This window comes from Tachyglossus aculeatus, chromosome 18 (genome assembly GCF_015852505.1).
Source record: "Tachyglossus aculeatus isolate mTacAcu1 chromosome 18, mTacAcu1.pri, whole genome shotgun sequence".
Lineage (NCBI taxonomy): Eukaryota > Metazoa > Chordata > Mammalia > Monotremata > Tachyglossidae > Tachyglossus > Tachyglossus aculeatus.
In genome coordinates this window covers 37,988,844-38,131,786 of record NC_052083.1, presented here as the reverse complement: position 1 = coordinate 38,131,786, position 142,943 = coordinate 37,988,844, and the positions used below count along the sequence as shown (strand labels likewise).

The 142,943-nt window shown below is 47.2% G+C and overlaps 5 protein-coding genes across 8 annotated transcripts in view; 3 read left to right on the top strand and 2 right to left on the bottom strand.

The window, feature by feature from the left end:
• LOC119940430 (intracisternal A particle-promoted polypeptide) overlaps positions 1-16,675 on the top strand; it is an 18,689-nt gene extending 2,014 nt beyond the window's left edge. The window contains exons 2-9 of one of the 2 annotated variants that reach the window (XM_038760689.1): positions 622-963; positions 2,362-2,793; positions 4,197-4,352; positions 7,015-7,182; positions 8,563-8,700; positions 11,525-11,647; positions 13,782-14,002; positions 16,368-16,675. In XM_038760689.1, the coding sequence (XP_038616617.1) occupies positions 672-963; positions 2,362-2,793; positions 4,197-4,352; positions 7,015-7,182; positions 8,563-8,700; positions 11,525-11,647; positions 13,782-14,002; positions 16,368-16,592 (1,755 nt within the window). In that variant the 5' untranslated portion in view covers positions 622-671 and the 3' untranslated portion in view covers positions 16,593-16,675. Of the gene's footprint in view, positions 1-621; positions 964-1,056; positions 1,252-2,361; positions 2,794-4,196; positions 4,353-7,014; positions 7,183-8,562; positions 8,701-11,524; positions 11,648-13,781; positions 14,003-16,367 lie in introns of those variants that run through there. The other variant, XM_038760690.1, reaches the window with a different exon arrangement.
• A 10,043-nt stretch (positions 16,676-26,718) lies between these two features.
• Positions 26,719-31,050, bottom strand: TMEM69 (transmembrane protein 69). The gene is given in 3 exon segments (XM_038760691.1): positions 26,719-28,005; positions 28,007-28,123; positions 30,913-31,050. Coding segments are annotated over 3 exon segments (750 nt in total). The 5' UTR covers positions 30,955-31,050; the 3' UTR covers positions 26,719-27,414.
• Positions 31,051-39,905: 8,855 nt separating this feature from the next.
• GPBP1L1 (GC-rich promoter binding protein 1 like 1) lies at positions 39,906-92,651 on the top strand. Of its 2 annotated transcripts, none has more exons than XM_038760341.1 (12): positions 39,906-39,975; positions 75,196-76,268; positions 78,605-78,715; positions 79,969-80,098; positions 81,035-81,315; positions 83,049-83,121; positions 85,445-85,638; positions 86,544-86,684; positions 88,044-88,202; positions 89,675-89,799; positions 90,789-90,891; positions 91,624-92,651. In XM_038760341.1, the coding sequence occupies exons 3-12, from the start codon at positions 78,656-78,658 to the stop codon at positions 91,768-91,770; spliced, it is 1,413 nt and encodes a 470-aa protein (XP_038616269.1). In that variant the 5' UTR covers positions 39,906-39,975; positions 75,196-76,268; positions 78,605-78,655; the 3' UTR covers positions 91,771-92,651. The 2 variants fall into 2 exon arrangements, with proteins under 2 accessions (XP_038616269.1, XP_038616270.1); XM_038760342.1 differs by lacking the exon at positions 39,906-39,975 and adding an exon at positions 48,064-48,081.
• A 10,917-nt stretch (positions 92,652-103,568) lies between these two features.
• On the top strand, positions 103,569-110,449 carry CCDC17 (coiled-coil domain containing 17). The gene is made up of 14 exons (XM_038760140.1): positions 103,569-103,703; positions 103,884-103,970; positions 104,267-104,329; positions 104,724-104,844; positions 105,047-105,170; positions 105,458-105,550; positions 106,060-106,196; positions 107,948-108,076; positions 108,682-108,740; positions 109,001-109,086; positions 109,175-109,381; positions 109,608-109,830; positions 110,077-110,187; positions 110,297-110,449. Exons 1-14 carry the CDS (start codon positions 103,569-103,571, stop codon positions 110,447-110,449), a joined length of 1,728 nt encoding a protein of 575 aa, XP_038616068.1.
• A 1,376-nt stretch (positions 110,450-111,825) lies between these two features.
• On the bottom strand, positions 111,826-140,273 carry LOC119939982 (nuclear autoantigenic sperm protein). Of its 2 annotated transcripts, XM_038760056.1 has the most exons (15): positions 140,166-140,273; positions 127,195-127,245; positions 126,550-126,660; positions 126,250-126,330; positions 124,999-125,108; positions 122,856-124,193; positions 119,082-119,161; positions 117,838-117,923; positions 117,607-117,680; positions 116,221-116,409; positions 115,926-116,092; positions 115,111-115,167; positions 114,946-115,023; positions 113,316-113,453; positions 111,826-112,680 (listed from the first exon to the last, which is right to left on the bottom strand). In XM_038760056.1, the coding sequence occupies exons 1-15, from the start codon at positions 140,195-140,197 to the stop codon at positions 112,627-112,629; spliced, it is 2,646 nt and encodes an 881-aa protein (XP_038615984.1). In that variant the 5' UTR covers positions 140,198-140,273; the 3' UTR covers positions 111,826-112,626. The 2 variants fall into 2 exon arrangements, with proteins under 2 accessions (XP_038615984.1, XP_038615985.1); XM_038760057.1 differs by lacking the exon at positions 122,856-124,193.
• Positions 140,274-142,943: the final 2,670 nt, after the last annotated feature.

The window sequence follows — 142,943 nt, the reverse complement described above, 5'->3', positions numbered from 1 at the left end:
TTCCACTAGGCCACACTGCTTCCAATCAATCAATCAATCGTATTTATTGAGCGCTTACTGTGTGCAGAGCACTGTACTAAGCGCTTGGGAAGTCCAAGTTGGCAACATATAGAGACGGTCCCTACCCAACAGCGGGCTCACAGTCTAGAAGGGGGAGACAGAGAACAAAACCAAACATACTAACAAAATAAAATAAATAGAATAGATATGTACAAGATAAATAAATAGAGTAATAAGTAAGATAAGACATACTTTTGTCCTATCTCCATGAGCCCCCTGCTCCAACATGGGGTGTCAGGTGAAAGAAGTCAAGACTCACATAAACCTCATTCAAGAGCAGGGAAATCTAATGCAGAAAATAGCCGGCGGCCAGGACTTCTTAAAATATATACTAGGTCACAGCCCCGTAGTTAAAGCAGCTATAGTTAGCCATTTTATAGAGACCAATTAAGCCTTGGTTTCATGCAGTTTGGTAATGAGTTCCATTGTTCTGCAACATTTGGGTAGCCTCAGTCAGCCAGGCTATATGCTAGTCACGATAATTGGATTGAATCAGTAAATCTATAGCTGGCAGATATATATGATTCTTCTGCGCTCTCCGCCGTTCCTTCTCTTTTCTAGGTCAGGAGCGTATTATGGCCTTGGCTGTCTCAGTTTGATCTGTTGCCACCATGGCTGGCGAGGCTTTTCCGAAAGCCCGTGACACCCCCTTCTCATCCGACAAGCACGCTCAGCTCATCCTGGCCCAAATCAACCGGATGAGAAATGTACAGGATTTTTGCGACGTGCGACTCCAAGTGGGAGAAGAAACATTCGGGGTCCACAGACTGGTTCTGGCTGCCAGCAGCCCCTACTTTTCAGCTCTGTTCACCGGGGGAATGAAAGAATCGTCCAAGGATGTCGTGCGGATTCTGGGAATTGAAGCGGGAATTTTCCAGATGCTTCTGGATTTCATTTACACAGGTTTACACGCTTTTATTTCCATGTGCGTTTGTCTCCCTGAGAGCGGGGAATGGGATTCCTCACAACGGCCAGAACAGCGGTCTGGTCAGTAAGCATTCTGATTCTCTTTCAGTTGTAAGGACATGGGCTGACTTTCCAACCGACTGGAAGGTTTCATCATTTCTTTCCACCAAATGTGTATGACAGAGCCGGTTTTCTAAAATACATCCTGGTTTGCGCATGTCCGGGAGGGAGGTGGAAGTTTGAGTATTTATACTGTGCTCGAATCAAGCCGGTGACAAAAATAAGGTGCTTTGCTTTCCATGCCACTCCACCTAACCCCTTATGGGGTTATATCCAGGCCATGAATTGGCCATTATAATACTTCCGAGACTTTGCTCTATTTTGAATATGGGACTCAAAGTTATTTGAAGGCCGGGATGGTGTTTTGCTACGCGAGGGGGTGGCACAACTTGTGAACTTTGAATTAGGAATGAGCGACTTGCGGTCCTGTGGAAAAAAACCACTTCACCAACGTGCTTCCCTATAAAATAATAACCAGTCCGTGGGGACATTGGAAAAATTAGATACTTTTCCAAAACCTTAGGTGGGGAAGAATTACAGATGATAGAATAGCCTAAAGCCAAGTATATGGATTCTTTTCAATTCAGGCCATGAATTGGCCATTATAATACTTCCGAGACTTTGCTCTATTTTGAATATGGGACTCAAAGTTATTTGAAAGCCGGGATGGTGTTTTGCTACAGCGAGGGGGTGGCACAACTTGTGAACTTTGAATTAGGAACGAGCGACTTGCGGTCCTGTGGAAAAAAACCACTTCACCAATGTACTTCCCAGCTTCCCTGTAAAATAATAACCAGTCCGTGGGGACATTGGAAAAATTAGATACTTTTCCAAAACCTCAGGTGGGGAAGAATTACAGACGATAAAAGATCCTAAAGCCAAGTATATGGATTCTTTTCCTCTAGACTGTAAGCTCGTTACGGGCAGGGGACAGCGCCTGCCAATTCCGTTGTATCGCAGTCTCCCTAGGGGCTAGTACAGTGTTCGTCACATAGTAATAATAATAATAATGGCATTTATTAAGCGCTTACTATGTGCAGAGCACTGTTCTAAGCGCTGGGGAATTTACAAGGTGATCAGGTTGTCCCATGTGGGGCTCACAGTCTTCATCCCCATTTTCCAGATGAGGGAACTGAGGCCCAGAGAAGTGAAGTGACTTGCCCAAAGCCACACAGCTGACGAGTGGTGGAGCCGGGATGTGAACCCGTGACCTCTGACTCCAAAGCCGGGCTTTTTCCGCCGAGCCACGCTGCTTCTCTAAGTGCTACTGAGCACTTGGTAAGTGCTCAATAAATACGGTTGATTGATGGATTTTTTTTTTCCCTAACCCACCAGGTGTGGTGGACATAGGGGTGAGCAACGTTCAGGAGCTGATAGTCGCGGCCGACATGCTCCAGCTGTCCGAAGTGGTGGACCTCTGCTGCGAGTTTCTGAAAGGGCACGTCGACCCCCTGAACTGCATCGGGATCTTCCAGTTCTGCGAGCAGATCGCCTGCCACGACCTCCTGGAATTCACCGAGAACTACATCCACGTCCACTTCCTGGAGGTTCACCGCGGGGAGGAGTTCCTGGGGCTCACCAAGGACCAGCTGGTTAAAATCTTACGGAGCGAGGAGCTCAGCATCGAGGACGAGTACCAGGTCTTCTTGGCGGCCATGCAGTGGATCCTGACGGACCTGGGGCAGAGGAGAAAGCACGTGGTGGAAGTATTGGATCCAGTCCGCTTCCCTCTGCTACCTCCGCAGAGGCTTCTAAAGTATCTAGAAGGTAACGGAGAGGAAGGCGGCGGGGCCGTCCGTACGAGGCCGACCCCGTGGCGGGTTCGAAACACTTCGCAGCGTCAGCCTGCCTTAGTGTTGCCTTGTGAATCACAGAGGAACTGCCAGAGTTTCGTCCTTCTAGACTGGGAGCCCACTGTTGGGTAGGGACTGCCTCTATACGTTGCCAACTTGTACTTCCCAAGCGCTTAGTACAGTGCTCTGCACACGGTAAGCGCTCAATAAATACGATTGATTGATTTTGCAGTTCGGACAGCTAGGCTGAAAAACGACAGGGGGGAATGGTAACAGCGTGCTGATTTAGCCTACAGATTATGGACGTCTCATATCTTTACTTCGTATGGCTTAATTTTAAAATGTGCCAACATTTATTAAAATGTTATATATTATATTATATATTATATTAAAATGTTCTAAGAGTTTAAGCCTTCAGGCAATTTGTAACTGTCAACAAGGTAATCCAAAACTTAATATCAACCAGTGGAATTTATGGAGCTCTTACTGTGTACTGAACCAGGCGCTTGGGAGAGTACGATATAGTACAGATGACACCCATCTCCTGGCCACAGGGAGCTCATTATTATCAGTATTTATTGCATGCCTCGTGCAATAAATGATGCTGATTTAGCCTACAGATTATGGCCGTCTCGTAATAATAGTAATTATGGTATTTGTTAAGCACTTACTGTGTGTCTATTCCATAAGACGTTTGCTGGGGTAACTTGGACCAGGGGTCGGTTTGGGCTCATCTCTTCTGGGAAAGAAGTTCAATGTTCTGCACACAGTAGGTGTTTTAAAAAATAGGATTGAATGAAAGGAGCGTGGTTCTTGCTCCAGAGTAGAGCCAATATATTTTATTTCTATTTAAAATTCCCAAGCAGTTTGTACAGTGCTCTGCACATGAGGCGTGCAATAAATACTGATAGTAATGAGCTTCTTGTGGCCAGGAGATGTGTGTCATCTGTACTATATCGTACCTTCCCAAGCGCCTGGTATAGTGTTCAGTACATCATCATCATCATCAATCGTATTTATTGAGCGCTTACTATGTGCAGAGCACTGTACTAAGCGCTTGGTACACAGTACACAGTAAGTACACAGTAAGAGCTCAATAAATTCCACTGATTGATATTACGTTTTGGATTACCTTGTTGACAGTTACAAATTGCCTGGAGGCTTAAACTGTTAGAACATTTTAACAGGCACATTTTGAAATTAAGCCGTATGAAGTAATGATATTTGGTGGCTACACAAACCACGCAAAATTCTATAGTAACTAAAGAAGATAGTGAAGATAATTATAGTTATTGGAAGTCAAAGCATAATTGGGATATATCAGGTTCTTTCTCTCCTAGATAGTTGTACTATTTCTTTTATTCTTTTCCCCCTAAGGCGTTTCTGATTTCAGTCTTCGGGTGGCATTGCAAACCCTGTTAAAAGAATACTGTGAAGTCTCCAAATTTCCTAAGGAGAACAAAGTCTGCAACTTTCTTCAGACATCCAAGGTTCGACCCCGCAAGAAAGCCAGAAAGTACCTGTATGCCGTAGGTGAGAATCTGTGCGTCTGAATATTTGAGTTAAAAAAGGATGAACTGACTTTCATGTCGATATCCCGGGAAAGTTGTCAAATAATGTAACGTTGCTGGGCCATTATGAATGTGTGATGTGTAAGGATTGTTGCCGTAGGTGGGAATTTGTGCATCTGAATATTTTAGTTAAAAAAGGATGAACTGAAATTTCATGTCGATATTCTAGGAAAGTTGTCAAATAATGTAACGTTGCTGGGCCATTATGAACGTGTGATGTGTAAGGATTGTCGACTCGAGGGTTGGGAGCGTGTCTACTAACTCTGTTGTACTCTCCCAAGCGCTTAGTACAAGTGCTTTGCACACACTCGGTGCTCAATAAATACCAGTGATCGATTGGTATATAACAACGTTAGCAGTTGAGTGGGCATGCTGAACTTCACAACTTGATTGCAATTTAATGTGTGTATTTTTTTCCCATTATACCAAAAAAATTAAACTTTTGCAATCTGAATTTCTGAGTCATCCCAGTATAATCACACAATTGAAAGCCTGAAAATCCTGTGCCTTAAGAGCCAGTAAAGTTGGACTTTGGGCTCCCCCCCTTCTCTTTGGTTTTGACAGGTTTGTTCCTTAGGCAAACGGCGCCCTGCCTTGAAAACTTTAGGCGCTCATTAAAACCATCATCAATCGTATTTATTGAGCGCTTACTATGTGCAGAGCACTGTACTATACATATATATTTATGTATGTATTTATATATATATCAATAAAATACAATTGATTGATTGATAGATATGGAATAAGGGCTGGTAACCAGCAGTGACCTGGGCGATCTCAACTGTTACTGTGGTTTCCAAGGAATCTTTGTCTGAAGTAACAAGGGCCTGAATGAAGAACTTATTTACGAGTCAACCTTTGAACTCCCATAATAATCATAGTAATTGTGGTATTTGTTAAGCGGTTACTCTGTACCAGCCGCTGTACTAAGCGGTAGGGTGGACACAGGCTCGGGCTCACGGTCTCGATCCCCAATTTCTAGATGAGGGAACTGAGGCCCAGAGAAGTGAAGTGACTTGCCCAAGGTCATACAGCAAGACAAGCGGCGGGGCCGTATCGTTTTCCACTCTAGTTCTCCTAGACTGTAAGCTTGTTAAGGGCAGGAAACGTGTCTGCTAATTCTGCTGTACTCTCCCAGTCGCTCAGTACAGTGCTCTGCACATAGTAAGCGCTCGATAAAAATGACTGACTGATTGTCGATAAAGCGTAGGCATCCCTCGTTTTGAAAGGCAGCATGGCACAGCAGATAGAGCCCAGGCCTGGGAGCCCTAAGGTCATGGGTTCTAATCCCACTCTGCCACTTGCCTGCTGTGTTTCCTTGGGCAAGTCGCTTTGCTTCTCTGGGCCTCCGTTGTCTCATCTGTAAAATGGGGTTTGAGACCGTGAGCCCCACGTGGGACAGGGACTGTGTCCAACTGACTTGCTTGTAGCCACCCCAGCGCTTAGTACAGTGCCTGGCACATAGTAAATGCTTAACAGCATTAAATGCTTACATATTTGTTACTCTATTTATTTTACTTGTACATATCTATTCTATTTATTTTATTTTGTTAGCATGTTTGGTTTTGTTGTCTGTCTCCCCCTTTTAGACTGTGAGCCCACTGTTGGGTAGGGACTGTCTCTAGATGTTGCTGACTTGGACTTCCCAAGCGCTTAGTACAGTGCTCTGTACACAGTAAGCGCGCAATAAATACGATTGATGATGATAACAGATACCAATCAATCATATTTATTGAGCGCTTACTGTGTGCAGAGCACTGGACTAAGCGCTTGGGGAGTACACGTCGGCAACACATAGAGACGGTCCCTACCCAACAGTGCTCACAGCCTAGAAGGGGGAGACAGCGAACAAAACCAAACATACTAACAAAATAAATAGAATAGATATGTACAAGTAAAATAAATAAAGAAATAAAGAGTAATAGATGCACCTCATTAACAAAATAGACAGAATAGTAAATAGGTGCAAGTAAAATAAATAGTGATAAATCTGTACAAACATATATACAGGCTAGAAGGGGGAGACAGGCGACAAAATAAATAGTGATAAATCTGTACAAACATATATACAGGCTAGAAGGGGGAGACAGATGACAAAACATCTGTACAAACATATATACAGGCTAGAAGGGAGAGACAGATGACAAAATAAATAGTGATAAATCTGTACAAACATATATACAGGCTAGAAGGGGGAGACAGATGACAAAACGTGAACAGGTGTCAATCGTCAGAATAAATAGAAGTAAAGCTAGATGCACCTCATTAACCAGAGTAGTAAATAGGTACAAGTAAAATAAATAGAGTAATAAATGTGTACAAATATATATATATACAGGTGCTGTGGGGAGGGGGAGAGGATAAAGGGGTTCTCCCCGCCTCAGTTTCCCCAGCACGTCTCTCGCCCGGTTATCATTTGGGGAAGCCAGTGGTTCGGACGGAGCGGTTTTTCCAGGAAACGCCGGCCCGGGACCGTATAAGGCGGGCCCTCGGCATCCGGTCCATGTCCGTGTCGGAGGGAACGCAAGCCCAGAGGGCCGGAGCATTGCCGGGTGCTGCTACGACTTTATCGGGAGATGAGGGACTGCCTAACCGTGTGTCTCTGCTTCCTTCCCTCTGGCCAGGCGGATACACGCGGTTGCAGGGCGGCCGCTGGAGTGACAGCAGAGCCCTGAGCTGCGTAGAGCGCTTCGACACTTTCAGTCAGTACTGGACCACCGTGTCCTCCCTGCACCAGGCTCGCAGCGGGCTGGGCGTGGCCGTAGTGGGAGGGATGGTCTACGCCATCGGAGGTAAAGACCCAAGACATATTAGACACCTCTAGGCTGGGGAGGGCCAAACCAGGCCTCTGGAGCAGTCGGGGCGACAAGAACGCATTTGCTTTCAGCTCTCTGCTCCGGGAATATCCTACTTTAGTCACCCCACCTTCAGCCCCAAAACACTTATGTACACATCTGTCAGTCTGTCTTCCCGTCTAGACTAAGCTCCTTGTGTGGGCAGGCAATGTGCCTACCATCTCTGTTAACCTTGTACTCTTCCAAGTGCTTAGTACAGTGCTCTGCACGCCGTAAGTCCTCGATACGTTTGTACATATTTATTACTCTATTTATTTTACTTGTACATATCTATTCTATTTATTTTATTTTGTTAGTATGTTTGCTTTTGTTCTCTGTCTCCCCCTTTTAGACTGTGAGCCCACTGTTGGGTAGGGACTGTCTCTATATGTTGCCAATTTGGACTTCCCAAGCGCTTAGTACGGTGCTCTGCACACAGTCAGCGCTCAATAAATACGATTGATGATGATGATGATGATAAATAGCACTGATTAATTGCAAACCCCCTTTGCTGGTAATCTTCCCGGTGACAGGCTCATTCATTCATTCATTCACTCATTCAGTTGTATTTTTTGAGCGCTTACTGTGTGCAGAGCACTGTACTAAGCGCTTGGGAAGTACAAGTTGGCAACATATAGAGACGGTCCCTATATCTGTTAAGCCCTTCTATGTGCCAGGCATTGTACTTAAGCGCTGGAGTGGTTACAAGCAAATCATTCATTCAATCGTATTTATTGAGCGCTTACTGTGTGCAGAGCACTGTACTAAGCGCTTGGGAAGTACAAGTCGGCAACATCTAGAGACGGTCCCTACCCAGCAGCGGGCTCACAGTCTAGAAGGGGGAGACAGATGACAAAACCAAACATATTAACAAAATAAAATAAATAGAATATAGTAATAATAATGTTGGTATTTGTTAAGCGCTTACTATGTGCCAAGCACTGTTCTAAGCGCTGGGGTAGATACAAGGTAATCAGGTTGTCCCACGTGGGGCTCACAGGCTTAATCCCCATTTTCCAGATGAGGTAACTGAGGCCCAGAGAAGTGAAGTGACTTGCCCAAAGTCACACAGCTGACAAGTGGCAGAGCCGGGATCTGAACCCCCGACCTCTGACTCCAAAGCCCGGGCTCTTACCACTGAGCCACGCTGCTATATGTACAAATAAAATAATAAATAGAGTAATAAATACGTACAAACATATATACATATATACAGGTGCTGTGGGGAGGGGAAGGAGGTAAGGCAGGGGGGACGGGGAGGGGGCTCAGCGCTTCACACGTTGAAAGTGCTTAATGAATGTCAATTCTGATCGATTATTTCTCTCTTATTGAACCAAGGGGAGAAGGATTCCATGATTTTTGACTGCACAGAGTGCTACGATCCCGTAACTAAGCAGTGGACCACGGTGGCTTCCATGAACCATCCTCGATGCGGATTAGGCGTGTGTGTGTGTTACGGCGCTATCTACGCTCTGGGTAATTGTGCTCACGGAAACCCGGCTTTTTTTTCCTTTGCAGACCCAGAAGTTGCAGCGTTTCCGTCAGTCCGCAAGATGAAACTTTTATCAGCTCTAGGTACTTCCCAAGCGCTTAGTACAGTGCTCTGCACACAGTAAGCACTCAATAAATACGATTGATGATGATGACCTCACCCGGGGACATGAGTTCAGGTCAGACGGAGCGTTTCGAGAGACCCAGGAGTAGATTTCAAGGTGTTTTAATGGAAAAAAAAAAATGCTACCCTTGATTTAGGTTGTAATTATTCTAAAATTTTCCTGTTTAAAAAAGCACAAAAGAAAGAAAAGTCTGATGTTGGGATCTCTCCCCCACTCAATATTAAATGACCGCTTCAGGGTCTGCATTTGAAAGAAGCGGTACTCCCTGGCTTACGAGCCAGTGCTTTGTCTCGTGTCTGAAACAGTTTGTAAGATTACAGTTAACATTTCCACCAGTCTCAGTACCACGTAGGATTAGAGTTAGACAAAGAGAAATTTGGGGTCTTCTCGGTGGTCCTAATTAAAGCAGCCCTGTTTGTTGTGTTTTCTTGGAGAACTGTGGGCCAGGAACACAGATAATAATAATAACAATAATAATAATGGCATTTATTAAGCGCTTGCTATGTGCAAAGCTCTGTTCTAAGCGCTGGGGAGGTTACAAGGTAATCAGGATGTCCCCCGTGGGGCTCACAGTCTTCATCCCCATTTTACAGATGAGGTGACTGAGGCCCGGAGAAGTTAAGTGACTTGCCCAAAGTCACACAGCTGACATTTGAACCCATGACCTCTGACTCCAAAGCCCGGGCTCTTTTCCATTGAGCCACGCTGCTCAGTGGATGTTTAGTACAGTGCTCTGCACACAGTAAGCGCTCAATAAATGGAACTGAATGAACTGCCAATGACTCGCAGAAACTAGTTTAATCAATCAATCAATCAATCGTATTTATTGAGCGCTTACTGTGTGCAGAGCACTGGACTAAGCGCTTGGGAAGTCCAAGCTGGCAACATATCGAGACAGTCCCTACCCAACAGCGGGCTCACAGGCTAGAAGGGGGAGACAGAGAACAAAACCAAAAATACTAACAAAATAAAATAAAATAATCCCAAGATGGCAACATATAGAGACAGTCCCTACCCAACAGTGGGCTTACAGTCTAGAAGGTGGAGACAGAGAACAAAACCAAACATACTAACAAAATAAAATAAAATAATCCCAAGATGGCAACATATAGAGACAGTCCCTACCCAACAGTGGGCTTACAGTCTAGAAGGGGGAGACAGAGAACAAATCCAAACATACTAACAAAATAAAATAAAATAATCCCAAGATGGCAACATCTAGAGACAGTCCCTACCCAACAGTGGACTCACAGTCTAGAAGGGGGAGACAGAGAACAAAACCAAACATACTAACAAAATAAAATAAAATAATCCCAAGATGGCAACATCTAGAGACAGTCCCTACCCAACAGTGGGCTCACAGTCTAGAAGGGGGAGACAGAGAACAAAACCAAACATACTAACAAAATAAAATAAAATAATCCCAAGATGGCAACATATAGAGACAGTCCCTACCCAACAGTGGGCTTACAGTCTAGAAGGGGGAGACAGAGAACAAAACCAAACATACTAACAAAATAAAATAAACCATTTGGATATCGCAGGGCTGGCTTCGTACATGTTGTGAGCGTATCCCAGTTTGGCTTCTTATTTTGTCATGCAGCCAAGTACTTGAATTAGAAGTTCCCAGAAATTAGAGATCTTTAGAAGATAAAAACGTTCCCTTTCCCTTCACAAGTTCCGCCAGCCTGAGCATCTACGTTAAAAAGAGCTTTAATTATGACGGTGTCTTCCGGATCATCTCAGATTGCATTCTGACTGATTCTTTTCAGTTTACTGGCCTCCTAAAACCCTGCTCTTCGCATTGGTTATGTCAGATAGATGGAGTCTTAAGGCGGCGTGGCCTAGTGGGTAGAGCAGGAGCTGGGTTCTAGTCCCGACTCTGCCGCCTGTCTGCTGTGACCTTGGGCAGGTCACTTAACTTACCCGTAAAATGGGGATTAAGCCTGTAAGCCCCACGTGGGACAGGGACTGCGTCCAACCTGATTAGCTTGTATTGTATCTACCCCAGCGCTTGACACATAAACGCTTAACAGACACCCTCATTATCCTTGAGTCCTTCATTTACTAGAGACAAAGGGTTTTGATGGTGTCACAGCTGATTTAAGTGACCATGGGCACATCACTTATCCCTTTTCAAGGCCCTGCTGAGAGCTCACCTCCTCCAGGAGGCCTTCCCAGACTGAGCCCCTTCCTTCCTCTCCCCCTCGTCCCCGTCTCCATCCCCCCGTCTTACCTCCTTCCCTTCCCCACAGCACCTGTATATATGTATATATGTTTGTACATATTTATTACTCTATTTATTTTACTTGTACATATCTATTCTATTTTATTTTGTTAGTATGTTTGGTTTTTTTTTTCTCTGTCTCCCCCTTTTAGACTGTAAGCCCAATGTTGGGTAGGGACTGTCTCTATATGTTGCCAATTTGTACTTCCCAAGCGCTTAGTACAGTGCTCTGCACATAGTAAGCGCTCAATAAATATGATTGATTGATTTTCTATCCAAAGTCACTTGTAACTTAGCACACGGTTTACGGAGGCCCAAGTTCATGACCCCTCAGACTATCTATGAGCCGAGCTAAAAGTCAGTGTTGGAAAGCATTTATTCCCCACTTAGGAAATTAAAGCTGAATCCCTGTTCCCTCTAAAAGTTACAAATACCGTACGTTTCCTTTCGGTGGCAGGTGGCTGGATCGGAGCGGAGATAGGGAACACTATCGAGCGGTTTGATCCCGAAGAAAACACCTGGGAAATCGTAGGCAACATGGTTGTGCCTCGTTACTATTTTGGGTGTTGTGAGATGCAAGGTACGTATCTCCTCTCCCCACCTTCTCATCAGGCTGTGAGCCCACGGTTGGGTAGGGACCGTCTCTATATGTTGCCAACTTGTACTTCCCAAGCGCTTAGTACAGTGCTCTGCACACAGTAAGCGCTCAATAAATACGATTGTTGATGATGATGATGATGATGGTCTATCATATTTCCATACACCCCAGCGCTTAGCCCAGTCGTTGACACAGAAGTGCTTAATAAATTCATTCATTATTATTACTTCCCCATGCATTTTTAACCAGCAAACGTGATCCCAAAATGGGTTCTCGTTGCTGTAGCTTATTTGAATTTTTTTAATCCATCTTTTTCAAAAGTTTTTAGGAGTCCTTGTTTTTTTCCCCTCTTGATTTTTCTCTTTTCTCATAATTATTATAACGTCACTGTGGGCAGGGAATGTGTCTGTTAGTGTTATACTGTACTCTTCCAAGCGCCTACTACAGTGCTTTGCACACAGTAAGTGCTCAATAAATGACTGCACGAGTGAATCGGTGAATGAATAAAGGTGGTTTCAACCTGTGTGCTTTCTCTATCGCCTAAAGAATTACATCTGAAGTGAGGAATTTAAAAGGAGCAGTGAGGTTGGCTAAAAAGAAAAGGCACTTGAAGTAACAACCAAGATTGTCTTTCTCTCCATCATGCAGTCTCATAATCCTACGTTAATTTTCTTCTTGCCGCTGTAAATAAGATGTGAATCAAAACAATACTCCTCTCAGCCTTTGTTTCTTGTGATGGATATGATTTTCCCTATTGGATACCGTTCCTTTGTGAGTTAACAGAATGCAATTACTCTGTGGCGGATGCTTTGAAAAAGGATGTTGACTCTGCGTGCTTTACAGGCTATACTGTATTTTAGTATTCATTCCATCGTATTTATCGAGCACTTACTGTGTGCAGAGCACTGTACTAAGCGCTTGGGAAAGTACAATAAAACAATAAAAAGTGACATTCCCTGCCCTGAATAGTTCCCACTCTGTATCCCTAAGAGGTACCAAGAATTGAACATTTTTCACTTCTGTAACAGAAATGGGACTGGCATTGAGCCCCCCTGTCGGTTTACAAATGACAGTTTTTGTTTCAGTATTTTGTAGAAGTGATTATAATAACAATAATAATAATAATTGTGGTACTTCTTAAGTGCTTACTATGTGCCAAGCACTGTACTAAGCTGTGGTGTAGATAAGTAGGGGCTCACAATCTAAGTAGGAGGGAGAACGGGTATTGAACCTCCATTTCCTCCCTTGGCTTCTTGTCCTTTCTGTGCTTCACATATGCCTTCCAACAGATCACCTGTAACTTCTTTATAATAATGTCTGTCTCCTTCTCTGGACTGGAAGCTCGTTGTGAGCAGGGAATGTGTTTATTGTTGTACTACCCCAAGCACGCAAAAGAATGCTCTGCACACATTAAGTGCTCAGAAAATAGGATCGACTGATTTTACAGATGAGGAAACGGAGAAGTTAAATGACTTAATAATAATAATAATAATAATAATAATAATAATAAATAATGGATGAGGAAACAGAGAAGCTAAATAACTTAATAATAATAATAATAATCATGGCATTTATTAAGCGCTTACTATGTGCAAAGCATTGTTCTAAGCGCTGGGGAGATAACAAGGTGATCAGGTTGTCCCTCGAGGGGCTCACAGTCTTCATCCCCATTTTCCAGATGAGGGAACTGAGGCCCAGAGAAGTGAAGTGACTTGCCCAAAGTCACATAGCTGACAGTCGGCGGAGCCGGGATTTGAACCCATGACCTCTGACTCCAAAGCCCGGGCTCTTTCCACTGAGCCACACTGCTTCTCTAGTGACTTACCCTAGGTCACACGGCAGGCAAGCGGCGGAGCCGGAATCGGAACCCAGGTCCCCCTGCCTACTGACGGCCTTTCATTCAAATCACTTGATTTCTCCCCAACCCAGAGCGTATTCACCCAACCGTATTTACCGTGTGCTTACTGAGTGCAGAGCACCGTACTGCTTCGGAGCTAAACAGTCACATTCCCTGCCCGCAACGAGTTTCCAGTCCAGAGGAGAAAGGCTTCGCGCCTTGATTCCCACAGCGCCCGAGGGAGAAACACACACACAAAAAAATCTCCTGTCTCTCCAGGTTTAATTTACGTGATCGGGGGCATCAGCAACGAAGGAGCAGAGCTGCGATCCGCCGAAGTTTACGACCCCCTCTCCAAACGCTGGTCTGCTCTTCCCCCCATGGGGACGAGGCGGGCCTACCTCGGGGTGGTCGCCCTCAATGACTGCATCTACTCCATCGGAGGGTGGAACGAGACCCAAGACACGCTCCGCACAGTGGAAAAATACTCCTTCGAGGAGGTATAAGATGGTAACCCACGCGGAGCCATCTGTTTGGCTCATTGCTTTTTTTTTACTCTATTTGTACATATCTATTCTATTTATTTTATTTTGTTAGCATGTTTGGTTTTGTTCTCTGTCTCCCCCTCCTAGACTGTGAGCCCACTGTTGGGTAGGGACTGTCTCTATATGTTGCCAACTTGGACTTCCCAAGCGCTTAGTACAGTGCTCTGCGCACAGTAAGCGCTCAATAAATACGATTGATGATGAGGATTGCTTGTCACGCACATTGGACCCGCTGAACCCTTCGGCTGGCTTCACGTAGTGTTGACGCGGATAGGCAGAGCGGCGTGGCCTAATGGGTAGAGCCCGGGCCTGAGCGTCGGGACTTGGGTTCTAATCCCAGCTCTGCCTCCTGTGTGTTGTGTGACTGCGGGCAAGTCCCTTCGCTTTTCTAAGCCCCAGTTCCCTCATCTGTAAAAAGAGGATTAAGGCCAGGAGCCCCATGCGGGGCATGGACGGCGACCAATCTGACTAGCTGTCTCTGGCACAAAGTCAGCGTTTAATAAATGCTATTTATTTTAAAGCTGAGAAGTGAAGAAGCAGTTTTCCCCTAAACATTTATCTGCTTTGCCCTTTCCCCATTTCAAGAGTGCTAACTCCACTCCTGCCTCCCAAACAGTAATAATAGTGGTACGTTATTACGTTATTATTATTATTACATTACAAATAACAATAATAGCGGAGAAGCAGCGTGGCTCAGTGGAAAGAGCCCGGGCTTTGGAGTCAGAGGTCATGGGTTCAACTCCCGGCTCTGCCAACTGTCAGCTGTGTGACTTTGGGCGAGTCACTTCACTTCTCTGGGCCTCCGTTCCCTCTTCTGTAAAATGGGGATTAAAACTGTGAGCCCCCCGTGGGACAACCTGATCACCTTGTAACCTTCCCAGTGCTTAGAACAGTGCTTTGCACATAGTAAGCGCTTAACAAATACCATTAATATATTATACATGTTTTGTTTTGTTGTCTGTCTCCCCCTTCTAGACTGTGAGCCTGTTGTTGGGTAGGGACCGGCTCTCTCCGTTGCCAACTTGTACTTCCCAAGTGCTTCGTACAGTGCTCTGCTCACAGTAAGCGCTCAAGAAATGATTGAATGAACGAATGAATGGTATTTGCTAAGCGCTTACTATGTGCCAAGCACTGTTCTAAGCGCTGGGGGGGATACGGGGTAATCGGGTTGTCCCATGTGGGGCTCACGGTCTTAGTCCCCATTTAACAGATGAGGTAACTGAGGCACAGAGAAGTTAAGTGACTTGCCCAAAGTCACACAGCTGGTAAGTGACAGCTTACCAAATCCCTGCTGCTTCCCCACCTCTATGTGCCAAGCACTGGGGGAGATACAGGGTAATCAGGTTGTCCCACGGGGGGCTCACGGTCTTAATCCCCATTTTACAGATGAGGTAACTGAGGCATAGAGAAGTGAAGTGACTTGCCCAAAGTCACACAGCTGACAAGTGGCGGAGCCGGGATTTGAACCGACAACCTCTGACTCCAAAGCCCATGCTCTTTCCACTGAGCCATGCTGCTCTAATTGCTGTGTGACCTTGGACAAGTCACTTCACTTCCTCTGTGCCTGTTACATCATCTGTAAAACATGGACTAATACTGTGAGCCCCATATGGGACAAGGACTATGTCCAATCTTGATAATAATGATAGCATTTATTAAGCGCTTACTATGTGCAAAGCACTGTTCTAAGCACTGGGGAGGTTACAAGGTGATCAGGTTGTCCCACGGGGGGGCTCACAGTCTTATTCCCATTTGAGGCCCAGAGAAGTTAAGTGACTTGCCCAAAGTCACACAGCTGGCAAATCGTGGAGCTGGGATTTGAACCCACGACCTCTGACTCCAAAGTCCGTGCTCTTTCCACTGAGCCACGCTGCTTCCAGCAGTGATTAGCTTGTATCTACCCCAGCGCTTAATACAGTGTCTGGAACACAGTAAGCCCGTAACAAATACCACAATTATAATCAGAAGTGGCATCGCTTAGACTGCCCTGTTCAATTGCTCCCCCTCTGTAGATGGGTAAGCTTGTTGTGGGCAGGGATGTGTCTTTTTACTGCTGTATTGTACGTTCCCAAGAGCTCAGTACAGTGCTCCGCACACACAATAAGCCCGACTGGTGTGAATAAAGGGAGCAAATCCCCCTTGTAGACTGTGAGCCCACTACTGGGTAGGGACTGTCTCTATATGTTGCCAAATTGTACTTCCCAAGCGCTTAGTACAGTGCTCTGCACACAGTAAGCGCTCAATAAATACGATTGATGATGACTGAATGACTATTTCCAATCGCCCTAATGTGACGGTGTCTCTCCGTTGGTCCCCCTAGGAAAAATGGGTTGAGGTGGCTTCGCTGAAGGTACCAAGAGCAGGGGCGTGCGCCGTGGCCGTCAACGGGCTGCTTTACGTTTCCGGAGGGCGAGCTTCCAGCCACGATTTCCTGGCTCCGGTGACCCTGGACTCGGTGGAAGTTTACAACCCTCATTCCGACACGTGGACTGAAATCGGCAACATGATCACCAGCCGCTGCGAGGGAGGCGTGGCTGTCCTGTGAAACGAACGGCGGACCGGGAGAGAAATCTGGACGGAGGGGGAATCTGGCCTTCTGCGGGCGAAAATAGAGATTTTTTTGTTGTAGCTAGCGCTTGCTGTGCCATTGAATTTCCCAGGCACTCGGTGGAGAAGCGTCTTAAAACCGTTTGCTGTGGGTTCCCCTCCCGCCTCGAGTGTTCCTATTTGAACGGAGAGGGGTGGGGAAAATTCCCAGCATGGGCCACGGATTGACTGCTGAGGGCCTCGTCTAAAAGTCAGTGTTTACCAGATGAGCTCTTCCCTCTTCAACTTTCTATCCTCAGGAAGGCAACAAGGAAACAGTAAGGATTTTAAAAATGCAAACTCTTCCGCGGAGGAGCGTTTATTCAAAGTCTCTAGCTCCAAGTTTCTTTTTGGCTTTTTCCTTATCATCATCATCATCAATCGTATTTATTGAGCGCTTACTATGTGCACAGCACTGTACTAAGCGCTTGGGAAGTACAAATTAGCGCTTGGGAAGTACAAATTATGCCTTCTTTTCCCCCTCAAAAGAAACTTGCTCGGTGGGGAACTAAAAGAACAGACTGGAACTTCACCGTATCCCGTTTGTGAGCATCCTAGCTGGTACGCGTCGTTCAAGCCAAACAAGGCAAGGGAAGATAACCGTGGTTTTGTTAAGCACTTACTACATGCCTAGCACTGTACTGAACACTGGGGCAGATCAAGATCATCAGATTCCAAATGGGGCTCACGGTCAAAGTAGAAGGGAGCAGAGGTGTTGATTCCCCATTTCGCAGATAAGGGAACTGAGGCACAGAGAAGTGAAGTCACTGGCCCAAGGTCACACAGCAAATACGCGGGGGAGCTGATTTTGGAACCCAGGTCCCCCGACTCCCAGCATTTAAACTGCTGAGGGAGCAATCGATTTTTTAAAAATCCTTAATATTTCCTTGTTGCCTTAACTGAGCATCTGGTAAATGTTGATTTTTTTTTTTAGTCAAGGCCCTCATCAATCAATCAGTGCTGTTTACTGAGTGCTTACTACGTGCAGCGCATTGTCTTGGGCGCCCCGGAGAGTATAATGCAACAGATTTAGACCTGGTCCTTGCCCATAACAAACTCTCTTCCCAAATGTCATTTTCCTATTAAGGAAAAACTTAAGGGCTGCTGTTTGTTCAAGATTGTTCCATTGTTCAGGCAGAAAGTCAACAGCCTCTTAAGTTCGCCCAAACCTTCAGTCTGCATCGGGTCCTGTGAAATGGACGTCCCTGAGCCCTCCTTTGGGTAGGGACCGTCTCTCTATGTTGCCAACTTGCACTTCCCAAGCGCTTAGTACAGTGCTCTGCACACAGTAAGCGCTCAATAAATACGATTGAATGAACGAATGAACTAGAATAGTGTTGTCAGAGAGCTGTGCATCTGGAACATTGGAACAAAAGATGGCAATGATACAGTGGCCGACATGTGAATCTAGAAGTCACACAGGAGACTGTGTGAGAAGCAGCGTGGCCCAGTGGATAGAGCACTGGCCCAGGAGTCAGAAGGACCTGGGTTCTAATCCAAGCTCCGCCACTTGTCTGCCGTGTGACCTTGGGCATTCTCTGTGCCTCAGTTACCTCCTCTGTAAATGGGGATTAAGACCCTAAACCCCCTGTGGGACTGGGTCCCACCAGCTTAGCTTGTTTCTACCCCAGCGCTTAGTATTGTGCCTGGCACATAGTAAGCGCTTAAGAAAGACCCTAAAAAAAAGTCCATCGTCATCATCATCATCAATCGTATTTATTGAGCGCTTAGTGTGTGCAGAGCACTGTACTAAGCGCTTGGGAAGTACAAATTGGCATCATCGTGAAACTTGGTGGAATGCTTGGATAAAGTTACAAGTCTCGAAAACCTTTCTGTGTCCAAAGGGCAGAGACACCGACCCCAGTGTCCTACACCAACTTCAACCCAGCACTCCTGCCTGTTCCAGGGAATACGGTTGTTATCGGCATTGACTGAGCGCTTACTATGTGCTCAGCGGTGGGCTAGCGACCAGACTAGAGGCAGAAATAAACTGACAGGACAGTTCTTGACAGGATTTACAGTCTAAGAAACTGCAGGTTGCACTCCTGCCTGTTCCAGGGAATACGGTTGTTATCGGCATTGACTGAGCGCTTACTATGTGCTCAGCGGTGGGCTAGCGACCGGACTCGAGGCAGAAATAACTGTACAGTTCTTGACAGGATTTACAGTCTAAGAAACTACAGGTTGCACTCCTGCCTGTTCCACGGAATACAGTTGTTATCGGCACTGACTGAGCGCTTACTATGTGCTCAGCGGTGGGCTAGAGTCCGGACTCGAGGCAGAAATAAGTGACAGGACAGTTCTTGACAGGATTTACAGTCTAAGAAACTACAGGTTGCACTCCTGCCTGTTCCAGGGAATACAGTTGTTATCGGCATTGACTAAGCGCTTACTATGTGCTCAGCAGTGGGCTAGTGACCGGATTAGAGGCAGAAATAACTGCACAGTTCTTGACAGGATTTACAGTCTAAGAAACTACAGATTGCACTCCTGCCTGTTCCAGGGAATACAGTTGTTATCGGCATTGACTAAATGCTTATTATGTGCTCAGCGGTGGGCTAGCGACCGGACTAGGGGCAGAAATAACTGCACAGTTCTTGACAGGATTTACAGCCTAAGAAACTAGATTGCACTCCTGCCTGTTCCACGGAATACAACTGTCGGCATTGACTAAGCGCTTACTATGTGCTCAGCGATGGGCTTGCGACCGGACTAGAGGCAGAAATAACTGACAGGACAGTTCCTGACAGGATTTACAGGCTAAGAAACTACAGGTTGCACTCCTGCCTGTTCCAAGGAATACAGTTGTTATCAGCATTGACTAAGCGCTTACTATGTGCTCAGCGGTGGGCTAGCGACCAGACTAGAGGCAGAAATAACTGACAGGACAGTTCTTGACAGGATTTACAGTCTAAGAAACTACAGGTTGCACTCCTGCCTGTTCCAGGGAATACAGTTGTTATCGGCATTGACTAAGCACTTACTATGTGCTCAGCGGTGGGCTAGCGACCAGACTACAGGCAGAAATAACTGACAGGACAGTTCTTGACAGGATTTACAGTCTAAGAAACTACAGGTTGCACTCCTGCCTGTTCCAGGGAATACAGTTGTTATCGGCATTGACTAAGCAAGCGCTTACTATGGGCTAGTGACCGGACTAGGGGCAGAAATAACTGACAGGACAGTTCTTGACAGGATTTACAGTCTAAGAAACTACAGGTTGCACTCCTGCCTGTTATAGGGAATACAGTTGTTATCTGCATTGACTAAGCAAGCGCTTACTATGGGCTAGTGACCGGACTAGAGGCAGAAATAAATGACAGGACAGTTCTTGACAGGATTTACAGTCTAAGAAACTAGATTGCACTCCTGCCTGTTCCACGGAATACAATTATCGGCAATGACTATATGCTTATTATGTGCTCAGCGGTGGGCTAGCGACCGGCCTAGAGGCAGAAATAACTGACAGGACAGTTCTTGACAGGATTTACAGTCTAAGAAACTACAGGTTGCACTCCTGCCTGTTCCAGGGAATACAGCTGTTATCGGCATTGACTAAGTGCTTACTACATGTGCTCAGCAGTGGGCTAGTGACTGGACTAGAGGCAGAAATAACTGCACAGTTCTTGACAGGATTTACAGGCTAAGAAACTACAGGTTGCACTCCTGCCTGTTCCAGGGAATACAGCTGTTATCGGCATTGACTAAGTGCTTACTACATGTGCTCAGCAGTGGGCTAGCGACCGGACTAGAGGCAGAAATAACTGCACAGTTCTTGACAGGATTTACAGGCTAAGAAACTACAGGTTGCACTCCTGCCTGTTCCAGGGAATACAGTTGTTATCGGCATTGACTAAGCGCTTACTATGTGCTCAGCGGTGGGCTGGCAACTGGACTAGAGGCAGAAATAACTGCACAGTTCTTGACAGGATTTACAGCCTAAGAAAGTACAGGTTGCACTCCTGCCTGTTCCAGGGAATACAGCTGTTATCGGCATTGACTGAGCGCTTACTATGTGCTCAGCGGTGGGCTAGCGACCGGACTAGAGGCAGAAATAACTGACAGGACAGTTCTTGACAGGATTTACAGTCTAAGAAACTGATTGCACTCCTGCCTGTTCCACGGAATACAGTTATCGGCATTGACTAAATGCTTATTATGTGCTCAGCGGTGGGCTAGCGACCGGATTAGAGGCAGAAATACCTGACAGGACAGTTCTTGACAGGATTTACAGTCTAAGAAACTGCAGGTTGCACTCCTGCCTGTTCCAGGGAATACAGTTGTTATCGGCATTGACTAAGCGCTTACTATGTGCTCAGCGGTGGGCTAGCGACCAGACTAGAGGCAGAAATAACTGACAGGACAGTTCTTGACAGGATTTACAGTCTAAGAAACTGATTGCACTCCTGCCTGTTCCACGGAATACAGTTATCGGCATTGACTAAATGCTTATTATGTGCTCAGCGGTGGGCTAGCGACCGGATTAGAGGCAGAAATACCTGACAGGACAGTTCTTGACAGGATTTACAGTCTAAGAAACTGCAGGTTGCACTCCTGCCTGTTCCAGGGAATACAGTTGTTATCGGCATTGACTAAGCGCTTACTATGTGCTCAGCGGTGGGCTAGCGACCAGACTAGAGGCAGAAATAACTGACAGGACAGTTCTTGACAGGATTTACAGTCTAAGAAACTACAGGTTGCACTCCTGCCTGTTCCAGGGAATACAGTTGTTATCTGCATTGACTAAGCAAGCGCTTACTATGGGCTAGTGACCGGACTAGAGGCAGAAATAACTGACAGGACAGTTCTTGACAGGATTTACAGTCTAAGAAACTAGACTGCACTCCTGCCTGTTCCACGGAATACAATTATCGGCATTGACTAAATGCTTATTATGTGCTCAGCGGTGGGCTAACGACCAGACTACAGGCAGAAATAACTGCACAGTTCTTGACAGGATTTACAGTCTAAGAAACTACAGGTTGCACTCCTGCCTGTTCCAGGGAATACAGTTGTTATCGGCATTGACTGAGTGCTTACTATGTGCTCAGCGGTGGGCTAGCGACCGGACTAGAGGCAGAAATACCTGACAGGACAGTTCTTGACAGGATCTACAGTCTAAGAAACTGCAGGTTGCACTCCTGCCTGTTCCAGGGAATACAGTTGTTATCGGCATTGACTGAACGCTTACTACGTGCTCAGCGGTGGGCTAGCGACCAGACTAGAGGCAGAAATAACTGACAGGACAGTTCTTGACAGGATTTACAGTCTAAGAAACTACTGATTGCACTTGTGTATTTAATCAATCAATCAATCGTATTTATTGAGCGCTTACTGTGTGCAGAGCATTGTACTAAGCGCTTGAAAGTCCAAGTTGGCAACATATAGAGACAGTCCCTGCCCAACAGTGGGCTCACAGTCTAGAGGGGGTAGACTATCGCAAGGCAACTGTGGCGCCGTGGACTTAGGAACCTGTAGGTGTGCTTGGATTTTATTAAAATGTCAGCAAACTCTTGGTGTACTGTATTTATTCCTGCCTTTTTAGAGGATTTCGATTATTTCAATGGCCACTTCGACTTCAGCAGTACTGTCCAATTCTCGCCTTAATAGCTGGTATTTGGGAAGGGCTTACTTTGTGCAAGCACTAGACTAAGCGCTGCGGGAGATACAAGAGAAACAGTCCCCACACGCTGCTTCCGGTGTAAATAGAACACGCATTGAATCTCCATTTTGCAGATGGGGGAACTGAGGCACAGAGAAGTGAAATGACTTTTAGACTGTGAGCCCACTATTGGGTAGGGACTGTCTCTATATGTTGCCAACTTGTACTTCCCAAGTGCTTAGTCCAGTGCTCTGCACACAGTAAGCGCTCAATAAATACGATTGATGATGATGATGACTTGCCCAAAGTCACACAGCAAACCAGGGGCGGCACCAGAATTAGAACTCCGGCCCACGCTCTTTCCACTAGGCCACGCTGCTTCTCTGTTGAGCACTTACTCTGTAATAATAATAATGATGGCATTTATTAAGCGCTTACTATGTGCAAAGCACTGCACTAAGCACTGACACAGCTGACAAGTGGCGGAGCTGGGATGAGAACTCACCTCTGACTCCCAAGCCACGCTGCTTCTCTATCCATTAGGCCACACTGTTTCTCCTTCTCCTAAGTGCTCAGTATAGTGCTCTGCACACAGTAAGCGCTCAATAAATACGACTGAATGAATAAGAAGCAGCATAAAAAATGCTTGGTTCCAAACTGCACAGTATAATAGAACAACTGGACTGTGAGCCCATTGTTGGGTAGGGACCATCTTTCTATTGTTCATCATCAATCGTATTTATTGAGCACTTACTGTGTGCAGAGCACTGTACGAAGCGCTATGTTCCCATAGCGCTTCGTACAGTGCTCTGCACACAGTAAGCGCTCAATAAATGCAGTTGAATGAATTGAATGAATAAATACAACTGAATGAATATACAGAGTGCTTGCCGCTTGAAAATATAGGAGGTGGAAGTTGGCACACACCTCTTCCCCTTCACCCGTGTACTCGAACCATGAATTCAAACAGTGAACGCTGTAATCACTGGGCAAGGTTCCTGGACTCCCGCCATCCAGGAAGCCACTTTTTAAAACAGATTTTTGGCACTAGACCACGTAAATGATTCTCAATTGTCCCTGTCTAATGTTTTTAGACGGGTAAGAAATTTTGCCCCGCTGCGGCTTCCTGAAATCAATCAATCAATCGTATTTATTGAGCGCTTACTGTGTGCAGAGCACTGTACTAAGCGCTTGGGAAGTACAAGCTGGCAACATCTCAGCTAAAAACTCACACGCCTAACAGGTCGGAAATACCCACCCCTTCACTGAGGTTCCTGAAGTCACGGCTTGTCGCACGCCGTGAGACCCAAAGCAGGCCTAGTGGACCAGACTTTTCCAGGCTGAGTGAAACGCCTCTGAAAATAATTTGGGAGCAAAACCCAATCGACGATAAAAAGGTCTGTTCTGGAACTGCTTTATTTTGTTTTTGAGTGATACGTCCCCCAGTCCTGAGTAGGATTCCGTGGAGTTCCCCCGGCAAGGTTTGAAAAGCCGGCTGCATTTCCTTCCCTTATATTTTTCCAGTTCCTCCAAGCGCTTCTACCGCTGGAGACAGAAGACCCAAGGTTTGAAAAGCCGGCTGCATTTCCTTTCCTTACATTTTTCCAGTTCCTCCAAGCGCTTCTACCTCTGGAGACAGAAGACCCAAGGTTTGAAAAGCCGGCTGCATTTCCTTCCCTTACATTTTTCCAGTTCCTCCAAGCGCTTCTACCGCTGGAGACGGAAGACCCAAGGTTTGAAAAGCCGGCTGCATTTCCTTCCCTTACATTTTTCCAGTTCCTCCAAGCGCTTCTACTGCCGGAGACAGAAGACCCATCTTACCAGCCTCAGCCAAGGACTGCTTATGGTCTCGGTTTCCCTGCTGCCGCCTCCTCCGGGAAATGGAGCCCCCGGGGCCGACTCTGTCACATTATATACTCTCCCAAGCGCTCCTTACAGTGCTCTGCACGCCGTAAGCGCTCAACAAATACAACTGATTGACTATCCCTGACCCCCTGCCTTTATTGCGGGGTTAATCTCTACACCTTTAGGACCCGTTCTCTTTTGGGATGTGACCTTAAGGAGAAGTGCCCACCTTGGTATACCAGTAGCAATGGTTGCAAAACTTGGCACAACTCCCAAAAAACAACATGGGTGGGAATTTGTTTCAGTCTATGATTTGTTTCTAGACTATAAACTCATTGTGGACAGAGAATGTTTCCACCAATTTGATTGTACTCTCCCAAGTACAGTGCTCTGCACATAGTAAGTGCTCAATAAATGCCCCGGACACGTCCCCTTCATTATGCGTTCGTTTGAGGCCCTAGGGCGAGGTCTAAGCTTCTGCCCGGCCTTTTCTAGGTGAAGTTAGAATAATAATAATGATAATGGTATTTGTTAAGCATTTATTACATGCCAGGCACTGTACTAAGCGCTGGGGTGGATACGAGCAAATCGGGTTGGACACAGTCCCTATCCTACAGCGGGTTCACAGTCTCAATCCCCATTTTACAGATGAGGTAACGGAGGCACGAAGAAGTGAAGTGAAGTGAGGGAAGCAGCGTGGCTCAGTGGAAAGAGCCCGGGCTTTGGAGTCAGAGGGCATGGGTTCAAATCCCGGCTCCGCCAACTGTCAGCTGTGGGACTTTGGGCAAGTCACTTCACTTCTCTGGGCCTCAGTTACCTCATCTGTCAAATGGGGATGAAGACTGTGAGCCCCCCGTGGGACAACCTGATCACCTTGTAACCTCCCCAGCGCTTAGAACAGTGCTTTGCACATAGTAAGCGCTTAATAAATGCCATTATTATTATTGTCAGCTGTGGGACTTTGGACAAGTCACTTCACTTCTCCGTGCCTCAGTTCCCTCATCTGTAAAATGGGGATGAAGACTGTGAGCCCCCCGTGGGACAACCTGATCACCTTGTAACCTCCCCAGCGCTTAGAACAGTGCTTTGCACATAGTAAGTGCTTAATAAATGCCATTATTATTATTATTATTGTCGCTGTGGGACTTTGGGCAAGTCACTTAACTTCCCCGTGCCTCAGTTCCCTCATCTGTAAAATGGGGATGAAGACTGTGAGCCCCCCGTGGGACAACCTGATCACCTTGTAACCTCCCCAGCGCTTAGAACAGTGCTTGGCACATAGTAAGTGCTTAATAAATGCCATCATTATTATTATTATTATTGTCGCTGTGGGACTTTGGACAAGTCACTTAACTTCTCCGTGCCTCAGTTCCCTCATCTGTAAGATGGGGATTAAGATTGTGAGCCCCCCGTGGGACAACCTGATCACCTTGTAACCTCCCCAGCGCTTAGAACAGTGCTTTGCACATAGTAAGCGCTTAATAAATGCCATTATAAAAAAAAAAGTCACACGCCCAAAGTCCCACAGCAGACAAGTTGGAGAGACAGGACCTTCCGAGTCCCAGGCCCGGGCTCTCACCTACCCCGTGCTGCTACTCGGTGATGAGCACAGTGCTTGGCTTATAGCTACCTCTTAACACCACTGCCGTCATTATTATTTTTCTTATCAGAACCAGACCTGCTCTCTGCCCACAACAGATTTATTCTAACACCTCCACCACCGTGAAAGAGCCAAGTTAAGAACAGTCCTTTGGAACACGTGTCCTCAATATGCGTTTTTTCTAGAACTCGATGGCAGAATTAGAGCAATCTCTTCCCCAGTGCACGACTAGCTGAATACGACGGGAGGTGGTATCAGAAAACCGTAAGCACTCAATAAATATGAATGAATGAATGACTCTCCTCCCTTAAAACACACCTTTCTCATCCTCCTCGATCCTTCTGGTATGGGGGAGGAGAAGTCATTTGAGTTTACCTCACGTGGCTTAACTGCTTCATCTAGTCTTCTTCTAGACTGTGAGCCCACTGTTGGGTAGGGATCGTCTCTATTTGTTGCCAACTTGTACTTCCCAAGCGCTTAGTACAGTGCTCTGCACATGGTAAACGCTCAGTAAATACGATTGAATGAATGAATGAATCTAATTTTCATCATTAAGCTCCCAACAACCGAGCGGTACTAGATGAGACGGTCTCTTTTCAGTCGATACTTTATGGCAATCGCCAGTTCAGTCACACTGGGGAAGTAGCAGGGCTTAATAATAATAATAATAATGGCATTTATTAAGCGCTATGTGCAAAGCACTGTTCTAAGCGCTGGGGAGGTTACAAGGGGATCAAGTTGTCCCAAAGGGGGGCTCACAGTCTTCATCCCCATTTGACAGATGAGGGGACTGAAGCCTAGAGAAGTGAAGTGACTTGCCCAAAGTCACACAGTGGATAGCGGCCTAGTGGCTAGAGCCCGGGAGTCAGAAGGACCTGGGTTCTAGTCCCGGATCGGCCGCCTGTCTGCTGTGTGACCGGGGCTAAGTCACTTCACTTCTCTGGGCCTCAGTTACCTCATCTGTCAAATGGGAATGAAGACCGTGCGCCCCTTGTGAGACAGGGACTGTGTCCAACCTATCCTTTAATTACCCCAGCGCTTGGAAAAGTGCCTGGCAAATACTAAGCGCTTAACGGATATCATTTTAAAAAAAAAACACAAAAATCAATGGTATGCACCGAACGCTTACCGTACGCAGGGCTCTTATGGAAAGTCAATAGAGTTGGCAGACGTGCTCCCTGCCCACAAGGAGTTTAACATATACGGGAACTGTAGTTGCCATTCCAAAGCTCCAAAGATCCATACATTGGGGATACATAAACATTACAGGGCTGTGCCAATTCTAGGGATTTCTGGTGCCACTTCTTTTCCGAGAGGCAGCTCTGTCCGGATAGGAAAAGTGTCCTGGCATCCTCAGCTCCGCGACAGGATTGCCAACATGGGGCCACCCGCCACTTTCCGCTTCTGGTCTCTCCTCTCAGCAGAGGTTATCGGACCGGGAGATCTTTTGCAAATGGGATTCACGCTTCTGGACGAGAGATTCGACGGCCTAGCGGGGCGAAGGGAACGGGAGGGTGGATTTCCCGCCTGCTCTCGGATGAATAGCGAACACAAGTCGAAGCCCCGTCATGCCTCCCAAGGCCAAGTACGATACCTAGGAGACGGAAGGGAAAACTAAAGCACCTTGAAGGGCGACGCGGCCGGTGAAAAGGAAAGCCACGCCCGAGGGATTGGCAGCTGAGGCACCAGAGGAACCAGTGAGGGACAGTAAAGACGACCGTGGTTTCACATTTGTTATATTTTCCCGGGCCGCTTCGGACCTTTCTCTGGATAAACGTCTTGGAGGAGCAGCGTGGCTATAAGTGAAATCGCCACGACTAAGGTGAGGACTATCTCCAGGGCTTTGAACCAGTTGGGAGAGTCGTTCAGGAGGAAGAGCTCGTTGTGCAAGGTCACCCCAAACCCCACGATCAGCAGGACGATGGCTTCGCTGAGGCCCTCGGAGAGGATGAAGGCGAACCAGGCGAAGAAGAGGGGGACGGTGCTCACGGCCAGGTTCATCAGGTCGGGCTTGGCCGGGCTGCCTTCGGGCAGGGCGTAACCCCAGCGGACGCCGCCCAGGAAGGCGAGGAGGCAGGTTCCGTAGGCCATCTGAGTAAACGCCAGTATGGGCAGGTAAGACTTCGTCGCCACCATGATGAGCGGGGGGGCGGCGAAAGGGATCATCCCCAGCGCGGCCAAACAGCGGGCGGGCTTTGGGGTGGCGGGGAGGTATCCAAGGGTGCGCGGTGGCTTCGGTGTGGCGGCAGCAGGTTTCTTCTTCTCAAAGCAGCAGGGAGAAAGGTGGAAGCTCCGGGCCCCGGTCCAGCACGCCGGCGCCGGGGGGGGCCGGCCAAGATCTCCCCCAAACAGGGAGATGGTTCTTTCGGAGAGGCCGGAGGCGGGGGTAGGGCTGCACCCTCCCGACGGCTCCCTCCATGAGGGGAAGGGACAATTTCTGGAGCTGCAAGGAACCGAGGAATTAGGAGCAGCGGCGAAACGGCTCGACGCGCCGGCAGTCAGGACCCCCCAGGGGAAATCGAACGATTGACCGTGTTTATTGAGCGCTCACTGTATGCAGAGGGCCGTACTAAGCGATCGGGAGAGTACGACAATACGATAACGGCCACGTTCCCTGCCCACAACGAGCTTAGTGTCTAGAGCGGGAGACAGACATTAATGTAAATACACAAATTATCGATATATACTTAACGTTAAGTTTAACATTTCCCCCCTCCATCCCCCCCATCTTACCTCCTTCCCTTCCCCACAGCACCTGTATACATGTATATATGTTTGTACATATTTATTACTCTATTTATTTACTTATTTTACTTGTACCTATCTATTCTATTTATTTTATTCTGTTGATATGTCTTGTTTGGTCTGGAGGGGGAGATGGATGTTAATATAAACAAATGACAGATAACTGCATAAGTGCTGCGGGGCGGAGAGGGACGGTGAATAAAGGGAGCAAGTTGGGGCGAGGCAAGAGGGAGTGGGAAAGGAAGAAATGAGGGTTTAGTCAGGGTTCCCCACAGCACCTGTATATATGTTTGTACATATTTATTACTCTATTTATTTATTTTACTTGTACCTATCTATTGTATTTATTTTATTTTGTTGGTATGTTTGGTTTTGTTCTCTGTCTCCCCCTTCTAGACTGTGAGCCCTCTGTTGGGTAGGGACTGTCTCTAGATGTTGCCAACTTGGACTTCCCAAGCGCTTAGTCCAGTGCTCTGCGCACAGTAAGCGCTCAATAAATACGATTGATTGATTGATTGATTGATAGTAGGGTGCTCACGGTGACACCGGAGCCACCCCTTTAGAAACCGTAGTGGCTCCGCTGACTTTGTCCAGCCGCTGAGGCCTAGGGGAAGCAGCGTGGCTTAGTGGCTACAGCCTGGGCCTGGGGAGTCAGAAGGACCTGAGTTCTAATAGTGGCTCCACCACTCGTCTGATAGGTGACCCTGGGCAATCAATCAATCAATCAATCGTATTTATTGAGCGCTTACTGTGTGCAGAGCACTGTGCTAAGCGCTTGGAAAGTACAAGTTGGCAACACATAGAGACAGTCCCTGCCCAACAGTGGGCTCACAGTCTAAAAGCAAGTCAATCAATCAATCACATTTATTGAGCGCTTACTGTGTGCAGAGCACTGTACTAAGCGCTTGGGAAGTCCAAGTTGGCAACATACAGAGACAGTCCCTACTCAACAGTGGGCTCCCAGTCTATTTCCCTTCTCTGGGCCCCAGTTGCCTCATCTGTAAAATGGGGATTAAGACTGTGAGCCCTATAATAATAATAATAATGGTATCTGTTAAGTGCTTACTATGTGCAAAGCACTGTTTTAAGTGCTGGGAAGGTTACAAGGTGATCAGGTTGTCCCACGGGGGGCTCACGGTTTTAATCCCCATTTTACAGATGAGGTAACTGAGGCACAGAGAAGTGAGGTGACTTGCCCAAAGTCACACAACTGACAGTTGGCGGAGCCAGGATTTGAACCCATGACCTCTGAATCCAAAGCCTGAATTTTAGACTGTGAGCCCACTGTTGGGTAGGGACTGTCTCTATAGGTTGCCAACTTGTACTTCCCAAGCGCTTAGTACAGTGCTCTGCACACTGTAAGCGCTCAATAAGTACGATTGATTGATTGATTGATTGATTGGGTTCTTTCCACTGAGCCACGCTGATTCTCCTATGAGGAACAGCCCTATGTGGGATAACGGGACAACCCGATTATCCTGTATCCATCCCAGCGCTTAGTACAGTGCCCGGCAAACAGTAAGCACGTAACAGATACCAGAATTATTATTATTATTACCTAGCTGAGCCTTGTTCTTACTTCTGTTACCATTATTTGCACACGATTTTGGATGCCTGCACTTCTTTTAAATTGTTTCCTGAGGGTAGGGAATGTTTATGCTTTGCTTCTGCATTCCTTTCCCAAGCACTCAAGTGTCATTATTAGAGGAAAATAAGATCATCATCAATCGTATTTACTGAGCGCTTACTATGTGCAGAGCACTGTACTAAGCGCTTGGGAAGTACAAATTGGCAACATATAGAGACAGTCCCTACCCAACAGTGGGCTCACAGTCTAAAAGTCTAAAGATGCAAAAGAATTTAAAGATTAAACTAATTGTTTTTATAGGCAGGGAATGCGTTTGCTAATTCTGTTGTACTCTCCCAAGTGCTCAGTACAGTACTCTGCACATAATTAGCACTCGATAAACACCCTTAAGAATTGCACCACTAATGAAAGAGGATTCATTCATTCATTCAATCGTATTTATTGAGCGCTTACTGTGTGCAGAGCACTGGACTAAGCGCTTGGGAAGTCCAAGTTGGCAACATCTAGAGACGGTCCCTACCCAACAGCGGGCTCACAGGCTAGAAGGGGGAGACAGACGACAAAAGAAAACATATTAACAAAATAAAATAAATAGAATAAAATACATAAATAAAATAGAATAAAATACATAAATAAATATAATAAATAGAATAAAATACATAAATAAAATAAAATAAATAGAATAAAATACATAAATAAAATATAATAAATAGAATAAAATACATAAATAAAATAAAATAAATACAAATAAAATAAATAACCGAGGGTTGATATTTTCCCCATTGTGAAGGGGAAGGCAGAGCTTTTAAGGCTGAAAGTGCATTTTATCCAGAGAAAACCCTCTGGATTGTGGGATAATTGAATCAGGGCTTTACAGCAGAGAAATTTTAGAATCTTACCTTGAAAGGCAGCTGGCAACACCTCTGAATGAAATGAAACATACTGGCTCCACCCAAGGCGCTCTTAGATATGTAAAGTATCTAAAGGATCCTCTTCAACACGCTTTCTGACCAGTGAAATATGTATATTTTGTCCGAGCCCCTGTAAAAGATACAAAAATGGCCTTTTAGAACTTTTCTTCTGGGACACACTGCAACTTAACTGTTTCTTAAGTGACTGTCTGCTAGCAGAAATGTTGGATCGATAGGCTTCAAGATTCTCCACCCCTGACATACTCTCTTCATGCACTTTCATTCATTCAATCGTATTTATTGAGCGCCTACTGTGCGCAGAGCACTGGACTAAGTGCTTGGGAAGTCCAAGTCGGCAACATCTAGAGACGGTCCCTACCCAACAGCGGGCTCACAGTCTAAAAGGGGGAGACGGACAACAAAACATATTAACAAAATAAAATAAATAGAATAAATATGTACAAGTAAAATAAGTAGAGTAATAAATATGTACAAACATATATACATAGTGACTTGAATACAGATAGCACACCCCTCTAAATGTTTATCACAACCAAAAATTTGGTAACCCAGTTTTCTGGATATGCATATGCTAGGTACCTAAGCATGGGGACTTTCCTTTTTTCAGAGCAGTAGTTGCCCAAAATCAATCAATCAATCAATCAATCAATGGTATTTATTCTCCTCAGCTCACGCTCTTCACTTATGACGTAGTGGGTAGAGCACGTCCCTGGAAGTCAGAAGGTCGTGGGTTCTAATCCCCGCTCCGCCACTTGACTGCTGTGTGACCTCGGACAAGATACTTCACGTCTCTGGTCCTCAGTTCCCTCGTCTGTATAATGGGGATTGAGCCTGTGAGCCCCACGTGGGACAGGGACTGTGTCCGATCCAATATTCTTGTATCCACCCTGACAAACATCCACGTTTTGTTTTGTCGTCTGTCTCCCCCCTTCTAGACTGTGAGCCCATTGTCTCTATCTGTTGCCGACTTGGACTTCCCAAGCGCTTAGTACAGTGCTCTGCACACGGTAAGTGCTCAATAAATACGATTGAATGAATGAATGAACTCAGTTGTCCCAGCTTCCAGCCCTAGTGTCGTGAACAGAAAAAGTATGTGTGTGTGTGTGTGTGTGTGTGTGTGTTGGGGGGGGTGCAAAGCCAGTGTCTTCCTTTCAGTTTCAATTTCAAGTGCTTAGTACAGTGTCTTCCTTTCAGTTTCAATTTCAAGTGCTTAGTACAGTGCTTTGCCCACGGTATTTGTTCTGACCATTTTGACACCTGTCTCCATGTTTTGTTTGGTTGTCTTGTCTCCCCCTTCTAGACTGGGAGCCCGTTGTTGGATAGGGACCATCTCTATAAGTTGCTGACATAACAATAATAATAATAATAATAATAATAAAATATACCATAATTATTATTTTAACAGACACTTTCCTTGCCCACAACGAGCTTACCATCTAGATTCCTCTAGAGCTACATCTAACTCCTCCTAAACATACTGAATTGTAGCATTTGTTACGCGCTTATTGTGTGCCAGGCAACGTATTAAGCTCTAGGGTGGATACAAGCCGATCGGATTGGCTATAGTCCCTGTCCCACGTGGGGCTCACAGCCGTAATCCCCATTTTTCAGATGAGGGAACTGAGGCCTAGTGAAATGACTTGCCCAAGGCCATAAAGCAGCCAAGTGGCGGGGCCGGGATTAGAACCCATGACCTTCTGATTCCCAGGCCCGGCTGTTATCCATTACGCCATGCTGCTTTCCATTCATTCATTCAAACATCCATTCAATCGTATTTAATAATGGTAATAACGATGGCACGAGAAGCAGTGTGGCTCAGTGGAAAGAGTCCGGGCTTGGGAGTTAGAGGTCACGGGTTCAAATCCCGGCTCCGCCACTTGTCAGCTGTGCGACTTGGGGCAAGTCACTTCACTATTCTGGGCCTCAGTTCCCTCATCTGCAAAATGGGGATTAAGACTGTGAACCCCCCGTGGGACAGCCTGATCACCTTGTAACCTCCCCAGCGCTTAGAACAGTGCTTTGCACATAGTAAGCGCTTAACAAATACCATCATCATCATCATTATTATTATTATTATGTCAGCAACTTATAGATGGTCCCTATCCAACAACGGGCTCCCAGTCTAGAAGGGGGAGACAAGACAACCAAACAAAACATGGAGACAGGTGTCAAAATGGTCAGAACAAATACCTTGGGCAAAGCACTGTACTAAGCACTTGAAATTGAAACTGAAAGGAAGACACTGTACTAAGCACTTGAAATTGAAACTGAAAGGAAGACACTGTACTAAGCACTTGAAATTGAAACTGAAAGGAAGACACTAGCTTTGCACCACCCCCCCCAACACACACACAGACTTTTTCTGTTCACGACACTAGGGCTGGAAGCCGGGACAACTGAGTTCATTCATTCATTCAATCGTATTTATTGAGCACTTACTGTGTGCAGAGCACTGTACTAAGCGCTTGGGAAGTCCAAGTCGGCAACAGATAGAGACAATGGGCTCACAGTCTAGAAGGGGGAGACAGATGACAACACGAAACATGTGGACAGGTGTCAAGTCGTCAAAATAAATAGAAGTAAAGCTAGATACACATCATTAACAAAATAGAGTAGTAAATAGGTACAAGTAAAATAAATAGAGTGATAAATCTGGACAAACATATATACAGGCTAGAAGGGGGAGACAGATGACAAAACGAAACATGTGGACAGGTGTGAAGTTGTCAGAATAAATAGAAGTAAAGCTAGATGCACATCATTAACAAAATAAATAGAATAGTAAATATGTACAAGTAAAATAAATAGAGTTATAAATCTGTACAAACATATATACAGGCTAGAAGGGGACGACAGACGACAAAACGAAACATGTGAACAGGTGTCAAGTCATCAGAATAAACAGAAGTAAAGCTAGATGCACATCATTAACAAAATAAATAGAATAGTAAATATGTACAAGTAAAATATATACAGGCTAGAAGGGGGAGACAGACGACAACACGAAACATGTGGACAGGTGTCAAGTCGTCAGAATAAACAGAAGTAAAGCCAGGTGCACATCATTAACAAAATAAATAGAATAGTAAATAGGTACAATTAAATAGAGTGATAAATCTGTACAAACATATATACAGGCTAGAAGGGGGACACAGACGACAAAACAAAACGTGTGGACAGGTGTCAAGTCGTCAGAATAAACAGAAGTAAAGCTAGATGCACATCATTAACAAAATAAAGAGAATAGTAAATAGGTACAAGTAAAATAAATAGAGGGATAAATCTGTATAAACATATATACAGGCTAGAAGGGGACGAAAGACGACAAAACGAAACATGTGGACAGGTGTCAAGTCGTCAGAATAAGTAGAAGTAAAGCTAGATGCACACCATTAACGAAATAAAGAGAATAGTAAATAGTACAAGTAAAATAAATAGAGTGATAAATCTGTACAAACATATATACAGGCTAGAAGGGGACGACAGATGACAAAACGAAACATGTGGACAGGTGTCAAGTCGTCAGAATAAATAGAAGTAAAGCTAATTGCACATCCCTAACAAAGTAAATAGAACAGTAAATAGGTACAAGTAAAATAAATAGAGTGATAAATCTGTACAAACATATAGACCAGCTAGAAGGGGAAGACAGACGACAAAAAGAAACACACGGACAGGTGTCAAGTCGTCAGAATAAGCAGAAGTAAAGCTAAACGGACATCATTAACAAAATAAATAGAGTAGTAAATAGATACAAGTAAAATAGAGTGGTAAATCTGTACAAACATATATAGAGGTTAGAAGGGGGAGCCAGACGACAAAACAAAACATGTGGACAGGTGTCAAGTCGTCAGAATAATTAATCTATCAATCAATCAATCGTATTTATTGAGCGCTTACTGTGTACAGAGCACTGGACTAAGCGCTTGGGAAGTACAAATTGGCAACATATAGAGACAGTCCCTACCCCACAGAGGGCTCACAGTCTAAAAGGGGGAGACAGAGACCAAAACCAAACATACTAACAAAATAAAACAAATAGAATAGATATGTACCAGTAAAATAAATAGAGTAATCGGTGCGCCTCATTAACAAAATAAATAGAATAGTAAATAGGTACAAGTAAAATAAATAGTGATAAATCTATAGAAACATATATAGAGGTTAGAAGGGGGAGACAGACGACAAAACGAAACATGTGAACAGGTGTCAATCGTCAGAATAAATAGAAGTAAAGCTAGATGCACCTCAGTAACCAAATAGAGTAGTAAATAGGTACAAGTAAAATAAATAGAGTAATAAATGTGTATATATATATACAGGTGCTGCGGGGGGAGGATAAAGGGGTTCTCCCCGCCTCAGTTTCCCCAGCACGTCTCTCCCCCCCCCCCCCCCCCCCCCAATCCCGCCCTTCCTCACCTCCACGCGGAACCCGGGCGACTAGGCCGCCGCAACCCCCACCCCCCCACGCAATCCCTTCCGGGTCACCGACCTCCCGGAAAGCCCTTCCGGGTCACCGCCTCCGACGCCCCCTCCCGGAAGGGCGAGAGCTACTTCCGGTCCGGCCGGAAACGCGGGCCGCGCCCTCCAGTTCCGCCCCGCCTCACCGCTCGACTCGGTTCCGGGCCCTTCTCAAGTGGGGCCAACGCGTCCTTTGAACAATAATAATAATTAGCATTATTAGATCGTGTTAATATCATATGCATTAAATAAGATCATATTTTATTATTATAAAAATAATTGCTTTATTTTTGTTAAGCGTCCTCTTCTAATAATAGTAATTCCCAGATGGGGCCGCCGCGTCCTTTGAATACTGAATTTTTCATATAATTATATAATATAATATTATAATATATAATTATACAACTATAATTATTATTATTCAATATGTTGAATAATGATAATATCTTTGAATTGTTATTCTCATTATTATTATTGCGACATATTGGATAATATAATATTTTACTATTATAAAATGGATTTTTTATTTTTATTTTGCTTATTATCATATTCATGTGATGTGTTGCATGATATAATATATTACTATGAAAATGATTATTTTATTTTTATTTTGTTTATCATATATGTTCATTCAATGTGTTGAATGATATAATATTTTAATATTATGAAAATGATTATTTTATTTTTATTTTGTTTATTGTTACATATTCGTGTAATGTGTTGAATAATATAATATTTTAATGTTATGAAAATGATTGCTTTATTTTTATTTTGTTTATTATTATATATTCATGTAATGTGTTGAATAATATAATATTTTATTATTATGAAAATGATTGTTTTATTTTTATTTTGTTTATTATCTATTCAAGTAATGTGTTGGATAATATAATATTTTATTATTATAGAAATGATTGTCTTATTTTTATTTTGTTTATTATTGTATATTCATGTAATGTGTTGAATGATCTAATATTTTATTATTATGAAAATGATTTTTTTTAGTTTTGTTTATTATATATTCACGCAAAATGCTGAATGATATAATATTTTATTATTATGAAAATGCTTATTTTATTTTCATTTTGATTATTATTGTATATTAATGTAATGTGTTGAATAATCTAATATTTTATTATTATGAAAATGATTTTTTTTAGTTTTGTTTATTATATATTCACGCAAAATGTTGAATGATCTAATATTTTATTATTATGAAAATGCTTATTTTATTTTTATTTTGATTATTATTGTATATTCATGTAATGTGTTGAATAATCTAATATTTTATTATTATGAAAATGATTTTTTTAGTTTTGTTTATTATATATTCACGCAAAATGTTGAATGATATAATATTTTATTATTATGAAAATGTTTATTTTATTTTTATTTTGATTATTATTGTATATTCATGTAATGTGTTGAATATGATATTTTATTATTATGAAAATGATTATTTTATTTTTATTTTGTTTATTATTAGATATTCATGTGTGTTGAATAATACAATATTTAATTATTATGACAATTATTTTTTATTTTTATTTTGTTCATTATTATGTATTCATGTAATGTGTTGAATGATTTGGTATTTTATTGTTATGAAGGTGATTTTTTAATTTTTATTTTGTTTATCATTATATATTCATGTAATGTGTTGAATAATATAGTATTTTATTATTGTAACAATGAAAATTTTATTTTGATTTTGTTTATTATTATATATTATGTAATGTGTTGAATAATATAATATTTTATTATTATGAAAATGATTATTTTATTTTTGCTAAGGGTACTCTTCTAATAATCATAATTCCCAAATCGGGCCGCCACGTCCTTTGAATAATAATAATTATTATTATAAAATGTTAACATGATATATATTGAATAATATACTTTTATTATTATAAAAATGATTATTTTATTTTTGTTAAGCGTACTCTTCTAATAATGATAATTCCCAAATAGGGCCGCCGCGTCCTTTGAATAATAATAATGGTGATTACTATTATGTAATGTTGATATAATATTTAAATAATATAATATTTTATTATTATAAGAATAATTATTTCATTTTTGTTCAGCGTACTCTTCTAATAATAATAGTTCCCTAATGGGGCCGCCGAGTCCTTTGAATAATTATAATTATTATCATTATATAATGTTAATATGATATATATTAAATAATATATTTTATTATTATAAAGATGATTATTTTATTTTTGTTGAGCGTAGCCTTCTAATAATAATAATTCCCAAATGGGGCCGCCGCGTCCTTTGAATTATTATTATCATTATTATTATTATTATTATTATTATATAATGCTAATATAATATTAGCATCTGTAATATCCATCTGTAAAATGGGAATGAAGACTGTGAGCCCCACGTGGTGGGGCAATCTGATCACCTTGTATCCCCCCCAGCGCTTAGAACAGTGCTTTGCACCTAGTAAGTGCTTAATAAATACCATCATCATTATTATTATTATTATTATTATTATTCTCTGTGCCTCAGTTCCCTCATCTGTAAAATGGGAATGAAGACTGTGAGCCCCACGTGGTGGGACAATCTGATCACCTTGTATCCCCCCCAGCGCTTAGAACAGTGCTTTGCACCTAGTAAGCGCTTAATAAATAACATCACTATTATTATTATTCTCTGTGCCTCAGTTCCCTCATCTGTAAAATGGGAATTAAGACGTTGAGCCCCACGTGGGACAACCTGATCACCTTGTATCCCCCCCAGCGCTTGGAACAGTGCTTTGCACATACTAAGTGCTTAATAAATACCATCATTATTATTATTTTTCTTATGTTGCCAAGTTGTACTTCCCAAGCGCTTAGTAGTGCTCTGCACACAGTAAGCGCTCAATAAATACGATTGATTGATTGATTCTCTGAGCCTCAGTTCCCTCACCTGTAAAATGGGAATTAAGACTGTGAGCCCCACGTGGGACAATCTGATCACCTTGTATCCCCCCCCCAGCGCTTAGAACAGTGCTTTGCGCCTAGTAAGCGCTTAATAAATACCATCATTATTATTATTATTCTCTTATATGTTGCCAACTTGTACTTCCCAAGTGCTTAGTACAGTGCTCTGCACACAGTAAGCGCTCAATACGATTGATTGATTCTCTGTGCCTCAGTTCCCTCATCTGTAAAATGGGAATTAAGACTGTGAGCCCCACGTGGGACAATCTGATCACCTTGCATCCCCCCCCAGCGCTTAGAACAGTGCTTTGCACATAGTAAGCGCTCAATAAATATGATTGATTGATTGAGTCTCTGTGCCTCAGTTCCCTCATCTGCAAAATGGGAATGAAGACTGTGAGCCCCACGTGGGACAATCCGATCACCTTGTATCCCCCCCAGCGCTTAGAACAGTGCTTTGCACCTAGTAAGCGCTCAATAAATACGATTGATTGATTGATTGATTCTCTGTGCCTCAGTTCCCTCATCTGTAAAACGGGAATGAAGACTGTGAGCCCCACGTGGGACACTCTGATCACCTTGTATCCCCCCCCAGCGCTTAGAACAGTGCTTTGCGCCTAGTAAACGCTTAATAAATACCATCATTATTATTATTATTATTCTCTGTGCCTCAGTTCCCTCATCTGTAAAATGGGAATGAAGACTGTGAGCCCCACGTGGGACAATCTGATCACCTTGTATCCCCCCCCAGCGCTTAGAACAGTGCTTTGCACATAGTAAGCGCTCAATAAATACGATTGATTGATTGATTGATTGATTGATTCTCTGTGCCTCAGTTCCCTCATCTGTAAAATGGGAATTAAGACTGTGAGCCCCACGTGGGACAATCTGATTACCTTGTATCCCCCCCAGCGCTTAGAACAGTGCTTTGCACATAATAAGCGCTTAATAAATATTATAATTATAATTATAATTATAATTATAATTATTATTATTATTCTGCCCCTCCGTTAGCCGTTGACCTTGTCCGGGCCCCGGGCCCTGCCTGTTTTGTTTTGGTCGGAGCTGGAGGAGGGGCGCGGGTGCGCACCGCGCATGCGCGCCCGGTGGGCGGGGAGGACCGGAAGACTACAACTCCCAGCCGGAACTGCGGTCCCGGGCAGCGGATGCTCGCTGCGCATGCGCGCTTGGTGGGTGGGCCGGGCCGGAAGACTACAACTCCCAGCCGGAAGTGCGGGCTGGGGCCGAGGATGCGCGCTGCGCATGCGCGCTTGGTGGGCGGGGGCGGGCCGGAAGACTACAACTCCCAGGCGGATGTGCGGTCCCGGGCCGCCCGCGGCCGGGGGCGGGGCATGCCGGGAGTTGTAGTTCCGACGGGGCGGCGGCCGAGGTGCGTGCGCGGGGGGGGAGAAACAGCAACAAACAGTTGGGAGCGGCGCAGCCCGGGGCCTGCTGTCGCCCACCGGTCGGTGCCCGCGGGGAAGGGGCCGTCGGCCACCGGGTGGCTCGGCTTTGTGGGGACGGGGTCGCCACCCTGACCTCCACCCCCCGACCCCCCCCGACCCCCCGCCGCCGCCCGGAGAGAGATCGCCGCCTGGAGCCGGCCCGCGGCCTGGGGTCGCCACCAGCCGAGGTGGGCAGCAGGACAAGGAGGAGGGGGAAGAATAATCGTAATAATGATGATAATAATGATGATGATGGCATTTGCTAAGCGCTTACTACGTGCTAAGCGCTGTTGGGGAGGGACCGTCTCTAGATGTTGCCGACTTGCACTTCCCAAGCGCCTAGTACAGTGCTCAGCACGCTGTAAGCGCTCGATAAATTCATCCCTTCAGTCGTATTTGTTGTTGCCGACTTGCGCTTCCAAAGCGCTTAGTACAGTGCTCTGCACACTGTAAGCGCTCGATAGATTCATTCCTTTAGTCGTATTTGTTGTTGCCGACTTGTACTTCCCAAGCGCTTAATACAGTACACTGCACACTAAGCGCCCAATAAATTCATTCATTCAATCATTTGTTGTTGCCAACTTGTACTTCCCAAGCGCTTAGTACAGTGCTCTGCACGCTGTAAGCGCTCGATAAATTCACCCCTTCAATCGTATTTGTTGTTGCCAACTTGGACTTCCCAAGCGCTTAGTACAGTGCTCTGCACACTAAGCGCTCAGTAGATTCATTCCTTCAATCGTATTTGTTGTTGCCGACTTGCACTTTCCTAGCGCTTAGTACAGTGCTCTGCACGCTGTAAGCGCTCAGTAAATTCATTCATTCAGTCGTATTTGTTGTTGCCGACTTGTGCTTCCCAAGCGCTTAGTACAGTGCTCTGCACACTGTAAGCGCTCGATAAATTCATTCCTTCAATCGTATTTTTTGTTGCCGACTTGTACTTCCCAAGCGCTTACTACGGTGGTCTGCACACAGTAAGCGCTCAGTAAATTCATTCCTTCAATCGTATTTATTGTTGCCACCTTGGACTTCCCAAGCGCTTAGTACAGTGCTCTGCACACTGTAAGCGCTCGATAAATTCATTCCTTCAATCGTATTTGTTGTTGCCGACTTGGACTTCCCAAGCGCTTAGTACAGTGCTCTGCACGCTGTAAGCGCTCAATAAATCCATTCATTCAGTCGTATTGTTGCCAACTTGTACTTCCCAAGCGCTTAGGATAGTGCTCTGCATACTGTAAGCGCTCAATAAATTCAGTCCTTCAATCGTATTTGTTGTTGCCAACTTGTACTTCCCAAGCGCTTAGTACAGTGCTCTGCACACAGTAAGCGCTCAATAAATTCATTCAGTCGTATTTATTGTTGCCAACTTGTACTTCCCAAGCGCTTAGTACAGTGCACTGCACACAGTAAGCGCCCAATAAATTTATTCATTCGTACTGAGCGCTTACAGTGTGTAGAGCACTGTACTAAGCGCTTGGGAAGTACAAGTTGGCAACAATAAATACGATTGAATGAATGGGAATCGAGGCCGCCTCCGGCTGGGCCTTGCCCCCCATCCCCACTGTTGGGTAGGGACCGTCTCTATATGTTGCCAACTTGTACTTCCCAAGCGCTTAGTACAGTGCTCTGCACACAGTAAGCGCTCAATAAATATGATTGATTGATCCCCACCGCCCCTCGGGGTCCCCTTTCCCCGCTCCATCCAGGAAACCCTTGCGTCCCCAAACGCCCCCCGACTTTTTGTTGGGTTATTTTCCGGGATTGAAGCGCTTACTACGTGTCTGTTGCCGATCTGTACGTCCAGAGCGCTCGATAAAGATTGAATAATAATAATAATAATAGTGGCATGTATTAAGCGCTTACTATGTGCAAAGCACTGTTCGACTGAATGAAGGATTGGGGTAGGCCCGAGTGAACCAGGTGGGACTTCGGCTTTATCGAGCGCTTACTATGCGCAGAGCACTGGGCTAAGCGCTTGGGCAATCTATCTGTTGCCGATTTGGACTTCCCAAGCGCTTAGTACAGTGCCCTGCACCCAGTCAGCGCTCGGTAAATACGATTGAATGAATGCATGACTGTTGTCCGTCTCCCCCCCGTCTAGACTGTGAGCCCGTTGCTGAGTAGGGACCGTCTCTATGTGTTGCCGATTTGGACTTCCCAAGCGCTTAGTACAGTGCTCCGCACACAGTAAGCGCCCAATAAATACGATTGAATGAATGATTGTTGTCCGCCTTCCCCTTTCTAGACTGTGAGCCCGTTGTTGGGTCGGGACCGGCTCTCTGTGTTGCCGACTTGTCCTTCCCAAGCGCTTAGCACAGTGCTCCGCACGCAGGAAGCGCTCAATAAATACGAATGATTGAATGAGTGAATGATTGTTGCCTGTCTCCCCACCCTGTCAATCAATCAGTCGTATTTATTGAGCGCTCGGGAAGCCCAAATGGGCCACACATACTCCCCTAGACTGTTGTTGGGGAGGGACCGGCTGTGTGTGCTGCCGGGTTGTCCTTCCCAAGCGCTTAGCACAGTGCTCCGCACACAGGAAGCGCTCAATAAATATGAATGAATGATTGTTGCCTGTCTCCCCACCCTGTCAATCAATCAGTCGTATTTATTGAGCGCTTGGGAAGCCCAAATCGGCCACACATACTCCCCTAGACTGTTGTTGGGGAGGGACCGGCTCTGTGTGCTGCCGGGTTGTCCTTCCCAAGCGCTTAGCACAGTGCTCCGCACACAGGAAGCGCTCAATAAATATGAATGAATGATTGTTGCCTGTCTCCCCACCCTGTCAATCAATCAGTCGTATTTATTGAGCGCTTGGGAAGCCCAAGTCGGCCACACATACTCCCCTAGACTGTTGTTGGGGAGGGACCAGCTGTGTGTGCTGCCGGGTTGTCCTTCCCAAGCGCTTAGCACAGTGCCCCGCACACAGGAAGCGCTCAATAAATATGAATGAATGATTGTTGCCTGTCTCCCCACCCTGTCAATCAATCAGTCGTATTTATTGAGCGCTTGGGAAGCCCAAATCGGCCACACATTCTCTCCTAGACTGTTGTTGGGGAGGGACTGGCTCTGTGTGCTAACGGGTTGTCCTTCCCAAGCGCTTAGCACAGTGCCCCGCACACAGGAAGCGCTCAATAAATATGAATGAATGATTGTTGCCTATCTCCCCACCCTATCAATCAATCAGTCGTATTTATTGAGCGCTTGGGAAGCCCAAATCGGCCACACATTCTCTCCTAGACTGTTGTTGGGGAGGGACTGGCTCTGTGTGCTAACGGGTTGTCCTTCCCAAGCGCTTAGCACAGTGCCCCGCACACAGGAAGCGCTCAATAAATATGAATGAATGATTGTTGCCTGTCTCCCCACCCTATCAATCAATCAGTCGTATTTATTGAGCGCTTGGGAAGCCCAAATGGGCCACACATACTCCCCTAGACTGTTGTTGGGGAGGGACCGGCTCTGTGTGCTGCCGGGTTGCCCTTCCCAAGCGCTTAGCACAGCGTTGTGCACACAGGAAGCGCTCAGTAAATACGATTGATTGAATGAATGAATGATTGTGGCCTGTCCCCCCACCCTATCAATCAATCAGTCCTATTTATTGAGCGCTTGGGAAGCCCAAATCGGCCACACATACTCTCCTAGACTGTTGTTGGGGAGGGACCGGCTCTGTGTGCTAACGGGTTGCCCTTCCCAAGCGCTTAGCACAGTGCCCCGCACACAGGAAGCGCTCAATAAATATGAATGAATGATTGTTGCCTGTCTCCCCACCCTATCAATCAATCAGTCCTATTTATTGAGCGCTTGGGAAGCCCAAATCGGCCACACATACTCTCCTAGACTGTTGTTGGGGAGGGACCGGCTCTGTGTGCTGCCGGGTTGCCCTTCCCAAGCGCTTAGCACAGCGTTGTGCACACAGGAAGCGCTCAATAAATACGATTGATTGAATGAATGAATGATTGTGGCCTGTCCCCCCACCCTATCAATCAATCAGTCCTATTTATTGAGCGCTTGGGAAGCCCAAATCGGCCACACATACTCTCCTAGACTGTTGTTGGGGAGGGACCGGCTCTGTGTGCTGCCGGGTTGCCCTTCCCAAGCGCTTAGCACAGTGCCCCGCACACAGGAAGCGCTCAATAAATACTATTGATTGATTGATTGATTGGTCCGCACACAGTAAGCCCCTTTGGGCTTCCTTCTAGCCCGTGAGCCCGCTGTCGGGTAGGGACCGTCTCTATGTGTTGCCAACTTGGACTGCCCAAGCGCTTAGTACGGTGCTCTGCGCACATTAAGCGCTCAATAAATGCGATTGATTGAGTGATTAAGCGCTCAGTCAGTGGGATTGAACGACTGAGGAGGAGGGAGGACGGGGGTCGGGCCCCCATTTTGAGGAGGAGGAGGAGGAGGAGGAGGAGGGCTCCTGTGGGGGTGGGGCCCGCTCCTGGGTTGGTGCCGGGCCGTGAGGGGCGGGCAGCCATTTTGGGACCGGCTTTGTTACGGTTGGAGGCCCAACGGAGGAGCAGGAAGGCGGGAGGGAGCCCTTCCCCAAACCCCCTGTACATACGATGTCTGTACCTATTTATTACTCTATTGATTTATTTTACTTGTACCTATCTATTCTATTTATTTTATTTCGTCAGTACGTTTGGTTTGGTTCCCTGCCCCCCCCCCCCCCCCCCCCCGTTTTAGACTGTGAGCCCACTGTTGGGTAGGGACCGTCTCTAGGTGTTGCCAGCTTGGACTTCCCAAGCGCTTAGTCCAGTGCTCTGCACACAGTAGGCGCTCAATAAATACGATTGATTGATTGATTGATTGATTGTCCCCCCCCCCCCTTAGCCCCGGGGGACCGGAACCGGAAGTAGGCCCGAGGCCTGAGGCCTGAGGGAGCAAGACCTGTATATATGTATATACCTGTATATATGTTTGTACATATTTATTACTCTATTTATTTATTTTACTTGTACATATCTATTTATTTTATTTTGTTAGTATGTTTGGTTTTGTTCTCTGTCTTCCCCTTTTAGACTGTGAGCCCACTGTTGGGTAGGGACCGTCTCTAGATGTTGCCAGCTTGGACTTCCCAAGCGCTTAGTCCAGTGCACTGCACACAGTAGGCGCTCAATAAATACGATTGATTGATTGATTGATTGATTGTCCCCCCCCTTAGCCCCGGGGGATCGGAACCGAAAGTAGGCCCGAGGCCTGAGGCCTGAGGGAGCAAGACCTGTATATATGTTCATACATGTGTATATGTTTGTACATATTTATTGCTCTATTTATTTATATATTTTACTTGTACATATCTATTCTATTTTATTTTGTTAGTATGTTTGGTTTTGTTCTCTGTCTTCCCCTTTTAGACTGTGAGCCCACTGTTGGGTAGGGACTGTCTCTGTATGTTGCCAATTTGTACTTCCCAAGCGCTTAGTACAGTGCTCTGCACACAGGAAGCGCTCAATAAATACGATTGATTGATTGATTGATTGTCCCCCCCCCCTTAGCCCCGGGGGACCGGAACCGAAAGTAGGCCCGAGGCCTGAGGCCTGAGGGAGCAAGACCTGTATATATGTTCATACCTGTGTATATGTTTGTACATATTTATTGCTCTATTTATTTATTTATTTTACTTGTGCATATCTATTCTATTTTATTTTGTTAGTATGTTTGGTTTTGTTCTCTGTCTTCCCCTTTTAGACTGTGAGCCCTCTGTTGGGTAGGGACTGTCTCTGTATGTTGCCAATTTGTACTTCCCAAGCGCTTAGTCCAGTGCTCTGCACACAGTAGGCACTCACTAAATACGATTGATTGATTGATTGTCTCCCCCCCCCCCCTTAGTCCCGGGGGACCGGAACCGGAAGTAGGCCCGAGGCCTGAGGCCTGAGGGAGCAAGACCTGTATATATGTATATACCTGTATATATGTTTGTACATATTTATTACTCTATTTATTTATTTTACTTGTACATATCTATTCTATTTATTTTATTTTGTTAGTATGTTTGGTTTTGTTCTCTGTCTTCCCCTTTTAGACTGTGAGCCCCCTGTTGGGTAGGGACTGTCTCTATATGTTGCCAATTGGTACTTCCCAAGCGCTCAGTACAGTGCTCTGCACATAGTAAGCGCTCAATAAATACGATTGATGATGATGATGATGATGATGACTAGGCCCGATGCCGCCATCCTCCCTCCCTCTCTCCCCCCTGTCAGTCCTGAGGAGGCGGCGCGGCCTGTCAGCTCCATTCCTCCATTCAGTCAAACGTATTTAGTGAGCACCTCCCGGGGGCACAAACACCGGACTCCCCCCTCCTCATTCATTCAGTCGTATTTACTGAGCGCTTACCATGTGCAGAGCACTGGACTAAGCGCTTGGGAAGTCCAAGTTGGCAACTGATAGAGATGGTCCCTATTCATTCACTCAGTCAGTGGTATTTATGGAGCAATTACTGTGTGCAGAGCAGTGGACTAAGTGCTTGGGAAGTCCAAGCTGGCAACTGATAGAGACGGTCCCTGTGCACTCATTCATTCAGTCGTATTTATTGAGCGCTTACTGTGTGCAGAGCGCTGGACTAAGCGCTTGGGAAGTCCAAGTTGGCAACATCTAGAGACGGTCCCTGTTCACTCATTCATTCAGTCGTATTTATTGAGCGCTTACTGTGTGCAAAGCGCTGGACTAAGCGCTTGGGATGTCCAAGTTGGCAACTGATAGAGATGGTCCCTGTTCATTCATTCATTCATTCATTCAGTCAGTCAGTCAATAGTATTTATGGAGCAGTTACTGTGTGCAGAGCAGTGGACTAAGCACTTGGGAAGTCCAAGTTGGCAACATCTAGAGACAGTCCCCATTCATTCACTCATTCAATCGTATTTATTGAGCGCTGACTGTGTAGCACTGGACTAAGCGCTTGGGAACTACAAGTTGGCAACATATAGAGACGGTCCCTATTCATTCAGCCATATATATTGAGCACTTACTGTGTGCAGAGCGCTGGATTAAGCACTTGGGAAGTACAAGTTGGCAACATATAGAGACGGTCCCTATTCATTCATTCATTCATGCAGTCGTATTTATTGAGTGCTTACTGTGTGCAGAGCACTGGACTAAGCTCTTGGAAAGTACAATTTGGCAACAGAGACGGTCCCTACCCAACAACGGGCTCACGGTCTAGAACGGAGCGGCAGACGGCAAAACAAAACACGTGGACAGGTGTCAAGTCATCAGAATAAATAGAAAGCTAGATGCACGTCTTTAACAAAATAAATAGAATAGTAAATAGGTACAAGTGAAATAAACAGAGTAATAAATCTGTACAAACATCTATATGGGTGCTGTGGGGAGGGGAAGGAGGTAGGGCGGGGGGGTGGGGAGGGGGAGAGGAAAAAGGGGGCTCAGTCTGGGAAGGCCTCCTGGAGCCCCCGCCCTACCTCCTTCCCCTCCTCACAGTACCTATATATAATGATAGCATTTTTTAAGCGCTTACTATGTGCAAGGCACTGTTCTAAGCGCTGGGGAAGTTACAAGGTGATCTGATTGTCCCACGGGGGCTCACAGTCCTAATCCCCATTTTCCAGATGAGGAAACTGAGGCCCAGAGAAGTTAAGTGACTTGCCCAAAGTCACACAGCTGACAAGTGGCAGAGCCGGGATTTGAACCCATGACCTCTGACTCCAAAGCCCGAGCTCTTTCCACTGAGCCACGCTGCTTTTATATATACATTTCTAATCCCGGCTCCGCCACTTGTCAGCTGTGTGACTTTGGGCAAGGCACTTCAATTCTCTGGGCCTTAATTCCCTTATCTGTAAAGTGGGGATTTAGACTGTATGCCCCATGTGGGACAACCTGTTGACCTTGTATCCATCCCCCCCCCCCCAGTGCTTAGAACAGTGCTTGGCACACAGTGAATGCTTAACAAATACCATTCATTCATTCAGTCGTCTTTACTGAGTGCTTACTGTGTGCAGAGCACTGTATTAAGCGCTTGGGAAGTACAAGTCAGCAACATATAGTGCCCAGAGTCACACAGCTGACAAGTGGCGGAGCCAAGATTAGAACCCATGACCTCAGGTTGTCCCCCGCGGGGCTCGCAGTCTTCACCCCCATTTTACAGATGAGGTCACTGAGGCAAAGAGAAGTGAAGCGGCTGGCCCAAGGTGATTGATGTGTTTTGGGGTTGTTGTTTTTTTCTGTATTATCTTGAGGCGGCCCCATGTTGGGTTAAGTTTTCTTGTTGACTTCGAAAGTCTCCAGAAGGCTGCGTGTTGTTCATTTGCTGTTCGGCGTCGCCCTGTTTTTCGTGAAAGAAGGTGGGTGTCGCACTCTGCGAAACACCTTTGAGGTCGGGGAGACGTACTGGACGCCCTTGGGCACCGAGATTTGGCCCAAAGCAAACCGACAATCCGGGCTTTCTGGTAGCTTCGGAAAATTTTCAGATCTTCCGCTCTGATCCACTTCAGTTCCCGCTAAGGGTCCTGGAAAGGAGCGGGGATTCAAACGACGGAATGCCACTGAGGAGACGTGAATCCCAAACTGGGGGAATGTGCCACTTCATCCCAAGTACCAGTTCCCGTCACCTTCCAATTCCCCAGATCGTATCAGTAAGTCCCAAAGGTTTGGAAATGCAAAGGGTTTTCACTTTGGAAGACAGCTAAGAAGGAGTCCTGCCGTCTTGCCGAGTTTAAAAAGGAGTATTCTTCACCCGAATGTCAAGTCTGTCTGAAAGATATGACTGAGAGTGATGAGATGAAGTTTGTGTGAGATGAGTTAACTTTTCCAACATGGAAAAAAGGCACCCTAAAATGAGATGCTGCAAAGGACTTGGCCTTACTTTTTTCCTTTGAAGAATTTAGAAGTCGGTCTTAAAATGGGAAGAAGGTGCCTAAATTACTTAGGTGTATTTCTGTGAAATTTTTGGGTGATAGAGCATCTTGGTGATTTTGTAAGGTAAACATTAACGCGAAAGGAGGGAAGGAGCTGCAATTTTGTTAGGAGCTCATTGAAGTTCACACTCTTTTTAGCAATAGTTCAGTGTTCGAGGGTTGAAAGTACATCCAAGCGATTCATCTGATGAAGCTGGTGGTTAGCTCACTTTTGACAGTCTTATTTTCACAGCTCATTCTTGAAGACTTTGTGGTCAGATGGTATGGCTCCCTTCTCCAGATTTCAGGGTTCATTTAAAACCGTTGTTTTCTTTATTACGATCATCCTCGGTGGGATTTATTGAGCGCTTAGAGCACTTGGGAGAGGACAGCACCAAACTGAGTCGGTAGACACGTTCCCCGCCCCCAACGAGCTTACAGTCCAGATGGGGAGATGGACTTTAATATAGATGGTTAATAGTGATAGAATGAAAGCTGGAATGAGAACGAGCACTTGCTTAGACCGGAAGGGATGGTGAAGTGCCCCTGGCACTATTAGTGACTGGCACATAGGAAGCACTTAAATACCATAATTATTATTATTATTATTATTATTATTACAGTGAGTGAGCCAATCCAGCAGCAGTTTTGGAGTCGGGTATCATCATCATCAATCGTATTTATTGAGCGCTTATTATGTGCAGAGCACTGTACTAAGCGCTTGGGAAGTACCAATTGGCAACATATAGAGACAGTCCCTACCCAGCAGTGGGCTCATCATCATCATCATCATCATCAATCGTATTTATTGAGCGCTTACTATGTGCAGAGCACTGTACTAAGCGCTTGGGAAATACCAATTGGCAACATATAGAGACAGTCCCTACCCAATAGTGGGCTCACAGTCTAAAAGGGGGAGACAGAGAACAAAACCAAACATACTAACAAAATAAAATAGAGTAGATATGTACAAATAAAATAAATAAATAAATAGAGTAATAAATATGTACAAACATATATACAGGTGCAGTGGGGAAGGGAAGGAGGTAAGATGGGGGGATGGAGAGGGGGGCGAGGGGGAGAGGAAGGAAGGGGCTCAGTCTGGGAAGGCCTCCTGGAGGAGGGGAGCTCTCAGTAGGGCCTTGAAGGGAGGAAGAGAGCTACAGATGGTGTATATGGTGCCCGCTCTGCGTGATGAGCAGCAGTGTGGTCTAATGAATAGAGCCCGGGCCTGGAAGTTAGAGGACCTGGGTTCTAACGCTGGCTCCGCCACTTGTCTGCTCGCGAACTTGGGCAGGTCACCTCGCTTCTGTGCCTCAGTTCCTTCTTCTGCTAAATGGAGATTCAATACCTGCCCTTCCTCCAACTTAGACTGTGAGCCCCAGCTGGGGCCTGTTGATCTTGTGTCTACCCCGGCGCTTTGTAGATGGCTTGGCACATAGTAAGCGCTGAACAAGTACGGAAGTTATTACTGTTAGAAGCCACTCCCTGAAACTCCAGATCCCGGCAACACTGGGTGACAACCACACCTGTGTGCTTGTCGTGGGCATGACTGTTTCTACCAGCTCTGTGGTACTCTCCCAAGCGCTTAGGGCAGTGCTGTTCAATCAATCAATCAATCGTACTTATTGAGCGCTTACTATGTGCAGAGCACTGTACTAAGCGCTTGGGAAGTACAAATTGGCAACACATAGAGACAGTCCCTACCCAACAGTGGGCTCACAGTCTAAAAGGGGGAGACAGAGAACAGAACCAAACATACCAACAAAATAAAATAAATAGGATAGAAATGTACAAGTAAAATAAATAAATAGAGTAATAAATATGTACAACCATATATACACAGTAAGCGCTCAAGAACAGTTAACTGATGCGAGGCACACACAAGGCAGCCCCCTGCTACTCTCCCCCGTCTCATCCAAAAGTCACTTTGGGTCCAATCAGAAGAATCTTAGGTATTGCTTAGATTGGGCCCCTCATTTGTTACCTTTACAGGGGCAGGAGGGTGGGGGGGAACTAGGTTTCATCCGGCCTCGATCCGGATCCGAGGTCGGCTGGTGCAGCGCTTTGGGGGCTAGAGTCCGTATGCATCATAATCAATCGTATTTATTGAGCGCTTACTGTGTGCAGAGCACTGTACTAAGGCCTGAGCCGGAAGAAAAGGCGGGCTGTACCTGAGAGGATTGCCGTTGGCGCACGCTGGACTCGGTAGCTTCCAGCCCTGATGCTCCAGGGTCCCGGGCGGTCACCTCCTGGTCCAATCTGGCTGAACAAGGGGGGCCAAAGAGGGGAATGCTCAAGTCTCCCCCCCAAAACCCCATCCAGTTGGTGTGAGGCATGGAGCCAGCCCTCTCTGGGGTCGTAGCCCAGGCAAGGTGGACAATAAATATCAATCAATCAGTCAGTCGTATTTATTGAGCACTTACTATGTGCAGAGCACTGTACTAAGCGCTTGGGAAGTACAAATTGGCATCACATAGAGACAGTCCCTACCCAACAGTGGGCTCACAGTCTAAAAGGGGGAGACAGAGAACAGAACCAAACATACCAACAAAATAAAATAAGTAGGATAGAAATGTACAAGTAAAATAAATAAATAGAGTAATAAATATGTACAACCATATATACATATATACAGGTGCTGTGGGGAAGGGAAGGAGGTAAGACGGGGGGATGGAGAGGGGGACGAGGGGGAGAGGGAAGAAGGGGCTCAGTCTGGGAAGGCCTCCTGGAGGAGGTGAGCTCTCAGCAGGGCCTTGATTATGATTGATTGATTGATTAAGCGGTCTTCTCCGGGAAGCAGTGTGGACGAGAACCTCACCCTCCGATCAAGCCTTGTGTGACCTCCAGTGAGGCTTGTATCAGTAAGTAGATCAATCAATCCATCAACCATACTGATTGAGTGCTTACAGTGTGCAGAGCGCTATTCTAATCGCTTGGGAGAGTACAAGATAACACCACAGGCACATTCCACGCCCACAACCAGCTTACAGTCTAGAGGCTATTTGGAGGTGTACTCTGCTTTTGAGGGATTGGTTGCCAGGTCCTCATTCGCAGCCTTTTTTTCTCTCTTATAGCTACTTTTGCCGGAGTAAATTATGCCTTCCTTTAAATAATAATAATAATAATGGCACTTATTAAGTGCTTACTATGTGCAAAGCACTGTTCTAAGCGCTGGGGAGGTTACAAGGCGATCAGGTTGTCCCACGGGGGCCTCACAGTCTTAATCCCCATCTTACAGATGAGGTAACTGAGGCACAGAGAAGCTAAGTGACTTGCCCAAAGTCACACAGCTGACAAATGGCGGAGTCGGGATTTGAACCCATGAGCTCTGACTCCGAAGCCCGGGCTCTTTCCACTTGGATTTGTAATAATAGAAAGCTCTGAGAAATAAAAATCACCTTACTTCTGAATTCATACTTGGTGCCCCTAGATGGCTTTTGATCATCATCATAATAATAATTAAAGCGCTGTGACTTCAGATAGGATCATCATCAATCAATCGTCATCAATCGTATTTATTGAGCGCTTACTATGTGCAGAGCACTGTACTAAGCGCTTGATAAACAGAGACAGAGATCCCATTTCAGGGCAGACTTTCCGAACAGGGGTTTTTTCTGTTGTGGTGGTGGTGGCGAGTTAATCGTATGGAGGAGGGGAAGACCAGAAAACCTGGTACTGCTGGTATTAATCCACATGACCTGCGGTGGTTTGGACGAGGTAGTTTGAGGAATGATTGTATCATTTTTCTGGACCCGGTAAATATGTAGTTCAGATTGCGAGTCCCTCGAGGGACAGGGTCCGTGTCTTGTTCCCACCCGCGTACTCTTTCCCAGCGCCGAGTACAATGTTCTACACCCAGTTAGCGCTTAATAAATATTAGTACTTCAGTAGTCAAACAAAGCATTCCATTATTCAAGGTGATTACTTTCCTGGGATAGTACTAAATTAGGATTTAAGATTTTTACAGGTGCTTAGGAAGTTGTGTCTTGGAGATTCCCTTATGATTTTGTTTTTCCACCCGGGAATCTGTCTCCTTGTCCATGCCACTCACATCTTCTAAAACGTGGGCCCAAGTAGGGGAGCTGGGGGTAGGAAGTGGAGGCTGAAAGAGAGCCACTTTGGGTACTTCAGCTCAGGAGAAGGTGAGCAAGAAAGCCAACTTGCTGCTGAGGAACATTGGGAAACAATGTGCTCCGGATACTCCACATATTTTCTGTGAGTAATCAAGTGGCCTGCAGCCTTATTTGGGTGGAATAACGACCTTTTCCGGTGCTCAGTCTTCATCGCCTTTGAAAGCATTTATTGAGAGTGCTTTAAAAATGTCCAGGGAGGTAACACAGGCCTCTACAGGTGCTTGGGTGATGTTCTCTTTAAAAATATACCCACGTTCTCCCTGAGACTGTGAGCGCGTCGTGGGCAGGAACGTGTCTGTTGTTATACTGTACTCCCCCAAGCCCTTAGTTCAGTGCTTTGCACACAGTAAGCACTCAGTAAATACGATTGAACATTCTCCTATGAGGATGATCTGGATACTTGATCAGTTTGTGTGTGATGTGCCTCGGTTGTTTCCTTTCATTTAGCCTTATTTCATACTAGTGACCTATTTTTTTTTCCCAGATGCTTTCTTGCTCCCACGCAGTTGGCTTGGGGCATTAGTTTATGATTATACATTACGGTCACTGTGACGGGACCGATCCTCTTTCTCCATGTGTTTGTTACGAGCAGAAGTAGTTTTTGGATAGAAATGAATGCTGGGGCCTGAGAAAACCGGATCAACCATCTTTTGGATCAATTGTTTTCAAAATAAAAAATCCGCTTTAGAAGAGAGACATCAGAGGCTGAGATAATAGTAAGGAAAAAGTGGTATGTAATCTGGTTACTACAGCTTGTTTGTTTCTGGAGAGAAGCTAAATTGGTAGAGGGATAGAAGTTTTAAGATGATGTGCTTTAAGGAATTTTTTAAAACTCTCCCGTTGGGTCATAATGACATTGTAGCCGATCGGTCAGATAAATCGTTGAGCGCTTTCTCTGGACAGAGCGCTTTACTAAGTGCTTGGGAGAGTACAATATGGTAGCTATATTACTTGCCCACGAGGAGCTTACAGTCTAGTAGCGGAAAGAGCACCTGGCTGGGAGTTAGAGGACCTGGACTCTTGTTCTGTGCATCAGTTTCCTCGTCTAGAAAATGGGCACAGAACACCTGGTCTTCCTCTCAGGCCTTGAGCTGCAGAAGGAACTTGGGAGCGTGTCATCATCATCATCATCAATCGTATTTATTGAGCGCTCACTATGTGCAGAGCACTGTACTAAGCGCTTGGGAAGTACAAATTGGCAACATATAGAGACAGTCCCTACCCAACAGTGGGCTCACAGTCTAAAAGGGGGAGACAGAGAACAAAACCAAACATACTAACAAAATAGTATGTCCCATCTGATTACCGTACATCTACCCTGGGCCTTAGAAGACCATCGTCATTCTTATAACATGAGAGCATTAAAAATGCACAGAGTTAACAATTTGATATTACACACGTGTAATGTGTTCAGTCACTGGACCTCCTGAGTTTCATCACTTAATAGGTAGGCGTCACAAGGAGAACTTTGCATTTCTTAAACTTTCTGAAGGCTTTTGTTGGAAGTGAGTCACCTTAATGTACTTACCTCTGAGGTGCCGTTTGTAAGAACTGACTGATGGAAAGGGCACAGAGAAGTGGCCAGTCAGGACCAGTCTCCCATTGGCGCAACCGGTTTTTAAGCGAGTGCCTTTCCGTGGCGGATTTGGTGGGAAGGGACAGAATTGAGGCGGCGATCACCTCTGCCAGGTAGCGTTGAAGGAAGGCGGCCGTACCAGCCGGTTCCAGTTTCTGCTGAGTCTTAATGAGAAACGGATTAAACCCCTGAGGTTCTGAAAGTAGAGCATTCAGCTAGGACGGTACTAAGAACCTAGAATTTCTGGTGAGCTGTTTTCCCTTAGCTCGTAGCTTTTCCCTTCCATTGGAATTGCGGGTATGTGGAATGTTGATGGTTTCTGAGGAGGGGTTGGAGTTTTCCTTTGGGACCTGACCCCTGCAATTCCCCCCCCTCAGCGGCCACGTCCTGTATCATCCCCCCACTCTGGAGCCTGGAGGTCAGAGCTGCAGACGGTTATTCCGACATCCGAACAGGAACACGTTTACATTTCCCCTGAACCTTCAAACACAACTAGGTGGCTTCTCTCTTAGAGAAGCAGCGTGGCTCAGTGGAAAGAGCCCGGGCTTGGGAGTTGGAATCCTGGCTCTGCCACTGTCAGCTGTGTGACCTTGGGCAAGCCACTTAACTTTTCTGGGCCTCAGTTACCTCATCTGTAAAATGGGGATTAAGACTGTGAGCCCCACGTAATAATAATAATAATAAGAATGATTATGGCATTTATTAAGCACTTACTGTGTGCAAAGCACTGTTCTAAGCGCTGGGGAAGTTACAAGGTGATCAGGTTGTCCCCTGTGGGGCTCACAGTCTTCATCCCCATTTTCCAGATGAGGGAACTGAGGCACAGAGAAGTGAAGTGACTGGCCCAAAGTCACACAGCTGACAAAGGGTGGAGCTGGGATATGAACCCATGACCTCTGACTCCAAAGCCCGGGCTCTTTCCACTGTGCCACGCTGCTCAGATACTCAACCTGTATCTACCCCAGCGTTTAGAACAGTGCTCTGCACACAGTAAGCACTTAACAGATCCCATCATTATTATTATTCTGTCTTTGGAAAAAGCCCGAGCCAAACTTTCAGGCTCTTGTGGGGGGTTTTTTAAATCTTTCTGATCATCTCCATTCAGTCGGTCGTATTGATTGAGCGCTGCATGCAGAGCACTCTACCATGTGCTTGGGAGAATACAGTATAACAATAAACAGGCACATTCCCTACCCACAGCGAGCTTCTGTATGGAGTTAGCGGTAATCATATTTAATTTTTAAGATATCCTTCTCCAGAGGCGGGTTGTACACCAGTTTAAGCAAAGTGGGACTCTCCTTCTGAGTTACTCCGGGATATTCATTCATTCAGTCGTATTTATTGAGCGCTTACTGTGTGCAGAGCACTGTGCTAAGCGCTTGGGAAGTCCAAGTCGGCAACATATAGAGACGGTCCCTACCCAACAACGGGCTCACAGTCTAGAGGGGGGAAGCAGACAACAAACCAAAACATTAACAAAATGGTAATCAGGTTACAGAGTCCTTTAACATTCACTTAAATGTTAATTCATGTACTAACGGAACTGTATTTGTGCTTTTCTAGTTGGAAACTATATTACTTTGTCAATATACTACCCCCTGCCGATAAAATATTCCAGAGCTACTAGACTACAGAGGATAAAGAGGATAAGTTTGCTTTGTTTCTGCCCCACCCTCCGCTTTACCTTAATGGAAGATCAGGTGTAAAAGAAACTATGGCTACGTGAAGTTTTGGAATTCACGCAGTTTTAATAGGACAAGTTTGTTCCCTTTTCTAAATCAACTTGCTTACCCAATTCTTATGGCCAGAAACAACTGCAGTTGCACCCAAGAACTCTCATATTTGCCCTAAATAATGAGCCATTTCAAGATCCCCAAAGGGGCTTCAGCAAAATCATCTGTGTGCTTCCCTTCGAGTCTCCTTTCCCCAAAGGTTATGCACTCACTATCGCTGGCAACTTGCCTTCGAAGAACCTCTAATGTAAGGGAGTAACCTGTATTTCCCCGTCAGGTGACCCCCTGTTCACCCTCCTGCTAAATCTTTTCTACTCTGTGACTTCTCAAAAAGGCCTGGGAGCCACAAAGTGTTCCCACAGAGCTGTCCTTTACTCAGAAATGGAGGGTTTTTTTTTTCTTTCAAAGCCTTTCTGTGCTACTTTTCCCATCCACAATATGAAAATATAGAAAACTTTCATTGAGCCCTTGTGTAATCTTTTAGACTCTTGAGAGGAAATTTTCAGTAATATACATGAGAGCGAAACACACTTGGAATTTTACCTCGTGGGCTCTGCCACGCAAAAAGGGAAGTCAGTCAGGAAACTCAGTTGCTTTTCTTTCTGGAGTGAAGGTAAAATACCCTACTTATTGAAGGACAGGATCTGGCCTTAAGAGTCACTGAAGCTAAAAGTTTTGGTAAGAGCTCCGGTCTTTTTACTAAGCTGTTTGCTTTGAGTGTTGTGGGTACTGTTCCTTTCGATCTACCATATGAACATATTTTGCTTGGTGGAGGAAACAAAACAAACCTCCCCCCCCCCAAAAAAAAACTTAGTGGGGTTTGAGATATTGCTCTGACATGCAAAAAGGAGAATTCCAAAGTCATTTGACCCTTACAAGTCGAATGTGAATTGATTTGAAAGTCTTAAAACTCAGCAGGCCGTCAGGGTTAAGCTTTCCGATGCTTTAATACATCTTTTGATCCGAACCCAGCACGTTCTCGTTCGTATTTGTGAAGCGAATTTTCATTTTGGCCAAGCCGAAATGGTTTCTACATATTTGTCGGGGGATGGATTAATGGGTTTTCTTGAGCGTTTCCAGGGTGTGTTGCAGTGTCCTTTGAGTAGTATGTGTTTAGAATAGATTTCTAGGAGTTCTGTCCATTCTCCATAACATTCTGGAATTCCTGCAGTCCTTGTGGGACATAATTCTTGGAGCACTGAGTCATGAGCGTGTATTGTGAAAGGTAATGTAAGCTGCCATCTGTCTCCAAGTGTGCTTTGAAAAGAAAGCTTTCTTTTTATGTCTAATATGCAGTTCTTGTCAAACACTTACTGGTAACATAAGACTCGCGGAAGGGAATGTCCAAATAATCCTTCTTTTTTACTGACTGGGCTGCAAGCGACCCAGTGACCGTTAGGATTTGCTCCTTTCGGCTGGTTTTAGGTTTAGAGCGTGTATCGGTAACCACGTTTTGAAAATTATAACCCTGTCTGAAGGGGAACCAGGGACCGATCGTTGAGAGTTCTGTGTTTTTTTATAAACAAGCGTCTGTAATTAAGTGGACGAATTTGTACAAACATTTAATAATAACATAATAATAATGATAATATTTGTCAAGTGCCTACTGTGTTTCCAGGCACTGTTCGAAGTGCTGGGGTAGATACAAGCAAATTGGGTTGGGCACAGTCCCTGTCCTACAAAGGGCTCGCAGTCTTAATCCCCATTTTACAGATGAGGGAACCGAGGCCCAGTGAAGTGACTTGTCCCAAGATCACACAGCATACATTTGGTGGAGACAGGATGAGAACCAGGTCCTAATGACCCCCAAGCCCATGCTCTATCGACTAGCCCACACAGCTTCTTTCGTTTATAATAATAATAATGGCATTTGTTAAATGCTTACTATGTGCCCAGCACCATTCTAAGTGCAGGGGAGGTTACAAGGTGATCAGGTTGTCCCCCGTGGTGCTCACAGTCTTCATCCCCGTTTTACAGATGAGGGAACTGAGGCTCAGAGAAGTTAAGTGACTTGCCCAAAGTCACGCAGAAGATATAATAATAATAATGGCATTTGTTAAGCGCTTACTATGTGCCAAGCACTGTTCTAAGTGCTGGGGAGGTTACAAGGTGATCAGGTTGTCCCCCGTGGTGCTCACAGTCTTCATCCCCGTTTTACAGATGAGGGAACTGAGGCTTAGAAAAGTTAAGTGACTTGCCCAAGGTCATGCAGCAGATATAATGATAATAATGATGATGGCATTTATTAAGCGCTTACTATGTGCAAAACACTATTCTAAGCGCTGGGGAGGTTACAAGGTGATCAGGTTGTCCCATGGGGGGCTCACAGTCTTCATCCCCATTTTACAGATGAGGGAACTGAGGCTCAGGGAAGTTAAGGGAGTTGCCCAAGGTCATGCAGCAGATATAATAATAATAATAATAATAATAATGGCATTTATTAAGCACTTACTATGTGCCAAGCACTGTTCTAAGTGCTGGGGAGGTTACAAGTTGATCAGGTTGTCCCCCGTGGTGCTCACAGTCTTCATCCCCATTTTACAGATGAGGGAACTGAGGCTCAGAAAAGTTAAGTGACTTGCCCAAGGTCATGCAGCAGATATAATAATAATAATGATGATGGCATTTATTAAGCGCTTACTATGTGCAAAGCACTATTCAAAGCGCTGGGGAGGTTACAAGTTGATCAGGTTGTCCCATGGGGGGCTCACAGTCTTCATCCCCATTTTACAGATGAGGGAACTGAGGCTCAGAGAAGTTAAGTGACTTGCCCAAGGTCATGCAGCAGATATAATAATAATAATAATGATGGCATTTATTAAGCACTTACTATGTGCCAAGCACTGTTCTAAGCACTGGGGAGGTTACAAGATGATCAGGTTGTCCCCCGTGGTGCTCACAGTCTTTGTCCCCATTTTACAGATGAGGTAACTGAGGCATAGAGAAGTTAAGTGACTTGCCGAAAGTCACACAGCTGACAATTGGTGGAGCCGGGATTTGAACCCATGACCTCTGACTCCCAAGCCCGGGCTCTTTCCACTGAGCCACACTGCTTCGGTTTATGAGTTTATGGAATTAAAAGCAGACTGTTCTCAAAGTGTTCCCTGAAGTACCCCAACTTCCCCCCGTATTGTATGCGGGTCCCTGAGTCTCCAGCTGTGGGCGTGTGCTCTGCCATTGTCCCTGTCTCCAAGGTAAACCGGAAAGGTTTTAGATTTTTAAATTGTAATTTAGGACATTGTTATAAAGAATTCAGACCCATAGAAGGTCTAAAAGCCTGTGAACCGATTCTCTCAGAGCCAAAGTTTCCCTCCCTGGTAGTTTAGTAGGATCCCGGGCTTGGGAGTCATAAGGTCGTGGGTTCTAATCCCAGCTCCACCACTATTCTGCCATGTGACCCTGGGCAAGCCGCTTCACTTCTCCGGGCCTCGGTTCCCTCATCTGCCAAACGGGGATTGAGACCGTGGGACGGGGACAGCGTCCAACCCGATTCGCTTGTATCCGCCCCAGCGCTTAGTCCAGTGCCCGGCACGTAGCAAGCGCTGAACAAATACCAGAATTATCATCATTATTATTATTATTACAGTTGGCATCTGGGGACTCACGTAAACTTGGGCAACGAGGAGACCATTTATGTCTCGCTTTATAAGTGACGAGAACATTCCTGGAATGCACTAAACTCCGCCAGCTCTCCGGACGACTAATGCTTCTCCCAACGTGCCAAAATGACTCTCAGCGTCAGTCACTGGAATTAGGCATTGGAAAGGTTGAGGTCCACCCGTCCAACGTGTATAATTCACAGCTCTCTCTGGGCCGAGGCCGTGTCTGGTCTGCTCCCCGGGGAGCACAGCCCACTCTCAGTTCTATAATGCGGGAGTTCATTCGTTCAGTCGTATTTATTGAGCGCTTACTGTGTGCAGAGCACTGGACTAAGCGCTTGGGAAGTCCAAGTTGGCAACATCTAGAGACGGTCCCTACTCAACAGCGGGCTCGCGGTCTAGAAGGGGGAGACAGAGAACAAAACCAAACGTATTAACAAAATAAAATAAATAGAATAAACATGTACAAATAAAATAAATAGAGTAATAAATCCAAACAAACATATATACAGGTGCTGTGGGGAGGGGAAGGAGGAAAGGCGATGGAGAGGGGGAGTTATGCTTCTACCACCTCCCACGTGCACCTCACTTACCCCCTCTCGGCTGTAAGCTCCTTGTGGGCAAGGAATGTGTCTGTTTATCATCATCATCAGTCGTATTTATTGAGCGCTTACTATGTGCAGAGCACTGTACTAAGCGCTTGGGAAGTACAAATTGGCAACATATAGAGACAGTCCCTACCCAACAGTGGGCTCACAGTCTGTTTATCGTTGTATTGTACTCTCCCAAGCTGTTAGTACAGTGCTGTGCACACAGTAAGCGCTCAATAAGTGTGACTGACTTATTACACCCCACCTCACCAGGGCCAACCTGTGGATCGCCTTCTGTCCAGGCAGCATAGTGAAAAGGCGCATTACAGGAGAACTGACTGTATTGTTTCCGTTTACAAATCTGCCTCAAAGATAGCACAACTCTATCAATCAATCAATCAGTCGTATTTATTGAGCGCTTACTGTGTGCAGAGCACTGTACTAAGCGCTTGGGAAGTACAAGTTGGCAACATGTGACTGTCCCTTCGGTCGCAGAGTTTGGCTTGCCAGTGTGTTGTGCCTTTTAGCTTTCCAAGAGCCTGTGACTAATCTGACCGCCGTACCTTATTAAGTAAAGGGTTGTAGAAAAGTTCCCTGAGATCATGAAGCACGGAATGTATTTCCCCACCCATTTAATGTGGAGGGTTACCATGATTGGTCATGGAGTAACAAAGTTATACATGTATACAGTGACAGGCCCATTGGATGTCTCTGTGAAGCAAGAACAATCTAATTTCTTAACTCCAGAAGCAATTCGACCAGTGGACCTTCACTGGAGATCCTTGTTAATAATAATAATGGCATTTATTATCATCATCATCAATCGTATTCATTGAGCACTTACTATGTGCAGAGCACTGTACTAAGTGCTTGGGAAGTACAAATTGGCAACATATAGGGGCAGTCCCTACCCAACAATCAATCAATCAATCAATCGTATTTATTGAGCGCTTACTATGTGCAGAGCACTGTACTAAGCGCTTGGGAAGTACAAACCCTAACCCAAGTACAACAGTGGGCTCACAGTCTAAAAGCACTTTATTAAGCACTTACTATGTGCAAAGCACTGTTCCAAGCGCTGGGGAGGTTACAAGGTGATCAGGTTATCCCACGGGGGGCTCACAGTCTTAATCCCCATCTTCCAGATGAGGGAACTGAGGCCCAGAGAAGTGAAGTGACTTGCCCAGAGTCACACAGCTGACAATTGGAAGAGCCGGGGTTTGAACCCATGACCTCTGACTCCAGAACCCGTGCTCTTTCCACTGAGCCATGCTGCTTCTCCTATTAGGCGTTGTTGGGTAGGGACTGTGTTGCCGGATTGTACTTTCCAAGCGCTTAGTACAGTGCTCTGCACACAGTAAGCGCTCAGTAAATACGATTGAATGAATGAATGATTAGCTTATATCTACTCCAGCTTTTAGAACAGTGCCAGGCATATAGTAAGAGCTTAACAAATACCATAAAAAAAATAATAATCACCTACTCCCCTCCACAGAGTGAACTGTGGAAGGAGATGGCGTTGACTTATCAGGTCTCATCTGGCATATCCTTCCCTTAGGGAGAAAGCAAGGGTTCAACAGATGTTGGCTTTGTTCACAATGGAAATACCACCGGTCAGGTGTCCATGTCCCCCATCTAACTCTTATCTCTCTGTTTTAGTTTGTTTAGTGGCTTATCTCAATACCTCTTGTCTTCCACCCTCTGCTGAGTAGGCCGATTGCCCGGCACCTAGGACTTACTCCCCCCTCCAGAGAAGAACTGGAATATTCCGTGGAAACCTTGAAAGGAGAAGGGCAAGGAAAAGGGAGCACTGGAAAAGTGAGGGTGGTGAGGACGGTGCAGGGGGGAGTTGTGGTGGGAGTTTGTCATTGGGGGGAACATGTAGCAGAGGGGGAAAAAGAGACCTGCCGGTATTTCATAATAATAATAATTTTGGTATTTGTCAAGCGCTTACTATGTGCAAAGCGCCCTTCTGAGCGCTGGGGAGGTTACAAGGTGATCAGGTTGTCCCACAGGGGGCTCACAGTCTTCATCCCCATTTTCCAGATGAGGGAACTGAGGCACAGAGAAGTGACTTGCCCAAAGTCACACCACTGACAAGTGGCGGAGGCGGGATTTGAACCCACGACCTCGGACTCCAAAGCCCGGGCTCTTTCCACTGAGCCACGCTGCTTCGAAGCCAAACAGCCCCTCTGCAGTCCAAAGATCACCATATTCCCCTGCGTTTACATAATACAGGGAAGGGAAGTGCCATTCTTTTACTTTGGAGTGACCTGGTAAAATCTGCGGACCAACTTATTTTGTTAGTAGGTTTGGTTTTGTTCTCTGTCTCATCATCATCATCATCATCATCATCATCAATCGTATTTATTGAGCGCTTACTATGTGCAGAGCACTGTACTAAGCGCTTGGGAAGTACAAATTGGCAATATAGAGAGACAGTCCCTACCCAGCAGGGGGCTCACAGTCTAAAAGGGGAGACAGAGAACAAAACCAAACATACTAACAAAATAAAATAAATAGAATAGATATGTACAAGTAAAATAAATAAATAAATAAATAAATAGAGTAATAAATATGTACAAACATATATACAGGTATACATATATACTTCCATTCCTTCTTGAAGGCACGTCTCATCCAAGAAGCCTTCCCTGACTAAGCTCTCCTTGCCTCTTTCTCCCACTCCCTTCTGCGTCTCCCTGACTCGCTCCCTTCATTCATCCTATTTATCCTATTCATCCTATTCATCCTATTTATAAATCCTATTTATTTATTTATTTATTTTACTTGTACATTTCTATCCTACTTATTTTATTTTGTTGGTATGTTTGGTTCTGTTCTCTGTCTCCCCCTATCCTATTCATCCTATTTATAAATCCTATTTATTTATTTATTTATTTTACTTGCACATTTCTATCCTACTTATTTTATTTTGTTGGTATGTTTGGTTCTGTTCTCTGTCTCCGCCTTTTAGACTGTGAGCCCACTGTTGGGTAGGGACTGTCTCTATGTGATGCCAATTTGTACTTCCCAAGCGCTTAGTCCAGTGCTCTGCACATAGTAAGCGCTCAATAAATACGATTGATTGATTGATTGATCCTCCCTCCCACAGCTATAGCACATATGTATATATCTGCTATTTACTTATGTACGCATGTAGGGATAATAATGATGGTATTTGTTAAGCGCTTACTATGTGCAAAGCACTGTTCTAAGCCTTTTAGACTGTGAGCCCACTGTTGGGTAGGGACTGTCTCAATATGTTGCCAACTTGGACTTTCCAAGCGCTTAGTGCAGTGCTCTGCACATAGTAAGCGCTCAATAAATACGATTGATGATGATGATGATGCACCGTCCTGGGCTCCTTTAGGCCCTGGCTACAAGCCTGGATTCTTGATGACAAAGGAAGAGGCCGTCTGCATCTGCACCGGATGGTTTTTCGGTCGGCATTGCAGTCTCCCCACGTCGGTGTCCTGGACCAGCAGTCTCTCTTAAGTGTTAGGCACTGGATTTGTACTTCCCAAGCACTCAGTACAGTGCTCTGCACATAGTAAGCGCTCAATAAATACGATTGATGATGATGATGATGACCAGCAGTCCTTTTGGCATTTGGAGTAACCGCGAAGCCTCTCTCGGCTTCCTGCTTTTGAAGAAGCCGCATGGCTTAGTGGGCAGAGCACGGCCCCACGGGTCAGAAGGACCCGGGTTCTAATCCCGGCCCTGCCATTTGTCTGCTGGGTGCCCTTGGGCAAGTCACTTGACTTCTCTGGACCTCAGTTACTTCATCATCATCATCAATCGTATTTGTTGAGCGCTTACTATGTGCAGAGCACTGGACTAAGCGCTTGGGAAGTACAAATTGGCAACATAGTCCCTACCCAACAGTGGGCTCACAATCTAAAAGGGGGAGACAGAGAACAAAACCAAACATACTAACAAAATAAAATAAATAGAATAGATATGTACAAATAAAATAAATAAATGGAGTAATAAATATGTACAAACATATATACATATATACAGGTATATATACATATATATACATATATACATCTCTGAAATGGAGATTAAGACCGTGAGCCCCATGTGGGACAGGGACCGTGTCCAACCCATTTACTTTGTATGTCACCCAGTGCTTAGAGCAGGGCTTGGCACATAGTAAGTGCTTAATGGGTACATTATTATTATTATTATTATTATTATTATTATTATTATTATTAGGCATCCCTCAGACTCCGTTCCTAATCGAGTAGCCACTGAGAATCTTGCTAGCATCCACCCTCCATTCCTTTCCCACAGAACTGCCTTGGAGCAAGTGTATCAGTCAATCAATCAATCATTTCCATTTAGCCCTTAGTCCGCGCTGAGCACTGTATTAGACGCTTGGGTGAAAAACAGAGTCAGCACAGTGCTCAACTCCAGTTGAGCCAAAGTCTCCCCACAACCCTCTCCTGTGTTGCTACTCTTCCGTCACCTGGGACCTTAGTGTCATTTTGGATTTGACTCTTTACACACCCACCGGATCGCCGAGTGGTACGGTTCTTTCCTTCCCATCATCATCAGACTTCATCATCTTCATTACTGATGTGTCTTCTAACATCCCTGATTTAATTAATTCCTCTACTAACTCTTCAGGGGCCTGTTGTCTGAATTTTTCTAAACCCTGCTTGAGCCCCTTGAACACCCCCCTGGCTTTTCCCTCCAGGTCTCTTATGCATTTACCTTCCATGAAGTTACCCAACCCTTTCTGTTGATACTTTCCGCCTCCACAACTTCCTTTGCTAATGAATTCCTCATGTTTTTTCTCCTCTGGGCTAAGAAGTGCCCTCTCTCGCTGGTCTCAAATAAACTATCTTTAAGCTTTGATGGATTTCCTCTTGTAATAATAATAATGGTGGCATTTGTTGTACATATCTTGTACATACCTATCCTATTTATTTTATTTTGTTAGTATGTTTGGTTTTGTTCTCCGTCTCCCCCTTTTAGACTGTGAGCCCACTGTTGGGTAGGGACTGTCTCTAGATGTTGCCAATTTGTACTTCCCAAGCGCTTAGTACAGTGCTCTGCACATAGTAAGCGCTCAATAAATACGATTGATGATGATGATTTGTTAAGTGCTTACTGTCTGCCAGATGCTGTGCTAAGCACTGGGGTGGATACATGATAATCAGATTAGAACAGTGCTTTGCACATAGTAAGCGCTTAATAAATGCCATTATTATTATTGGACATAGATCCCGTCCCACATAGGGCTCACAGTCTTCATCCGTATTTTAGATGAGGGAACTGAGGCCCAGAGATGTGAAGTGACTTGCTTGAGGTCACCCAGCAGACAAGTGGCAGAGCCGGGATTAGAACCCAGGACCTTCTGACTCCCGGGCCCGGGCTCTAGCCACTAGGCTTCTCTTGTCCCGACAGTGTGGGATTCTGGGTTCACCTTGCCCTGCTGCCTTCAAAACTTTGCAGATTCCACATTGGTCCCCTTTCAGCCTTGGCCTTTACGGACTAAAGAATCTTATGTTTTACATGAGAAAGTTCTCCTCTCCTCTCCCGCCTCCACACCACCACCCCAGCTATTCTAGTTGTCTTTAAGAAGGTTTTGGGATGGGAGTACGGGGCTTCTATGGTGCAGCATATAAAAAAAAATGTGCCATGGGAAGAGAAACCGCAAGGAGAAGAGAAAGAGATTCGTAGGTAGATTTGTTTTAGGGAACTGGGGGTACCCCACCTGTTTTTGGATACCGTGACGCAGCTCTTTTAAACCGAGGACAGAAGGGAGTGAGAATCAGAGGTGCTTGCTCCTGGCAAATGTTCCTCAGGGCATTCCGAGGAATGTCTGGGAGACATTCCGAGACCAGGGACCTGCTGACTCTGGGATGGAAGAAGCGGTTTAGAGAGATTGAGCCCCGGCAAGCTTGAAGGAAATGCGATTTTCTCCCCCTCCAGACCGTAAGGTCCTTGCGGAAGGTTCCCTCTCCCGCCCTTTTTCTGCTGAGTTTTGGTGATCGGCATGCCCCGGCACAAGCGCAGAAGTTCCTGATCCAGTGCTCTGCACGCAGTTAGCGCTCAGTAAATACGACCGAATGATAGCGCGGCACAGACTTAGTTGATTAATTCAGTGTAGTCGGTTGTTGCTGGTTCTCTCCTATGTGTCAAGGCCCAACTGTAGCACAAGAGGAGCATTATTAGGGAAGTTAAATTTACATTTTAACACATTTGGATCTTCTTTTTGCCTGGTTTATTTGGAAGCTGCTAAGGGTTTCAGGCCTCTGAACAGAGTTCAAAGAACGTTGGCATCGTTCACTAGTCAAACAAAATGACCTCTGTCCAATTGCTCCGGACTTCTCCCCCCACCCCACAAATCTGGTTTATCTGTACATTTGTTTTAGTTTATCTCCTCAATACCTCTCCGCCTCCTACTGCTGTTTAATAATTACAAACAGGCTCAAGGGAGTAACCCATTCACCAGGCCGATTTAAACACTCATCACTGAGGAGTGATCGGTCGTATTTTCGAACCTCATTAAAGGAAGACACATTATAAAGTCAGAGCACCCGACTTCAGCGAGTTAACAGTCTAGGCTGTTTGTGGTGTTCCCTTGTCACCCTCAGTCTACCTCCGAAATCCCCATCATCCTCGGCTCTGAGTTTTTTGGGTGTGTGGTTTTTTTGTTGGGTTTTTTTAAATATATGGTATTTGTTAATTGCTTACTGCGTGCCAGGCACTGTACTAAGCACTGGGGTAGATCATAATAATAATAATTGCATTTAAGCGCTTACTACGTGTCAAGCACTGTACTAAGCGCTGGGGTAGATTCAAGATCATCAGGTCCCACATGGGGCTCACAGTCTTAATCAATCAGTCGTGCAGAGCACTGTACTAAGCGCTTGGGAAGTACAAGTTGGCAACATATAGAGACAGTCCCTACCCAACAGTGGGCTCACAGTCTAGAAAATAGGAGAGAGAAAAGATACTGAATCCCCGTTTTGTAGGTGAGGGAACTGAGGTGTGAAGAAGTGAAGTGACTGGCCCAAAGTCCCGTAGCAGGCAAGTGGCAGAGCTAGGATTAGAACCCAGGTCCTCTGACTCCGGGGCCCGGGTTCATTCCACTAGGCCATGATGCTGTACAAGCTAATCAGCTAGATAAAAGCTATTAGCTAGATAGAAACTAAATCAGGGTAGACACAATCCCTGTCCCAGTCTTAATCCCCATTTTACAGAGGAGGTAACTGAAGCCCAGAGAGGTTAAGTGACTTGCCCAAGACCACAGAGCAGACAAGTGGCTGGATTAGAACCCAGGTCCTCCGACTCCCAGGCGCATATTCTGTCAAGGAGGCCACGCTGAGCTTTCAGGCACTGAAGGAAGAATGTTTCTGGCCTTCGGTGTTTTCCCCATTCGTGTGCTTGGGTTGCAGCCGTGGAGCTGGATCTCTCATCTGTCCGCCTCGACCGTCGGTTAGCGTACTGGCCTGCCGAAATGCTTGGGGCTGCCCAAATGTCTGATTATTCGAGGCTTTTGGCTGGAACGGAAGCCGGGGTCGGGCAGGTTTCGCCTCGTCTGAGCAACTACTGGCAACCAAAAGATGCGTCGAGGTCGGGGGCGAGAATCCGAGGCTCCCAGCGGGCAGCAAGCGGGAGCTTGAACTTCCTGGTCGTAGAGTGGAGATCGTGGCGGGGCGGGGGCAATGACTACCGATAGAGAAGGCTGAAATGAAGCCCTTCATAAGATACACACAGTGCTAACTCTGGTGTTTATTGAATGCTTAGTTTGTGCTAAGCACTGGGGTAGATTGAGGATAATCAGGTGGGACCTCATCCTTGTCCTGCTGTGTAAGGGGAGGGAGAGCAGGGATCGAATACCTGGTGTCCAGAGGAGGCGCAGAGAAGGTAAGTGACTTGCCCAAGGTCATACAGCAGGCATGTGGCGGGGCTGGGATCGGAACCCGGGCCCAAGCTCTTGCCACTTGACCATGCTGTTTATCAAGAAGCTCCCTCCCGGCGCGTGCACACAAAATGCGCGACGACCCAGGCATGGCCCAAGATCCAAAAATGGGACCTGATGTCCTCAAACGAGGTATTTAGATTTGATAAGTTGGAGAAATTTTCCTTTTGAACCGGGACTAGAAATGTAGTGACTGGGAAAGTAGTTATAGAAGTGCTTAACCAATGCTCTTCTTCCTCCTCCTCCTCCTCTATTAGAAAATAACTCTTTTGGGGGTGAGTTGCCTTTGGAAAGAGAGAGAGAGATTGATCATTTTAGATCTCCAAACCTTGAAAATCTGAAATGAGGAGCAGTATTTAGAAAGGTCTTCTACACCACTTTTACCCAGGTACTTATGTGGCCATATCACACCTGCCACCTCAGGGAAATCTGCAGGAAACGAACCTGTTTTACACTTAGAAGAAGAGAAGACAAGTTCGCCTCCACTTAGTTGTCTGGAAAAATGCCAAGCAAAATCAGATATCCTTAGGAACTAGACAACATCACCTGTTCCACGATTGCTTTTTTTCCAAGTGCTTCTTGCCTGAAGGATTCTGGTTGAGACCCTAAAGGGGTGAAGTTTAGGGCAGAGAGGGGGCTCACCGATCAGAAAATGAAACTTGATAGAACACGAGATATCTCTTCCAGCTTGAGATTCAAATTATTGGTCTGGCCGCTTCCCTGGAGAAATTGCTGATAGTCCTTGCAAACTTTCAAGCAGGCATGGCTTTGGAGAGACTGCTTGGCCAGAAACCTCGTCCAAGAGACAAGCCTCAAAGGTTTTAACCCTCACCAGGTGAGATGAAATTTCTCCTGCCCTTCCAGGGGATTCACTGCTTTTCTGGTGGCGTTTGGGTGGAGGGTTTGCTAGAGACTACTCAAATTAAATTCCACTGCAGCACTTTTTGTGCTGTTCCCTCTGAGAATGAAGGCCAAAGTGTTCATGTTGTAGTCTTCCCCCCATCCTCACCCCAACCAGGGTGGGGACATGGAATGCCCCACATCCAGTCGGGCCTCTGCGATATTTATTGCCCTCGGCTACGCTGATGAATCCGCTCCTTGCAGTGGCCGTTGGATTTGTCTCTTAGTATCCCAGTCTTCCTCTGGCCTCTGCTGCGGCCTCCAAACGCTACGGCAGAAATGCGTCTCTGGCGAAGTCTGATTTAAGCGAGGCGGGGGAGTTTTAGGGTGTCCTTTCTCACCCTCTCTGCCACTTGTGGTGAGCAGTGTTTCCCTAAATAGGGCAGCTCTGACCGAAATCAGCTCTTAGGGTCTCTATTCACTTCAAATTGGAGAAGAAACGTGGCTTAGTGGATAGAGCACTGACCCTGAAGTCAGAAGGCCGTGGGTTTTAATCCCGGCTCTGCCACGTTGCTTCTGTGTGATCTTGGGCAAGTCGCTTCACTTCTCTGGGCCTCAGTTACCTCATCTGTAAAATAAGGATTACCAATCAGATATTTTTCTGTGACCTCCACCAACGGAGAAGCAGTGTGGTTCAGTGGAAAGAGCACGGGCTTTGGAGTCAGAAGTCTGGGGTTCAAATCCCGGCTCCACCAGTTGTCAGCTGTGTGACTTTGTGCAAGTCGCTTCACTTCTGTGGGCCTGTTACCTCATCTGTAAAATGGGGGTTAAGACTGTGAGCCCCACGTGGGACAACCTAATTACCTTGTAACCTCCCCAGAGCTTAGAACAGTGCTTTGCACAAAGTAAGCGCTTAATAAATGCCATCATTATTATTATTATTGATGGGAAACTGGGGCACGGTGAATGTCTAGTGTTACAAGTATATGGTAATTTAAGGTATTTACCATGGTTCAGCATCTTTTTAATCTGGATGGCCCACCCCATCAGTTGATGGTATTGATCGAGCGCTAGCTGGATGCAGAGCACTGTACTGAACCCTAGAGAGAGTACAGTAGAATTAGCAGACACGAGCCATGCCCTCGATCATCTTACAGTCTAAGAGGGGGAGAAAGGCACCAAAACAAATTACAGGTTGGAGGAAGAGGGAAAGGGGAGAGATGTCCTGTGAGCCCCACGTGGGACAACTTAATCACCTTGTATCCTCCCCAGTGCTTAGAACAGTGCTTTGCACAGAGTAAGCGCTTAACAAATGCCATTATTATTATTATTATTATTATTATTATGTCCATGGGGCGCATGTTCTTTGTGTATAATTAAATATATTCCTATTTGTGTGAGATAAATCCCCCCTATTTGTAATTAGACTGTCTCCGTGTGAACCAGTGAGTGCTCCAATGGGGTTCAGAGGGTGTTCCTGTGTGGAATTTGGGGAAGAAGCAAGGCAGGAAAAAAAAATTCAGGTTAAATAAAGCCTAATGGGAAAAAATGCTTCCCAAGAAACAAAAACCGGGGAAGTGAAAGGATTTAAGGGGGAAGCAGCCACCTCGAGACAGAAAAGTCAAAGGGACAGAACCGACAGGGAGGTGGGAGGCAAAACACAATCTGTAATCCACACAAGGAACGGCTGTTTTTGCTAGTAGGTAATTGAGCCGATGTGGGCTTAGAGCAAAGCACATCCATTGTACCAGAACCGGGGGAGGCCCGTGCAGACCGGCTGTGGAAACGGACGGCCTAAACAGTGGTGGATGAGGGAACTAATATGGGGCAGCCGCTGCCAGTGCGCTACCAGTAGAAGAAGTGATTTGGGGACCTCCCTCCCTCCTTATCCCCCCCTCACCCCCTAAAAAATAAAAGAATACATTACAGCATTGCTGGGAAATAATAGACCAATCTGACATGCATCTGGCTCTTTCGAGAGGGGGAGGGGAAATATTGCGCCGAGCATGTTAAGTCTCAGACAGAGCTGGAAATAATACCGGGTTCTGTAAATAGCAGCTGCAGCTGCAAACAAAGGCAGTGTCTGTACAAGTCAGAAATCCCATTAAAGGCACGCGAGACTCTCTGGCCAGCAACTTCGCCACCAGGCAGCAAACTAGACTTACTTCCAAGAGGCTCGGAATCCCCCAGCTAGATGTCAAGAGGTTGGAGGGGGGCCTGCCTTCGTTTTTTAATAGATTTGCTAAACGCCTACTCTGTGTCAAGTCCCATTCTGAGCCCTGGGGTAGATACAGGTTAGGTTGGATAAGGTCCGTCCCTGTCCCACGTGGGACCCGCAGTCTAAGTAGGGGAACAGATATTTAATCCCCGTTTTACAAACGAGATAACCGAGGGGCAGAGGAGCGAAGTGATTTGTCCAACGTCACACAGCAGGCAGCGGGCAGAGCCGGAATTAGAACCCAGGTCCTCCGACTTGCAGGCGCCCGTTCTTCCCCGCTAGGCCACCCTGCTTCTCATTCACATTCAAATAGTAGCCGAAATCCTGGAAAATCGTAGCATTAGAGGAGGAAGTGAACCCAGAACCAGGGTTAGTGGGAGGTGTGAGGAGAAATCTTATGAATTCCAGGAAGCCTGAATCCTTACTCTTTGGCATTCGTGATTAAGTGGGTGTGGCCATATTCCTGACCCTCTGGTTCTCTTATCCCACCATTAGGCAAAAAGTTGTTCATCATGTGTAACAAGGGTGAAGTTTATGCCAAACCTTTTTTTTGGTAGGGAACTTCCACGACACTCAAAGCCCTCCAAGCCCGAATGAAAGCCACATGTAGAGGTGTACAGTATAACTCCGAGGTGGGAGGCCCTTGGGGAAAACCTTGGCTTTTTGGTACACGCAGGCCTCTCACAATCTCAATTGTCTGGCATTTCAGGCATTCATAATTGGCCCTAATAAAAGTACAATAAAGCTGGAAGTGAAGTAGTAGTTGTGGGTGTGAAATGAGTATCCTCATTACCATGACAAAGAGGCATTCCTGTTGGTGGGATCAGTGTGGGTTGTCGAAATGCAGCTGTTAAGTAATGAAGGTTTAAACTAAAGGAAAGCCAAAGCCCCGCTTATATTGTTTTCTCTCATTGACAGTGATTCCGCATAGCTTCTGGAACTCCATGTGTCAGGCACAAACTATAATCTTCTTGCACCGTCTAAAGAGACCCGATCGATTCATATACAAGAATTCAGCAAAGACACCTTGAGCAGGCACTTCCCATTTCGTTCATTCAATCGTATTTATTGAGTGCTTACTGTGTGCAGAGCACTGTACCCATTTCTCCTGTTGGGTACAGTCAGGGCATGCAAATTTGCTTCAGTGGCTACTGCCCAGCCCTCCCTCGGGAGCCAATTTCTGCTGAAGGCGGCCCTGGGGTTTGGGCCAAATTAAGTTTTGTTCTCTGCCTTCCCCTTTTAAACTGTGAGCCCACTGTTGGGTAGGGACCGTCTCTAGATGTTGCCAACTTGTACTTCCCAAGCGCTTAGTACAGTGCTCTGCACACAGTAAGCGCTCAATAAATACGATTGAATGAATGAATGAATTAAGGCTCTGAATGGGTTACAGGCAGGTGGAAGTCCCTGCCTCTGGATGTGCTTTTTACGCCCGCGCGGGACTTTTGAGAGCCTGCCAACAGAAGTCGGGGCGGGGGCCGCCACTTGAAGAGGGCAGCAGACCTTCTGAGAAGCATTGTGGCCTAGTGGAAACAACGCAGGCCTGGGTGTCAGGGGACAGGGTCTAATCTCAGCTTTGCCGCATATCTGCTGTATGACCTTGGGCGAGCCACTTAACTTTTCTGTGCCTCAGTTACCTCATCTGTAAAATGAGGAATACGACTATACGAGCCCCATGTGGGACAGGGACTGTGTCCAATTACCTTGTATGCTTAGACCAGTGCTTGGCACATAGTGCTCAACAAATACCATTGTTATTATTATTATTATTATTATTGTTATCCACCTATCCCTTCTGCCTAGCAGCTGAAATAATCCTGCCAGGCTCAGGGATTCCTTTATTTCCTTTGCCCTTTGGGGCCTCCAGCCCGTGCCTTTTGGTTTTTGTTTCTGTTTTTAAACGGTGTTTGTTAAGGGCTTGCTGTGTGCCAGGCACCGTATTGAGTGCTGGGGTGGATATAAGCTAATTCAATTGGACATAGTCGGTGTCCCGCATGGGGCTCACCGTCCTAATCGCCATTTTACAGTTGAGGGAACTGAGGCCCAGAGATGTGAAGTGACTTGCCCAAAGTCACACAGCAGACAAGTGGCTGAGCAGGCATTAGAACGCAGGCCCGTGACAGGGCCATCTCCCAAGTTAATTTTGTAATGTATAATTGCACACCAACAAGTTGCCGCTTAGAATTACAGAGGGGGAACTAGGCTCAGGACGGGGTTGTAGCGGGTGAATTCTCCGTTGGAACTCTTTCAGCTCTTTTTAAGAAAGAACATTTGCATAACGAAGAATGAATAAATTGGTTTAGCTGCAGGCAAGTTGGCATAGTTTTCCCTAATATCTGATTCATCCGTAATTTCTTCCTGAAGGTAATTTGAGACCTTTTTTCCTGTACGGAATGGTTGTGCACGCTCGCTCGTAGCGTCGACGAAGGCACACGTGCCATGCCGTGAGTTTTCCATAACGTGGAGTTCATTGAGGGCATGTTTTAAGGGAACTGAGAGCAACTCAGATATACGCAAATCTGGAGTGAGAAGCAGCGTGGCCTACTGGAAAAAGCACAGGGCTGGAAGTCAGAGGACCTGGGTTCTAATTCCGGCTCCGCCGTTTGTCTCCTGCCTGACCTTGGACAAGTCGCTTCATTTTTCTGGGCCTCAGTTCCCACGTCTGTAAAATGGGGATTCAATACCTGTTCTCCCTCCTGTGTAGACTGTGAGCCTCATGTGGTACAGGGACTATCCGTCCTGATTATCTGGTATCTGGGCCAGTGCTTAGTACGGTGCTTGGCATATAGTACGTACTGAACGAATACCACAGTTCTTAATAATGATAATGATTGTAATTGTAAATATTATTAGCCCACCCTTTAGAGGTGTTATTCGGACATTTTCTCACAAGTGGTAAGACCCAGAGGCAGACACAAGAGGAAAATCCCTGTGCCATAGACCACGTCCGCCGATCAATCAAGGAGCTTGATGGACCCAAGTCACAAAGTCAGTTGACGGGCGAGGTATTTGAGCCTGGTCTTATCCACACCAAGCTTCACAGGCTTCAGTCTGGCCCGGCCCATCCCAAAAAAGGCCCGGATAATCCACTGCAGGAGGATCCCGAGGTTGCTTTCCAGGCTTGAGTTGGAGTTTTTGGTGGCAGGCTCTTGGTGGTTCCAGGGTGAGCCTGCCCTGGAGCCAACAGAGTTTGGTTGAAACTATTTCAGGATGAAATCTACAGTGCCTGGGTGTTGCTCATTTGGGCTCAATGGTTGCAGTATATATGGTATATGTACATATATATACATATATACCATATATACCATATATACTGCATATATATACTGTATATATATACTGCATATATATACATATACCATATATACTGCAACCAGTGAGCCCAAATGAGCAACACCCAGGCACTGTAGATTTCATCCTGAAATAGTTTCAACCAAACTCTATAACTATAACTATATATATATATATATATATATATATATATATAGTTGAATATAGTTGCAGATTCCAGTTAAAACACATCAGAGGACCATTTCCAGGGTGAGACCCAAAGGATCTCAAGATACCCCACGTTCTGTCTCCACCAGTGGCAAAAGATGTATGGAGGAACAAGAGGCCGGCTATCCGCTCAGATTTCCATTATTCAATGTCTCATTGGGAAACTTAGGTGCCATAAAGGAAAGAAAGCCATTTATCCAAGCTGGGCCTGGCAAGGGAAAGGCTGAGCCAGCAGCAAAATTCAGGAGGCTCTACATGCTGTTTACACTTATTATTTCCTTTGACCACATTGCCTTACAGTGACCACATGGTTTAATGGGGTTTTTTATAGTCCTGCCAGCCTATTGTAATGAGTTTTAAGTGGATGTTTATCATTTTCATTTGCTTTTATTGCCTGAATCATTGGAGTATTTTCCATCTTGCTTTGCAGAGGTTTTAGTTCCTGGACTGCTTTTATAAATGGAGGGATGATGGACATGGATTAAAGCCTTTAAAGAGGACTCTTCTTCACTGCAGCTACAGAAGAACCTCCAAGCCTCCCATCAACCAGAGACCCTAGTCCTGAAGAGAGGGAAATACGGATAAAGTCGAAGAGGCGGAAACCTTAGCTTGAGATTTTTTTTTTTTTTTCAATGGTGAAGAGCCGACGTCAGAAGACATTCCCTTCACCTCCGGAAGCCCTTTGCTGACAAATCGGCCTCGAAAACCTACCGTATTCTGTGGAGTACAAAACATATCGGGATCCCGTGTGGTTTTGTTTATTTTAAAGATTACCTGACTTCTTGGGTCTAGAGGACATCACCCCTAACCACACTCACACACACACACACACGCACACCCTTCCCTCCCAATTCTCTTCTCCCCGCTCCGGACCCCGCTTCACACATGCATATATAGATAGATATTTTAGCAGGTGTCGGAGTCAGCACATTAAGTTTGAGGTTTTAAAGAGTTGGGTGTTTGTGGAAGTTTCTCACTTAAATTCTCCCGACTGGAAAGCATCTCTGCACACCTCGTTCCGTACCTCCCCGGTGACTACTTCCCAGGCCACCAGGCCCGCCGCTCCGTTTGCCGGCCATGACCTCGCTAGCCGTGGCCCGGCGATGAGCGGTGTGGGCGGACCCCCGGCGAACCCTCCCGTAATGTCACTGGCGGCGGCGGCGTAGTGCCACTCACCCAAGGGAGTTTAATGAGGTGAACGTGGTTGCGACTCTCCCCCTTCCCCCCCCTTTTTTTTTAAATGTAAGCAGATAGTTTTTTATGTGTTTTCCCCCGACCCCCTCTCCCCCTCCCCCTTTTTTTTTTTTAATACCACGAGGCTCAAGGGTAGATTAAGATGAGCGACTAAGGGGGGGGCCGAGTCGGCACGGAGCGTGGGCTGCTTGTGCCTCCCCTCAAAACGTGCTGCGGCCCTGCAGCCGGACCCCCGGGACCCGGTCATCCCCCGCTGGGCCAAGCACAAAGGAAGCGGAGGAACGGGACCACAGAGGTGACTCTCTGGGGGTGAGTATCCCCCCCGCCCACCTGAGGGAACGAGTTTGTGTGTGTGTGTGAAGGGTTTGGGGGGCTCTGGGTGGGCCCCGGGCGATCAGAATTTAAGTTCGTTGCGAGCTGGGGTCGTGTCTATCGTTCCAGCGTACTCTCCCAAGTGCTTAGGACAGTGCTCCGCACACATTCATTCAGTCGTATTTATTGAGCGCTTACTGTGTGCAGAGCACTGGACTAAGCGCTTGGGAAGTACAAGTCAGCAACATATAGAGACAGTCCCTACCCAAAAACGGGCTCACATTCTAGAAGGGGGAGACAGACAACAAAACAAAACATGTAGACAGGTGTCAAAATGGTCAGAACAAATAGAGTTAAAGCCGTATGCACATCATTAACAAAATAAATAGAATAGTAAATATGTACAAGTAAAATAAAGTAATAAATCTGTACAAATATATATATATATACAAGAGCTGCGGGGAGGGTAAGGAGGTAGGGCGGGGGGCGATGGGGAGGAGGAGAGGAAAAGGGATCGTTCCACTAGGCCACGCTGATTCTAGGGTGGGGGTTACCAAGACTATTTTACTTCATTATCTTGGTTTCTAGGGTTTTTCTAACTCATCTATTGGGTCTGAGTCTCAGCCTTCCAACTTCACATAGCGTTCTAGTTTGAATTGAAAATAAGATGTACAGAAATCCCCATGGACATATATACACCCAGTCAAATCCCCTTAAAGTATGTTTCAAGGACTCAGTTACAGATATGGGAAAACCGGTTTTTTAGTATGGAGACCTTTTGGGGAGGACTGGAAAGTTATGGATAAATTGATGGTATTCTCCCCAAAAAGTACAGGTAGTGCTCAGTAAATACCACTGACTGATTGATGGGTTGTTTGAAAGCCTGGATTGTGTGTTTGTACCTAGGTCAGCAGCTCCTGGATAGTGCCTTGATTTCCAGACAGGTTGTTTCCTCTACCTCTCTGTGCCGCAATCCCAGAGGAAACTGTGCTAGGCCGGACCCTACCGGTACCGGTGGGATCCTAGATGTCCGTTGGTGAAATTGTCCTCAGTCGGTCAGTGGTATTTATTGAGAGCTTACTGTGTGCAGCGCACTGTACCAAGCCCTTGAGAAAGTACAGTGTAATAGAAGTGGGCAACCTGATCTCTGTGAGCCCGCTGTTGGGTAGGGACCGTCTCTATATGTTGCCAACTTGTACTTCCCAAGCGCTTAGTACAGTGCTTTGCACACAGTAAGCACTCAATAAATAAGATTGAGCACCTGTATATATGTTTATACATATTTATTACTCTATTTTACTTGTACATATCTATTCTATTTATTTTAATTTAATATGTTTGGTTTTGTTCTCTGTCTCCCCCTTCTAGACTGTGAGCCCACTGTTGGGTAGGGACTGTCTCTATATGTTGCCAACTTGTACTTCCCAAGTGCTTAGTACAGTGCTTTGCACACAGTAAGCGCTCAATAAATACGATTGAGCACCTGTATATATGTTTATACATATTTATTACTCTATTTTACTTGTACATATCTATTCTATTTATTTTAATTTAATATGTTTGGTTTTGTTCTCTGTCTCCCCCTTCTAGACTGTGAGCCCACTGTTGGGTAGGGACTGTCTCTATATGTCGCCAACTTGTACTTCCCAAGCGCTTAGTACAGTGCTCTGCACACAGTAAGCGCTCAATAAATACTATTGAGCACCTGTATATATGTTTATACATATTTATTACTCTACTTATTTTACTTGTACATATCTATCCTATTTATTTGAATTTGTTAATATGTTTGGTTTTGTTCTCTGTCTCCCCCTTCTAGACTGTGTGCCCGCTGTTGGATAGGGACTGTCTCTATATGTTGCCAACTTGTACTTCCCAAGCGCTTGGTACAGTGCTCTGCACACCGGAAGTGCTCAATAAATACGATTGATTGATTGAATGAATGAATGAATGAGCTGGTGGGGTGGGCAGGCGTTAAAATAAATGACAAGTAGGGGAAATAGTAGATTAGAAGGAATGCTGTGAAGCTGGGGTTGAGTATCGAAAGTGCTCAAGGGTATGCAGCCAAATCTCTTTTCGTGCCCTGGCTTTTCATCTTTCCTAGAAGCTCTCTCTGCCCTAGCGTTTCCTTTCCTGTTTTATGGGATTTGGACCCTGCAAGCCGCTTGCCCCTTAAGAACTCTGAACTTGCCCCCACAAGTTCCCCTGGCTGGGTCAGGCTTCACAGCTGGGACGGGATTCGGGTGGGTCCAGAAAGTCCCCTGGTCTCAGGCTTGGCTGCCTGTGAAGGGCAGGCCTAAAGCTGGCGTTCCTCGACTGATTTCCTTTCCCAGCTCCTGGCCATGAGGTTTGATGCCTCTGCGGAAGAGAGACACTGGACCTAAATGGCGCAGCATGACTTTGTTCCTGCTTGGCTTAATTTCTCAACGCCACAGTCAGCTAAGGTACTCTTGCTCCTCCAGCCGCCCGGCCCAAAATCCAATGCTCCGTCCCCTGAGCCAAGCGTGATCATTGGGAGGTTCTTACTGTTCTTATTGCGGTTTTGGGGTGGTGGGTTTTTATGTTTATGTTTTCAGATTTTAGATGGGCCGAGGTTTTTCAAAAAAGGAAAAAAACAACCCCAGAAACCCTTAACTGTTTTCCCTTATTGGGAGCAAACCCCACTCCACCTCCGCCCTGGCTAGCCTCTTGCGAAAACCGATCAAATCACTTGCCCTCTCTCTCGGGAGAGAGAAAGCATAGGAATGAAGTCACCATTATTTCTATTATAGAAATGCCAAAGAGGTGTTAGGGTCATTTTCAGATGTGACTGTAGGTCTTCGGATGAGAATGTGATCTCTTTGCTCGGAGCTCAGCCGCAGCGGGGCTCAAGACGGTCTCGGGGAGAGCTTGGTTCTGGAGCAGGGGCAGGAGGGAGAGGCCCGAGGACTTAGAGAAGGCCCGCTTCAAAACGTGCTTTTGGGGATTTATGGCCTAAGGCCGGGCCTCTTAGCATCAGGTCTGCCCTTCAGCTCTTCAGGCTCTGGACATAGTAAGCGCTTAACGAATACTATTTAAAAAAAAAAAAAAGATGAGTCCTAGGCTCACGATGATGATAACGTTATTTTTTAAGTGCTTACTAAGCGCCGGGTGCTATACTAAGCACCATCGCTTTCAACAGGAGCCTGACTCTGCAGTCACCATCATCATCATTACTGATTCCTCTGCATTCCACCAATCCCCACCCTGCCCACCCCTAAAACAACCCAAGAAAATAGTGTCTGTTTCCGGCCCTTCCTGATGTGGAACTCCAAGGAGAGAGTGAAAAGCTTGAAACTTGTGACCTCTCTTTCCCGTTTGGGTCTTAAAAACCCGGCAGCATTCAGATCGGGTTCCTTTCTGGGCTGGCTCTGGGATGCCCACACCCATCCAGGGAGGTTGAGTAGAGATAGTACTGGCTCCAGCCCAGCCGCTCACAGTCATGTTGGACCAGTGCCCGGTACTTGCCTGAGACCTTTGGAAATTTCTCTCCTAGTTTTATTGAGGTCCGTAGCAGTCAGTGCTAGAGTCTTTGCAGGAAATTTGGGTGGTTTTTTGGGCTGGAGGGACGGGGATGGGGGTTTGGTGTTTTTTTTAAATACAGGTCTGAGAGGATGTCGAAGATGAGTTCCTCTAGCTGCTTCTCCCGCATCCATTTCTCCCCCTTCTCTCATCGCAGTCCCCTGCAGCCACCTTCGAAAAACACGGCGAGCACCTTCCCCGGGGAGAGGGTCGGTTTGGAGTGAGCCGCCGGCGACACAACTCTTCCGATGGGTTTTTTAACAATGGGCCTCTACGGACCTCAGGAGGTAAGCTTCTCACCTCCGCCCGCACTCTCTGTTCCACGTCTGGGCTCCCAGGGCGGTCGGAAAGAAGTGCCGGAAGACTAGAAACCATCGCCTGCGAGGCTCGTTTGGCTGTTGAGGCCGACCTCTCCGGAGGGTTTGCCCCATCTAAGGGGGATGGCCATTCCTGGCATTGGCTTTAAGAGACGTTAGACTTCCGTGACTAGAATTAGGATTTGTCTCTGTTCCCTTGCTTTTCTGACCCCCCGGAAAAAAATGAACTGCAGTCTTTGGGCAGAATTCCAGGTGAGGCTAAGAAGCACCCTGAGAGCTTCCTGCAGCAGAGCAGGGTGGCGGCACGGCATAGCACATAGAGCACGGGCTTGGGAGTCGGAAGGACCTCGGTTCTGATCCCAACTCTGCCTCTCCCCCTCGCCCCCTCTCCATCCCCCCCATCTTACCTCCTTCCCTTCCCCACAGCACCTGTATATATGTATATATGTTTGTACAGATTTATTACTCTATTTTACTTGTACATATCTATTCTATTTTATTTTGTCAGTATGTTTGGCTTTGTTCTCTGTCTCCCCCTTTTAGACTGTGAGCCCACTGTTGGGTAGGGACTGTCTCTAGATGTTGCCAATTTGTACTTCCCAAGCGCTTAGTACAGTGCTCTGCACATAGTAAGCGCTCAGTAAATACGATTGATGATGATGATGATGATATGTCTGCTCTGTGGCCTTGGCCAAGTCACTTCACTTCTCTGAGCCTCAGTTACCTCATCTGCACCCAATGGGAATTAAGACGGTGAGCCCCATGGGGGACAGGGACTGTGCCCGGCCTGATTAACTTGTATCGACCCCAGCGCTTAGAACAGCGCTTGGCCCATAGTAAGCCCTTAACGAGCCCCATAATTATTAGACGAGAGAAGCTGCGACTCCTCTTTTCTTTCACCTCTAGATTCGTGGCACCAACCATCCCTTCTCCGCCATGACTCCGTGGACTCCGGCGTCTCCAAGGGCACCCACCTCGGACTCTCCGGAAACCAGTCGGGCTGGCACGGCTCCTCCCGGGGCCATGACGGCATGAGCCAGCGCGGGGGCGCGGGGAGCCATCGCCACTGGAATGGCAGCTTCCACTCCCGGAAGGGCTCTGCCTTTCAGGAGAAGCCAACGGCCGAGACCAGGGAAGAGAAGAAGGAAGAGAAGGCAGAAAAGCTCCAGTTTGAAGAAGAAGACTTTGTAAGTGTGCGTCCTTCTGAGGGCACGTGCGGCTTTTCGCGTCTTGGCGTTCTTCCTCCGACGTCCTCGGAGGGACCAGACCAGTGCGTCGGAGGTTGAGCGTGGTGGTGGATGCGAAGGCTCAGGAGCAGACTGGTTTTTAGCCAGGAAGGATGGGGCTAGTAGGAAATGGTCACAAATGTTGTCTCTAAAGGAGCCCGCTGTTGGGTAGGGACCGTCTCTATATGTTGCCAACTTGTACTTCCCAAGCGCTTACAGTAAGCGCTCAATAAATACGACTGAATGAATATGAGAAGCATCTGACTCTCCCCCAGGTGAATGGCATGATATAACTGAAAAGTATAAGTAGAACCTCATTGGTGAAGAATTTTTTTCCCATCTTCTCTGTTCCCGGAAGGCTCCCTTCTCTTGACTTTGCTTAGCTTTTCAGTGGAAAAGTCAACCGATTTGATTTTATCGAGCTTTTAAAGATGTTGGCCAAACTAGGAAATGTAAGAACAGAGGCTACCTAAACTAGAAACTCCGCCTTCTATCAGTCAGTCAATCAGTTGTATTTATTGAACGCTTACATTGTGCAGAGCACTGTACTAAGCGCTTGGGGGAGAGTACAATGTAACAGACGTATTCCACAATGAGCTTACAGTCTAGAGGGGGAGACAGATGTGGATATAAGCGAATAAATTACAGATTTAAACCTAAGTGCTGTGGGGCTGAGAGCGGCGGAAGAGGGTGAATAAAGGGAGCAAGGCAGGGTGACGCAGAAGGGAGTTGAAGAAAAGGAAAAGAGGGCTTAGTCTGGGAAGGTCTTTTGGAGGAGACGTGCCTTCGGTAAAGCGTCGAAGGGGTGGGAAGAGTCACTGTCGGATATGAGGAGGGAGGGCGTTCCAGGACCAAGGCAGGATGTGGGCAAGTGGTCCGCAGCGAGCTAGACAAGATTGAGGTACAATGAGAAGGCATTAGAAGAGCGAAAAGTAGGGGCTGGGCAGGAGGGGCCGAGATGATTGAGTGCTTTAAAGCCAATGGTGAGGAATTTCTGTGTGATGCAGAGGTGGATGGGCAACCCCTGGAGGGTCCTGAGGAGTGGGGAATCATGGCCTGAAAGTTTCTGTAGAAAAATGATCCAGGCAGCAGAGTGAAGTATGGACTGTGGTGGGTCGAGACAGGAGGCTGCGAGGTCAGCAAGGAGGCTGATATTCAGTAGTCGAAGCGGGATAGGATAAGTGATAGGATTAATGTGGTAGCGGCAGATTATTATTATTATCATTATTTAGGGGGAAGCAAATAAACCTACCCAGAACAGGTGTGTGTTTACGTGCAAAATCTATTGATATTTTTTCATTTCTACCTTTGTGTTTTGAGCAATTCTTTCTATATTATTGCACTCAACTGTTAACCTGAACTATCCCTTATGTATTTTGGTGAGTTGCCTCTCCCTTGAAATCTGGCATTCGGCTAGCGGCCAATAGGAATGGAAGTCCTTTCCGTAGTTCGTCACGCACGTGGTCATATAAGGAAGGTGATGAGCACGTGCGGTTAAAAAATCATCCGTGGAGGGATATTGTCCTCCTGAGTAATGGATTGCAGGGAGAGAGCCTTAGTTGGTGTTCAGATCCTGAGCAGATGGTAGGGATGACGACCTCCGTATTCTCGAGGAGGGTCTGGTGAGCAGGGATTATGCCCCAATAACAGATCACTGTAACTATTAAGATTTAATGCTTCATGTACTTTTCCAGCCATCTCTGAATCCAGAAGCTGCGAGACAGAATCACCAGAGCAGACCCATAGGAACACCTTCTGGAGTGTGGGGTAAGTGAAGAGTTTTCTCCCCTACTTCAGAGCGGGTAGAAGAATTTAACAGCATAGACGTAACATATGTTCACTGTAGGGAAGAAGGGCTCTACCCAGCCGTTTTTAATGCCCTCTTTAGTGTAAAAAAAAAAAATTTCCTTTACAGAATAAAGCGATTCCCTACTCACAGTCAAGGCCGTCTATCAAGCACTTACTGTAGGCGGAGGTCTATACTGACTTTACACACTCTAAGGGAGTGCCTGAAGCCTTTCAATTTCAAACCCTCAGTTTCAGTTCATAAAAGGGAGGCCAGAGCTCTCCTTGGGGTTTCCACGTTTTACCAGGCTCCAGAAAAGTTTCAGGAGGAAGCAGGAACATGGAGTTTATTCTTAATCAGAGTATTCATGACCAGTCATCCACGTTGCGTTCCCTGGTTCCAATTATATGGTGGTAATTGGAGAAGGGGATTTCATGTTTTTTTGTGTAAACCCTGCAAGATCGATTTGTATCGGAGGACATTTAATCCACTCTTTGGAATATATGATGCTGCCCATTCAGGACATATTTCAACATTATGTTGCATTTTAAATTAACATTTCACCTTAATACTTCAGATAGCTCTCCCCTTTCCTCACCCGTCTTTCACCAAGGAAGTAGAGAGGGCAGAGAAGGGTGCTTTCTGGCTATTAAACATAAGCTTGTTGAAATGGAAATTTCCATCAGTAAATGTTTGCCATTGATGATAAAACCCTAGCCAAACTCCATATACCAAGTTTCCTGCTTGTCTCCAAAGAGCAGCTATGGTTTTGTGCAAAAATGAGTGGAAAGGACTAAGCATCCCAACTGCTCTGTTGGCAGTGTCCGGGTAATGTAGGAACCGGTGAGGTGGCTTTTTATTCTCAGACTACACACACAAAGCTCACTTCAGTAGAAATCCTGCTTGAGGCAAGGGAAAGGAAAGGGCATCCGCCATGGCAAATTTACACCATGTTGCTCCTTGCACCTGATTTTTCACAATTATTTGTTGGGGGGGGGGGGGGGGGGGGTGGGGGGGGGGGGGGGGGGGGGGGGGGTCGGGGGGGGGGGGGGGGGGGGGGGGGGGGGGGGGGGGGGCTCTATCTGCTTTTCCTCAAAAATTTATAGCATGGTACAGTTTCTGCAGTGGATGTCAAACCTCCATATCAGCAAAATAGGGCTGAGAGAGAGTACGTGCAATAGGGAAAAAAAACCAGAGGAGAAGTACCAAAGGAAAGGCAAGGCAGAGCAGAATGAGCAATGGAAAATCGAGATGATTTACTTGCCCACAGAACATCCAGGCCTTCCAGTCATGCCAGGCAGTGGTTCTGTCCCGGCCTTTAGTAAGCGCTCAATAAATACGATTGATTGATTGATTGATTTCCCCCCCAACCCCCACCCGTTCTCCAGTGCTTAGTACAGTGCCTGGCACATAGTAAGCACTTAACAAATACCACAATTATTATTACTATTATTAGGGGACTGAAGCGGCTTGTAGACTAGAGCATCATTATGAGCAGGGAACGTTTCCACTGTTGTATTGTTCACTCCCGAGCGCTTGGCACAGTGCTCTGCATGGAGTAAGCGCTCAATAAAAATACCATTGATTGATTGATTGATTGATTTCCCCCGCAACCCCCACCCGTTCTCCAGTGCTTAGTACAGTGCCTGGCACATAGTAAGCACTTAACAAATACCACAATTATTATTACTATTATTAGGGGACTGAAGCGGCTTGTAGACTAGAGCATCATTATGAGCAGGGAACGTTTCCACTGTTGTATTGTTCACTCCCGAGCGCTTGGCACAGTGCTCTGCATGGAGTAAGCGCTCAATAAAAATACCATTGATTGATTGATTGATTGATTTCCCCCGCAACCCCCACCCGTTCTCCAGTGCTTAGTACAGTGCCTGGCACATAGTAAGCACTTAACAAATACCACAATTATTATTACTATTATTAGGGGACTGAAGCGGCTTGTAGACTAGAGCATCATTATGAGCAGGGAACGTTTCCACTGTTGTATTGTTCACTCCCGAGCGCTTGGCACAGTGCTCTGCATGTAGTAAGCTCTCAATAAAAATACCATTGATTGATTGATTGATTGATGGGCTTTGGAGAGGCTACAGTTCTCCAGCCGATCCTGAGGCCCCACTACCTTTTCCCACGGCAGCACCCACTGGGGCTCCCTTTTGGGGGTGGAGTGACGTTTAAACCAGTCCACAGCAGAACAAGGGCTGTCCGCTGTGTCGGCTTCCCCCGCTTCCCATCCCACCACGCGGGCGTCCCCCCTCCCCCTCCGTTCATTCCTCCATTGTTCCTCAGAAAACCCTCCTAGTGCCAAGCAACCTACCAAGATGCTGGTCATCAAAAAGGTTTCAAAAGAGGACCCTGCCGCCGCCTTCTCTGCTGCATTCACCTCTCCGGGACTTCACCTTGCAAACGGGAACAAGCCCACCACCATCGTCCCAAGCGTCTATAAAAACCTGGTTCCCAAGCCAGCGGCACCACCTACCAAGGTATATATTAAAGAAAAATTTGTATTTATTTAAAAAAAAAAGGCCTTTCACCCAGAGGGCTTAGTATGGGATGGGGGCAAAGAGAAGAATGCGTAGGACTCTGTAGAGCTTAGGGTAGACCCTTTTGGATGTTGGTTATATATATGTGCGTTTGGCCTTCAGTGAGGGAAATTGATTTGCCACCACGCCAGTCTTCTAGTTTTACTAGTAAGAGTTGGGTAGAATCGTTCCCTAGCTATCGTCTGGAGGCAGAATTGTCACAGGAGGACGTTTTTGGGTCAGATCCCGTAAACTTTTCAGTTTTGTGAGTTGTTTTTTCTTTTTCCCTAAGATGAATTTAAGTTATTTGTGATGGTGGATAAGTAGACTAGATGTGACCATTGTCGTCTTAGTTGAGATGGCAGAACCCGACCGTGTGAGGGGCTGTGATGCAGGGGCAAAGTATTTTGTAAGGCACTGGAGCCTGTTGGCTGGATGTGTGAGAAATTGTCCATGCGGCTGTGGCCAAGCCCCAAAAGCTGGGATGACCTGGCTCTCTGGGCTGGGAGGTGTGGAGAAGTAGAGGCCAAGTACCTCCTTCTTCTTCTTCGGCTGGCAGAGAAGTATCACTTGTACCTACAGCGGCCATGACTGGGCCTTGCTTGGTTCATCTACCGCCCACAGCCCAGAAAAAAGAGAGAAGAAAAAAAGAGATGTTAATTAGTGTAGAAGCGCTTGGGAGAAGACAGGGTGGCCCATGAAGGGCAACCAGCTTATTCAAGGGTGGAAAAAAGAAACCTTTGTACCTTCTAACTTTTTCCGGCATTCCACCAGAAATGGCCCGTTGATCTCCCTTTTTTTTCTTTTGGCCCTTATGATCTTGTTGAACTGTCCTGTGTTCCGATCTGCCTCTTCCTCCCTCCCAGCCCAGTCCGTGGAAATCCAACAGAAGCGAACACAAACCGGGATCCCTGTCCTCCAGCCGTGATTCTGCCTTTACCAGTCCGGTCTCTGTAACCAAACCAGTGGTTCTGGCAAGTGGCTCAGTCCTCACCTCTCCCAAAGAGGTAAGGAGGAAACTGTGGACGCCCCTGTGGGGAAGACTTGAAGCCAAAAAATGCTGTTTCTCATTTAGGACATGATTCGGGGGCTTTGTTATCTTTTGACAAAGCGTTACGCTGTTCAGCTGCTCAGGGTCACTCTAAGGAGGGTGAAGGTTGAGCTCGATAGCTCTCGTACAGTCATTCAATCGTAATGAGCACTGCAACAGAAACAAATCTGCTGTAATAAAAAGATATTTTTTACATAGTGCTTTTATTTTTCCAACATTCTTTTCCATCAGTTACCTCACTTTGTCCTCACATTATCCCTGTGATGTAGGAATCGTTATTCCCATTTCACGGACGATGAAACTGGCAACAGAAACAAGTCTGCTGTAATAAAAAGATATTTTTTTTTTGTACCGCTTTTATTTTTCCAACATTCTTTTCCATCAGTTACCTCACTTTGTCCTCACATTATCCCTGTGATGTAGGAATTGTTATTCCCATTTCACGGACGATGAAACTGGCAACAGAAACAAGTCTGCTGTAATAAAAAGATATTTTTTTTTTGTACCGCTTTTATTTTTCCAACATTCTTTTCCATCAGTTACCTCACTTTGTCCTCACATTATCCCTGTGATGTAGGAATTGTTATTCCCATTTTACGGACGATGAAACTGAGGCACTGAGTGGTTGAGTGACTTGCCCAAGGCGTCCCAGCAGGGCAGAGCTGGGACTAGGACCCCGGGCTCCCGATTCCCAGCCCCCGGACTCTCTCCACTAGGCCAGCCCGCCTCCAGCTTGGACATCAGAGTCTAATGGGATTTGTTCCTGCGGTCGAGGGGGAAAAACTGGCATTGGATTTTTAGTCGATGATTTCAATTTTGGTTGCTGAAAATGAGGTAGTGAACTGATCTCCACTTTCTGAGTTTCCCAGTCCTGGCAGCCAAGTTGACCAGCTCCGGGGGACTTCTCTAGGGCATCTGGGAGCTTGGCCTTGCCTGGGGCGCAGCAGAGGATCTGGGATAAGTCAGGATAGAGTCCAGGTCACGGACCCCGCTGAGCTGTGGCCAACGTCTATATGTTCCCAAAGGTGGGGTGAAACCCACACGGTAATTGCAAAGAGTAGAGAAAGAGTCCCACTTGCGGGACAGCGGGCCTAACATAATAATGGTATTTAATAATAATACCATTATATAATAATAATGGCCTAACATGTCTTGGTGGTGGTGCCTTCTGGAGGTAGACTCGCCTGGGCCCCCAGACAGGAGGTTAGGGAGGGACTAGGGTGGGCTGAGCCCGGGACTGGGGGTCTGCAGGACTGTACCAGTCCCAGCCCCTGCCCATCTGCTGTCGGAAACCTTTCCTGTGGTGTTTCCCCAGAGTCCCTCCAGCACCACTCCTCCCATTGAGATCAGCTCCTCCCGCCTGACCAAGCTGACCCGCCGCACCACCGACAAGAAGAGTGAGTTCCTGAAGGCACTGAAGGATGAGAGGAACGGGGAGATCCTGGAGAACCGAGAGTGTGACAAGCTGGAGGATGTAAGGGCAAGAAAGCCGGCTTTCGGGAGGAGGGGGCCGAGGGAGGATCGCCTTGGGGGCTAGATGTTGCCAGCTTGTACTTCCCAAGCGCTAGTACAGTGCTCTGCACACAGTAAGCGCTCAATAAATACGATTGATTGATTGATTGATTCAAGGGGACCCCAGGAGATTGACTCAGCCCGTTCTCTGAGAGTCGTGTTTTTTATCTAGCGATAGCCTCCAAAAGAACCTAACCTTTTTCTGCCACCTCCCCCTGTCCACTCGCTCATTTACCACTGGCCTCATCATCATTAACAGCCAGAATTTGTCTCAGTCGTCTAAAAACCCACGGGCCCAGTTGCCATGTTCTCTTCTCATTTCATTCCTGCTCTCACCTTTTTTCCCTCTGACTCATACGTGTAATAATGGTATTAGGGTGCTTACTGAGTGCCAAGCACTGTGGTAGACACAAGTTAGGTTGGACACAGTTTCTGTCCCACATGGCACTCGCAATCTAGAGGAGAGGGAGAACAGGCACTGAATCCCCATTTTACAGATGGGGATCCTGGAGGCATAGAGCAGTTCAGTGATTTGCCCAGGGTCACACAGCCGTCAAGTGGCAGAGCCTGGGTCAGAACCCAGGTCCTTTGACTCCCAGTCCTGTGCTCTTTCCATGAAGCCATGTAGGTACATAAATGTGTGGGCCTGTATATCTGGATGCGGAGGGGTACGTGTTCACGAGTCGGAGTAAAGGCACGAGAGAGGTTCTTCAGTCAGGCCCCTTGGTAGCATTTATTGAGCACCTGTTGTGTGCAGAGCACTGAACTAAGTGCTCGGAGGGATTTGGTTGAATAAGACACACTCCGACTTCAAGGAGCTTTTTGATCTAAAGGAGGAAGTTAGAGAGGCAAAGCCATTTACAGTTAGATGTGGAGAAGATACGTAAGTAGTTAAGTGGATAAGAAATTGCTAAGGGCCTGTGTTAGATGGCACACCTTGGAAAGGTGGTGCCTAATTGGGAAAGACTTCCCAACGTGATGGGATTTTAGGCAGGCTGTACGGCAGGGTCGAGCTTTGGTTTGGTGGATTTGAAGAGGGAAGGAGCTTCAGGCAGGAGGGAAGCTGTGAGTGGGGTTGCATATGGGCGAGCCAAAATATCAGCGGAGAGAAGGGGAGCTGGGGGGTGGCCTGGAGCACTCTCGCTTGGCAGTGGAGGCCTGAGGGAGGAGTGAGAAGCGGGGAAGCGGGTTCCCAGGGGGGACTATGGGAGAGTGCAGGGCCAGGAAACCGCTTGGAGAAGAGACTGAGAGAAGCTTTGCTAAGGAAAAAGAGAACCAGGAGGTGGAGGGGTTGGGGGGGGAAAAGGGGGTAGACACAGCCCCTTTTCGCAGATTCCCCTGTACTCAGTTGAACCAAGTGTCCAGGCTGGGGCCTGAGGCGGCCCAGCGACGCCAAGGGCAGGCTTTCACTGGGCTCTTCCTTCCCGCCTGCAGATGGAGGGGGTCAGCACGCCAGAACCAAAGGAAAACGGGGAAGAGAGCTGCCATCAAAACGGCCTCTCCCTCCCTCTGATGGAGGAAGGAGAAGGCCTTTCTCATTCACTGGAAGCAGAACACAGGTGAGTGAAGGGGGGCCAGGCCCACACTGTCCTCCTGACATATACTCAGTTCTGAGTGTGCCAAGAGGACCGCTTGGGCCAGCTGGGGATGGGAATCAATTTAGCAGCAAGTTCCTCTGACTTTGACACCTCCTCCTCCTCCCCTGACCCCATTGGGTTTTTTTTGTTTCTCCCCCCTCACCACCAACTTCCCGGTGGCTTCCCCGAGCCAGGCTCTTGGTCCTGGACCTCTAAGGAAGGACCCGGTCCTCCTGCACAAGGAACTGCTGCTCTGTAAGCCAGCCCCAGGGATAGCAGGTTTATGCAGGTGACTCCTGACCCCTGGTCCGGCCCGCCTGTTCCGGTGCCTTCCGTGGTCAGTAATGAGAGCCGTCCAGCACAGAAGGTTTGCCCTTAAAGGGCCCAGAGCTGTGGTTCTCCAAGCATTTGTAATAATAATTTTAGTATTTGTTCAGCCAAGCACTGTCCTAAAGCGCTAGGGTAGGTAAAATATAAGCAGACAACCCCTGTCTCTCACGGGGCTCGCGGTTTAAGAGGGAGGGAGAACGGGTTTTTTAGTTTTACAGATGAAACGACTGTGGTGTAGAGAAGGTAAGCGACTTGCTCAGGTCTCACAGCAGAGAAGTGGGGAGCTGCGTTTAGAACCCAGGTCCCCCGACTTCCCAGGCCTGTGCTTCTTCCATTAGGCCTTAACTGCTGCTCTCTTGCTTTTCAGTTAGCACTTTTGTGTTCCTCCTAACGTTTTTGCACCCCACCTTGTTCAGGCTAGGCTAATAGTGGTAATTGGCTTTAAGGAAAAGACACCTAGGAAAAGGATTTACGGAAAAGTTCAAGTTTCCGTATATTTCATTGATAATATTTGATGTGGCGGGGGGGAGGGGGTGTCATATGTGGCCACAGACTATCAGGCGGCGGCGGCTGCTTTAGGAAAGTCTGATTAAGAACAGCACCTTCCCCTGATGCCCTTTCTCTCCCTCTGCCCAACTCAGGCTGTTGAAAGCAATGGGGTGGCAGGAGTACCCAGAAAATGATGAGAACTGCCTTCCCTTGACCGAAGATGAGCTCAAAGAGTTCCAGATGAAGTCAGAGCAGGTAGGTCAACAGCTCGAGGGGGGAAGTCAGGACCAACGTCCCAGGATTGATCGGAGCTCAACAACCGTGCTGGCTATCGACAGGGTCCCAGCCTGGCTGCCACACTTATTTTTTTATAAATGGTATCTGTTAAGCACTTACTATGTGCCAGGCACTGCTTTAAGCGCTGAGGTAACAACAAGTTCATCAGATTGGACAAGGACCGTGTCCCATGTGGGGCTCTCGGTCTTCGTCTCCATTTTACAGATGAGGGAAGTGAGGCCCAGAGAGGTGAAGTGACTTGCCCAGGTCGCACAGCAGACAAGCGGACGGGGCGGGATTAAAACCCAGGTCCTCCTGACCCCTAAACGTACGCTGTATCCACTAGGCCATGCTGCTTCTCAGCCTGTGGCAGTAGTCACCGGTGGACACGTAGACCGGGCTAGCGTCGGCCCATCACCAGGCCCTCTGGAAGGGAAAGAGACCCCCACCAGGCAGGAGCCAGCTCCTCTCACCAGCATTTCCATTTCATCATCATCAGTCGTATTTATTGAGCGCTTACTACGGGCAGAGCACTGTACTAAGCGCTTGGGAAGTACAAATTGGCAACATATGAAGTGATTTAGAAGTGATTCCTTCCGTCAAACCCGGGGCAGGGGCTGAGGTCCCGCGTGCAGCAACTCATTTCTTCCATTCCTCGGCCCCACCGTTAACTCGCTTGCCTTGCTCTCTCTGTCCCTCCCTCCGTCCCAGCTAAGACGGAATGGCTTCGGGAGGAACGGATTCCTGCAGCCCCGCTGCGCCGGCCTGTTCTCCCCTTGGAGAAGCACTTTCAAACCAGGCTTGGAGGACTCGGACACAGAGACCAGTAGCAGCGAAACTTCAGACGACGAGGCCTGAGGACAGGCGTCCAGACTCCACACGGCAAAACCCAGCCCAATGAAAGTCAAATCAGCCGTCAGCGCGCGTCAGGGGATTGTCTGAACGACACCGAGTTGTTTGTGGTCGTTTGTTTTTCTGGGTTTTTTTTTTCCCCCTTTTTCCTCCTTTCGTTGTTGAATCCTTCGTGCACAAGGGAAGTGATCGTATCCCAAAGAAGAGAGAATTTGGTTTGTTTTTGCCTTTTTTGTTGTTGTTGTTATTCCCTGGTCTATGCTTAATAGAGAGAAATCTGTGCAGCTAGGAGGTCTGTGACAAAAAGCTATATATGTGTATATATACATCTGTGTGTGCGTTTGTGTGTGTGTATACATATATATATACATGTATATATATATATGTATAGGGCAACGCCCATGTCCAAGCTGGCAGAGGAGATGGAGGGAGCGGCAAGCTTCTAAAATAAAACGTCCCGGGCAGTGAACCCAGAAGCTCAGCGACGTGCTAAACAATCATTGTCAATGACAAGATGACTATTGAAGTTATAATTGTGTTAAATTAATGCTAATAACATGGAATTTTTTTATTTTATTTTTTGGCGGCTCGGGTAGCTTCACCACTTTAACCAGGCGTCGTGGTTTCTCTTTTTTTTTTTTTTTTTCCTTTTTTTGGGTACAGCTGTAAAATATTTGGATATAGGAATTGTTTGTGTTCTCGCAGCCTTGATATTCAGGGTGGATTGTAAAATATAAAATTTTTGTGAGATTTCAAAGATTAAGATTATTTTGATAACATTATTTACAGATTTTAAAAAGTGGTTATCACATGAGTCTGTATGAGGGGGAAAACTACTGCATCAAAAATAACTAACTTGGAATAAATATTTTGCATCAGTTTGCCAATTCGAATCGTCTTTCTTCAGGTGAGGAGAGTGAATCGTCCCCGAAGGGAATTTTAATTCTTTTAATCTAAAGGAGCTGCAAGCGTTTTTAAAGCGCAGTTTCGCAAAGGGTAGAGAACTGCCTTCTGCCTATGCTTTGGGGCCAAAGCAGTGTAGTAGGGGAGCCTCTCCTTGTAAATCATCATCATCAATCGTATTTATTGAGCGCTTACTATGTGCAGAGCACTGTACTAAGCGCTTGGGAAGTACAAATTGGCAACATATAGAGACAGCGCCTACCCAACAGTGGGCTCACAGTCTAAAAGACACAGTCTTGTAAATCATTTTAAATTCATGAAAATGTTATTTTGGCTCAGTGACCAAGTCCCTAGTTTATGGCACAGCCTGGTTTCTCCTTGCTCTTGGATATAAATTGGTAGTTTAGGCCTGGCCCTGAGAAAAAGGGTTTCAGGTAGAAATCATCGTACAGCTTTTCTACTTCCTTATCATCATCAATCGTATTTATTGAGCGCTTACTATGTGCAGAGCACTGTACTAAGCGCTTGGGAAGTACAAATTGGCAACATATAGAGACAGTCCCTACCCAACAGTGGGCTCACAGTCTAAAAGCCTTATCCTCCCGAACTTGGGCCATGTCCATTTGGATCTGACTCCGAGCGCTCACTGTGTGCACAGCACTGTACTAAGCGCTTGGGAAATTACACTGTAATGATCAATAGACACAAAAATTCCTAGATTTTTCCTCCTTGGAAACTACAGTGTTGGAAACTCCCCCTTTTAGACTGTGAGCCCACTGTTGGGTAGGGACTGTCTCTATGTGTTGCCAATTTGTACTTCCCAAGAGCTTAGTACAGTGCTCTGCACATAGTAAGCGCTCAATAAATACGATTGATTGATTGATTACAGTGGCCCGGGGCTTCTGACGGGTTTTTAGACCTCTCTCAAGTGGGTTGGGCTGGTTGCTGCTCATGTATGGCCTCTGGCTTTGCCCTTGTAAGCCTTTTAGACTGTGAGCCCGCTGTTGGGTAGGGACCGTCTCTATATGTTGCCAACTTGGACTGCCCAAGCGCTTAGTACAGTGCTCTGCACACAGTAAGCGCTCAATAAATACGATTGATTGATTGTAAGGCAGGATTCCCCTCACTCCTTGCTCCTGGTAGTAGGGGGGTGGGTTGTGTACTGAGTGCTTACTATGGGCCAAACACTGTGCTATCCATGCCCCCATCACTAGTTCTAAAATCAAGGAGTAAACTCATTGTGGGTAGGGAACGTGCCCACCAACTCTTGCATTGTACTCTCCCAAGCGCTTAGTACAGTGCTCTACACACAGTAAGGGTTCGTATACCACTGATGATTTAAATTGCCTGTCTACCCCCCTAGACGGTCAAGTCCTTGTGGGCAGGGAGCATGCCTGCTAACAGTCTTAGCGCACTCTCCCAAGCGCTTAGAGCAGTGCTTTGCCCATAGTAAGAGCTCAATAAATACCAATACCAATAAATAAAAATCAGTGCTCACCAGTTGACGAATAAACTGGTACTACAAATACCAGTAAAGAAAAATCAGTGCTCACCCGTTGATAAATACTTCAAAAATACCAATACAAATCAGTGCTTGCCAGTTGATGAATAAACTACTACAAATAAATACCAATACAATCAGTGCTTGCCAGTTGATGAATAAACTACTACAAATAAATACCAATAAAAATCAGTGCTTGCCAGCTGATGAATAAACTGACACTACAAATAAATACCAATAAATAAAAATCAGTGCTCACCCGTTGATAAATACTACAAAAATACCAATACAAATCAGTGCTCGCCAGTTGATGAATAAACTACTACAAATAAATACCAATACAATCAGTGCTCGCCAGTTGATGAATAAACAACTACTACAAATAAATACCAATAAAAATCAGTGCTTGCCAGCTGATGAATAAACGGACACTACAAATAAATACCAATAAATAAAAATCAGTGCTCACCCGTTGGTAAATACTACAAAAATACCAATACAAATCAGTGCTCGCCAGTTGATGAATAAACTACTACAAATAAATACCAATAAAAGTCAGTGCTCGCCAGTTGATGAATTAACTACTACAAATAAATACCAATAAATAAAAATCAGTGCTCGCCAGTTGATGAATAAACTGATACTACAAATAAATGCCAATAAATAATAATAATGATGGTATTTAAGTGCTTACTATATGCCAAGCACTGCTCACCTGTTGATGAATAAACTGATTCTACAAATACCAATAAATAAAAATCAGTGCCCTCCAGTTGATGCATAAACTGATACTACAAATAAATACCAATAAATAAAAATCGGTGCTCGCCAGTTGAATAAACTGACTATAAATACCAATACAAGTCAGTGCTCCCCAAATGATGAATAAACTGATACTTCAAATAGATACCAATAAATAAACATCAGTGCTCACCAGTTGACGAATAAACTGGTACTACAAATACCAATAAAGAAAAATCAGTGCTCACCCGTTGATAAATACTACAAAAATACCAATACAAATCAGTGCTCGCCAGTTGATGAATAAACTACTACAAATAAATACCAATAAATAAAAATCAGTGCTCACCCGTTGATAAATACTACAAAAATACCAATACAAATCAGTGCTCGCCAGTTGATGAATAAACTACTACAAATAAATACCAATAAAAATCGGTGCTTGCCGGTTGACGAATAAACTGGTACTACAAATAAATACCAATAAATAAAAATCAGTGCTCACCCGTTGATAAATACTACAAAAATACCAATACAAATCAGTGCTCGCCAGGTGATGAATAAACAAATACTACAAATAAATACCAATAAAAATCAGTGCTTGCCAGTTGAATAAACTGGTACTACAAATAAATACCAATAAATAAAAATCAGTGATCACCAGTTGATGAATAAACTGATACTACAAATAAATGCCAATAAATAATAATAATGATGGTATTTAAGTGCTTACTATATGCCAAGCACTGCTCACCTGTTGATGAATCAACTGATTCTACAAATACCAATAAATAAAAATCAGTGCTCTCCAGTTGATGCATAAACTGATACTAAAAATAAATACCAATAAATAAAAATCGGTGCTCGCCAGTTGAATAAACTGATTACAAATACCAATACAAATCAGTGCTCGCCAAATGATGAATAAACTGATACTTCAAATAGATACCAATAAACATCAGTGCTCACCAGTTGATGAACAGATACTACAAATAAATGCCAATAAATAATAACAATGATGGCATTTGTTAAGTGCTTACTATATGCCAAGCACTGCTTACCCGCTGATGAATAAACTGATACTACAAATACCAATAAATAAAAATCAGTGCTTGCCACTTGATGAATAAACTGATACTACAAATAAATACCAACAGATAAAAATCAGTGCTTTCCGGTTGATGAACAGACTACAAATACTAATAAATAAAAATCTGTGCTCGCCAGTTGAATAAACTTATACTACAAATACCATTAAATACAAATCAGTGCTTGCCAATTGATGAATAAACATACTATAAATACCAATAAATAATAATAATGGTATTTGCTAAGTGCTTACCATATGCCAAGCACTGCTCACCAGTTGATGAATAAACTGATACTACAAATACCAATAAATAAAAATCAATGCTCACCAGTTGATGAATAAACATACTTCAAATAAATACCAATAATCAGTGCTCGCCAGTTGATGAATAAACTGATATTTCAAATAAATCCCAATAAATAAAAACCAGTGCTCACCAGTTGATGAATAAACTGATACTACAAATACCAATAAATAAAAATCAGTGCTCACCAGTTGATGAATAAACATACTTCAAATAGAAATAAACATCAGTGCTTGCCAGTTGATGAACAAACTGATACTACAGATACCAATACATAAAAATCAGTGCTCGCCAGTTGATGAATAAACTTACTTCAAATAAATACCAATAAACATCAGTGCTCGCCAGTTGATGAATATACTGATACTTCAAATAAATACCAATAAATAAAAACCAGTGCTCACCAGTTGATGAATAAACTGATACTACAAATACCAATAAATAAAAATCAGTGCTCACCAGTTGATGAATATACATATTTAAAATAGAAATAAATAAACATCAGTGCTTGCCAGTTGATGAACAAACTGATACTACAAATAAATACCAATAAATAAAAATCAGTGCTCGGCAGTTGATGAATGAACTGATACTTCAAGTAAATACCAATAAATCAAAATCAGTGCTCAACAGTTGATGAACATACTACAAATTCCAATAAATACAAATCAGTGCTCGCTAAATGATGAGTAAACAGATACTTCAAGTAAATACCAATAAATCAAAATCAGTGCTCAACAGTTGATGAACAAACATACTACAAATTCCAATAAATACAAATCAGTGCTCGCTAAATGATGAGTAAACAGATACTTCAAGTAAATACCAATAAATCAAAATCAGTGCTCAACAGTTGATGAGCAAACATACTACAAATATCAATAAATACAAATCAGTGCTCGCTAAATGATGAATAAACTGATAGTTCAAGTAAATACCAATAAATCAAAATCAGTGCTCAACAGTTGAACATACTACAAATACAAATAAATACAAATCAGTGCTCGCCAAATGATGAACTGATACTACAAATAAATAATAATGATGGTATTTGTTAAGCGCTTACTATATGACAAGCACTGCTCCCCCGTTGATGAACAAGCTGATACTACAAATAAATACCAATAAAAATCAGTCCTCATCCCTTGAGGAATAAAATGATGCTACAAATAAATACCAATAAATTAAAATCACTGCTCACCCGTTTATGAAAAAACTGATAATAATAATAATGGCATTTATTAAGTGCTTACTATGTGCAAAGCACTGTTCTAAGCGCTGATACTGCAAATGCCAGTAAACAATAATAATAATAATAATAATAATAATAATGGTATTTGTTAAGCGCTTACTATGTGGAAAAGAGCATGGGCTTGGGAGCCAGAAGTCATAGGTTCTAATCCCGACTCTGCCACTTGTCAGCTATGTGACTTTGAGCAAGTCACTTCTCTGTGCCTCAGTTCCCTCATCTGTAAAATGGGGATGAAGACTGTGAGCCCCACGTGGGACAACCTGATTACCTTTCCAGTGCTCAGAAGAGTGTTTTGCATATAGTAAGTGCTTAATAAATGCCATCATTATTATTATTTTATTATGCGCCAAGCACTGCTCACCAGCTGATAAATACACTGATGCTACAAATAAATACCAATAAACAAACATCAGTGCTCCACAGCTGATGAATAAACTGACACTACAAATAAATACCAATAAATAAAAATCAGTGCTCACCAGTTCATTCATTCAATCGTATTTACTGAGCGCTTACTGTGTGCAGAGAACTGTACTAAGCGCTTGGGAAGTACAAGTTGACAATATATAGAGACGGTCCCTACCCAACAACGGGCTCACAGTTGATGAGTAAACATAGGGCTCAGTGAGAAGAGCCCGGGCTTGGGAGTCAGAGGTCGTGGGTTCTAATTCCGGCTCCGCTACTTATCAGCTGGGTGACTTTGGACAAGTCACTTCTCTTCTCTGGGCCTCAGTTCCCTCATCTGGAAAATGAGGATTAAGACTGTGAGCCCCACGTGGGACAACCTGATCACCTTGTATCTCCCCCAGCGCTTAGAACAGTGCTTCGCACATAGTAAGTGCTTAACAAACACCATCATTATTATTATTAAACTAACACTACAAATAAATACCAATAAATAAACATCAGTGCTCACCAGTTGATGAATAACAGCATGATGAGAAGCAGCACAGCGTAGTGGAGAGAGAGCCAGGGCCTGGCTGTCAGAAGGTCATGGGTTCTAATCCTAACGTGGCCACTTGTCTGCTGTGTGACCTTGGGCAAGTCACTTCACTTCTCTGGGCCTCAGTTACCTCATCTGTAATATGGGGATTAAGACTGGGAGCCCCACGTGGGACAGGGACTGTGTCCAACCCAATTTGCTTCTATCAACCCCAGCGCTTAGTACAGTGCCTGGCACATAGTTAAGCGCTGAACAAATACCACAATTATTATTATTAAACTATTACTTGGGGAGGGCCCTGTTTCCCCAGCTGTAAGTGGCATCAATCAATGCTATTTATTGAGCGCTTTACTATGGTCTTGTTTTGCTGTCTCCCCCTTCTAGACTTCACACTGTGGGCAGGGACTGTCTGTCTTTATTGCTGAATTGTACTTTCCAAGCGCTTAGTCCAGAGCTCTAAACCCAGTAAGCGCTCAATAAACACGACTGACTAAATCTATAACTCTATTTATTGCACGAGAAGCAGCGTGGCTCAGTGGAAAGAGCCCGGGCTTTGGAGTCAGAGGTCACGGGTTCAAATCCCAGCTCTGCCAACTGTCAGCTGTGTGACTTTGGGCAAGTCACTTCACTTCTCTGGGCCTCAGTTCCCTCATCTGTAAAATGGGGATTAAGACTGTGGGCACCCTGTGGGACAACCTGATCACCTGGTATCCCCCCAGCGCTTAGAACAGTGCTTTGCACAGAGTAAGCGCTTAACAAATTCACTCATTCATTCCATCGTATTTATTGAGCGCTTACTGTGTGCAGAGCACTGGACTAAGCGCTTGGGAAGTGCAAGTTGGCAACATGTAGAGACGGTCCCTACCCAACAGTGGGCTCACAGTCATCATCATCATCATCAATCGTATTTATTGAGCGCTTACTATGTGCAGAGCACTGTACTAAGCGCTTGGGAAGTACAAATTGGCAACGTATAGAGACAGTCCCTACCCAACAGTGGGCTCACAGTCTAAAAGGGGGAAGACAGAGAACAAAACCAAACATACTAACAAAATAAAATAAATAGAATAGATATGTACAAATAAAATAAATAGAGTAATAAATATGTACAAACATATATACATATATACAGGTGCTGTGGGGAAGTCTAGAAGGGGGAGACAGAGAACAAAGCCATATTAACAAAATAAAATAAATAGAATAAATATGTCCATATAAAACAAAGAGTAATACATACAAACATATATAAACAGGTGCTGTGGGGAGGGGAAGGAGGTAAGGCAGGGGGGATGGAGGGGGAGCCATCATTATTATTATTGACAGCTGTCTACTGGTTTTGTTGTCTCCCCCTTCTAGACTGCGAGCCCGTTGTTGGGTAGGGACCGTCTCTGTTGCCGAATTGTACTTTCCAAGCGCTTAGTACAGTGCTCTGCACGCAGTAAGCGCTCAATAAATACGATGGAGGGAGTGAGGGAGCAGCGGGGCGTGAGGAGAGGGGTCGGGCCCTCCCCCATAGGTCGGCTGAGCTGTCCGTCACAGTCTCCGATGACGTAGGCTGTAAAACAGCCAATCGCAGGCGAGGGGGCGGGGCCTAGGCCCCCAGGCCCCGCCCATTCACGAGGAAGTGTTGGCTTCCGGTCGGGCCTCCTGAGGGGCGTCGTCTGAGGGGACCAGATTCAGCTACTGGCGGCTAGTTAGTTGGTTAGTTGGTTGGTTGGTTAGTTAGTTAGTTAGTCAGTCAGTCAGTTAGTCAGTCAGTTAGTTAGTTAGGTTAGTTAGTTAGTAAAGAAAGAAAGTGCTTTGTTTTTCTTTCTTTCTTTCTTTCTTTCTTTCTTTCTTTCTTTCCTTCTTCCTTCCTTCCCACTTACTGAGCGCTTAACCGTGTGCAGAGCACTGGACTAAGCGCTCGGGCAGTACAATTCAATAATAGAGACCATCCCTACCCAACAACGGGCTCACAGTCTAGAAGGGGGGGCGGAGACAACAACAAAACAAGTAGACAGGCATCAGTAGCCTCGATCAATCAATCAATCAATCGTATTTATTGAGCGCTTACTATGTGCAGAGCACTGTACTAAGCGCTTGGAAAGTACAAATTGGCATCACATAGAGACAGTCCCTACCCAACAGTGGGCTCACAGTCTAAAAGGGGGAGACAGAGAACAGAACCAAACATACCAACAAAATAAAATAAGTAGGATAGAAATGTACAAGTAAAATAAATAAATAAATAAATAAACAGAGTAATAAATATGTACAACCATATATACATATATACAGGTGCTGTGGGGAGGGGAAGGCGGTAAGGCGGGGGGATGGAGAGGGGGACGAGGGGGAGAGGAAAGAAGGGGCTCAATCTTGGAAGGCCTCCTGGAGGAGGTGAGCTCTCAGCAGGGCCTTGAAGGGAGGAAGAGAGCTAGCTTGGCGGATGGGCAGAGGGAGGGCATTCCAGGCCCGGGGGATGACGTGGGCCGGGGGTCGATGGCGGGACAGGCGAGAGCGAGGTACAGTGAGGAGATTAGTGGTGGAGGAGCGGAGGGTGCGGGCTGGGCAGTAGAAGGAGAGAAGGGAGGTGAGGTAGGAGGGGGCGAGGTGATGGACAGCCTTGAAGCCCAGGGTGAGGAGTTTCTGCCTGATGCGCAGATTGATCGGTAGCCATTGGAGGTTTTTGAGGAGGGGAGTGATATGTCCAGAGCGTTTCTGGACAAAGATAATCCGGGCAGCAGCATGAAGTATGGATTGAAGTGGAGAGAGACACGAGGATGGGAGATCAGAGAGAAGGCTAGTGCAGTAGTCCAGACGGGATAGGATGAGAGCTTGAATTAGCAGGGTAGCAGTTTGGATGGAGAGGAAAGGGCGGATCTTGGCAATGTTGCGGAGCTGAGACCGGCAGGTTTTGGTGACGGCTTGGATGTGAGGGGTGAATGAGAGAGCGGAGTCGAGGATGACACCAAGGTTGCGGGCTTGTGAGACGGGAAGGATGGTAGTGCCGTCAACAGAGATGGGAAAGTCAGGGAGAGGACAAGGTTTGGGAGGGAAGACAAGGTGCTCAGTCTTCGACATGTTGAGCTTTAGGTGGCGGGCGGACATCCAGATGGAGATGTCCTGAAGGCAGGAGGAGATGCGAGCCTGGAGGGAGGGGGGAGAGAGCAGGGGCAGAGATGGAGATCTGGGTGTCATCAGCGTAGAGGTGATAGTTGAAGCCGTGGGAGCGAATGAGGTCACCAAGGGAGTGAGTGTAGATTGAGAACAGAAGGGGACCAAGCACTGAACCTTGGGGAACTCCCACAGTAAGAGGATGGGAGGGGGAGGAGGAGCCTGCAAAAGAGACTGAGAAAGAACGACCGGAGAGATAAGAGGAGAACCAGGAGAGGACGGAGTCTGTGAAGCCAAGGTCAGATAACGTGTTGAGGAGAAGGGGGTGGTCCACAGTGTCAAAGGCAGCTGAGAGGTCGAGGAGGATTAGGACAGAGTATGAGCCGTTGGATTTGGCAAGCAGGAGGTCATTGGTGACCTTTGAGAGCGCAGTTTCCGTGGAATGAAGGGGACGGAAGCCAGACTGGAGGGGGTCGAGGAGAGAGTTGTTGTTGAGGAATTCTAGGCAGCGCGTGTAGACAACTCGTTCAAGGAGTTTGGAAAGGAATGGTAGGAGGGATATGGGACGATAACTAGAAGGTGAGGTGGGGTCAAGAGAGGGTTTTTTTAGGATGGGAGAGACATGGGCATGTTTGAAGGCAGAGGGGAAGGAACCAGTGGAGAGTGAGCGGTTGAAGATGGAAGTTAAGGAGGGGAGAAGGGATGGAGCGAGAGATTTCATAAGATGAGAGGGAATGGGGTCAGAAGTACAGGTGGCCGGAGTAGCACTTGAGAGGAGGGAGGAGAGTTCCTCTGAGGATACCACTGGGAAGGATGGGAGAGTAGCAGAGAATGTTGAGAGCCGGGGGGTTGGAGAAAGGGGGGAAGAGACTTTGGGGAGGTCGGACCTGATGGATTTAATTTTGTTAATGAAGTAGGAGGCCAGATCGTTGGGGGTGAGGGAAGGAGGAGGGGGAGGAACCGGGGGCCTGAGAAGGGAGTTGAATGTACGGAAGAGCTGGCGGGGGTGATGGGCATGGGTGTCAATAAGGGAGGAGAAATAGTTTTGTCGATGTAAAGAAATAGAATTATAGATGTGTACACATCATTAATAAAATAAATGGAATAGATTCATTCGCTCAGTTGTATTTATTGAGCGCTTACTGTGTGCAGAGCACTGGACTGAGCGCTTGGGAAGTCCAAGTTGGCACCATATAGAGACGGTCCCTACCCAACAGTGGGCTCACAGTCTAGAAGGGGGAGACAAAGAACAAAACATTAACAAAATAAATAGAATAAATATGTACAAATACCTATATACACAAGTGCTGTGGGGCGGGGAGGGGGACTTGCCCGAGGTCACAGAGCAGACAATAATAATAATAATGGTATTTGTTAAGCACTTACTATTCAATCGTATTTCATTCAATCTTACTTACTAAGCGCTTACTGTGTGCAGAGCACTGTACTAAGCAATTGGAAAAGTGCAGTGTCACCGAGTTGGTAGCTACTTTCCCCGCTCACGGGGAGTTTAGAGGCAGAGGTCTCTGCTTTTGAGGCATTTCTCCCTCCCCACCCAACCAGGAGCGGCTCCTTTGGGACAACAGAGGCCTGCCCAGCGCTAAACACACAAACAGAAACAGGAGCCATGGTGATCCAAGGGTTTAGCCGGTCTCCTCCACTGGGCACTGCCCCCACGCTCCCCACTTGGCAACCCGACGCCCCCCCGGGCCTTCCAGCCCCGGCTTAGGAGATTCCAGCCAGCTTGGGGGAGAACAGGTCAGCCCCGGGATAGGGGTCGGGGGAGACGGGAGGATTGAGCGGCCAAAAAGTTGGCATGACCAACTCTCCTCTGCTCCAGAGGCACGGGGAGCTGGACGCTGAATCTGCGGGCCGGGGGATCATCCAACTCTCCCCTTCCCCACCTGCCACGCTGCCCCTTGACCCCCGAAGGTGTCCGGCCCGGGCCCCAGGAGAGGAGAGGCGGCCGTCGGGATGGGAGACCCTGGCCCGCTGCGGTGCCAGGTCTGCGACATGGTCTTCCACTCCGGGCCCCTGCTGGACGCCCACGCTCGGCTCCTCTGCATCGGGCGCCTGACGGGCGAGGGACTCCGGCCCGGCCCCATCGAGGTGGGTCGCTTGGGATGGGCATCCGGGCGGGAGTGGGAGCGCCCAGTGCGCCAAGGTCAGAGAGGGCAAGGAAGGTTTCTCCCCGTTCCGGGCCAGGAGGCTCAGGTGGCCAGAGCTGCGGCTCAGGCAGGGGTGGTCAGCCCCAACTCCAGGGCCTGGCTCTTTTTCTCTGTGCCCCAGCCGGAGGCCAACGGGACGGAGCCAGAAGCGGAGCCCTGGGGCAGGCGCAGCCTGGAAGTCCCGGCCCCCCGGACCCTCACGGACGAGGTACCGGGGATGAGACCCCACCCCTGGCCTAGTGTCGTGCCCTCCCTACCCGCTCCTCCCCTCCCCAGGGTCCCGCTCGCAGCCCTGCAGCTTGGAGGGGAGGGGGCCGGACCTGGAATCAATCAATCATATTTATTGAGCACTTACTGTGTGCAGAGCACTGTACTAAGCGCTTGGGAAGTACAAGTTGGCAACATATAGAGACAGTCCCTACCCAACAGTGGACATCCAGAATGCCCCCTCACGCTCCACCCCCAACCTGGCATCAACCAGTGCCGAACCCCGTCCCCAAACAGGTGCGCAGGCTTCGACTGCTGCTGCAGGAGATGGGGCTGGGGGGGCCGGAGCCCCTCGTCCAGGTGAGGAGGCTGGGGGTCTTTCAGTAAAGGGGGAGGGGGAAGCCTGACTATCGGGGAGCTTCACGCCCTGCAAAGCCTCCACCCCAGGACAGGGGTGGGCAGGGGGTTTCTCCCCATCTGCCCACCCCCGGGACCCTTCTCCAGCCTTGGGCTGCGACCTGGAAAGGCCCCAGGGAGAGCAGCAGCTGCAAGCCGGAGGAGGGGGACGAAGCAGGCTGGGATAACTAGGACCACCAGGCCTGGACGGGGAGAGGACGGGCCGAGCGGTGGCTGACGCGGGGGAAGAGACGGTCTCGGGTCGGGGCCTTGCTTTGCAGGGGTGCCAGGGGGCCTGGAGGAGGGGAGGCTGGGAGCGGGGCACCCCCCTGCCAGGCTGAGAGGGCTCGGTCCTCAGGGCGGGGGTGACCCCAGGGGACGGGAGAGCCGGGAGCAGCTCCGGGCGCTGGAGGAGGATCATGCCCGGAGACTGGCAGAGATCCAGGCCCAAAACCGCAGCCTGGAGCAGCAGAGGGACGGTAAGTGCAGGGTGGGGGGCAGACCCCGAACCTGGGCCGCCGCGGGGGCAGCCAGGACGTCGGGCGGCCCAGCCCCGCAAACCCCGCCGGAAACTCGGGCCTAGGCCTTGCCTCAGCTTCCCCGGCCCGGCGGCGCCTCGTGCGGGAAGTGGACGGGGGGAGGGGGGTTCGGCCCGCCACAAGCCCCCTCCCCACTTGTCAGCAGAGATCAACCGGCACCTGGCGGACCTGGCCGTGAAGACCCCCGCCCCGCAGGAGCTGCAGGCCCCGGGAGACCACAGGCAGCCGCCACGAGGCCGCGGAGGAGAAGGCTCTCACCAGGGAAGGTGTGTCTGCCCTCCCGTCCGCCCACATCCTCACTCATTCATTCAATCATATTTATTGAGCGCTTACTGTGTGCAGAGCACTATACTAAGTGCTCGGAAAGTACAATTCAGCAACAGATAGTCACAATCCCTGCCCACAACAGGCTCACAGTCTAGAAACGGGTTCACAGTCTACAAACTTTCAACCTAGTGCCCCCAGGGGAATCGCCCGGGGTCAGGGGGGGCTGCCCCAGGGAGCTTGGGGGTGTCAGATCTCACCGTCTATTTCTGGGGTCTCTCCCCGCCAGGGCTCAGCTCGACCCCCCGGCGGAGAAGGAAAGACGCCAAGTGGGACGGCGGCTCTTCTCCGCCAGCCCCGGGCCTCTGGCTGCCGAGATCCGGTGAGAGCGAGCCCGTAGCGGGGGTCTAGGAAAGCTCCCCCCAGCCCTCGGGCTTGGCTGCCCCTTCTGGGGAGGAGAATGGGGGTCTCCCCTTGTCCCCTCCCTCAATCCTGGGGGTCTCCTGAGCACCGTGGGGCTTCACAGCCCCAGCTCCGGGGGTGGGTGTCCAGGGACAGAACACCCCCTCACGTGGGCTTGGCTGAGCCTGGTGCCCGGGTGTGTACTGAGCGCCCACAGGGAACCCCCGGGTCAGCGGAGCGAGGGGCGAAGGACTCACCGCTGCCTGAGCCTTGAGATCCCGGCTCTGCCACTCATCAGCTGTGTGACCTTGGGCAAGTCACTTTACTTCTCTGTGCCTCCGTTACCGCATCTGGAAAATAGGGAATAAGACCGTGAGCCCCGCGTGGGACAACCTGATGACCTGGTCCCGACCCCAGCGTTTAGAACAGTGCTTGGCACATAGTAAGCACTTAAATACCATCATCATCATCCCTTTCCCCCGCCCGCAGGGCCCTCCACCTGGGCTACGTCCAGGGCGGCGGCCGGGACCCCAGGGTCCTGACGCAGATGGCCGAGCTGCACACGGAGGCCACGGCGCTGGAGCGTGAGAGGAAGCGGTCGGAGCGGAAGACCAGCCAGTGTCCAGGTGCCCATTCCCTCGCCCCCCACCCCCCTACTACCTACCTATAAATACACACACACACAAAAAAATAACAAAATAATAATAATAACAATGATCATGGTATTTATTAAGCGCTTACTATGTGCCCAGCACTGTTCTAAGCACCAAACACTTACACTTTAAGACTGTGAGTCCCAGGGAGCGGAGGGCGTCATATTGGTGGATAGAGTCCAGGCCCGGGCGCCTGAAGGTCACAGGTTCTAATCCAGGCTTTGCCACTTTGCTGTGTGGCCTTGGGCAAATCCCTTCACTTCTCTGAGCGTCAGTCACCTCATCTGTAAAATGGATGTTAAGACTGTAAGCCCAGATCACTTCACTTCTCTGAGCCTCAGTCGCCTCATCTGTAAAATGGAGGTTAAAACTGTAAGCCCCTATGCGGGACAGGGACCCAATTATCTTGTATCCACCCTAGCGCTTAGTATAGTGCCCGGCACATAGTAAGCGCTTAACAAATACCACAATAATAACAATAATAATGTCTAATTCCCACCTGCGCTTGGTACAGAGCACAAAGTAAGCAGAAGCAGCGTGGCTTAGTGGTAATAATAATAATAATGGCATTTATTAAGCGCTTACTATGTGCAAAGCACTGATCTAAGCGCTGGGGAGGTTACAAGGTGATCAGGTTGTCCCACAGGGGGCTTACAGTCTTCATCCCCATTTTACAGATGAGGGAACTGAGGCCCAGAGAAGTCAAGTGACTTCTAGACTGTGAGCCCACTGTTGGGTAGGGACCGTCTCTATATGTTGCCAACTTGTACTTCCCAAGCGCTTAGTACAGTGCTCTGCACAGAGTAAGTGCTTAATAAATACAATTGACTGATTGATTGCCCAAAGTCACACAGCTGACAACTGGCGGAGCCGGAATTTGAACCCACAACCTCTGACTCCAAAGCCCGCGCTCTTTCCATTGAGCCACGCTGCTCAGAAAGCCATGTAAGAGCATGAGAAGCAGCGTGGCTCAGTGGAAAGAGCCCGGGCTTTGGAGTCAGAGGTCATGGGTTTGAATCCCGGCTCCACCAATTGTCAGCTGTGTGACTTTGGGCAAGTCACTTAACTTCTCTGGGGCTCAGTTCCCTCATCTGTAAAATGGGGATTAAGATTGTGAGCCCCCCGTGGGACAACCTGATCGCCTTGTAACCTCCCCAGCGCTTAGAACAGTGCTATGCACATAGTAAGCGCTTAAAAAAAAAAAAAATGCCATCATCATCATGGGCTTGGGAGTCAGTGGTCATGGGTTCGAATCCCCCCACTACGTGTCTTTTGTGTGACCTTGGGCAGGTCACTTAACTCGTCTGAGCCTCAGCGACCTCATCTGTAAAATGGGGATTAAGACTGTGAGCCCCACATGGGACAATGTGATCACCTTGTATCCCACCCAGTGCTTTGCACCTAGTGTTTAACAAATGCCATTATTATTATTATTATTATTATTATTATTATTATTACTACTACACAGGGCAGACCAGGGGGTAGGAAGGAGTTTCAGTCCATCAGGGGCCTCTTGGTTACCTGACAAGCTGGGACTGGAGGAAGGTGGAGGAGAAGAGACGCTCCCCCAGCCCTTCCCTCTGGCCTCCGTAATGGCCCTCACCCCCTCTTCCAAGTCCCCGGGCCCAAGGGACCCTCCCCTCTCCCCCCAAACCCTCCGCCCGCTTTCTTTTCTCGCCCACGCTCTCCCCGCGCACACTCTGCCCCGGCTGCTGCGCTTTTAGGGCGGGCGGCTGGCACCGCCCCCCGGGGCCTGGATGAGCAGCTGTGGGCAGTGGAGGCGGAGAACCGGAGGCTGGAGGGGGAGATTCTGAAGCTGAAGCTCCACCGGGGCCAGAGGGGAACACGGAGAGGTCGGAAATTCGCCCGTTTCCCCGTGCCCTTGGGCCCCCCTGAACCACTGGGAGGGAGGTGAGAGGGAGGAAGAATCCCCGGGTGGCCAAGCTGGGGGAGCGGGACGGGGCGGTGGCAGGGGAAGGAGAGCCCGTCCCGCTGGCTCGGGAATGTCCCCTTCCTTGAGCTGTAGCAGCTGGGACCCCATCTCCCCGTCCCCCAAGCCACGCGCTCCTCCTGACCTCTCGGGGTCACCAAGCCACCAGCCTCCCACTCCGGGGGGCGGGCCAGGGACCGCCACCACCTCTGGGCCCCGGCCCCCCTCCCCTCGCCCCCAACCCTTCTAGACTGTGAGCCCGCTGTTGGGTAGGGACCGCCTCTCTATGCTGCCAACTTGGACTTCCCAAGTGCTTAGTACAGTGCTCTGCACACAGTAAGCGCTCAATAAACACAATTGATTGACTGAACCCAGCCAGGGGGCCAGCAGGAGGAGAAGCCCACCCTCAGACACCCCTCTGCCCCCCAGCTTTCCAGAGCCCGGGACAGGGTGCCCTCTGGCCCCAGGATGTGACCAGCCCACGCTACTGGGGGAAGGGCTCAGCCCCCCGCCTGCCTCCCCCTGTAGCCCCCCCACTGCCACCCTCCCTGGGCCCCGGAGACCCCTACCTGGCCTGCAGGGCAAAGGTGAGAACTTGGGGAGGTTTGGGGGGAGTCAGTGGGATCGGCCGTGCCCCCACCCCGTCTCCTCCCACCCTAGGGAGGCGTGAAGCCAGGGAGGAGGGCCTGAGATGCAGGGGTTGGTTGGGTCGGGGTGACTGGGGGGGCAGGTTGGAGTTGGGGGTCTCGGGCCCCGGTGCCCGCTGGACTTCGAAGACCCTTAAGGACTTTGGTGGGGTGGGTCGGCTGGGGGGCACTGGAGCTTGTGTCCCCCCGCTCCATTTCAGGAGTGGCCGCGGGCCGAGACCCCCCTGCCCACCCACCACATCCTGGCCCCGCCGGACGTGCTGGGCCCGGCCCCCTACGACCCGGCGTGAGTCCTCACCTGGGAGGGAGCGGGTCCCCGCGTGGTGGTGGGTCGGGCGGCGGGCCCCCGGGGGTGACCGCGACCCCCGCTCCAGGGCGGGCCTGGTGGTCTTCTACGATTTCCTGCTGGGCCTGGAGATGCCGTGGCTGCAGGTGCGGTTGGTGAGCGCCCTGGCCCGGGCCGGGCAGGAGCTGGGCAGGCCCACCGCGCTACCCCCCAGCCCCTGCCTGGCCCTGCCCCAGGCCCGGGGCCGCCCGCCGGGCAGCTGTGCCATCCTGTCCGCCAAGCAGCCGGTGCCCAGGTGAGGCGTTGCCGGTCCGGTCTCCCCAAACGTGGCGTTGCCCCCAGCCTCCTGGTTGAGCCCGGGGGGCCCTTCCTCCTCTTCGTGTGGCAGGGGTTTGGGCCCCCGTCCAGAGAAAGCGGGAGTTTGCGGGGGTTGCAGATATCTGTGAACTTCCTCCCTCGCCCACTCCTCCCTGCCCCGAGATCCCTCTCCCGGCTGTGTGCGCCCCATCCTTGCCCCCCAGGCTGCGGCCCTGCCCGGCCCTGTCCCTGCTGATGGCCCTGGAGGCCTCGGGGGGCTTCTCCCCGAGTGGCGGGGAGCTGGAGGGACTGAAGCCCCGAGGCTGGGCCAAGCTGCGGCTCTTCGACCCGGAGCAGCGGGCGCTGAGCGGGCGCTGGCGGGTCCCTCTGCGGGCACTGCCAGCGGACCCCAGCCTCACCCCAGAGCAGCTCAACGGGGTCCCCCAGGTGAGCCTAGGGGGCAGGGGGGCACGCTAGGGAGGGGCCACCACCCCTCCGCTGAAAGTTTCCCCCGCTTCCGGAGCCTGGAGGCCCTCCCATTTGACCCTGAAGGAAATCGGGCCTCTGTCGGAGCCTCAGTTTCTCCCTCTGCCCAAGAAGAAGCTCCTGGCCATAGTGAGACATGCGTGGGGACCCCTATTGAGACCCAAACGCCCACCCACTCACCTCCGGGCTGTGCCTCTTCCTCCTCAGGCTGGCCGGGCTGAGCTGTACCTGCGGGTGGCAAACGCGAGAGATGCAGAGGTGCAGTCGTTGGCAGTGGTGGACCCCTCCAATGCCCCCGACTACCTCTTCCCCCCGACGGTGCGTCCCCTCTGACCCCCACGACCCGGGGGTGGGCAGGGGTTCTGGTTAAGGACCACCACCCTCCCTCCGGGGCCCTGACAGCCCCCCGTTTATCCTCTGCCCGCAGGTGCCCCATCCCGTCGCCCGGGCCAGCGCGTCGCTGCGGCCCACCGGCCCCGTCCCCACGAGTCTGGGCCCCTCCGTCCCCCTCCCCGCCGGCTTTGTGGACCCCCCTCCTGCCCGAGAATTTTCTCCCCATCGCACCCCAAGCCTCGGCTGAAGCTGGCGAGGGGCCTGCGTGCTTGTCCCCCGTGGAGGAGCGGCGTGGCTCAGTGGAAAGGGCACGGGCTTTGGAGTCAGAGGTCATGAGTTGCCAATTGTTGCCAATTTGTACTTCCCAAGCGCTTAGTACAGTGCTCTGCACATAGTAAGCACTCAATAAATACGATTGATGACGATGATGAGTTCAAATCCCAGCTCCACCAACTGTCAGCTGTGACTTTGGGCAAGTCAATAATAATAATAATGGTATCTGTTAAGCGCTATGTGCAAAGCACCATTCTAAGCGCTGGATTTCTCTGGGCCTCAGTTACAATGTGTGTAAAATGGGGATTAAGACTGAGCTCCCCGTGGGACAACCTGATCACCTTGTAACCTTCCCGGTGCTTAGAACAGTGCTTTGCACATAGTAAGCGCTTAAGAAATGCCATCATCATTATTATCAGCCTCAAGACTCACTCCCCCTTGTACGCTCCAAAGCGCTTAGTACAGTGCTCTGCACATAATAAGCACTCAATAAATACGATTGACCAACTTACCCCTGCAGGGCCCAGGGCAGTAGCGGTAACAGGTGTCATCTATCCCATCTCCACCAAACACCACCAGGTGTGTTCTCCCGAGGGGCAGTGTCCTGGCAGAGAGAAAGCATTTAACAAATAGCAGAATGATTATTCCAGCAAGAGGTGTGGGCCCCACACTGTCTCCTCCAGCCTCCCCACCCATTCCCGGTGGAGGCAGGAGAAGCAGCTTGGCCTAATGGATAGAGCCCAGGCCTGGGACTCAGAGGACCTGGGTTCTAATCCCAGCTTCACCCCTTGTCTGCTGTGTGACCTTGGACAAGTCGCTTCGCTTCTCTGGGCCTCGGTGACCTCGCCTGTAAAAAGAGGGTGAAGATTGGGAGCCCCATGAGTCCAACCTGATTAGCTTGTACCTACCGCAGTGCCTGGCACCCAATAAACACTTCAATTCCATTCCAAAAACAATCTTGAGAGGCTCCTTCCTCGTCCCATGCGCCGCTGCGGCTTTTTAAAGCCCCGGATTTCTTGGTGATTCCAGCCTCTCCCCTTCCAATTCCCACAACAGGTTGGCAGCTGCCCCCCTGAGCCAGTTTTGGCTGGCACTGGGTGGAAGCTGTTGAGGGAAGGGGGTGTTCCTGCCTCCCCAAAATATCAACAGAGCCAACCCCAGCAGGGGAGAGGAGATCCCACCGGCCTCTGGCTCAGGCAGGGGGGTGCCCATCCCTGCAATCTCATCTCATCCCGACACCCCAAGGGTGGGAAGAGAGGCAGAAACTGGCACAGGGCTGGGGGGGGGGGGGGGGGGGGGGGGATTAATGGTTCACGTGGAAAAATCAGCGCCGAGCCTTCTCTTGTTTGGTTTTTAACATCTTTATTAACAAATTCCAACACTGCCGATAACAGTATTAACAATTTTAAATAGTCGCAGTTGCCTTTACACAAGGGTAACAGTTAAACAAGCCGCCGGAGCAGACCCCCATCACCCCCAATCCCCAGGGCCACTTCTTCCCTGGCACCCGGGAAGAACGGGCAAGGCCGGGGCAGGGACACCGCGGGCGGCCAGGCCGGAGACGGCAAGCCGCCCCCGTCGCCGCGTCCCCAGGCCGGGCATCGCAGCTACTTGGGTTCCCGTCGGTCAACTCCAGCCGGAGGTTCGAAGTGAGAGTTGAGGCCCCTGAGGTCCCCCGCCCCGGCCACAGTCTTCACACATGAACAAATCGAACAGGCAGGTGAGCACCATTGAAACGTTGCCAGAGACAGTTTTGGTATGAATCTATCCATGCAAGTGAAAGACAAGAAGAAAAAAAAGCACCATTGGATAGCAGTCTCGAAGGGGGGATGCCAGGCCTGGGGCCCGGACCCCCCTTTTTTTTTTTTAGCACCCACGATCGGGACTTGCAGATCGACGCAGCCGAGCCGAATCAGGAATCTCGTCCCCGGCGCCGGAAGGATCCAGAACGGCACATCCTTTGGGTTGCGATGCTTAAAACCTGGCTGTGCTCCAAGGCACGTATTTAAGAAAAACCATCCAAGTCCTCGACAGTTGCTTACAATCTTTATTGAAGTTATACAAAAAAATCCCCCAAAAGTGAAAAAATACATTATATACAAAATCCTTTTCCCTGGGGAGCCTGGCTCCTCCCTCTGCTTTTAAGAACCATCAGGCCGGGCTTTCTAGCGCCGCTCCCGCCTCCGCTGATGTCCGCTTCTCTGTCTGGAAAACAGAAGGCAGGATTAGTGAGGCCTGGGACACCAGCTAGGATCCGGCCCGGGGCCGCTGCTGCCCCGTAACCGAACCGGAGCGGGAATGCCAGTGAGGAATTCCGTCATTGGGCCACCCCCTGCCCCCGCCCTCCCTTCCCTTCCCGCAGGAGCTGCCAGGATTGGTTACATTCCAGGTCTTCCCAGGATCAGCGCTTTATTATTATTGTTAATAATAATAATAGTGGCATTTGTTAGGTGCTAAGTGCCAGGCACTGTATGAAGCACGGGGGTAGACGCAAGGTAACTGGGTTGTACGCAGTTCCCGGCTCAAACTGGGCTCCCCATTTGACAGATGAGGTAACTGAGGCACGGAGAAGTGACTTGCCCCAAGTCACACAGCTGACAAGTGGCGGGGATTGGAACCCGGGTCCTTCCAGCTCCCAGGCCCATGCTCTATTCCACGAAAGCCATGAGGTTTCTCCCTGGGAAGCGTGCACAACAAACCCCTGGCACGGACTCGATGGGGAGTATCCCAGCTGGCAGCGAGGATGTTACAGGGAGGTGGCACGAGGGGCAAGCCGACACGGAGGAGGAGAGGAACGAGGTTGGCCGGCACGCCCCCCATCCCGACCCTCAACTGCCCACCTCCTCTTCCATCTTTTCTGCACTGTCCTGCTCACTGGGGGTGGCGTCTCCACCGCCACCGCCGCCATTCACAGCCAGCTCTTGTTTGGGCTTCTTAGCTTCGTGGTCTTTCCGGGGGCTCTCCTCCTCTGGTTTCCTCTGAATAATAATAATAATATTTGTTAAGTGCTTACTACATTTCAAGGACTGTACTAGGCACTGGGGTGGATACCAACAACTTGGATTGGACACAGTCCTTGTCCCACGTGGGGCTTACAGTCTCAACCCCCATTTTATAGATGAGGCACAAAGAAGAAGTGAGTTGCCCAAGGTCACAGAGCAGACGAATGGCGGGATTAGAATCCATGACATTCTAATTTTCCAGGCTGGTGCTCTATGCACTACATCATGCCGTTTCTCAAGTAGATAAAAGAGGCAAAGGCTTCGCTACAGCAAGTTTAGAAACCTCAGAGGTAAAGCTGTTAAAAAACCCAAAAAAACGCCCTCAAGACACCCATCCTTAACCTGTGGGTCTTGGGACTCGGCTCAAGATCTAGGTGTTGGCCCCACAACTGCATTCATTCATTCAATCGTATTTATTGAGCGCTTACTGTGTGCAGAGCACTGTACTAAGCACTTGGGAAGTACAAGTTTGCAACATATAGAGACGGTCCCTACCCAACAGCGGGCTCACAGTCTAGAAGGGGGAGACAGACAACAAAACATATAAATCAAATAAAATAAATACGTACAAGTAAAATAGAGTAATAAATAGGTACAAACATATATACATATATACAGGTGCTGTGGGGAGGGGACTCAGTCTGGGAAGGCCTCCTGGAGAAGCCCCTCCTGCAGCAGGGGTACCAACTGAGAGAAATCTTTGCTTTTATCAGAAAGGTTTTGCACTGTGATTTCCACAACAGGGACCCGTTCTCAACCCTGTGTGAAGAGGTGGAGGCGGCGAGGTGCAAATGAGGGGCAGTCCTGGGCCCTACCCGTCACAAACTACGAGACCCCACCCCCGGTTAAGGTGAAGCGACGGCCACGTTTTAGTGAGAGGGTGGAACCAACTGTGGACGCTTTTGCGCTACAGAGACCCGTGTTAATAATCACTGCTGAGGAAACTTGCCATTTTAGACAGACAGGGTTAGCCAGCTCATTAGACCGCTCCCTTTCCACCTGGAAACACCGGACTCTCAGCCCCAACTCCCTGGGGTCTGCTGGACTCCCCCATTTCGCCCGATGATGAATGGAGAAGCCCCCCGGGCTCTGGCGTTTTCTGCTCCAGAGTTTCCAAGCAAGACGGGCTTTTGTATGTTTGGTTTTGTTCTCTGTCTCCCCCTTTTAGACTGTGAGCCCACTGTTGGGTAGGGACTGTCTCTATATGTTGCCAATTTGTACTTCCCAAGCGCTTAGTACAGTGCTCTGCACATAGTAAGCGCTCAATAAATACGATTGATGATGATGATGAAGACGGGCCAGGTCCAGGCCGCCTCAGAGCGGATTTACGGGGGTTTCCGGTGGAGAAGGAATGTCTCATGCAGCAAGTGTCACAGACTGCTGTGTCTCCAGCCGGAGAATCACCCTCCGTCTGGCTTCATTCCAGGGCAGGGCCCCCCCTAAAGCCCGTTCTCCCCGGAAGACTCACCTTCTTCCTGACGAGGTGAGAAATGTCGCTGACACAGTTGGAAGAGGAGGCGCCGTCGGCGGGTTTTCTCACTGCAATCTAACACAAGCAAGAATCCTCAACCTTAGCGGCAGGCAAACATCCCGGTCCCGCCGGACCACCGAAGCAACGCCCGGGAACACTTACCGAGGAAACGGAGCCACCTCCGCCGCTGGATGTGAAGCCGGAAGTAGAGCCCCCAACCTGGAATGGAGGAACCCAATGACGATAGATTAGACGCCGTTTCTCTTAGCCTGGGACTGAAACAGAGATTGCAATAGGCCCCTGCCTCTTCTGTCCTCTGACTGACTGCCCAGGACTAAATGAGAAACCTCCAAGTCCCCATTTTCTCCTCTGAAACACCCTGGGGGTTCGGGGGGATCCCTGCCACCCTTGCCAAGAACCCAAAGGGCTCCACCTCTTTCTTGCTCCGTGGTGCTGATGAGATTTGACTCATCCAACCACCCGAAAGGCGGCTTGGCACGCACTACTTTTTGCTCCAGTTTAGCCCCCCGGGGCTAGAAGGAGACAGACAGGGCAGAAGGCCTAGTCACAGGAAGCTCGTGACCGGCCAGCTACTGAGTCATGAAGCACACTGTCAATCAACTAGAGCTTGCGATCTCAGCAGCAGATTAATGGTACGGCTCAACTACCCCTAAGGGTCCCAAAGCAGTTTAACGTGGTGCAGATTCGGGCCAAAAATCAGTTCCTTGACAATTCTCTCGAAAAGAGATGCAAAACCCTCTGGCCCAACTGTGCTGACAGAAGGTAGGAAAGTCAACGGAAGACGAGGGGCGGTGAAGGGCTGTGCCGAGTTTCCCCATGTAAGCACGGGACATATTGCCCCAGACCACCCACCCGTCCCACCCCTGCACCTCACTTAGGGTGGGGAAGTCCTCCCCTCTCTGAAAAACCGCCTGCCTCAGAGGGCTGCAGCTTTCTACTGTTAAGGGAAAACCCACCAGGGTGGCTTTCAGGGCTAACTCTGCCACTTTCCCGCTCTTCTGGGACTCCTTCGAGTCCTCAATCTTCTCTTTGATTTCGGGAAGCAGCTCTTTCAGCTCTTCAATTTCTTTCTCCGCCTCCGCAGACGATCCTTCGGCTTCCTTCACTTGCTCGGTTAGCGTGGCTGGAAGGACAGACACCAGAGCTGAGCGGCAGCAGCAGCAGCTACACACAGGCCGTCAGAGAAGGGGCTCCCAGCTCGTGGCTGTGCCTTACGAGAGGACTCCGGGCACCCGGCCCAGGCCTACTCACCCATCCTCTTCTCGATGACTTCCACAGATTTGCTGAACTGAGCCACCGCCTCCTCATACTGGCTGTTATAACAGTAGGCCAACCCCAACTGATAATGGGTCTCCGCCAGCAGACGGTCGTGGGCTTCCAGATACTTCTGCTGCAGGGTGAGGCAAGCCTGGAATTCTTCCACAGCTTGGCTGTAGTTCTCTACGAGGGAGGAAGGGAAGAAAGTGGGAGAACCTCGGAAATACAGTGTCTGTGGCGGGGGCGGGGGGAAAAAAAAAACAACCGAAAACAAACACCACTAGTAATTCTGGAAGATTTAGCATCCCTTCCCGGCTGGCTCGCTTCTTACGTGCTGGACTCTCCGCTAGTGCAGAGAACAAAAGCCCACTCTGCTCGGGTCTTGCCCCGCTACCGAGATATTGCGAATTAAGGGTTGAAGAAGAGTCGGCTAACAGCTGAGAAAAATCTTGGAAATTTCTGAAGTGCTGGGGCATTCTGTTCTCCTTAGCGTACATCACCACTACAGTTTAAAGACAGACCTGTTTCAGCGCTAGCAGTGATCAACAGAGGAGATCTCCCTCCTACTTTTTCCAGAGTTGACTGAGACCAGGAGGCTGAATTAAGCAAACGATGCTGGGGCAATACTCTTCCCACTGAAGACTATTTTTTTTTTTAAGCCAGCTTAATTGGCACTGGTGGTGATGATGATGCTTATAAATAAATAATGTTGGCATTTGTTAAGCGCTTACTATGTGAAAAGCACTGTTCTAAGCGCTGGGGGGGGGATACAAAGTGAGCAGGTTGTCCCATGTGGGGTTCACAGTTTTAATCCCCATTTTACAGATGAGGTAACAGGCTCAGAGAAGTTAAGCGACTTGCCCAAGGTCACACAGCAGACATGTGGCGGAGTCGGCATTCGAACCCATGACCTCTGACTCCAAAGCCCGTGCTCTTTCCACTGAGCCACGCTGCTATGGTGGGTGGTACTTTGTAAGAACTTACTGTGAGCCCAACATTAAACTTAGCGCTAGGGTACACATATAAGGCAATCAGGATGGACAGTCCCCATCCCATATGGGCCGGCACAGTGGGAGGGAGAACAGGTATGTTGCCAACTTGTACTTCCCAAGAGCTTAGTACAGTGCTCTGCACACAGTAAGCGCTCAATAAATACGATTGATTGAATGAATGAATGAAAGGGTATGGAATTCCGTTTAAGGATGAGGCAACTGTGGCATAGGGAAAGCAAGTGACAACCCAAGTCACAACAAGGCAAGTGGCCGGGCCAGGATTACAACCCGTCTACGGACTCCCACGCCTGAGTGGCTTCTCTAGGGGACTGGTAAGTCACTGAACGAAACGAAAAACGAGAAACGAGTCAAAGTGAAGATCCTTTACCTGATTCAACACTAACTTCTCCTAGTTTAAGATGAGCCTGAGCTGCTTGGAGCTGGGCCTCTTTTGTTTCCTGCCTAAAAATCAAGGTAAATTCAATTAGAAACTCCAGAGTGACTGATCGCATTCCGCACGCTTTCCACGGATGGAGCCCCGGCTTGCCCGCTGCCCCAAGTTCTCCTCCCAACACCCAGAGGGAATTTTTCAAGCGACAATGGGAACTGTGGGTCTTACCTTTTATAAATCACTTTCGCTAACTCCAACATGTCCCAGGCCAGTTCCAGGTTTCCGACCTCATCTTCTTCATTGTCTTGTAATGACTAAAATGTATGTAAACGAGCTGTGTAAGTGGAAAGAATAACCCAGGGTGGCACGACAGAAACCAAGTGAGGCTTTCTACCTGCTATATATCTATAAATCCACCCCATCTGAGGCTTGGGCATTGATATAGCTGCTAAAACGGCAACATTTGAGGCCTAACTTGCAGCCCACACTCACAATACCAAGAAATGTTACTTGCAAGAACAGTGCTCGGCACATACGAAGCGCTTCACAAATGCCATCCTCATTATTAATGACATTATCAATGATTCCAGAGTCACACGCTGCAAGAGAAGCAGTGTGGCCTGGTGGAAAGAGCTCGGTCCTGGGAGTCGGGGGATCTGTGCATTTGCCTGCCGCACGATTTCTGTGCCTCAGTATCCTCATCTGTAAAAGGGGAATGAATTTCTAGTTCCCCCGCCCCCCGAAGTCACATCAACGTAGATTCGGTCGGACCTGAATCCAATTTACAGACTACAGCACCTAGTCCACTGCTTGGCACAAAGGGTGAGAACTTACAAATACAAACACTGTGCCCAGTCTGATTACTCTGTACCTACCCCAGCGCTTACTACAGTGCCTAGCACATAGTAAATGCCTAAAACCACAATTATCACCATCAAATACCCCAATTCTTGGGGTTTTCAAAGGGGGAGGGGTGAGCTGTCACCCAAGAACTGGGGAAGTCAGTCCAGACCACCAGCTCTGTCTCCATCCATCACTTTAGGGTTAGGTGTTCTTGACAGATGCCAACGGCTTCCACAATGAACACACACACACACCACCGATGGGGGTCAAAGAGTCCCGGCCTTCCCTTTTCCGCATGGGAAGAAAAGCACAACCATGGGAAGCAGCGTGGCCTAGTAGAAAGAGCCCAGGCCTGAGAGCCTGAGGACCTGTGTTCTCTTCCTGGTTTTCCACTTGTACACCGTGTGACTTTGGGTACGTAACGGGATTCAGATTTCCCCATCTGTAAAATGGGGACTCAATGAACGTGAGCCTGGTGTGGGACAGGGACTCTGTCCACCCTGATGACCTTCTATCTACCCCAGCGCTCGGCAGATAGTAAGTATTAAAAAAATAAGTGGGCCCAGATCTCTCTTGGTGTCCTTGCTCCATAGAGCGAGCCGTATGAAGGAAAACCCCCACGACCTCACCTTGTTCTCGAGTGTTGAATCATTTCCTTTCTCTTCAGACCTGTCGTTCTCCTTGTCCTCCTCTTCGGAACCGTCGGTTTCTGCAAGTTAAATGTCTCAAGGATGAGTACGCTACTAACGACACCTGCGGTCTACAGCCGCCTGAGACGCATCACACCATCAACAAGCTCGAGCCCGAAGACGTTACTTACAGTCATCGGCGCTGCTGGCCACTTAATCTTACTCAAAAAAGATTAGATGAAGACTTAATCGGACAAATGCTGAGGGTAAACGCACATTAAGACTTGAATTTAATTTCCCTGAGGTGTTCTAAATCTCAAAGGGGAAAAAAAAAAATAACGGCGGGCAAAGGAGAGCTGCTTTAGTTAGCCATCCTGGATCTTATAAACTGGTTGGGGCTTCAGGTCGACGGGCCCTGTCCAGCCCCCAACCTCGACTTTGGTGGTCCCAGTGGCATCTGGGGCTCTGCCCGGGGGCTACCAAGGAGCCGCCAGCCTCTTTGCGTGCCATTTTATAGCAGCACCCCCAGGACGGGGGCATATGCCACCTGACCTTGGCAGGTTACACCGTCCCGATGTGGGTTACGGATAACCGGCCTGGCTGTCTCACCCACCCCCCGCCGCTGGCCGTCCGGTAAATCGGGCCCCTCCACTTCACTCTACACTTAGGCAGGTCCTGGCTTAGTACAGTGCTCTGCACACAGTAAGCGCTCAATAAATACGATTGATGATGATGATGGAGGCCATTGAGAATTACTCTCATCATCATCAGTCGTATTTATTGAGCGCTTCCTGTGTGCAGAGCACCGTACTCACCAGGTCTAAGTTGGCTGGGGGGTGCTGATCGGCCTCAGGGTCCATCCCGCTACCTTTCAGAGTGAGAACGCGCTCTCGGGGGTGGACTGTTATTCAGTCTGGTTTGGCTGGACTTGCCAGAGAAGGTATCGTGAATGGCAGCTCTCGCCAGTGTGCAATCAGTTTACAGAGCTCCAGCCGGCTAGAGGGAGTGTCTACACTCCTGAGAAGCAGCGTGGCTCAGTGGAAAGAGCCCGGGCTTTGGAGTCAGAGGTCATGGGTTCAAATCCCGGCTCGGCCACTTGTCAGCTGTGTGACTGGGCAAGTCACTTTACTTCTCTGAGCCTCAGTTATCTCATCTGTCAAACGGGGGATTCAGAGTGTGAGCCCCTCGTGGGACAACTTGATCACCTTGTAACCTTCCCAGCGCTTAGTACAGTGCTTTGCAAATAGTAAGCACTTAGTAAATGCTATTATTATTATTATTATTACGAGCGAGCCCACCCAGGGCTTCAGAATTGGGCGGGGGGAGGATTAAAGGGCCGAGCTGTGCTCCCACCACTCGTCAGGTCTCAGCACCCTGTGGACTCTTAGCCAAAGGGGAGGCCGGGAGGCAGGGGGAGAGGAATCATCCATTAAATTTCTGTTTTGTTCATTTCCAGTTTTGGTGCGTCCCCTGATGACTCAGGATGGGCTTTCCACAAGCCCCTTTGTCAGGGTACGATGCCACAAGCTCTAGGAAGGCTCGCTAATCCAGCTCTTACTAAACTCCTTCGGCATATTCCTACGGCTTGGAAACTTCCCACTGCCCGGTGGCTGGGACCTAACGATGCCGAGTCGCCTACCAGTCCTATCCGAAATTACGCTCGATGGGCTAGAAGAGGCCTGTGACATTGTTTTCTTCAGTCAACCACCTGGTCGTCCACCTTGAAATTAGTTTCCTAAAACTTGCCCTGGATGTTTCATTAGGTTAATAAAACATCAAGAAGCAGCGTGGCTCAGTGGAAAGAGCACAGGCTTTGGAGTCAGAGGTCATGGGTTCAAATCCCAGCTCCGCCAATCTGTCAGCTGTGTGACTTTGGGCAGGTCACTTCACTTCTCTGGCCTCAGTTCCCTCTTCTGTAAAATGGGGATTAAGACTGTGAGCCCCCCATGGGACAACCTGATCACTTGGAACCTCCCCAGCGCTTCGAACAGCGCTTTGCACATACTAAGCGCTTAATAAACGCCACCATTATTATCCGGCTGGCTGTTTTACAACGAGACCGTCAGATTGCTGCAAACCCCAACTGACCGGCATAACGACGCCTACGTCTCCGCTGACGGAGAGGCTGCACCGTACCCCTCTGGGGTGATGTAACAGAGAGAGGCACCCTGAGACCCACATCCTACCCTCACGCCCAGCCCCCCGACTGAAGGGCTGGGACACTAGGAGGGGTCCAGAGAGCGAGTTAATGCTGCAGCTGGCTGGAGCCAGGCGGGGAAATTGTCTCTGGAGGAGTCTGGTGTGCTGCCCCACGGGCAGTGACTGAACTCCTTCGTCGCAGGGTCTTCAAGAGAAGCGAATTTTGATCTCTCCAACCACCCCCCTACACAGCCACCCAGTCTCACCAAGGCGCTTTCACCAGCTTGAGGGCAGGACTACACCCTTGCAAGCTCTTTGCCCTGAGGGACAGCAGGCAGTACCCAGAAACAAAGCCCAAAGTGGGTTTTTCCACACCCCCAGGAGGCAGGAGGAGGCCCCACACTTGGCATTCAACCACTCGCCCAGGAATTGGAATCTGGAAGCCCAGCACTCTACCCCGGGGGCGTTTACTAGTAGGATGATCTGAGGTCACCACGCTTCTCAAGGAGGCAGAGAGGAAGAAGTTCCGTGGCTGTTGCTCGTGTCTAGTGAATGGCACTCTAAAGTTAAGAGGGAAGAGTTATTGCACATTCTCATTTGGGGATGCCCTTGGCCCCCGGGGACCCTCGGAAGTGGTCTAGCCTTGTTCAGGGACCGTCCAAACCGGTAAACACGTACACATGAACAATAATGCCAATGTGTTAGATGAACTGTACAGACAGTAGAATCCTCAGCTGACCACAACTAAAGACAGATGTGCCAACTAAGCAGTGACTGATTATCAGAGGCTTAAACAACTTGTTCTCGGTTTCACTTTGTTAACTGCTTTAAAAATTGGACGAAGCATTGATATATTTAAAAAAAACAAAAACAAAAAAAAAAAAACGACCACCAGAAACCGATCAAAATTCAGCAGCTTAGCAGCTAGAGCAGGGAAGCGGCATGAAGTGGGAAACCGGCTATGCAGCAGGGAAGCTGATGACGTAGTTACCAATTCATACCTGGTTTTACTACTGTGAATAAGCCTCTAATGCCCACCTCCAATCTAAACAGCCAACTCATAGCTGCCAAAAAAAAACCCACCCCCCCCACCCAGAGTTTCACTTGCCCTTACTCAGAATGGCAAGCCTGCTTAAGTGCGCCAATTCAGTGGATTCTACTGACTTGCCCCCCACCCAATTCCTAAAACTGGAGATTAAAAGATAAACCCTGTGAAAAGTGAGTGCTTAAATAAACCCAGAGGCATGCAAGTGAACATCCATTCAGCATTCTCTGCCAGCCTAGTCACTTTGCTGCCTGTCACCAACTCCTCTCCTCCCTTCCCGCCTCCCCCCCCCACTGTTGGCTAGTGTGTCTGTCGACCGGTTATACTAGGCAGAGCTAGCCAAATTTCAGTCCGCACTGAGGTTCTGCTTTGCAGTTAGTAAAAGCGTTAGTCGGTAAGGTAAGCCAGCTAAGGAAGACTTGCTGCTTTTCAATTAAAATTGTTCCCTTGATCTCAATTCTTCAGCTACCCCTTTTCCTTATCCAAAGGCAGACGGAAAATCCTGAATGGAAGACTGACTTTCACCCATGATTAGTGAGTCAAATCCATCACGTATTCCACCCACTGGACTTCTGGCCTAGCCCTGTTACCTTCTCCCTCTTCCATCAGCTCATCTTTCTCTTCCTCCTCCTCCTCCTCCTCCTCTGCATTAGCAGGCCCTTCGGCATTTTCTTCTGTTGGCTTTTCGGCCGCCGCCTGGGCCACCTCTTCACTTTCCGCCCCGTTTAGGGTCGCCTCGGCCGCTTCGGTGGAAGTGCTGGGCTCCTCCTTGGCTGCCTTTAGCTCGTCCTTTGGTTCTTCCTCCGTAACAGGGCCCTCTTTCAGCTGCTCCTCTAGCACTTCTGGACCATCTTCTGAGGCAGTTTCCCGCTCTTCTGGCTTCTCCTCGCTGACCCCGCCCAGCTCCTCTTCAGGCTTGGCCTCTCCCGCTTCTTCACAGGTCTCCGATGGCTTTCCTTCCCCGGCTTTGGCTTCCTGCTCCTCTGGCCGTTCCTTCGCCTGCTCTTCGGGTTCCTCCTTGGCAACCTCCATCGGCTCTGCTTCCTCGGCTATTGCCGCTCCCTTGTCGGCCGGTTTCTCTGCTGGGGCCTGGTCAGCCCGCTCCCCTGCAGCCTCCGCCTGCTGTTCCCCTGCGCTTCCGGCTCCTTCGCCCTGTTTTTCCTCCAGCTCCCCGTCCTCTTCTGGCTCCTCTGCTTCGGGCTCTGTTCTCGCTTCTGAAACAGGCGTTTCTTGTACCTCGGCTTCCACTGGCAGTCCAGCAAAATCTGTTGTCTCTTCGGTAATTTCGCCTGGCTTCTCTGGCGTTCCGGCTTTCTCTTGGGGCTTGTCTTCAGCGTCTGCCATTTCCACATCTTCTCCTTCTGTTCCTTTCTCGCTTTTATTCTCTGCTTCCTCTGAGGTCTCCTCGTCAGATTTCTTGGTCTCCGCCTCTGAAGGAGGGGCCTCTGTATCTGATTTCTTGGGTTCGCCTCCTACTGCAGGAGTCTCCTCTTCCAGTTTCTTGGTTTCGGTCTCTTCTTCCGATTTTGGCAGTTCTGCCCCTGAGGCAGGAGCCTCTGTCTCTGATTTCTTGGTTCCATCTTCAATTGCAGGAATCTCCTCTTCCGGCTTCACGGTTTCTGGCTTTCCCTCTGATTTCTCAGTTTCTGCCTCCAATTTGCTGGTTTCTGCCTCTACCGCTGAAGCTTCTCCCTCTGATTTTTTGGTTTCAGCCTCTGCAGAAAGAGTCTCTCCTTCTGATTTGACTTCTGCCTCTACGGCAGGAGCCTCTCCCTCCGATTTCTTGGTTTCTTCCTCTACGGCAGGGGCCTCTCCCTCCGATTTCTTGGTTTCTTCCTCTACTGGAGTCTCTCCCTCCGACTTTTTGGTTTCTTCTTTTTCCCCCATGGCGTCATATACCTGTTCTCTCAACTCTTCCCTTGCTTCCTCTACATGATTAAGGAACATGAAGCATAAACATTTCTTCGAATTTAGTGATAAAGGCATAAATGGAAACTGAAAATATCCCCCCCGCCCCACTTAAACCCTCAAACGTCTAGTTGTGAAAAGTTATAAACGGAAAGTTTAGAATTGGTCTTTTGCCTTTGAAAACTAAAGCAAGTTAAGAATGGAGGCCCAGCCAGCTAAGCAGCTTATGCCCGAAGAACCCAAGCTCTTTTCAAACAACTTTATGTAATGCTCAATTTATACTAGAGCATTTTCATATACAGGGGTTAAAAGCAAGAGATGCCAAGCTTTTCCATTCCGATCTAAGGTTGTTCTGTCAAACCCTACAGATTTCAGTCTGCAATGGAACACAGATTACTGGCTTCCTTTGAATTCTGACAGCTACCGTAATAGGCCACCTTCCCCAAATAATACGAAATAACGCACAGAACCTCAATACGTTGCTAAAAAGATACAAAGCTGCCCAGGCTGGTTTACAAATTTGGATCGAGGAAATCTTTTGGGTTTGAACCCTCATTTAAAGCATTACAAAATCTGGGAACTGGCTTTCTGTTTTTGGCGAGGAGCAGTCGTCCTCTCGAGGTGGTAAAGGCTTCGAGCTGAGTGTGCCTGCTCCAGGTTTCAGCTGTCAATTACCACCAACTAAGCACCCTCTGCATGCACGGCCCTCTTCCAGGTTTTGCAGCCGAGACTGCCGAGCGCGGGACGGGCCCTCCGTTGCCCCTAAGTGGGCACGAGAAGCGGACAGCGTGGCATCTCTAAAATGTTATATGTAGCTCTACATACCATCTATGTTATCAGTACTTTCTACCAAAGAGTCATCTTCTGTCTTTTCTCCTTCCTCTTCTTCCACATGCACTCCTTCCAGGGCATTTCCTAACACACCATTCTCCATTCTAGGAGGAGAACAAACAAAACAGAAAGCACCAAGATATGACAACTAGGGTCCTCTAATTGGGATTGCCTACAAAGTAAGCTCAGTGCCACTTAGAAGACGTGAATGCAGAGAGTCACAGGATGCCAAGTGTGGGGAATGCAGAAGGATTAGTGCTCACTGGAGAAAAGAAGGGATAGCGACAGCTAAAGCAAACTAAAGCGACGTGACTTTAAGCTGACAATCATCTCGTGACTGTCCTCCTCCTCTGGGCCAGGGCAGTCTCGTACCGTTTAGTTTCATGCCAGAACAAGCGCCACACATTTGCCGTTTCTTATTTGGGAAAATGTAAACTACTTCAGGGGGAGGTCGATAGTTCTTCCACCATCATCCCCAGGATCTACTGAGGTGAGCTACCGTACTAAGGAGGACTTGAGAGATCTGCAAGTGGTTCTGGCCTTCAAGAAACTTAAAGGTAACAGTGGCAGGGCCCAGTGTTTTAAACTCTGATTAAAAATGTGAAGACAGACCACCTGAAGCTGTCCAGACCCCATATTTATGCCCATGAGGTTTTTGTTCCTCAAAAGCCCACAGTGTGCACCAATGTAACTCAAATGCAGGGATCTCTTTATCCATTTCTTTTCCCTAAATTTCTTGGCCCAACTTTAGTCGCCCCCAAAGAATGAATTATCAACACAATCATCCAGGGGTGACCAAATTACAAAATTCTGCCTTACCCTAACTTGTGTCCGGCACCAAAGTTTCTCCCCTTGAAAAATTATCTTATCTTTAGACTTTAGTGCATGATGTTTCAAACATTCTGGGGCCTGGTATGGCTTCTCTTGCCCAGATATGGTGCATCTGTTGTTACTCTATCCCGCCGCCTTTTTTTTTTTTGGTGGTGATTGGGGCGGCCAGGGGGAGAAGAGCAAGGGAGGTCTCTCTCTAAGAACTCCTCGGGAGTTTTTCAAACACATCAACCTTCTGCCTTGCCCAAAACTTGCTGCTTATGCTTTTCTTACTTTTTCAAGCTGATTCTGTCTAGCTCCAAGCCTCAAAATACCCCTTTAAACTACACCCTAGAGAAGGTTCCACACTTAATTCAATAGTGTTAAAATAGATCCATAGTATCCCCTTTACATCTTGAGGTTTGATATACATACCTTGCCAGCTCTAGAAGAGATTTCCCATAGAAAAAGAAGGCTTCCCCACACTCATTAGCTGTTTCGCCATATTTCTTACCCCTGCGAAAAGGGACACGGCATGAGATGCAAAGTCACTCTTAGCAGATAGATATTTTCTTTATCAACTCCCAAAGTTTAGAACCAGAGGGGAGCTTACAAGCCGAATCACTGAATTACAAGCTGAATAATTCTGCTTTTCACCCTGTGTCAGTCCAAGTCTTGGGCTTAGTTCAGGACAAAAATTTAACGACCTTACTAGAAACAGAGGCAAGCACTTACAAAAGACTAGCCGCTTCTTGGAATGCATTGACAGCTGCTGGAATATCTCCCATTACCAGATGTTTCTGTCCCAGGCCCAGGAGTTTCTTCGCTTCACTGTCCACATCCACACTGGGAGGGAAACAGGACATAAAAAATAAAATAAAATAAGATCAACAAGAAGAATGGGAAGTGTTCCAAAAGCCAAAACCACCCACAAATGAATGTAGCTCTAGAAAAGTCAGCCTAGAATTCGGAACAACCAACTCCTAACAGCTTGGGCAGGAAGAGGCGTTAATTCACTCGCCTTAGGCAGGATGGTCACAAAAGTCTTTCTTCCTCCTCTTTGGTCTCCCCATCTCCGACCTCTCTCCCTTTCAGCCTGCTAGGTGCTGCTGCCCAGATTTTCTTCCTGAAACGTCCCTTGGCACTCATCAATCTGTTCCTCAAAAACCTCCAACAGCTTCCCTACTACTGCTACTCCACTCCTGCCCTTCCCAGGGTGGCTTTCACTATTTGCAGTTTAGTACAAAAAGCACTCTTTTCTTCCCCCCCGGTGTCAGGGTGAGGCAATTATGCCAGCCAATTTGGTATACACCTTCTCTTCGTTCATGTCTTAGACCAACGACTGCATGACATCCAGCCTAGATCGTCAAAGTTTCTTACCTGTCACTTTTGTCTGAAGATGTAGAGGGAGCGGGTGCCTCCTCTTCCATTCTGCAATTATAAAAGGAAAAGGCAGTTGATTAAGCTGCCAGGCACTTCATCCATAAGGACCGCGAGTACAGTAAGTTAACAGAACATTTTAAGGGGTACAGTGGTAGGGCCCTCAAGAGATTTATTAGCCTCCTCTTCAAACACCCCTAACCCACCCAGGGCAGACAAAAATTTCTCTTTCAAAGCATCCTGAAGTCCCTTCCATTATTCTGGGTGTGGACAGGTCCATTCAATGCATATGCAGCTCCCAAATCAGCCCTGTCCTCTGCTGTCCTGGGGGCATCTGGCCCGCCCAAGACCTTTGGCCTCTCTCATGGGGGAAGGCAGACATTAGTCCCTGCTATCCACTTGCCACTAGACCTCTGAAGAGGCCAAGAGAGCTTGGGGGGGAGAGGGGAGAGGACCTTGCAGCTGAGGTTCCCAACAGGGAGGGGTCTACCTGGAATATCAGATATAGGCTGGGAGCCATCTGAAAGGCCGCATTCTAGGTTTGCTGGTTTCGGGTAGGCCTGCACCTAATTGAGGTACCAAGTGGGACACCCCCTTTCCTCATTCACCCAAGAGGAAAGCCTGAGCTTGCCCTGGGACCATGGAGGTAGGGGAAGGAGTTAAAATGACTGGCTCTAAAGCCCCAACCGAGGGACTGGGGGGGTTCAGGGGGGTGTCACTGCATCCTTCTCAGCCTACTAGGAAACAGGGCAACTCATGTGGTTCAGATCAAAATAGCACTGAGTATATCACACAAATGTATTTATGGAGCACTTAGTTGGTAGACACGTTCCCTGCCCACAATGAGGTGACAGTCTAGAGGGGGAGACAGACATTAATATGTTACAGATATGCACCAAGTGCTATGGGGCTGAGGGGAAGGGGTGAATAAAGGGTGCAGATCCAAGTATAAAGGGCAACGCAGAAGGGAATGGGAGAAGAGGAAATGAGGGACCAGTCGGTAAGGCCTCTTGGAGATGTGCCTTAAGTAGAAGGGATGGCTTTAAGGGCCTAACTCTGGCCCTTGAGGTTGGCAGTTTTGTGGTGGGGGTCACCTGCCTTGACCTAAGTTTTCCCCAAAATTCTGACATTAGCTCCACTATTCCCTGCTAAGCCTTTAGCAGCTATAAAAACCACACAACACCCCGAAAGTCAAACCAGTTTGCTTGAAAAGTAGATAGTACAAACAAAAAATGAGTAATTCACTGGGATTCGCTAACATTTAACCCCAGGCAAAGCAAACTTAAGTGTTCTAATTTTAAGTAAAAAGCCCGATCCTTGGCTTCCTTCTAGGCTCTCAACCCTAGATTAGCATCCAAGCTGCCACCCTGGTTTCCAAATCAATCCCAGCAAGCCAGTTCTGCCATAATTATGATTTTATTATACTTTTTGGCGAGAGAGTTTGGGAACACCCGTCCAAGAATGTGAGTCTGTTTGTCTGCAGGGTGCTGGTCTGCAATGGTAGTAGCGGTCCCCTCACTCAAGTTGGTCCCCTCACCTGGAGCTACCCTACCAGAAAACAGCTTTCCCCATTTTCAAAGCCCACCTAAAATCCAAACTCCTCCAGGAAGTTGTCCCTATTTCACAACACTTCAAATCTTAACAACCCAGTAGCCACTTCACACATTTCCATTTGGCCACACCCATGCACGGTACTCAGGTACACAGACATAGTCAACAAATCAATTATTTATTCCAAGTCCCCTATTTGTGAACATTTTTATGTCTATTTCCCATTAGAGAAGGAGCTATTCCTGGACAGAGAATGAGGCTTGTGCTTCTGTTGTACTCTCAAGTGCTTCGCACTGCGCATTACTCATGGGGGTGGGGGTGGGGGGGGGGGGGAACGGATGGTCACACAACAGAACTCAGTAAATACCATCATTACTACTATTACAGCAAGCCTTTCTGGCTACAACATGCCAGTGCCAAAGAAACAAGGTCACAACAGGTAGTACAAATATTTCAGGCAGATGCATCTGAATATGCATGTATGAATTAAAGTACATGTAATGACCCTATTTATGGAGCGCTCACTGTGTGCAGAGCTCTGTATTAAGTGCTTGAGACAGTACAACGTAACAGAGTTGGTAATTGTAATAAATGTGGCATTTGCTAAGCACTCAGAGACCGCGCTTCGGGGTAAATAAACAATCAGATCAGAGTCCCTGTCCCACATGTACTCAAACTCTAAGTCAGCAGGGTGGGGAAGAGAACCAGTATGGAGCATATGTACATGAGTGCTGAAGTAGGAATAAAATACCTAAGAGCAGCTGTAAAATGGAAATTAAGTTTTACTCTTTAAGAGAGTATCTATCTGGCACTTTGCCTGTAGCCATTTCATTTACCCCCCAAACAGAGGGGCCTTCTTGAAATTAAAGCTTTCAAGTTGGCTATGTTTATGATTTTTTTTAAATGGTGAAATTATTGTCAGTCAGTCAATCAATCATATTTAGAGTGCTTACTGCGTGCTGATCACTGTACTAGGGGCTGGGAGAGTACAAGACACTAGGTGAGGAGACACCTAAAAATCCAATTATAAAATATTTATAAGGTAGGAAGACATGGTGACAGGGAAGCTTGACACAGGTGGTCGAAATACCGTGCTCTAAGATGACTCAAAAATGTGTTTACCCAAATCTGGCTGCACTATTTTCTGAATATCTTGAAAAAGAACTATCAAAAGTTCCAGGCATCTTTTTTCATTTGCAGCTTTTCAAGGGCCGCATCAGGCTCACAGAGCACTGAGCAAAGCAAAATCATGAGATATAGATTCTACGTAAGCTTCCAACCCTACATTTTTCATACAGTAATACAGAGAAGCTTTCCAGTACTTGAATTAACAGGCCTGTCACACACAAGAAGGAATGAATATTTTTTAAAAGTCAGTAGTTGACAATAAAATTCTACATTTATCAGAGTTGAGAAGCAGCATGTCCTATTGGAAAGACATGGACTTGCAGAAGACCTGGATTTTAATCTAAGCTTGGCTGACCTTTGGGCAAGTTTATTCTGTGCCTTGAGACTCCTCTCCCTTCTACTTAGGCTCTGAGTTCCAGATAGATTATCAGATCAGAAGGAGTCCTATCTTGTATCTAGCTCTATGCGTAGTAAGTACATTGCTTGGCACACAGTATGTACTTAAATAGCACAATTATTTTTATTAGCTCCCATGAATGAAAAGAAGTGGGTGCATCCTCTATTTCCCCATTTGAGAAGCAGCGTGGCTCAGTGGAAAGAGGCCGCGCTTTGAAGTCAGAGGTCATGGGTTCAAACCCCAGTTCTGCCAATTTTCAGCTGTGTGACTTTGGGCAAGTCACTTCACTTCTCTGTGCCTCAGTTACCTCATCTGTAAAATGGGGATTAAGACTGTGAGCCCCCCGTGGGACAACCTGATCACCCTGTAACCTCCCCAGCGCATAGAACAGTGCTTTGCACATAATAAGCGCTTAATAAATGTCATCATTATTCTTATTAACACCGACATAAGCATCGTCTGCTTTGAAAATCCATCCCCTTCACCTGCGTCTGATCCCCATCCCTTCCCGGCTTATAAAACACTCTTCCCTCTCTAACTGCCATCCCTGACCGTTGAGGCAGGGACTGAGTCCAACTTGATAGCCTTTTATCTACCCTAGCGCTTGATACAGTACTTGGAACATAGTACGTGCTAAAGTGCAATTTTAAAAAAGAAGGGGAAATGAGGGCTTGGTTGGGGAAGTCTCTTGGAGAAGATGATTTTAATTAGGCTTTGAGGGTGAGGACAGTGGTGGCAGGGTGGTGGTCTGCCACAGGAATGGGGAGGGAATTCCAGGGCAATTGTCAGCGACAAGGTGGAGGGAGAGAGTAATTTGGTGTTACAGGAACAGAGTGTTCAGGCTGGGGTGTAGTAGGAGGGAGGGAGCGAGCTGATTGAGAGCTTTAAAGCCCATGGTGAGAAACTCTGCCACTGCTCTGCCTTCTAAATCTACTGCACTCACTCCTTTAGAGAGCAACTCTGATCCTACTACTTCTACAACTGCTAGGCTAAAGCAGTGTGGCTAAGTGGAAAAAACACAGGCCTGGGAGTTGGAAGGTCTGGGTGCTAGTCCAGACTCTACACTTGCGTGCTGTGTGACAGTGAGCAAGTCACTTCTCTATGTCTGTTTGCACGCCTACGAAAAGGAGATTCAATCCTTATTCTCCCTCCTCCTCGAACTTAGCAGCCTCACGTGGGGCAGGGACTGCATCAGAGCTGATTATCTTGTCTTAACCCCAATGTTTAGCATAGAATAAGCGCTTAAATATCACCATTATGGCTCCCAAATCTACTTCACTAGCCCTGACCTCTCTCCTCCTCTGCAATCTCACCACCCCTTCTGCTTTCACAGCAGCTCTACGAGAATGTTCTTCCATCACCTCCAATTCAAGGTATTCCAAACAAGACTCCCTACCTTTCCTTTCACATCTTAAAAAAAGAAAAAAAGAAACAAAAAAAGCACCGTGCACGATGCAGTGGAGTAGAAACAAAACAATCAGGGTTTTTTTTAAAATGGTATTTGTTACACACTCACTGTGCTAGGCACTGTTCTACACGCTGGGAATAGACACAAGCCCATCGGGTTGGACACCATCTCTTTCCCACATGGAGCTCAGTCATAATCCCCATTTTACAGATGAGGGAGACTGAGGCCCAGAGAAGTGAAGTGACTTCTCCAAGGTCACAGAGCAGACAAGTGGAAGAGCCGGGATTAGAACCCAGGTATATCTGACTCCTAAACCCGTGCTCTATCCATTAGGGCACGCAGGTTCCTGTCTTCAAACTTAAACTACTCCATCTCAGATACCACCACTACCCTCTTCCTCTCTCAAACACAAAACCGTGACATTATCCTTGACTCCTCCCCTTTCAAGTCCCATACTCAATCACCAAATCCTGAATTCTCCCCCCTCTACATTTCCAGAATCCACCCTCCTCTCCTTCCAGAGTCAACCCAACATTCCATGCATGTCCTATCCCAGCTTGACTACTTCATTAGCCTTTTCCCTGATCTCTCCGCCTCCCATCTCATACCTCACTCTGCTGCCACAATCGCTTTTCTCAAGCATCGTTCTGCCCATCTCCCCAATCCCCAAAACCCTCCCAAGACTACCCATTCTTCTCCATATTCATTCAATCGTATTTACTGAGCGCTTACTGTGTGCAGAACACTGTACTAAGCGCTTCTCCATATTGAGCAACAGCTCCCTACCATGAGACCTTAAAGATAGTCCGTCAGCTGTCTCCCTTATACTTAACCACTAGCTTCTACCACAACTTTTTGTACTGGGACAGAGTAGAAAAACGGCTAAAGGCCACGGTAACTGGTGTAGGTGCCATATAAAGATACTCTTGCGAAAAGGAAACATTTCTCACCCTCATCATTCTCCCCAAGCTAGTCTATTCCATATGACTTTTTAAATACTTTTTAAATATGGTACTTAAGTGCTGTGTTTCAAGCACTGTATTAAGCACTGGGGCAAAGTAAATACCATTACTACTACTAATCAGGTTGAATGCAGTCCCTGTTCCACATGGTTTCCCAAGCTAATGGGGGCATTCTCATCAATTCTGCCACTAAACTCCCATACCATTCCCTCCCCCTTCACATTTGCAAAATCTAGGTAGAAAGCTCCATCTGGAATAATTTCTCATCTCTCCACTTCATATCCCCTACCCAACTGCTATTTCAGCCCTTAACACCTATGTACATTGTCAGCTGGGTGACTTTGGGCAAGTCACTTACTTCTCAGTGTCTCAGTTACCTCATTTGTAAAATGGGGATGAAGACTGTGAGCCCCACATGGGACAAGCCCACTGTTGGGTAGGGACTGTCTCTATATGTTGCCAATTTGTACTTCCCAAGCGCTTAGTACAGTGCTCTGCACATAGTAAGCGCTCAATAAATATGATTGATGATGATGATGACAACCTGATCACCTTGTATCTACTCCAGCGCTTAGAACAGTGCTGGGCACATAGTAAGCGCTTAACAAATACTGTTATTTTTTTCTATCTTCCCCAACAGATCAAGGGCAGGGTCTATTGTAGTCCCTCAAGCACTTCCTACCTACAAATGCTCTGCACACAATAGGCGCTCAATACATACTACTGATGGGCTTTAGCTCGTAGCTTAACAATCAAATGTACCCAGCTCTCATAGATGCAGGGATTGCATTCTGTAAAGCTGTTTCTTCTGACACCATAGTGCCCTAATTTCCAAAAGGCTCAGACAAAAGCACATTCTGGTAATATTGGGTATGGTGGCACTAGCATTTAGTTTCTATACATAACCCATGCCCAGTTATCACCGTGTTGAGGCTAGATCGTTGTTGGAGAATTAGGGCACGGTCTCCCGATGACGGAAACTGGACATCGGGATTGCAACAGTGAGTGTCCCCTCAATGTTGGGTTTTGTGAGAATGCCAACTAGAAGCATAAACTTATAGATATGCCCACAGATGTTTGGAGAGGGAGCCTAACCACAAGGTGGGAGAGGGAGGTGTGCAGACTGACTTGGGCAGAGCAGAGGACAAATGATGAGGGGACAATTACAGGGAAAAATGGGTATTTCCTTCCCATTTTACAGACGAGGAAACTGAAGTACAGAAAAGTTAAATGACTTGCTCAAGGTTACAGAGCAGGCAAGCAGAGGACCTGGGGTTAGGACACAAGTCTCCTGGCTCTTTCCACTAAGCCATGCCGCCTAGGAATGAGGACGCCAAGGGTGGGGCGGGGATTAAAAACGTTTTCCACTCTCAGACACTATAGTAATTACTACGCTCATCAGCTCTCCTGGCTTTGCCTCACACCTCCTCCGTCATCTCATGTTTCCTCTACCTTCAAAGACAACTCCAGATGGACTCCAGCTGGCATCTTAAATTCAGTGTCTGAAACTGAATTTACCTTCCCTCCCAAATCGTCTCCAGCACTTGGCACATAGTAAGTGCTTAACAAAAGCCAAAATTATTCATTATTATTATTGCTATTCTTGTCTCTGAAGCCCAGTACACTTGGTGTCATCCCTGTCTCCTCCTGGTCCTTCAACTCTCACATGCTTAATCCCACAACAATTCCCAGATTTCCCCCTTCCTCTTCACTCAAATGGCCACCGCCTGTTGTTTTTTCATACGGTATTTGTTAAGTGCTTACTCTGTGCCAGGCATGGTACTAATTACTGGGGTAGATTAAGCTAATTATTCATTCATTCAACCGTATTTACTGAGCGCTTACTGTGTGCAGAGCACTGTACTAACACTTGGAAAGTACAATTCAGCACTAGAGAGAGACAATCCCTGCCCACACTGGGCTTAGAGTCTAGAAGGGGGGGGGGGGGGGTAAAGACATCAAAACAAGTAAACAGGTATGAATGTAAATAGAATTACATACATCAATGTATGTATATGCATGGCATATTCATACTATACTATAGTATATAATCAGGTTGGACACTGGCCAAGTCCCACTTGAAGCTCAATCTTTACCTCCATTTTACAGATGAGGTAACAGGCACAGAAATTAAGTGACTTACCCAAGGTCACAGGGCAGACAAGTGGTAGAGCCGGAGTTCGAACCCGGGTCCTTCTGACCCCCCAGGCCCAGGGTCTATCCACTAGGCCCGGCTGCTTCTCACTGGTTTGGTCCAGGCGCTCATCATATACTGCTGAATCGAGGGGACTACATCAGCCTTCTCCTTCAAGGCTGGATCTCCTATCTGTATGTCACTGGGGTCACTGTGCTGGCCCAAGATGACATTCTGCACCCATCAAACCCCTCCAATGGCTACCGATTCCTCTCTACATCAAGCAAAACACTCCTGAACACTGGCTTTAAGAGATTCCATGAGCTCGCTCCCTCTTAGTCTCATCTCCCACTACATCCCGTCTTGCACTCTTCACTTGTGAAGGGTTAACAACATATTCCAGGAGCAGCATGGCCTGAGCCTGGGAGTCGGAGGACCTGGATTCTAATCCCAGCTCTGGGATCTTGGGCAAATCATGGAGTTTCCCTGGGCCTCAGTTGCCTCACCTGTTAAATGGAGATTCAATGCCCATTCTCCCTCCTACTTAAGGAGGGACCCTATTTGGGACAGGGACTGTTTGTGAACTCGTTACCTCATATCTACCCCAGGGCTTAGCAGAGTACTTGACACTGAGTAAGCATTTAACAAATACCAAAATAATAATATAATATGTATTATAATATAAAAATATAAAATAATGAATAAGCCGCTCTACAACACACCAGACAAGAAATCAATCATCTCTATATGAAGTTACAGACACTGGTTAATCAATGGTAATTGACCGCTTAGTATGAGCAGGACACTGTACTGAGCGCTTGGGAAAACACGCTACAGCAACACAGTTGGCCATGAATTCCTTCACATTTAAGTGATCCAGAATGAGGCCTGGATTCAGGGAAGGCACAAAATGTCTTTCGGCATCCGCATGCCAAAGACATATCATACTTGAGACAACGGCAGGAGACCAGAAGAGCACTGGAAGAGCAAGCAACCTCAAGCCAAGGAGGGTAAGCTTTAAACAGGCAAACTGTTCAGTCCGTCAATAAAAATTATAAGGCGTTTACAATATGCCAAGTACTACACTCAACTCGGTGGTAGGTAGAAGATAATCAGGTTGCACATACTCCCTGTCCCATATGGGGCTCACAATTACAGAGGAGGGAGAGGCTCACATCTCTATTCTAGAGATGAGGAAACTAGACACAGAAGTTAAGCGACTTTCCCAAGGTCACTCAGTACGGCAGATAAGGGGCATTGTCCCACACCACGCCTTCTTAACACATTTTGGATTAAAATGGTGCTGGGGAATTAAAGAACAGGAGCCAAGTACATGCAAATGTGTAAAAACCTAACTGCTAGAACTGTTGGATAATTGAGAAGTGTCATCTAAGGACTTGGGTATCCACACCCTAAATTGGACTTATGCACAGCATTCATGTGTGTGTATATACATATATATGTAATATATGTACATTATATATTATAATGTATTATAATTATATATACTTATAATTATATATTAACATTATATATATTATTTATATCAATGTCTGTCTGCCCCTCTAGGCTGTAAGCTTGTTGTGGGCAAAGAACGTATCTGCCATATTGTTTTATTGTTCTCTCCCTAGCCATTAGTACAGTGCTTCCCTTCCCCACAGCACCTGTATATATGTACATATGTTTGTACATATTTGTTACTCTATTTATTTGTTTATTTATTTTACTTGTACATATCTATTCTATTTATTTTATTTTGTTAGTATGTTTGGTTTTGTTCTCTGTCTCCCCCTTTTAGACTGTGAGCCCACTGTTGGGTAGGGACTGTCTCTAGATGTTGCCAACTTGGACTTCCCAAGCGCTTAGTACAGTGCTCTGCACACAGTAAGCGCTCAATAAATACGATTGATGATGATGATATCTCTCTATACTCTACTGTTTCCTCTTATCTGTAATTAATTACATATCTGTCTCACGGTTGTGTCTAGTAGCTAAGGTACCCGTCCATGCACTTAACACAGTGCCCCTGTGCAGAGGAAATGCTCAGTAGATATTCCTGATCAAATGATATTCCTCCTCGGGAAGGCAGGTTTTCAGGAAGGCTCTAGGAAGAAAGAGGTTCAGATTTGGAAAACCATGGAAAGGGAAAACATCTAAGAGGCTGACGGGAGGAGGGGTTCACTGAACCTGGAGGGTGGTAGGTGCTAAGGAGACAATCACTTCACCCAGCAGCGGGTTATGCACATGGAATTTGTTTCACAAGAAGCTAAAAATATGAGCAGGGTCACCAGGGTCTGTCTGGACAGGTCCACTCCAGGTCACGGATGGAAGAGTTAAGTAGCGTGACCTAGAGGCAAGAGCCTGGGACTCAAAGGACCTGGGTTCTAATCCTGGCTCCGCCACTCTTCTGCTGCGTGACTTTGGACAAGTCTATCCCCTTCTCTGTGACTCAGTTTCCTCACCTACAAAGTGGGGATTCAATAGCTGTTCTCCCTCCTTAGTGTGATCTGGTTATTGTGTCTACTCCAGCTTAGCACAGTGGGCGATAGAAAGTGAGTGCTTAGAGAGTTATTGTCATTAATGATGAATAATAATAGTGTTTTTGTTAAGCGCTTATGTGCCAAGCACTGTACTGATCACTGGGGTAGAAACAAGAGAATCGGGTTGGACAGTCCCTGTCATTCATTCATATTTATTGAGCGCTTACTCTGCGCAGAGCACTGTACTAAGCACTTAGAAAGTACGATTCAGCAATAAAGACACAATCCCTGACCACAACGGGTTTACGGTCCACATGGGGCTCACATTCTTAATCCCCATTTTACAGATGAGGTAACTGAAGTGCAGAGAAATGAAGTGACTTGCCCAAAGTCCCGCAGTTGATCAGTGGCGGAGCCGGGATTAGAACCCAAGACCTTCGACTCCCAAGCCCGCCGAGCTCTTTCAACTGAATTTACAGATGAGGTAACCGAGGCGCAGAGAAGTTCAGTGACTTGTCCAAAATCACACGGCTACTACGTGTCGGAGCTGGGATTCGAACCCAGGTCCTTCCGACTCCCAGGCATGTGCTCTAAGTCACTGGGCTTCTCCAACCTTATAGTTAAGAGAGAGGGAGGGAGAGGTGAAGGGGGTCAAGAGGGTGACGGGCACATTCATTCATTCAATCGTACTTATTGAGCGCTTACTGTGTGCAGAGCACTGTACTAGATTCTATACGTCTACTCATTCATTCAATCGTGCTTATTAAGCACTTACTGCATGCAGTGCACTCTACTAGAGTACAGTGCTTAGGGAAGCAGTGTGGCTCTGTGGAAAGAGCCTGGGCTTTGGGGTCAGAGGTCATGGGTTCAAATCCCAGCTCCGCCAACTGTCAGCTGTGTGACTTTGGGCAAGTCACTTCACTTCTCTGGGTCTCAGTTACCTCATCTGTAAAATGGGGATTAAGACTGTGAGCCCTCCGTGGGGCAACCTTATCACCTTGTAACCTCCCCAGCGCTTAGAACAGTGTTTTGCGCACAGTAAGCGCCTGATGAATGCCATCATTATTACTAGGCGCTTGGGAAGTACAAATCGGCAACAAATTCATTCAATCGTATTTGAGCGCTTACTGTGTGCAGAGCGCAGTACTAAGCGCTTGGGAAGTCCAAGTTGGCAACATCTAGAGACGGTCCCTACCCACAGTGGGCTCACAGTCTAGAAGGGGGAGACAGAGAACAAAACAAAACATATTAACAAAATAAAATAGAATAAATATGTACAAATAAAATAGAGTAATAAATACGTACAAGTTCATTCATTCAGTCGTATTTATTGAGTGCTGTGTGCAGAGCACTGTACTAAGCGCTTAGGAAGGCCAAGTTGGCAACATACAGAGACGGCCCCTCCCCCACAGCGGGCTCACAGTCTAGTCATAGTTCAATGCGGGAAGGCCTCCTGGAGGAGGTGAGCTCTCAGTAGGCTGGTTCTAAGCATTGTGGCTCAGTGGAAAGAGCCCGGGCTCTGGGTTCGAATTCCGACTCTGTTACATGTCTGCTGTGTGACCTTGGGCAAGTCAGTTCACTTCTCTGAACGTCAGTTCCCTCAACTGCAAAACGGGGATTGACTGTGAGCCCCACATGGGACAACCTGATCACGTTATATCCCCCCAGCTCTTAAGAGCAGTGCTCTGCACATAGTAAGCGCTTAACAAATCCACTGTTGGGTAGGGACTGTCTCTATATGTTGCCAACTTGTCCTTCCCAAGCGCTTAGTACAGTGCTCTGTGCACAGTAAGCGCTCAATAAATACGATTGATTATTTGAAGGGAGGAAGAGCGCTAGCACATGGTTCCTGTATATACGTATGTACACACTTATTACTCTAATTATTTATTTATTTATTTTACTTGTACGTATCTATTCTACTTATTTTATTTTGTTAGTATGTTTGGTTTTGTTCTGTCTCCCCCTTTTAGAATGTGAGCCCACTGTTGGGTAGGGACCGTCTCTATGTGTTGCCAACTTGGACTTCCCAAGCGCTTAGTACAGTGCTGTGCACACAGTAAGCGCTCAATAAATACGACTGATTGATTGGTTGGTTTGAAGGAAGGAAGAGAGCTAGCACATGGTTCCTGTATATGTGTTTGTACATATTTATCACCCTAATTATTTATTTTGCTTGTCCATATCTATTCTATTTATTTTGTTAGTACGTTTGGTTTTGTTCTCTGTCTCCCCTTTTGGACTGTGAGCCCACTGTTGGGTAGGGGCCGTCTCTACGTGTTGCCAACTTGGACTTCCCAAGCGCTTAGTACAGTGTTGTGCACACAGTAAGCGCTCAATAAATACGATTGATTGATTGGAGGGCATTGGCGGACCCCCGCGCCTTTGCTCCCTCCGGCCGCCACCACCAGGGGGCGCCCCCCTCCTTCCGGCCGGCGCCGCCGCCACCAGGGGGCGCCCCCTCCTCCGGCCGCGAACAATGGGACTTTTCCCGCCTCCTCCCCAAGCCCCGCCTCCTCGCCCCCCACCACGAAGGGAGCCCGGGCCCGACGCGCATGCGCACGCGCGCGCTCCTCCGCCGCAAACCTCCGCCCTCACGGGGCGGCGGGGGGGGGCGCTCGCGCGCGCGCGTTTTGGCGCCAAATCTGGGCTGAGGCGGCGCGCGCCCGGCGCTCGCCTCAGGACGGGGGGAGGGGGTGAAGGAAAGAAGCGCTCCCCCGCACCAAGATGGCGGTTGACCCCCCCCCCAAAAATGGGGGGGAGTGAGGGAGTGAAGGAATGAAGGGGTGGCCTCCCCTCAGGCAGCCCCCCTCCCTCCCACCCCCCGCACTAGGAGGGGGCGAGCCAGGGCGGCTTCCTCCGCCGCCCCGCCCGTCGCCCTCCCCTCGGTCCCCTCCCGCTCCCCGCTTACTTTTGGTGCTCGGCGGCGGGCTCTGCGGCCATCGCGGGCCCGGGACGGACGGACAGGCGGACGGACCGACGGAAACGCGGCGGCTCCGCGAAGCGCCGACTCCGACGCGACCAAGATGGCCGATTGGAAGGGCCGTTGGCTCCGGCCGCCTTATATAGGGGCGCGGAGGCCACGCCCATCTACTTCCGGTCTCCGCCCCCCTCCTCCGATTTAAAGGGCCCGCGCGGCAGCGCCGCTCCCAGGCCCGGCCCACCAGAAGGGCATTCATTCATTCATTCATTCTTCATTCATTCATTCATTATTTATTCATTCATTCTTCATTCATTCATTATTTATTCATTCATTCTTCATTCATTCATTCATTATTTATTCATTCATTATTTATTCATTCATTATTTATTCATTCATTCTTCATTCATTCATTCATTGTTTATTCATTCATTCTTCATTCATTCATTCATTATTTATTCATTCATTCTTCATTCATTCATTCATTATTTATTCATTCATTCTTCATTCATTCATTCATTATTTATTCATTCATTCTTCATTCATTCATTGTTTATTCATTCACTCTTCATTCATTCATTCATTATTCATTCATTCATTGTTTATTCATTCATTCATTCATTCATTCATTCATTCATTCTTCATTCATTCATTCATTCTTCATTCATTCATTGTTTATTCATTCATTCTTCATTCATTATTTATTTATTCATTCTTCATTCATTCATTGTTTATTCATTCACTCTTCATTCATTCATTCATTATTTATTCATTCATTCTTCATTCATTCATTCATTCATTGTTTATTCATTCATTCATTCTTCATTCATTCTTCATTCATTCATTCTTCATTCATTCATTCATTCTTCATTCATTCATTCATTTATTTGATCGTATTTATTGAGTGCTTACTATGTGCAGAGCACTGGACTAAGCGCTTGGGAAGGCCAAGTTGGCAACATACAGAGACGGTCCCTACCCAACAGCGGGCTCACAGGCTAGAAGGGGGGAGACGGACAACAAAACCAAACATATTAAACTAAAATAAATAGAATAGATAGGTACAGATAAAGTAAATAGAATGATAAATGCGTACAAGTTCATTCATTCAATCGTATTTATTGAGCGCTTGCTGGGTGCAGAGCACTGGACTAAGCGCTTGGGAAGGCCAAGTTGGCAACATAGAGAGACGGTCCTTATCCAACAGCGGGCTCACAGTCTAGAAGGGGGGCGGGCAGAGAACAAAACAAAACATTAACAAAATAAAATAAATAGAATATGTACAAATCAAATAAATAGAATAATAAATACGTACAAGTTCATTCATTCAATCGTATTTATTGAGCGCTTGCTGGGTGCAGAGCACTGGACTAAGCGCTTGGGACATACAACTTGGCCACATATAGAGACGGTCCCTACCCAACAGTGGGCTCACAGTCTAGAAGGGGGGGCAGAGAACAAAACCAAACATACTAACAAAATAAAATTAATAGAATATGTACAAATCAAATAAATAGAATAATAAATACGTACAAGTTCACTCATTCAATCGTATTTATTGAGCGCTTCCTGTGCACGGAGCACTCATTCATTCACTCGATCGTCTGTATTGAGCACCTGCTGTGCACGGAGCATTCACTCATTCGTTCAATCGTCTTCACTGAGCGCCTACTGTGGGCGGAGCATTCATTCATTCAATCGTCTGAACTGAGCGCCTACAGCGTACGGGACACTTATTCATTCATTCATTCAATCATCTTTATTGAGCACCTACTGTGTGCAGAGTATTCATTCATTCATTCATCTATTGAGCGCCTACAGTGCACGGAGCACTCATTCATTCAATCGTCTTTATTGGGCACCTACTGTGCGCAGAGCATTCATTCATTCATTCATCTTTATTGAGCACCTACAGTGGGTGGAGCACTCATTCATTCTTTCATTCAATCATCTTTATTGAGCGCCTACTGTGCGCAGAGCATTTGTTCAATCGTCTTCACTGAGCACCTACTGTGCGCAAAGCACTCATTCATTCATTCATCTTTATTGAGCACCTACTGTGCACAGAGCATTCACTCATTCATTCAATCATCTTTACTGAGAGTCAACTGTGCATGGAGCACTCATTCATTCTTTCATTCAATCGTCTGTATTGAGCACCTACAGTGCATGGAGCACTCATTCAATCGTCTTTATTGAGAACCTACTGTGCGCAGAACATTTATTCATTCATCTTTATTGAGCACCTATAGTGTGCGGAGCATTCATTCAACCGTCTTTATTGAGCACCCACTCTGCGCAGAGCACTCATGCATTCCATCATCTTTACTGAGCACCTCCTGGGCACAGAGCACTCATTCATTCATTCAATCATCTTTATTGAGCACCTGTGCACGGACTATTCATTCATCCAATCATCTTTACTGAGGGTCTACTGTGCACAGAGCATTCATTCATTCATCTTTATTGAGCACCTACTGTGCACGGAGCATTCGCCTTTATTGAGCACCTACCGTGCGTGGAGCATTCACTCATTCAATCGTCTTTATTGAGCACCTACTGTGCATGGAGCATTCATTCATTCAATCATCTTTATTGAGCACCTACTGTGCGCAGAGCCTTCATTCATTCAATCATCTTTATTGACCACCTACTGTGTGCAGAGCCTTCATTCATTCATTCAATCATCTTTATTGACCACCTACTGTGCGCAGAGCCTTCATTCATTCAATATTCTTCATTGAGCACCTACTGTGCACAGAGCACTCA

What these genes read in the sequence shown, in the direction of transcription:
- GPBP1L1 (XM_038760341.1), top strand. Translation starts at nt 78,656, where the DNA reads ATGGCGCAGCATGACTTTGTTCCTGCTTGGCTTAATTTCTCAACGCCA. An exon ending in GCCTCTACGGACCTCAGGAG is followed by an intron (nt 80,099 to 81,034) that starts GTAAGCTTCTCA and finishes TTTCACCTCTAG; the next exon opens with ATTCGTGGCACCAACCATCC. An exon ending in TCCAGATGAAGTCAGAGCAG is followed by an intron (nt 90,892 to 91,623) that starts GTAGGTCAACAG and finishes CCTCCGTCCCAG; the next exon opens with CTAAGACGGAATGGCTTCGG.
- CCDC17 (XM_038760140.1), top strand. Translation starts at nt 103,569, where the DNA reads ATGGGAGACCCTGGCCCGCTGCGGTGCCAGGTCTGCGACATGGTCTTC. An exon ending in CCTGGAGCAGCAGAGGGACG is followed by an intron (nt 104,845 to 105,046) that starts GTAAGTGCAGGG and finishes CCCACTTGTCAG; the next exon opens with CAGAGATCAACCGGCACCTG. An exon ending in GAAGGCTCTCACCAGGGAAG is followed by an intron (nt 105,171 to 105,457) that starts GTGTGTCTGCCC and finishes TCTCCCCGCCAG; the next exon opens with GGCTCAGCTCGACCCCCCGG.
- LOC119939982 (XM_038760056.1), bottom strand. Translation starts at nt 140,197, where the DNA reads ATGGCCGCAGAGCCCGCCGCCGAGCACCAAAA. An exon ending in TCTTCAGACAAAAGTGACAG is followed by an intron (nt 126,661 to 127,194) that starts GTAAGAAACTTT and finishes TTTCCCTCCCAG; the next exon opens with TGTGGATGTGGACAGTGAAG. An exon ending in ATTCAACACTCGAGAACAAG is followed by an intron (nt 117,924 to 119,081) that starts GTGAGGTCGTGG and finishes CATACATTTTAG; the next exon opens with TCATTACAAGACAATGAAGA.